This window comes from Musca vetustissima, unplaced genomic scaffold, assembly GCF_032173495.1.
Source record: "Musca vetustissima isolate MV318-11 ecotype Yass unplaced genomic scaffold, APGP_CSIRO_Mvet_v1 utg30909, whole genome shotgun sequence".
Classification (NCBI taxonomy): Eukaryota; Metazoa; Arthropoda; class Insecta; order Diptera; family Muscidae; genus Musca; species Musca vetustissima.
This window is the reverse complement of record NW_026875978.1, coordinates 46,885-189,651: the sequence shown is the minus strand read 5'-3', so window position 1 is coordinate 189,651 and position 142,767 is coordinate 46,885. Positions and strand designations below refer to the sequence as shown.

The 142,767-nt window shown below is 35.8% G+C and overlaps 4 protein-coding genes across 4 annotated transcripts; 3 read left to right on the top strand and 1 right to left on the bottom strand.

Moving 5' to 3' along the window:
* Positions 1-32,527: 32,527 nt before the first annotated feature.
* Positions 32,528-106,478, top strand: LOC133338523 (trithorax group protein osa). Its single transcript, XM_061546692.1, has 14 exons — positions 32,528-32,611; positions 33,145-33,462; positions 39,682-39,870; positions 97,445-97,601; positions 97,673-98,812; positions 98,876-99,060; positions 99,141-99,413; positions 100,399-100,615; positions 100,705-100,884; positions 101,177-101,425; positions 101,643-101,799; positions 101,914-102,121; positions 102,191-102,266; positions 102,358-106,478. The coding sequence occupies exons 1-14, from the start codon at positions 32,528-32,530 to the stop codon at positions 106,476-106,478; spliced, it is 7,554 nt and encodes a 2,517-aa protein (XP_061402676.1).
* A 6-nt stretch (positions 106,479-106,484) lies between these two features.
* On the top strand, positions 106,485-107,117 carry LOC133338522 (putative cyclin-dependent serine/threonine-protein kinase DDB_G0272797/DDB_G0274007). The gene has a single exon (XM_061546690.1). The coding sequence runs from the start codon at positions 106,485-106,487 to the stop codon at positions 107,115-107,117; it is 633 nt and encodes a 210-aa protein (XP_061402674.1).
* Positions 107,118-114,727: 7,610 nt separating this feature from the next.
* On the bottom strand, positions 114,728-121,623 carry LOC133338524 (katanin p60 ATPase-containing subunit A-like 1). The gene is made up of 7 exons (XM_061546693.1): positions 121,494-121,623; positions 117,822-118,043; positions 117,527-117,750; positions 116,437-116,780; positions 116,241-116,362; positions 115,091-115,647; positions 114,728-115,011 (listed from the first exon to the last, which is right to left on the bottom strand). The coding sequence occupies exons 1-7, from the start codon at positions 121,503-121,505 to the stop codon at positions 114,813-114,815; spliced, it is 1,680 nt and encodes a 559-aa protein (XP_061402677.1). The 5' UTR covers positions 121,506-121,623; the 3' UTR covers positions 114,728-114,812.
* Positions 121,624-132,451: 10,828 nt separating this feature from the next.
* Positions 132,452-133,118, top strand: LOC133338521 (guanylate kinase). The gene has a single exon (XM_061546689.1). The coding sequence runs from the start codon at positions 132,465-132,467 to the stop codon at positions 133,116-133,118; it is 654 nt and encodes a 217-aa protein (XP_061402673.1). The 5' UTR covers positions 132,452-132,464.
* The last annotated feature ends 9,649 nt before the right edge of the window (positions 133,119-142,767 follow it).

The window sequence follows — 142,767 nt, the reverse complement described above, 5'->3', positions numbered from 1 at the left end:
CCCACACATCTCTGTTGGTTCGTTGTCGTTGGTCTGTTTGTAGTGCGTTAGCCGCTCACTCAACACTGCTTGTGTTTTATTTTCTTTTGTGCGGTATTCGTTGTTCACCACTGCACAGTGGGTCCGTATGAAAAATAGTGGATTTTTACAAATAATTTGTTAAAAAAAATAATTTATAAAAAATTTTTATATTTGTTGGTCTATGGTAGATTTTTGGACCTTTACCAAAAAATACCCTACTTTCGGCATTTTACAAGCGTATTTGAAGCACTAATTTGTGGGTTAATTAAAAACTCTTTTCGGCAATTTCATTGATTTTTTTGTATATTTTTTTCAAAAAAAAAAAATAGTTATTTGCTTTTACACCAAAAATTAATTGGCTGTGAAATTGTAGGACAATCTGAAATTACGTGCACCCTACTGTCGGTGATAGTGATTTTCAAATTATTTTCGCTACTTCTTGTTCTCTTTTTGGGAAGTATAATACAAATTGTTGTTTTTTGTCGTTCCAATCGACTATCTTGGTTTTGTGGTACTTTTTATAGTTTGGTTTGGAAATATTCTACATTATTCTTTGCATGTTTGGTAGTTTTGTACATGAGTACCCTACATCTTGCAGACTAATTTCAATAGTTACATCCTCAAATAAAGCAATCTTTGGAATTTCTCTCAATCCTTTTTTGTTGTTTGCTCTTGAATCCATCACGGAATATTGTGTTCAATTTTATTTCAGCTTTCGCACTCTACTGGTAGAACTTAGCTTTCTATTTCTACCTTTTCGAAATTATAAAGACAATTGTAAAATTCGTCGGCACATTTTAGTCTATCTTCTAAAATTTCGTTAGCTCACTTTTCGTTATTTTGCGACACTTGGATTCAATTTGGTCGTGTCCTAAACTTCTGTGTCCACATACATTTTCAGGAATTGATTCGTTTCCCTCTTTCGTCCCCTTACTTCCTCTTAATTCGTTGCAATCATGTCCATCAGTCCTCTAACGCGTTTCATTAGAGCCGCCGACGCTCTCATAAAATACGATTCGTTTTTCGATCAGATCAAACCCGAGAAACTTAATTTGTATAGTCTCGACATACATAGATCTGAAATTTGTGAACTCTGGACTAACTTCAAAAATTATTATGATGATTGCATTGACCACCTGTCGACATCGCCGAGTTCTCAACTCGTAGTTAAGAATGTCGTCAAGGATAAATGCGACAATTCGGGCATATCTACATTTCCTTTCGGCAATAAATCAGAAGCTAGACAGACTGAAAGCCTCCAAGCCGTCTTCGCCACTAGTAGTTTCTGTCACGCCTAACCATCCGCCAACAGTTCCTCAACTTGTTTCACCTACAGAGGAATTCCTTGCAAGCACGCCTTCTCCACTGCCTACTCTTTCGAACACATTACCTTCGTTGTCCAAAATCTGCGAGGAAAGCAAACCTTCTGGTTTACTTTCTAACGAAACCCTCGCTTCGTCGAAATTCACACCTACTAATTTTGTCAATCATGCTATCGATTCTCAATATCTAACCTTACCTCCTTGCGACATCGAAATCTTTAGTGGAGATTTTATGTCATGGCCAACATTTCGTGATCTGTTCACCACGCTTTTCATAAATAATTCTCGTTTGAGTGACATTGAAAGATTATGTCACTTGATTCAAAAAACCAGCGGTGAGGCTCGTGAAATTGTTTTGAACTTTCCACTCACCAATCGTAGCTTTTCACTTGCTTGGAAATCATTGCAGGATACTTTTGACAATAAGCGTATCCTTGTGAACAATCACCTCAAACTACTTTTCAACATTCCCGCAATAGAAAAAGAATCAATCTCTGGCCTCAAAACACTTCAACGTGGAATAAATAGTTGCATTTCCGCCATGTCTGTTTACGATGTAGTAACGGATCATTGGGATCCAATTCTAGTTTTCATTTGTCTGCAACGTTTACCAAAAATAACATTAACACTCTGGGAACAAACTATCAAAGACAAATCATCTCTATCTACTTGGAAACAATTAGATGCGTTCCTTTCAGATAGAATACAAACGTTGTCGTGTCTTGATAATTGGATCAATTCTCCTAGAAAATTGAATTCGCCATATAGTAGTTCAAGTTCCAAACCACAATCGCCTACTTTCAAACCACAATCGCCTAGTTCCACACCACAATCGCCTAATTCCTCCTCCAAATCATTTTATCGTACTTGTGTGATGTGTCCCCAGCAGAGCCATCATCTACGAGTCTGCTCTCGATTTCTAAAACTTTCGTTTGAGAATAGATTCTCATTGGTAAAAAAGCAAGGTCTTTGCATCAACTGTCTATCTGATGGACACCAAGTTAAAAACTGCAATAGTAATCACAATTGTTCGATTTGCAAAAATAGACATCACACGCTACTGCACCGTACACAAAACATAAAGTTGTCAAATTCGTCTAATATTTTGCCCAAAACTCGCTCTAGTTCGATCACTCCCATTCGAAGTTCTCATACTAAATTGGACAATCGGCAAGTTTTGCACACCACTCAAAACAGAAATGTGCTTTTGGGAACTGCCGTTGTAAATGTTGTACATAATCGAAAAAATTATACCGTTCGGGCTATTATAGATCCCTCGTCGGAAGTCTCGATCATGACAAAGAGACTACAACAAACTGTTGGAATTGATTCTCGCTTTACAAACGCTACTCTGTCTGGAGTAAATAATGCTTCAACCAACACTTCTAAAGAAATTTGTTCATTGAATTTATCCTCACCTAAAAATTCGTTAAATACTCTATCTACAAACGCATTGGTCGTGCCAAATATTTGTCAAAAATTATTGTCGTTGTCTTCCATTCCAAATCTGCATTCCAAAATATCTCACCTAGATTTAGCGGATACTTCCGATAACAAAGATATCGATTTGTTATTGGGAGCAGATTTATACTCTAAAATTCTATCGGCTGAGTCGCCTCACATTGTTTTGAATTCACTGGTGGCTCAGAAAACTATATTCGGTTATATACTTACAGGACCGATTCCTAGTCAAATTGCGTAGTTGACATAACGAACAACCTTTAATACTAGTTTTTATATCATATTCCAAACTCGCTATTTGTTGTTAATTTGTTGCTCAATAAACTGAACTACTATACCTATCGATGCATTTAATTCAAAATGCAATTACTAACCTTATTTTAAGTCGCGCACTAACCTAATATCGGTTGCCACGCAGCTAGCGCGGCAAGGAGGGCGGCAATGTTTAAGTTCGATACATTGCTTACGGCAATGTATATGTTCGATACATTGTTTCCCCTTCTACAGCATTACAATTAACCACTTTAATTGGCCGCTCTTCGGAGCCCAATGGGGAAATCTTCTCTGCATATCTTCCAGGAGCCTCATTCGCCTAGTTCGGATTGTAGGGGAGAGTTCGCTCTCTTCTACTATATCTCCTGGAAGCCACATTCGCTTAGTTCGGATGCAGAGAGGCGCTTTCCAATGCTGTGGTCGTAGTTGTTGATCACGGCCTTGCTGTAGCTTTCTTGCCCATCGCAACATCACTTGCTTTTTAACTCTCGTTGATTAAACTTGCTTTCGAACTCTCGTAGAGTAAACACTTGCGTTATCGTTCTCGTAGAATAAACATCTCTCGCTATCGTAGTTAACGCACGCTAAGGTAAAGTCTTGTTTCTCACGAAACCCACCTACTTTACAATAAAGATTGAAAATATTTACTTAAACATTCTATCGTTTTTCTTTTCTTTATTTTTGGGGTTTCACTGCATCTCGGTATCACGCCAACACTGGCCTATAGAGTTCTTCCAGGAGTATAGTCCTATTAGTCCTTTCTTTGTGCATTCCTCAACAATCTTTTTCCACTTTAGCTTGTGGTCGAGGATTGTACAAAGGTATTTGCTTCTAAGGAAAGGGCTAAAGTAACTCCACTCAAGGATAAGTTACGTTAGTAGACGTTCCACTCGTTTGCCACTTGGCCATTGTGATTATCTAGAAAAGTAAAATGGAGATGAAAAACCCACATTTGAAGTCATCAGCTGCAGAGGCCAATAACAGGCATTTTGCTTTAAAAATTTTAACATTGTAATTTTGGAAACTCGCAAATTCATTGTTGAGAAGGTACATACGGATACCTGGTACACTTTTCTGGAAATGTATTTCTGTCTGACCTTAAATTATCATCATCATAACATATCACATTTTATGAAATTTAATTCATTTGAATTTTGTTAGAAATGTATTTTTATATTTGGTCACATGGTCGGGGAGTAGTGAAATGCCTGCACTCATGCCACCACAACCATGGCCAGAGAACCAAAATTCACTCCTAGTTGTACAACCATTCATTATTGGGACATTAATAGTCAAACAAGTAAAAGAAGAATTTTGGGAAATGGCAAAATAGAACGTGTGCCGAATAGGTCTCTAGTCACATTCTAGATACATAAATATATGAACATATATACAAATAAATGTGTGGCATGTATGTGTGTTTTGGCTAACAACTACTGGAAAAGATAGTAACACAACAACAAGTGGATTGGATTCCTCCAGAGAGAGTAGAATAGGAATGACAACTATACAAATTGAATGAATTTTCCTGTAATATAAATATACTCCATATATATTATGTACATACATACCTTCAAATATACATATATTTTTGCAAATATTATATATGTATATAATATTGCTGTTGTTGTTGTTGGTTTTTTTCTTCCTGTTATTGTTGTTACTGTGGTGGTAGTAGTGGCAATGGTGTTGTTGTTGTGGGTATATATGGAAATGTAATTGAAGCAGCACTACCGACTACAACTGTTTTGGTTTTGCGGATTGTGAATGGATGGATGGATGTGCCTGCGTCGCATGCCTGGCCTGCCTTCTACTTTTTGTTCCTATGTCGTCATCATTGTTGTTTCCCGGTGCTGCATCTGGTGTTCTAAACATATTCACTTTCATTTGATTTTACTGACGTAGTCATCGCCAACCATTTGCCATGCCTCTGTTCCTGTTGTTGGTGTTGTTGCTGCTGCTGATGTTGTTATATTGGCTGAGGGGTATTTCCTTAAATTTCTGGTGTTGCTGTTTTTTTTTTTGCTGTTCATACACTTTCTATAGATTTTTATTTATTTTGCCGTCATCATCATCTTTGTTGTTGTTATTGTTGGGGTTTATTCGTTTTCATGTATTCAAGCAACAACCTTGACACACTGACGAAAAAAAAACACACACACACACACAAGGCGACATACAAAGCCAAAAGCACATGGTGGTGGTGGCGGCATCAGTGACGATGACAAAGTGAATCAACCATCCAACCAACCAGCCGGCCATATATATATGTCCCATGTCTCCGTCTGTATGTCGATGACTATAATGTTTCCGAACAATGCAAAAGTAAGGGGAATAATATCAATGGACATGTGAGAGAGAGAATAATGGCAAGAACCATAATAATAATAAAAAAGAGCCCCAAAAAGGCATATAAAAGAAACTACGTCTTCTTTTGAGTCCTTTGACGATTGACATGGCGGCGGCATGTGAAATAAAAAAATATTTCCTGCAAAAAAAAGAAATTAATATTTTAAGGTTGTCTTCCTCCCCTCCCCCTCCTGAATTGAATATCCAATTGTTTTTTGTTTGTTTTTCAATTTAAAAACAAAACTAACCTAGACTATAAACTAAAACTATGTATGTATGTCAAGTCTGTTTGTGTTTTTAAACTTTGGTCGTCGTCGTCATCGTCATCGTTATGTCACTTCTCTGGTACACCGGTAATTGTATACCAAGAACTTGTTTTTCTCCACATAGAATATAAAACACAAATAAATACTACACACCACCGAACCCCAAAGGCAAGTGTCGTGATTTTAAATTGTTTACAATTTTCGCTTTCGCTGACAATTAAATTAGTAATGCCTGCTGCTGCTGTTGTTTTTTCCTATTTTGTGGGCAAATTCCATTCTATTTTTAATTACATTAAGTGGAAGAAGGTGGAAATATACAGCAACAACAACAATCGCCAAATGCTGCTGATGGGATAGTGACTTATTTTTAAAATCGAAAATAAACAGCCATGCGGTGAAAAATATTTGTGCCAAAACCACAGCTGTTTTCTTGCTGTGTTTTGTTTTGTTTTATTTTCATCTGATGATTTTTATTTATAGATGTTGTTGTTGTTGTTGTGATGCATGCAACCGAAAATGCAGTTGCAAGTGGTGATGTTTGTGAGATTATTCTGAAAAAATGAATGTGTGTTAACCGCTAAAAAGTTTCCTCGTTTTTTATTCGCAAAAATTCGTGCTTGGAAATTACTATATTGGAATTTCAGTATAGTACTATAGTGCCTGTATAAAAGAGGAGAGATTCCAACGAGAATTTGGATGTTTTTAAATCTGAAAGTTTCAGAATGGGTCTCTTACAAAATTTTGGCATTAATGTAAAAGAATGAAAATGGAGACTAAATGTGAAAAATTGAAGAGACAAAAATTTAAAAGGGTTTCAGGTAATGTCCACAAGGAATGATTGTTGGAATGGTATTATCGTCAAACTTTCTGAACTAACTAAAAAGTTTATACTGCGGTCCGATTACTAGTGCCACTTCCCTGTCTATGGGACATGTACGAATATCTATATAATTATCATTTAGAATAACAGTGCTTCGTTTGGACGAATGTCCCAAGGTGGCGGTGGTATAGCAAAGGCAAGTTATCATTTTAACTGCCTGGACCAACAATGCTTTTATTAAAAAAAGCCTCCATCACTGCATAATCTACAGGGATGGAACGTTGGGTAAAACTTGTTGGAACTGAAATTGGGCACATGAGGAAGTATGTTTAATAGCAATTGCTGTTGCCGTATATTCGAATAAGTGGATGTGATTGGAAAATACTGAAGGACTTCAGTAAAAAATTCAGAATTCTTACAACAGGCCTTGATTGTCTAAAGTGTATGCCCTACTATGGACATGCGGTGGCTTAAACCATCATTCTTTTTAATCTAACTTAGGTTAGGTGGGATGTACGGCTGTCTTAACAGCCGTTCACTCAGAGACATAGTATGTCCATTGTGGTTATCCTGGTTTAGGAACAGTGCTGAAAAACTATTTATTTTAGCCATGACAGAGTTTTAACAAAGCTAAGGATCAGCTTGTAAATCGGAGAAGCATGCTATATTATCAATTTCATATTTACCAAGCTGCCGATGTCTTCTGCTAATTATCGAGTAAATATTCAATTGTTTCCAGCTCTTCCTCATCCAAATATAGACAGCTATAATCCACCCCGTAATGTCCCATTTGGATGTGAGAGATGTAATTCAGCAGTGACCTGTTATGATCCCCACAATGAATTTTTATATCCCTCTTACTATAATACAGCAGCAAAGAAGTTCTACGGCGAGAGAATTCAGGCCAGATGGCTTTTGAAATCCTGCATCCAGAAACCATTGACCATTTGTTGCCGACTACCTCACAGTGTCTCATACGGATTTTGACAATAAAGTATCCAATACGAGGTGGTACAGATCCCTCAATTGCTAGATTGGACAACTGTGAACCCCCTAGACTGTGAATCTCTAACCTAACTTATATTAGACTGGTCAGCAAAAATATCCTGACAAATCTGTAGGAGTTCGGGTTTAGTGTCAATTTAAAGTATGAAGAGTAGTGTGACTCTTGTTCGATAGACATTCAGAACTTTGTCAACTATCGGCGGCCTGCATGATTCTGAAAGTAATTTTATCAGAAAGACAATCATTTGACCGTCATGTTCTACAGTAGTGAACCTACGACGACGTGGTCAAAATTTGTATAGTTTAAGCTCCGTATATTTATATATTTTGAAATATCTTTTATATAGGCGGACCTTTCTCAACCACAGGATAATGGTTGGGATGACTTGTCGTCAACTTTTTAACAGGTCCAGAAATGAAAATATTTTGTTATTTTAAAATAAAGAAAGAATCTTTTTACCTTCTTGTGTAAATAGCTACACATATGTCATGAGAAGAGGCGCCATCTTGTAGTGCCTAGGTCGATAGCTGGCGATTGGAAAACGCTGTTGTGTTTAATTATGATATGTCCCTGTCAAGGTATAATGACTATGCCACGGTCAACCTCATTACCAACCTCAACTCCAAATAAATTCACAATTTAAATAATATTCGAGCATCAAATCGAATTATAATTATTGATAGAGGCAACCTCCTACAAGGACATGCAGCATGCAATCTAATTTTCTCATGTATTATAAGAAGTCCCTTGTCGGTCAAAAGCGGTATTTCTATATTCCTGCCACTAGAAGACAAAGATGGCAGCCGCTGTAATTTCCAGCACCTCTATAATTACCAGCATCAACGATGCTAAATTAAAATAGGCACAGTAGTCGGTGTTATTTCATAGAGAGGTCTCACACCTAATCGAGGCTAAAATATCAACAAATGATTTATATGTACCGGCTGCAACATGCTCTAAGAGGTTGTTGTTGCTGTAGCAATTATCCAAATGTTTGTTGTATTTTTTATTCTGGTTTTGACTCCTCCATTTCTAGAAGTTTGTAATCTGGATCGGCTGCAATTCCGGAGAAAGATGTTGAAGGAATGCATCGTATCGTGAGGTTCAAGTCCACACACAGGGTATTGTGCTGTCGATTCGAGGTTGTTGTTGTTGCAACCGTTTTGCTTTTACACAATGGGCTAAAGTGGCAGACGTTGGCTGGGTAAACTTGGGCTGTTTCGTATATCCCTTTATTAATTTGCTCATCTTTTGAACACATTGATACAGAATATAAAATGTTCCGAATATGAATATAAACAAATAGTTGACGGACAAAAAAAAAAAAAAAATGCTTCTATAAGTCACTTGGCAAATAGACCCATGTTTAGGGATATTCAATGGCTCCTGTTTTGGTGAGAGTACAGCAGCATAGTAGAAATAAAATACCTCCCTCTGAATCTTCCCAGTATCCAGGAGCTGGCGGATACTTTATAATTGCCTTTCACCAGTCCACGTCTCGACTGTGTAAATATTTTAGACTGTTCTTGCTGCCAGTTACTTTCGAGGTTTAGTTATTTCTTCGAAGAGGTGCGCTACAATTTTTGACATATCAAATTAACCTCAATTTTTTTGTGTAATCTGACCATTGAGTGGAGTTTCTCGGTAAAGGCCAATATCTTTCGGCGTCATTTTTATTCCTTTCCATTTTTTTTGGTTAATACGTTTTTTATTGAGGGGGGTTTAACTGTAGATTTATTTTTTTACCAGATTATGTTGTTGTTGTCGTTGTTTTTGAGTAGGAGTTGACACACGTTGTTGTTGTTGTTTTCTTTTGATTATCATCGTTCTATCCATATTAAAAAAAAAAAAAAACAGCAACATATCTTGGACTGGTTAAAGGAAGAAAAGGTAGATATCATCGTGGTTCCTTTTGACTGGATTCTCCTTGAAAACAAAATCGCAACAAAAAGATGATGGTGATATTTGTACAACGTGTATGAATGACGATGGTGGTGAAGGTGGAGATGCCAGAAGAGGACGTCACCATTGCCGTATATGCGTGCGTACATATACAAATATGTATTGTAAGGATAAATGTGTGGTGATGTTGTTGTTATGCCCACATGCCACTTGTTCCTTCGTTCATTCACTGATTCTTTGATCCAACCAAAAGCAACTTGTTGTGTGCGTTGTTGTTGTTCTTATATACTGCGTACACTTCCTCTTTAAAAAAGAAAAAAAAACTTTTTGACCTTCAAAAAATGTATGCCATTCAAGAATAACAACAACAGCAACAAATGCCAGCCACCAGTGGCATTTCCCATCTAGCGCCTACAACAAAACAGCTCCCACAATTCACACTGCCACCTTCTTGGTGTCTCGGTCGCCTTTTTGCTTTCATCGTCATCGTTGGAGAAATCTTTTTTTCATCTTCTTCTTCTTCACTTGAAGCGTGCTCGGAGGAAGAGTGCAATGCACTTTTTTCAGTTTATGTTTTGGTGGAGGGCTTTTGTCATTCATGGTGAGCTTCTTTTTTTGGTGGCCCTTCCTTCTCGGATTTTTAGTGGTTGCGTCGTTGACAGAAGGAATATTGTGCGTTTGTGTTTTTTCCGTTGTTGTCGCTTTTCTTGGTGCTAACGCACTAGAGTGCTTGGCGTGGAATATAAACAGATTTGTTTTCTTTTTTTTCGTTAAAACTGGGCCGTGTTTCGTTTCTTTTTAACAGTTTTATTTTTTCTTTTGTAGTTTTCCGCATTGTTTAAGTCTGCAGTCAGTCAAATGCATTTGCATTTTGGTGTGTGTGAGTCTGTTGGTATGTGCATTTTTCATTCATTTAAAGTTCATGCACCACCACTACCACCAAAGTTGGCTGTGACCTAGAAATTGTAGTGCAGAAAAAAAAGGAAAACAACAACAATAGGAACAGAAAACGTCATGTACACGAATAAATAAAAGCATTGCATCAGAGCCACTACCGGTTTCAATTGTGAATTTTTTGAACTTTGCACCCTTGATTCAATTGTTTGCCATGACGTCGTCGTCGTGCTGATATTCGGATTCATATCTATATCAGTTTGCTTTGTTACTTACGGCATATTATTAAGCTACTGAATTGTGGACTCTAGTTGATTTTAAATTATATTGTGATTGAAAGATGGCGTTGCATTAAGAATGTGATTTTGGAAAACTTGTTTCAATTCTCTTCAGTTTGAAATATATATTTTGTAAAATTATAGTCCACGGTCGCTTAGTTCATGGATTAGGGAATTTCTATTACATTTTGTATTGAATCGATTTAAAAAGAATTCGTTTCGGATAATATAAATTTGATGTAACCAATGAATCCCTATGAATCTGGCTGATTTTAACGATGACACTTTACAATTCTTGAAAGTTAAATGCAGATGTGCTGACATAAAACAATTATGGACGGGTGTCTAATTTTTAAATTGGAGATTAAATTTTCCACTACATTTAACAACAAAAAATTTCATTATCATGCTGTTGTTAATTAAGAGGTTTAGGAGAATTGGCGATTTTAACGTCGTTAGGCCCTTGCCTCTGAGCTGAAAGGTCCCTTAACTCGGCGTCTATAATTTCAAGAAAAAGTTTTATGGAAAGGAAATCAGCGACTATGGAGAAGGCTTTTCCAGTTTCGATAAAATGTTCGATTTACTTCACCATGACCCTTTTGGGCAGTTAATGATATCACCAAAAAATGATAACATTTGTGACCGTTTTACCAAACTTCACGTAGGCAGAAGACAATCCCCACTGGACAAGAAAATTTTCCTGATATGAATGCTATCTAGCATCCAACGGTTACTTTTACGGATCTTTGCCTTCGGGTCAAGATAATTGTTGGAGATTGCTTTGGCAAGAGGCTAGAATGTTTCGGGATACTGGTTTTAGGGTTCTTTGCATTAAGGGAAATATTTTAGTTCTTGTTGTAGCCCTGAAGAGGTGACAGACGTTGGTCAAGTGTAATTTCGAATCGTACGTCCATCTGTCGTTGTGTTATGTTTCAGTGTGTGTTCACGTCGTTCTAATTCTCGACTTATATTTGCGTGACGATGGCACCATGTTGCTTGAAGTTTACTTATTTGACATTTGTCTTATCGTGTGTTTTGATAAGATGATGTGGCATCTTCGAAGATGTTGCTTTATTAGTGTAAGTTTAAATTTTGGTTTTCGTGCCCTCAAAGGGCAAAACATTTTTCCGTCGTTATATCGATTTAATGTGTCGCTAAAATCCGTGTCAATATTAACTATTTCGACTAATACTTTCCCAGTCTTGTCATGGATGTTGAAATTTGTCAGGTTCCTTCATCACATCTTTTTATGACCTCTTAGAGCTGGCTTCCACGACAGAGGTTTCTACGATTCAAAACGACCCAAGTCATACTCGACCAACGTCTGTCACCTTTGGACCCAGTCCATCCATATTGCAACCTTCTAGAACCTGGAAACAGAGGGATATAAAAGAGAATAAAAAAATACAACAACAACCTCTTATAGCACGATGTAACCGATGTTGGGATTAAAGTCTCGATTAGGTGTGAGACCTCTCTGTAAAGTAACAACGGCTACACATTGAAATAAAACTCGGAATTTATTTTCAAAATTCAATTTTCCATATTCCCTCAAAATGTTGTGGTTAGGGAAGGATTCTATAAAATTTTTGGAAATATAAGTATATGGAATTGTGGCACAATTTCCTATATTTCTGTGATGTTGCCAATAGCAACATCGTTCTGCAATATCTAGTACCAAAGAATAACTAGAGTCAATGAACAAATTTGTTGTTATATTCCATTAAGGACCACGTCGCACATCCTGTATGTTGGTAGGTATATACGTACGCAGATATGTTTAGCTTTCTACAAAATATATGCAGTTAGTTTAAAGCATATGGTCGGTTTACACACACACACACATCCAAACATAAGTGTGTAGTACTCCTCGAAAAGTACCATGATGTAATGGTGGCTTCAAATCGAATTGTAGACGATGGTGACGACGACGGGTGTTGAATGAATGAGCAATTTTAAAGGCCATGGTTGGTTCTTCTTGTTTTTGTTGTTGCTGGAAAATGCAATTCAACTAAAAGTGGGTGTGGGTGGTGGTGGGCTGCCATGCGAAAAATAGCAACGGCCTTAAAAGATATATCGTATGTTGGCATGTGCACATGCTTACAAATAAGCCATGTGGTGCTACAATGGAATGGTAGCAAAAACATATAGTGGCGCTAGTTGTACTTACTCCAGTTTTCAAAATATGTATATAGAGTATGTATATATGCATTCATGTACATACATTCTCTAGTATGTACTTGGTGGTAGTATGGTATGGAATATGGTCTATTTTGTAGTCGTGCTGATATTGTTGTTTTGATAGTTTAACAATTCCCACTTCACCTACTGCTCCGGTATTTTAGCATTCATTCTTTCATTCAACAACCCAAAAAGGTTGTGATGATATCAACAAAAAGCAACAACAACAAAGACGAGGTGTGTGTGTCTGCGTTCCTCCTTTTAAAGTTTTCCGTTTTTGAATGGTTCCTCTTCAGACGGTGGTTTAGATGTTTGACTCATCTTTGAGAGGTCGTTGTTGTTGCCTCTTTCTGCGAAAGCACCATCATAATCACCAACCACCAACAGCAACAACAACAAAAACGGCAATAATATAAACATAGGAGAGGTACTAATACTCTATGATGATTTGGTGGTAGTGTGCAGTACTGCTTGTTATTATGACGATGTGATGTTGATAGACCTGTAAATACGTAGAGTACTCGTCCATGTATTCGATACATTTCCTAAGGCCTAATTTCACAGAACCGGCAAGCCCAGACATACGACGACGACAATCGTAACTGTGTCAGTCGCACAAGTAAAAGTAAGAATATATTTTTTTTTTAATTTTATGAGAATTTAAGGAAAATGCCTACTTTACTCAGTGTAGAACAACGGCTTTATATATATATATATTTTTTTTTGTTATTCTTTGAAAAGGTCCCCATGAGTCGATGATGGTGATTTGACAAAGAGTGCATGCCAATTAAATTTAATATAAAATATTCGAAGAATGACTAGTTCCTAGTGGGTCTTCTATATACACACTATTTTCCAGCCACTTCTCTATTAGAATCTTCAATGAAATGCATTTCGTATTTAGTGCTCAGGTCATTGGTTGTTGCTTTGCCTTCTTTTCACTATCATCGCCATTCACGTCCTACAACAGCTGTTGTTATGTTGCTACACACATAACAGCGGTTGATTTGGTTAATTGAATAACCGATTGTCGTCGTCTGGCCGACTAACTGGATGGTTGGTTGGTTGACTGACTGACTGGTACTTTTCATACTTGACTGATTGTTGAATTTGATTATGTTTCACTTGTTGGTTGTCCTGGTAGATATTTGGGTTGCATTTTTCAAGGACAATATTTGTTGGGAAATGCTGACATTTATGTAAGTCTACTTGTTGCTGTTGTTGTTGTAACAGTTTGGCCGCTGGTGAAAGTTCTTTTTTGAAAATATAGATAGAAAACGGAACAAGGAATAGGAAAATATATTTATTATTAATTACGAACTAGGATTTGAAGAGGGTAGCCGGATGAACTGTGCCAACTCTATTGGCTTTAGTTTTGTAGGCTTAGGCGGGCAATGGTGTGTGTCGTGAGAGCTTTGCTGGCAGAAGGATTTAGGATTCCGGGGACACATTGCGCTTTCGATAGGATTGAGAACATTGCTGAACCCCAGACCTTAGATGTGCCAGAAAGTCCAGGTGAATCTTGCCATCACTATGTGATGGTTGGGATGACACGTTAAATAGCACGCCAGCTGGAACTGTCCAGTCAACAACACATTATGTTGCTTGACTTACAGCATCCTGGTCTGTTCATGGAGGTGATTGACGCTCATCTGGACACAGCCGGAATGCATTATTTTGTGTTATTTGCAAGGATTTCCATTGTGTGTCGCTAAGGAAAGAAGCCCAGACTGGGGCAGCATAACTGGGAATGGAACTACCTTTGGTATTGTATGTCGTTACCAACGTTTGTTTATCCTTGCCCCAGGAGGTGCCAGCCAAAGCTTTCAGCTTCTGGTTGATGTAGATAGAATATAAGGAAAAATGAAGGAGGTTATCGAAGACCCCGCCAAGGATTTTCGGATTATGGTCGCTGGGGATGCGTCTTCAGAACTTTATTCCTAGTTTTCACCTTATGGTTGATGTATAAGATTAAGGAGGCCATCGAAGATTACCCCAAAGATTTTCGGATTATGGACGATTGGAATGCGACTAGCTTCAATGGTAATGTCAAGTTCTAAATTGACTTTTCATGTCGAGGAAGTGAAAAGTGACATGGTAGACTTTGCAAGGGATAATAGATTGCACTAACGGAAGAAGTTTGTGATGGTAGCTAAATAGTTGAAAATGTTTACATTTCCGCCCTCAATGTTAACGAAATAATCATACAGTCATCGTCGTACGACACCACTGAAACATCTGGTGGAGGAATGGGGAGTTTCGCAAGATACATATTGAACAAAAGAAAGAGATGGGACGCCGACTTGTGGTACTCCCATTAGCTCAAACGCATAGATCCTAGACTTATCAGCATTGACGATTATATAAAGGTCTCTTGAAGAGCCGCTGTTGTAGTTTTCCCGAAATTATTTAGACAATCGAATTGAGCCCGGTTAGCGATTGAAAAATTTTGCGGGATCCAACGATAACAAAGTTTTCACAGGCGGAAGAAAATTTCGATCTATCATTATCCATTCTGTGGCACAATGACCGCCAAGTGCTACCTTACGGTCATTTGAAACATTTTTCTGAGACTTTCGAAGTACCTGACTCTAAAAAACTAACATGTCTAATTGTTGCCACGATGACCTTCAAATTACAGTAAAACTTTCATAACTCCAATCGAAAAAATAACTAAAAAAACATCGAATCAGGAAGATTTTGAGTTAATAATTTGTCTCTTTTGATACGACCATGTTTCCTTGACCAAAACCGTTTTAGACAATTTGGAGTCGATTTACAAATGACCGTCCATCTGGCCGGTTGCTGCGCATGACAACTCTCGAAGGGAGTAACCGATTTCATCCAAACTTTGCACATTGTAATATTTCTACCAAACTTAGTTTAAGCTCGAAGATGGGGAATGTCGGTTCATTCCTTCTGGTACGTCCAGCACAAAATGTTTCGAAATTGCACAACCTATTATATTTACCAAGCCAAGATCAAATCTGAAAATCGGACCAATTGTTTCACTCCTTCTGGTGCCTTCTGGCTCAACATTTTCAATTGTTATAAATCCAAAATCAGGCGAATGGAATGTCCGATTTGAACCAAACATAGCACAACCTTTTATCTTTACCATACCTAGATCAAGTTCGAATGTGGGGCCCGTCTGCTCTCTCCTGTGGTACCTCCCTCTAAAAAGGGTCAATATTATATGAACATGTAAATTTAATTTGAAACTTTGCAGTTTGGCATATTTTCAGTCAAATCGAAAACGACAATTTTTGTAAAATATATTCTCAATCTATACTGTCATTGTGCGACTTTTTAGTCATACTTTTCTTTAGCCGCAAATTAATTACAAAAAGACAAGATTTTTTGACCTCCAAAGATTCTACAAAAATATGGCTCATAAGATCTTAGATAGGGTCCTTAACGAAAATAAATCGATTATCCCGATAATCAATAATCATAAAAAAATAAAATTTCAAAATCCATTTCAATTGTCGTTAAAGACAATCGCTCTCTATGTGCCTAATGATAAGTTGTTGTTTAATTGTATGGCTAAAGGAGGTCTAAAACAAGTTATCCTTTTTATCCCGTTTGCCATTCAAAAACAAAGAAGTCAACAGTAGCGCAGGGATGTGATGTCAGGCACACCTTCTGTCAAAAAGGAAAAAAAAAGCTCGAAAACAGAATACACTAACTTTTTTGCCACAAACAGAATAGAGGAACCACAGAAAAAAAAACAAAAACAACAACACCAACAGTAGTAGTGGCAGCAGCAAAAAAAAAAATCATTTGTAATTGCAATTTTTGTAATGAAAGCAGCAGCACAACAAAGCCAGAGATCTGTTTTAACCGCATGGCAATGGAAATAAAAGAAAGAAAAACAGGACGTCATCCAACCACCAACGTTGTCTTTGCTTGTCCTCATCATCATCAGCATCGTTGTGGGTGGGTGATTGGGTTGATGGTATATAAATGGTTTTACCTTTCAAGTTTACTACCACGGTTCACTTCAGAGTTTTTCTATTTTTTTCGTTCGTTCGTTCCTTCGTTCATGAATTGAATTTTCTTTTGTTACAAAACGTTTTTACGTTGTCATCTCATCGGTCGGTGGCGGCATTCCTTGCTTCTCTCACTCCCCTCCATTCGATGATGTAAAACTTCAAACAGTGGTTGGCTGTTTTTCAGATACTACTGACTGCAGAGCTGTTTTATTCGTAATGCCATCCTTCATTTATCACTGCAGCTTAAAAACGTAGAACAACAACATTGTCCTCTCATGTTCAGTATTTACAACTAGAAGAACCAGAACACAAGAGGCAACAACAACAACAAAAATATATATTAAGAATTTCTGGCGGCAACATTATCATCTGGATATTGTCGTTGTTTTTCCTGCTGCCAGGAACCATGGCAGCCCCGAAACAAAAAAAGTTACCAAAGAGAAGAAAAATATACTTTGCAAAAGTCTTTTGTATTACAACACTGGGTGAATGGTAAGATGATGATGACGACGACGACAGTTGCTTGGCAATGGCGATGATGATCATCAGGACAGAACACAGAAGAAACATCGAACCACCAACCAAGCAAAGACAAGGTATGGAAAGGATGTAAAAGTTCTTTTGTACAAATGCCAGTGCCAGTTTTTTTTTTTGAAATGGCTCTTGTGTTCTTCATAATCTTCTTTGTCTTTTTCTTTCTCATATTTTTGTGTCTCATTGAAAGTAGAACCACCAAACAACCAACGGCAGCCAGCACTCAGCACACAGAACCTTAGTTTTACTTGCTGGCTGGCTGGCATGCTTGCCATCAGTTCCCGCCTGGCAAAGCAACTTTGGTTGTTTGTACGAAGCAAATAAAACCTTCATCTGTCAGTTTGTATCTCAGTGAACACGTTCCGCACTTCCTTATCCCGCCTGCCTGCATCCCTGCCAGCCATGACACTACAATCATCCTCATTCATACTGTGTCGTCTGTGTGTTCTGAATTATTTTTTGCTGCTGTTGTTCTTGTTGTATTTTTATATGAATCTTTATTGACTCTACTCTTGAACAGAATAGAAACGAACCGAACAGAAAACTCGAAAAAGTTGTCTTGTCGGTCGTACTTTACAATTTTTATTTTCATGCATAACAAACATCAGCGTCAGCATACAGATGCACACACACACGTACACAGATATACAGATATTGTATTCAACAACCAACCAACCGACCGACCGACTGACAGACTAACCAACCAACCAACAGTCTGACTGCCTAACTCTGTAATTCTTTTTGCATACATAAATATAACTAACCATGGTGCTCTCTGTGCTGTTAAACATTCCCTGTTTTTCAAATTCATGCCCTCCATCCACATCCACATCGACATCCACATACCCTGATCCTACACAGATCCCAATATCATATTCTTCGTCGTCGACGACCGACCGACCATCCTTTGGCCTTGTCAGTTGTATAAATTGCCACATAGAATAGTATTTTTATGTCAAAGAGAAGGAGAAACAGGACAGCCAGCACGGCAGGGAAGGCGATTCGAGGGGAGGAAATGGCCAAACTGAGCACAGATATGTTTTGCCAGCAATCGTCATTTATTCTGATAGTCGTCGTTGTCGTTCCTTTGCCAACGTTATTTTTTTTTTGTTCTTTTCGAATGAACACCACGTAGCTGGATTTCGCATTAGTCAGTAGTCTCCCATTTTTCCTGCGTGTTGTTGTGTTTATCATGAACGTTGTATAAAATTCTAGCAGCATACCGCCGCATTTTGTTGAACTACCATGACGATATGATGCCATGCCATGCTGCCGCACATGCATTCCATGTATTTTTTAATCCATTGCCTGGTGGTGCTGTTGCCTCATTCTCCCTTTGGCGAACAACGAACAAACCATACCGAAAAACTTTGTGTGTGTGTTGTGTGTGTGTTGTGTGTGTGAGCATGAATTGAATGACTGACTAAACGACGAACATCCAACTAGGCAGTCGGGCAACCAACCAACCAACCACCATAGTTTCCAAAGTACATCGCCAGGAGGAGGGTAAAACACATTCGAGTTTAACATCATCGTCGTCGTCGTTGTCGACATTACCATTTTTGTTGTGTCGTCGCCATTCACAGCCACCATCCACGTTTACTGGTGGGTTCGCTCGTTCAGTTCGGTTCGTTTTCCATAATATAACTCTGTGTGGAGTACAACCAATTGGATTTTATGAACCAACAACAGCAACATTTTTATGATATGTGGAAACAGTGGTTATCGTGGGGAATAAGAATCTCTTATACGTGTTCTAACCAAAAACCTTTTAGGAGTGTTATGTCTAAAATGGATAATCATTGAATATTTTCTGCCAGGAGTTTTATTTTATCTATTGAGAAATCGAAAAATCATCTATAGGAAGTAGAATATCTGCAGTTGTTCTATATGAAGATGCAGCTCTTCTATAGTCGTTGTCCTCATCTGTCAACACTTGGTTATATATAAAAAATTTTTCTGAAACCCCAAAATGACTAACTATAGTTTACTAGAAAGTAGTTTACCCTGCAAGTCTATGGACTATACTAAAAACATGTTTCTATTTGTCCCATTTTCAATACCAAACATTCTTGGGGGTATATATGGTTCTGTCTCTATAGTAATTTCCGTCCATGTTGAGTCCAAATTTTTATGACTCATTCAAACTTCTCGACGTTTTTTCGAAACTGGTGAATGACACGACTGATGCTTCGCTCCACGGATTGAAGCGGATATGTCCGTCCGCACTGACTTTATACTAAAAATATCACCACAGGAAATAGTCTAACTGTGTGATCACGCTCGTAAAAAATCGGAAAAATATCCCAAATGGAGAAAAAAATATCGTAATAGGAGAAAAATAATATCCCAACAATTTGTACCAATTTTTATTTTTCTGATTTTCGTTTTAAATTTGCGGATTTTTCTAAATTTTTCTTAGAAAATGGACCTATTTTTTTTTAGAAAATCCTTTTAATTTTTTTCGAATTCGGACTGAATGTAATATTTAATTTTTTCCGATTTCGTTGGCCACATCCATATCACTTTTGTACTGAAATCAGAAAGAAATCCCCATCAAAATTTACTGAGTACGAAATTTTTTTTTTGCTAGAATAACACGTGGTCGAGGTGGTGAATAAACCGATCCAACATGTGAAATCGCCTAATCTTGTTCCCACGCCCATTAAGCCGAAAATGGAAATCATCGCTTCGACGAAAATTAATGGCCGATATTGTTTTCTTGATGCGCGGGATTAAAAAGATGTGTAAGAGTTCGCATTGTCATATGGAGCCCAAACAAAATCGCTACGTGATCACTTTTCCGAATATAAACGCTACAATTTGATTCAAAGTGAACACCTTTCGTTGCCTATGACTCGTAATCGAAGACCCACGGTATGCAAAAATCCATAATTCCTCACATGTGACGATCTTTTAAACGTCTTTTAAAGCACCGTGATCGAAGAGATACGAGAACAACCTTTTCTACGGGCAATGTATGCTGATAAAGAAATTATCAAGGATGTCTATTTTTAGTGTATGTTACAAGTTGATCTTGCATTATCAGTTGATCATATAAACAATGGTTTCTGGCTCAATCGTTGTTTTAGGGCGAACTTCATGTCCAAAGTTTGTGAGATTGCGTCGACCACGATTGAACTTTTTAAATCATATTCTTTTACTAAGAAGACCCTTGTTGGAACTTGATGTTCGGATACTCCGTTCGCATGATATGTGTTTGTATTTCTTCAACGATTTTGGCCAATCGGTGGAGGAGGTGGGAGCACCCAGTGAGCTAGACCAATGATCTCAATCTTTAATTTGATCTGGTTAAAAAACATTGTTTAAAGTTTCGACTAAATTAGTTTATTTGTGAGTAATCGTTTGCACCAGCCAGTTAAACAGGTGACCGGACATATCTAAATCGGCTTCATAAGGTTTGGTCCAAAGTGACATGTGTTCTAAAACGAATCATTATACGAGGACAAATTTTGATCATAACCTCAAGAGAATGTTATTTTTACCTAAAAAGTGTACGATTTTAATAAAATGACCCCGTCTGATATGCAAAATAAATTCCATATCATCATACCCCGAAAAAAGCATTATAATTTCTGCGAAGTAGAGATCTCCCTACAATGCGATACCACTGTGCAATGTTAACGAGTTGCTGTGGCTGTCACTGTGCTGTTGTATTTAATGCCTGATTCTATCGCCTTCTGCAAAAGCCTTGTTGCTATCAAAAACATATTATTTTTGCCATGGCATGGTACAAAAACATATTATGGTGTATCGTACCATACCTACCACCACCGACCGACCGACCGTCCTCATCATAACTCGACTCGAACAGCATAGCACAGCAAATTTTCCATGCTTTTTTTTAATGGATTTCTTACTTTGGCTTGTTGTGTGCCATGGCGGGCTGAACTGTGTGCGAAGGAACAACGTAACGTGTGTGTAAGTTCGCTCGATGATGTGTTGTCGTCGTTACCAAGCTACTACTCTACCAACCATGCTATAGATGGCTGGCTGTTTGCCTTTACTTTGGGTGAACTCGATTGTGTGTTGGCTGGCTGGTGGCTCTCCATGTGTACGAACGAATGTTGAGGAGTACTTTTAATAAAAATCTATGGCAGCAACTATGCATGCAGGCAACCAGAAATCCAGCCAACCAACCAAGCAATCCATTCCACATTTTATGTTGTATGTTCCCTGCTCTTTTCCCTTACTACTCCCCTCTCCCTCTCTTTTTTCCTTGCCTTCCATCTATCCATTAAGCCTGGTATAATATAACTTGGTGCGTTCAATGTTTTATACATTAGTGTTGTTGTTGGGCCGGTTGTGGCTCTGGGGGCTTTGGTGTTTTTGGTTCGGTGCGAAGAACACAACAGCAAACGATGACAACGACGAGGAGGATGATGATGGTGTGTATGTCACCCTCATCTGCAGTATTAGAGTTTTTATAAAATGTTACACACTTTGGTTCGTTCGTTCGTACGTTTGGTCCCCTTGGTCGTTCGGTTCGTTTACTCGTTTGTTGATACGTTCGTACAATGCATAGATACAAAATGTGTGCTGCTTCTTCTTCTCGATTTTCGTTTGCCATCCTGTCGCATAGCCACCATCGTCATCATCACGTCCATCGTTATTATCGTTCTCACAATAATGATGTTTATCTCTTAACATCATATGGTCGGATTTGTTGTGCTTCAAGTTTCAAGTACATTCTACCTCCATACAACGACAAAGTTTTTATCCATGCAGTTGGTTGGTTGGTCGGTCGGTCGGTTGGTGGTGGTAAGCATTGTGGGTCCATTGTTTGCTCGTTCCTTGGTTCGTTCCTCCGTTCGTTCGTTCAATTTCCATGTGATGTTAGTTTCTGGCTGTTTGGTTTTGTGACTGTTACTTTGACTGACAAGCTAGATGGTTGGTTGGCTGACTGAATGGCGAAGGGGCGGACAGCAGCTACATCGTCATCAACAGCAGCAGCAGTTACGTTACAGATATTATCATCGTAGTTACCGGCTTTTTTATTGTTAAAAGTTGTTATTGTTGTTGTTGCTGCTGCTGCTGCTTAATGCCATGCCATGGTACTTAAACAATACTACTTCCACTCACACACACTCCCCTCAACCTCGTCCTGACTTTTGGATACTCGGGTAGTGTATGTGATGGCATTGCCTGCTGCCGCATATATTCAGCGGATTGTTTGCAGGATAGGACGAGGAGGATATATGATTACCGACTGTGGTGGATGGCCTGGTCCTGGTCCCATAATCATCATCATTTCAATTCAAAAAAATGATGCAGTGTGACATTTTAATACAAATGAGAGAGGAAGGAGAGAGGATGAAAAAAATAATAGTAGAAAGAATTACAACATTTGGAGTTTTTATCGATAACATTGAATGGTTTTTGATGTTCTCGTTGTTGTTGCAAACATAAAAATAAAGTAAATTGAATTTGATGCGGATTGAAATTGATTTTTGTGTAATGTTTGCAGCTTCTCTCGCATGATTTTGTGTGTGCGAGTTTGAGAGTGAGAGGGTGAAATATGAATTGAAATGCCAAGGAGGGGAACCAACGAACAAAACGAACGTTATCAGGAGATCAATTATTTAAAATAGACATTTATCATAGATGCAAAAAAAAAAAAAAAAAAAAAATCAAACGGGAACATTTTGCAATGGAACTTGAGAAATTGTTTCTATCTGGAGATAATATATGGGTCCAATTGCGACTTCCTGTTTATTACTTCGTGAAAGAGTGAAGCTCAGGAGAACTTTCCAATAAGTCGGAGCTATGGTCTACGAAAGTTACGCTGTAAAATGTGATTTAAAATTAAATGCCCTAACCCATTTGGAGTGAAGGTCATATTTGTTCAATAGTGGCAAAAATACACTGACCTTATTGTAAAGAATGATTTATATGTAGCTCAATTGAATGATGGTTAGTTTACTCTGAGGTTAGATTATGTGACATTAGGTGTACGACTATGGAATGAAAAATGGACATGGCAATGTTCGAAAGGAAACCTAAGAAATCTCATTCCGTGACTATAGTTGAAATATTCGTTGAAAAAGAGTCTAAATTTCATCAAGCAAACTGGCATCATTTCTGTTTAACAAAAAGTCGTCGAAAAAAGTAACGAAACTAAGAGGATATCAACTAAAATAAAACATTGGTTCAACTCGTCCATCAAAATATATATCGATGAAAGCGATACAGCTTAAAAGCGATTTAAAACGCCAGAGCTTTATGGAGTTTTCGGTTCCGCCTGGAGAAGAGTAAATAGCCGCATAACACGGCAACATCTCATTATTATCACACAAAATTTAGCTATGCGCTAGACTCAAAAAGTCAATGGAAAGTTATCAGTTAGTCTAGGAAAATTTATGGCTCGCAAAACGTATCATGGACATTATATGACCTAATTTGTGATGGGAATTTTGAATTCCACTTCGTTATAAATGATGAAGTTCTAAAAAGCTTTAAAGAATCTACCCCTGACACCATCGGACCAGAAGAATTGACCCTATACAAATTTATAATCAATTGCCCAAGTTATTTTTCACTCCGATTAAGGCCTGATGTTTAATTCTTTAAACAGCCCCCTCCTGGCTATAAAAACCGTTGACCACTCATTTTTTTTTTTTTTGATAAAATGGTAGTCATTGGATGTCAATGTCAAAGTCATCCGACTATAGCCTACTTCTAGTCCGCATTATGGCTGATTTTAACACAGCAAAATTGTACCTCGCCGAACCTTTTAGATCCCATGTTTCTTCGAGCCAAATCCGTTTCAGATAATTTGGAATCGATTTACAAATGTCCGTCTGTTTATCTGGACGGCTGGTGCGCACGATAACCCTCGAAAGGAGTAATCGATTTCAACCAAACGTTGGACATCGTAATATTTTTCCCAAGCTTAGTTCAAGTTCGAAGATAGAGAATATCGGTCCACACCTTGTTGTATATCCTCCACAAAATGGTCAAAATTGTGCAAAAATTAATTTTACAATATCATGCGATCGGACTATCTGATTTGAACCAAACTTTGCACAACCTGTTATATTTGCCAGGCCCAGATCAAGCCCGAAAATGGGACCCATTGGTCCACACTTTCTGGTACTTCCCCACAAATAATTAACATTTTCAATAATTACAAATCCAATAAAAGGCGAATGGAATGTCCGATTTGGACCAAACTTTGTACTACCTCGTATCGTTATCAAGCCTAGATCAAGTCCGAAAAACGGACCAATTGGTCAACTCCTTCTGGTACCTCCCCCACAAATGGTCAAAATCTTTAATATTTATAACTATAATATCAGACGAATGGAATGCCTGATTTGAACTAAGCTTTGCATGACCTATTATCTTCACCAAGCCTAGATCAAGCCCGAATGTGGGACCCGTCAGTCATCTCCTTGTGGTACATCCCCCACAAAGGATCAATATTTAATAGACTTGTAAATTTCATTTGAAGCGAACTAAATAACCGATTTGATAAAAATTAAATTCGAAATCTCTTAAATAAAAACATATACCTTATATGTAGCGAATTATAAAACCTGTGTGTAATTCCGAAGACCTCCACAAACCATCGGCTTAGGGCATATATCTGTCGGCAACACCGACTGACACTTTTTCACTTGTTAGTAGGAAGATTTGCCAACGAGGGCCCAAAATACTAAATTACATCCATTATGATTAAAAATTGTGCCGAAAACGCCGATATTTTGAAGGTATTGTTATATGGGGCCAACCCTAAAAAGTGAACCAATATTGATCATGTTTTGGTAGACTACCCTATACAATGGGGTAAATTTTTTTGGGGCGACCTCAAAACTTGGACCGATATTGTTTACTTTTAGTAAGGGGATTTTATATCAAACGAGAATTCCAATTTGCATCGAATTTGCTTGACCAAACTTCCAAAAAATACTACGATTTTGATAATATTGTTAGCCTTAAAGTGGACCGATATTGACAATTGTTGTTAGGAATATTTGCTACCCAGTGAGAACACGAAATACTAAATAGCAGTCAATTCGGTTGAAAATCTCTTAAAATGTCCAATAATGGAAAGTACCGTTATACGGGGGACAAATAAAACAATCCATATTCAATACCAAACATCCTCATCTGTGTAGACATTCAAAGATCTGATTGCAAACTCTGTCGTGATTTCAAGAGACTGAAATACATTCTGACTGAAATGACTAAATCGACATAGAATTTTGTCCTCAGCAAGTATATATATACTTTATAAGGTCTTTGGTGAATATTTCGAGATGTTGCAAAAGTAATGACACATCAAATATGCCCTCCACCTTATGGTATAAACATTTATATCCATAATTTGTGTCCCCTCACTTCACACATTTCCCAAATTTCCTGTCATCAAAGCGCCACCATAAAATAAATGCAAAAGATGGAAATCATTTCACAAGAAATTTCTATCAAAGGGGAATACCTCCTTTTGGTGGTTTGATGTTATTGTGCAGATGCTTTGACAGACGGATATGACTCAACCATCGAAATGAGTCAAATCATCCATAGCACAGAACAGCGAATGAACGAAAGAAGCACACAAAAACAAAGAAAGTAGTTTCTAAAACATTCCAACAAATCATATTGTGTAATAATATTCCAACATAACTGCCAGCGAACCAACCATCCAACGGCATTTCGAAACACTTTATGGAATTCTGCCAAAAGGAGGAAAACTTCAATACCCAAGGACAACAAAAGAGCGACGGAGGAAAAGTCACAAGGAAAAATGTAGAAGAACGTTATGCATGTAGAAGAGCAACGAATCCTTTTTTTTTTTTGCCCACTAAGATTTCTTTTGATTACAACAGAGCGTGCAACGGCAGCAGGCAGCAACGTGTAACACTCAGAAGCCAGAACTTTTAAAGAACGTTGTGTTTTTTTTGCTGTTTTTCATCGTTACGTTTTTGTCTTAGATGTCATTCGAAGGGGAGCTGTGCGAGCAGCAGTTTGCCTATTTGTCTGGCATTGTTTTACATCATCTCTAAGAAGTTTTTTCCTCAAATGATTTTTGATCTCCTTTGTGTGAGTTTTTCCTTTGATTTTTACATTGCCGGCAATGTTTTTTTCTTCTTGGACTTTTTTCTACAAATTTTGTCATAAAATATTCGCATTGCTTTTTTGGTCCTACTCCATGTCGTCGTCACATGTTAGTGCCGTTTTCCTCTTATTTCATTTCGTAAAACATTTCTAATGACTGGCTCGGCTGGCGGGCTGATGGCTGTGTCTATTAAATTCACATAATTCCTATGCTGCCATACAAAAGCTGCAGCAGTACCTCCGGTGTGTTTAATGCGAACTTTTGCTGCTTTTTCATTTCATTCAATTTCTCTCTTTTTTTAGGTTTGAGGGAAAATGTGTTGCATGCATGCTTGCATGTTTTGCGTGCCTTCTACTGCATCGCCCCAAAAGAGGAATGTTGTTGTTCTTTTTTCATTTGACATGTGTAAAAGAGCTTTTATACTCGTATGTGACTTTAGGTGGCATTTGTTTGATCTGAGTAGATTTGTATTTAAAAAAAGTTTTTATAGATGAGTGTCAATATTGAAGATTATTGGAATGATTCCCCAAAATCGATTTTCTCCATGCGATATTTTGAAAATGGGAGATTTTTGAGGGGATTTCATGTGACGTGACAGCCATAACTGATGCAGACATGGTTGATTGTCATTTAGTTATGAAAAAACGATATACAAAGCTAAAATTTTTCAAAAGCACTTCGTTAGACGGGTCAAATTCGAACATCTATCCACACGTTTAGACATAACGATCATACAACGGGTTTCTTTGATGTTCGGTACGTTTAATGTAATTAAGATTTTAGAGTTCTGAATGGGTAGAAAAAACCATCAGTCTAGGTCCAGTTTTATGTATTGATTTATCTAAATGTGGACCGATATTATACATTACCGAAATTGAAGAATATCGTTAGAGGGGACCTATACCTAAAGATGGGCTAATATAGATGATTTAATCATAAATGATTCACAAACATCAAACTATAATTCGAAATCTATATATGGTGTCAACAGATTCCCAATTTGGGCAGAAGCAAGATGTGGAACGCGTTTCGAGCCAAATTATTGTTTGACTTTTTGGGATGTGGTGATTAGTTGGGAAATCAACCTACTAAAAATTATCTATATTGGTTCATCTTTAGGTGTAGGTCTCCTATAACGATTTTCTACAAATTTCTGTACTTTATAATATCGGTCCCCCTGTGGGTATATGGAACAAAAAATTTTTCGGTATGTTGAGGATTTTTATACCCTTCAACATACGTAAAATTGGACCGGTATTGACCTTATATATCAAATTAAATAAAATTCGGGCGGTACACCAAAACATATGTCATTTATTTATTTTTTTTTTTTTTGTAAAGAAACTTTCTACACACTGTGAGTCTAATTTACTAAATTACGGTCGGTTTTAATTGGATAGTTGAAAAACATGTTCCAGATCCTCAAACTTCTATAATTTGGGAGTTATCATTGTATTAGGGCTAGCTTAAAAAGTAGACCAAAAGTTTACCAATATTGATCAGTATTTGGCAAGCAAAACGCCCGGTCCAACTTTTTATTCCCTCCACCACGAGGATGACATTGAAGATATGTAAAATTAACTCATGTTATGATAGGACCTTTAATATACCGAAAAGGACGTGAAGAAAAAATGATTACCTAATAGGGGGCTAGAGTTTAATTGGGCTATAACCAAAACGGGGATCGATTTTGATCCATTTTGTGTAGTAAAATCATTTTTAGTACATAGATGTGGGGTTACCGTTTATGGGGACTACACTCAATAATTTTTGGTCCAGACATGAACAATGAGAAAAAAAATACAGCCAAATTAGGTTGGAAAACGTGCCGAAATTCAGATATACACTCCACTTTATGCTGAAAGGTGTAAACAGGGGCTGAAGTTTAGTATTTGTGATGCCTCGTGAGTTATAAACTAAGTTCAGTTGCTGGTTTAAGCAGATGTGTGAAAGTTCACATTGTCATGGTGCACCATTATTCTTCTCTTGTCCTTTATCGAATTTCTTCGAAGACTTCAGGTAGGAAAATTGTGATGTACCACTCCGAATTGAGTATATTCAAAGAAAACCCCGATCATTTGCTTCGAAGTGCTTCATCCACAAATGAAATAGCACGATCACTTTTTTTCAAAATTTCCTGATACTGTATGAGCCCTTTTGGAGCGACTGTCTAATTGTGCGGAATATGAGATAGAACATTTTTAACGACCAGGAGTTCATGCAATATTGAATGTATATGGAGAAAGAATTGACCAAGGATGCCTCTATCTCATGAAACGAGACCTGATCAAACTATATTTGTTCATCAATAACTATCTTGTCCTCTTTGAAGTAATACACACTTGCCAGCGTTATCCTCGAACCACTTCTGAAACTCGTTTAACATTTGCTCGATGAAAACATTTGCCTCATAAAAACATTTGCCCGGTAATGTAGTATAGTTATTATTGATTTCAACTATATAATGACTTTGGATATGAAAAATAATTACTATAATTATAAAAGACATAGAAGAAGAAGCTCCGTCATACATTTAAATTAATCGAAATTAATCTATTCAATGCCTCGATGCCTATCAAAATCCCAAATATCCTATTTAAGTATATGCTTTAGATAACAATATTCTTACTAATACCACCTTGCAAGTCGCATTGTGCGTAAATGAGTTTTATATATGAAGAGAGAGGGAGAGAGTGTGTGTATGTGAATGTATGTTTTGTGTGCGTTTGTGTTAATAATATGGTTTTAAAAGTTTGTCTTTGATATTTTGACATAATCCTTTGACTTAATTACATTTTAAGACGCACACACACACACGGACGCACAAATGCACGCACACATACACATACACCGGCAATAACATTTTATCTAATTCATTATTTTTTGTTTCCTTCATCCTCTCCCTTCTCCTCCCTGTGGTTATGATATAAAATAAAATGACTTTCATGTAGATATTATGTGTGGCAGGCAACACATTGTTTGTTGTTGTTGCTATTTGTGTACAAGTGGAATTATTGTTGGTATTCTCTCTTAACAACAAGTCAACCATCCAAGCGTTTCTAATGCCACACTGGGGCAACAATAAAAGGTTATAGACAATGAAGATAAAACTCGAAAATACAACAAACACCCACACACACACAGACACACACTCACTTATTTTTATGGCTCTTCACTTCTTTGTGTTCATGTTTTCCGTTCTCCGCATTGTTATTATGTGCTTAAGTTGTAAGTTGTAGGAGAAAAACAGCTGTTTTTTTTTTGTATTTAGATCAACAATGGAATTTTACAGCTGTGTGATTTGAGCTTTGTTCCCTTTAAGTGTGTTCTAAATGGGTGTGTATGATATTTGTTTTACTTTGTAACAAAATTCCATAACAGTTATGTTTAAAGTCAATATTATAGAACGGTTTATATATTTTTCTCGAAGATGAGATGAGACAGACCGATGAAACATCAAGTTTCTTAAAAACACGACTTTGACAGAATTCTTGTGGTTGGCTTGGATAATCTTTTTAATGGAAGTTTAAATCACTTTACGACTATGTTAGCCCTTGAAAAATGTTTTTAAAAAATCCACGCCTTATGTTAGCCCTTGAAAAATGTTTTTAAAAAATCCACGCCTTATAAGGGTCCGTCGAGAAATATTAAAAAAAAATCCACGCCTTATAAGGGTCCTTCGAGAATTATTTAAAAAAAATCCACGCCTTATTAGGGTCCTTCGATAAATATTTAAAAAAATCCACGCCTTTAAGGGTCCTTCGAGAAATATTAAAAAAACCACGCCTTATAAGGGCCCTTTAAGAAATATTTAAAAAAAATCCACGCATTGAATAAGATAATCTTTTGATAATTTTTTTTTAAAAAATCCTCGCTTCATAAGGCTATTAAAAAGTATTTTTAAAAAATTCCATTCTTTATAAGGCTTAATATAGATCCTTAAAAAAATAAGAAAAAATCCACGCCTTGTATAGATCCTTGAAAAAAATATTTAAAAAAAATCAACGCCTTATATAAATCTTTGAAAAAATATTTTGAAAAAACCCCACCTTTCATATAGGCCCTTGAAAAATATTTTAAAAAATCATGGTGTTCGGATCATTAGTATGCCCTGAAGAACGACTGGTATCCTTGCAAGGCCTTTGTTCAACAAAGTCCCGACATGGAACTTTAAAAAATTCTTCCATGTTTCCTCTAAAAAGTGTCTTTCTTTAGTGGGTCACTGTAAAACAATTAATCTACCTGCCTACCTGAACTTAAAACCCTTCTCTTCAAAGCAAAATAACATAAATTCTCATATTTGGCTCCATTGCATCCTTTATCCACATTTTCTTGATTATTTAAACAAATCTATATTTTCATATTTGTGTGATTACAATTATTATTGTTATCCTCTGACATAATCCATTGCAGTATACTTTGGGTTATATTCCACCACTACTTTTCTGATATATTATTTTTCTCAGTTCATTTGTAAGTTTTGTTGTTGTTGTCATTGTATTGTTTCATATACCGTATTTTTGTACTGGTTGCTGTTAATCCCATTTGAGTGTTAATGTCGTTGTCCTTTCCTGTATGCATATGGATATTGATGATGTTGTTGGTCGGTTGGTGTGCTATACTGCCGAGATTTTTGAATGGTTGAAATTTTTGGTATTGGAAAATCGATTAAATATTATGTACAAAATGTATATACATACATATGTAGGTATGCATATACATTTGTACATAATGACAATTCAATCGTAGCCAGTCAGTCAGTAATGTGGCGGGCAGGCGACACAGGACATCATGTGTTTTAAACTCCCTCAATCCATTCATTAATTTTATATTGGCTATACATATATCCATACGGAGCACACACATATATACACACAAAATGAAATGAAATGCATATTTGTAGATATATGTATAGGTACAGAGAAAGAGATATAAAGAGAGGGGAGAGAGAGCGAGCAAATAGCAATGAGAGATCTACTTCAATTAAATGTAAAGACATATTAGTGTGGATCGGGAGCTTAGAACATAGAAGATGTTCTCACATTTCGCAATTTGTCAACGGAAGAAAGGAGTCGGCATTGCAACAACTCGAAATAGTAAAATAAATTAAACAAGCATTACGATATTCGATTTTGTTTGATAAATTTTTTTTTTTTTCCGCTGAGATGATTATTCGTCCGATTTTTAGCCTTCCTTGATCATGGGGTACTGCCATCTATCGTTGCCTAAAAACTACGCAATCAAATATTTTTGGTGAAATGTTATTCCCACTGATTATTACGCTCAAATGAATCACCCTAATATCGATTGATATAAATTCTGTTCCCAAATCGTATTAATTTTCTCTTTTGAAATGCATGAAAATTCAAGTATCCTTGCATATCATGCAAGCAGTTTGTAATCAAACTCATGCGTATGACCTCCTCACTCAGCAAGCAACAATAATTTTGTTTGTACACATAAAAATCTTGCACAATTGATGATGTTGACATGAAAAATTCATTCATTTTGACATTCGGTTCTTCATTTTTAATGACACAACAATCGATGCCACCCTCTGCTTCGGGTGAAGTCCCTGCAGACTGCCTTAATAATATAATCGATCTTCCATAAAACAAGTTTTCAACGAATTCTATATTTAATATGTAGCTAGGCATTCGTTCGTTGTTGCATTAAAAGGATTTGCATGACATAATTGTTGTTGGAAACGATGATAGATGATGGTTTCAATTATGAAAATGAAGAGAGTGAACGGTTTTCGGAGCTATAACCGAATCAAACACACAACGGTGCTTCAATTTCAGAATTTTTGGGAGAGTTTTGTTCTTTTTAAACAAATTCGCTGTAATTTTATATTTTGAATTCTCATTGGATAGAAAATATCCTTACTAAAAATATTTAATATTGGTCCTAGCTCAATTTTCTAACCTGAGTGTCTGTAGTTTTCTTTATAACATTGTAAATGTAATGACAGCAGTACTCAGGACGCAAATTATAATTTATTCCACAACTCGAAGTCCCCATAAGACGAAGTTTTTTTTTGTTCGGAATAATGGTGGTCCATGTTATGGAAGTTCAACTGTAAAAAACACGTTTCACCTCTTTCCCATAGACATATAATTATTACCTATATACATACATACATGTTACTCATACTCAAATGTGAACTGGAGCGTATAATTCATAATTACATATTGACAATCATACGCACCGGTGTACAAATGCAAGTAAATTGCACTTCTATTATTCCATGGGAAATATGCAAATGAGATAAACACACACACTCACACACACATTGACACATTCAATTGATGTTCTCCTAAAAATGTCTTTCATCAGACGTAATTATGGTATATGGGATGATAGGAGAAGTAGAGATATGATGTGCAGTGTTGTTTGGAATGCATTCAAGTGAATATTTTCTTAAAAGATTTTGATTTTTAATTTCTTTTCAATGTTTATCTAAGCAACTTTATCCTTTCTTGTTATTCTTAACTAAATCTTCAAGTTATTGTGTGTGTGGGTTTTGTTTTTATTATTCAAAGAGCGATGGATGGTCTGTCTGCCTGCCTCTAAAGATATTTGATGATTATTACAGTTTTAGAATGAGAAAAAAACATTAAAGTTTTAATTAAAATTTTCTTTTGTTTTATCTTGATAATTGTTTTTACTGCATACATTATTATTTATAATCTTCTTATTGTCATGATGTATTTGTTTTTACTAATTTTCTTATCGTTTTATTTGGATTTATTTGCAGACAAACACTTCCAGAGGTCAATCCCCATATCCGCCATCACAAGGTCAAAACTCAGGTTCCTATCCAAGTTCGCCCCAGCAACAACAGCCACAGCCCGGGCAACAGCAACAACAGCAGCAGCAACAGGCTCAGCAACAACAACAGCAGCAAAGTAGTAGTGGTAGTGGTGGCGGTAGTGGAGGTGGTCCACCACCGCCGCCACAATCTTCAAATCAAGGCACAACACCATCTCAATATTCACCATATCCCCAGAGATATCCAACACCGCCTGGCCCAGCGACAGGACCAAATCATCGAACTGCCTATACGACGCATCAGGTGAGAAGCATTTTCAAATAGAGATCTAAAATACTAGTCAGTTCCGAGTAGTATAAATGCAGATGTAGAATCTACGTTGTAGGTTCTACAACAGATAATTATCTACAAAAAATACAAAATTTTTTTGGAGCCGAATTGTTTTACAAGAATAGAATTTCTGGAACAGCATGTATAGACATAATGAATTTATATAGTTTTTCCAAAGAAAAATATAATTTCGAGGTCTGTTTATAGCAGTCTATTCAGAGATGTTCCACAGATCAGAGAAGATTCGGCGTCAGTGGCTTGTTAGAGGACCCACTTGATAAATAGAAATCCCTCCTGTCCATAGAAGGTTTTTAAGATGCCTTCTAGAGGTAGAGAACCTCCTCATTCCTTTTATTACAAGAAGTCTTTATAAGGCCTTCCATTTACCGATTTCCAATTTTAGGACTTTTCGAGGTAGTTCTATAAAATGAACTTTAGAGAGGAAGTAAATAGAAATAAAAATTTACAGATTATCTGTATTAGTCTATTCTTCCTGAGGTCATCATAGATAGGAACATTGCAGAAGACAAGGCTCTGAAGAGATCTTGCATAGACTCTTTGATTATCTTCCTGACAGTATTCTTCTTCATAGAAGAGAACTGTAGGTCTCCTTCTTCCTAGAGGAGAACTGTAGATCTCCTTTTTCCTAGAGGAGCTGCAGGTATTCTTATTCCTATGGAAGAGCTGAAGGTTTTCTTCTTCCTATGGAAGAAAACTTTATAGAGGTTTTCAAGAGTAGGAAGTTATAGAGGTCTTTTCTGCACTTAAGATTTTACAGGGCATTCTATAGGTACGACATATTGCAGAGATATTCCAATAAAGTGCATGATCTATAGATAGAATATTTTCTATAGCCGTATGACCTAAAAATCGAACAATGTTCTAAGGTCCTTTATATCTGGTTCACATACACATACAGACGGAGTAGAAGGTCCTCTGTCTGTAGAATATGATGAAATGAAAGGCTTTCTTGAGGAACTCTGTGGATAGATTTTCTTTCAATGACCTTCTATAGATATAAGACGTTTCTGAGGTCTTCTTCGATAGGTGTCATATAAAATATACCTTTCGGAGATCTTTTGTGTCTAGGCGACATTCTGAAGTTATTCTATGGAAAGAATTGTTATCTGTGGTCTTCTATAAACAGAATACTATCCAGGCAATTTTTTTTACATTTCAGATCTTTGTGAGGCCTTCCGTAATAAAGTCTTGTGTTTTGAATTCTAATCTAAAGATTTAGAGATTTTTCTAAAATTGAGTTCCGTACACTTTTCTACCCTTAGCCTTATGGCTAATGAGGGTATATACACATTGATAAGCTTATAATGTGCTAAATCGAAATATTGTCTTTTAGACCCCATATTTGAGACAATTTCGAGCCGATTAACAAATGTCCGCCCGACTGCTTGTCTGGCCGGCTGGCGCGCATGTTAGCTCTTGAAGGAAGTGACCGATTTCATCCAAACTTTACACATCTTATTATTTCTTCCAAACTTAGTTCAAATTCGAAGATGGGGAATATCGGTCCACTCCTTCTAGTACCTTCCCCACAAAATGTTCCTCTCCTTCTGGTACCTTCCCAACAAAGGATCAACATTTTACATGCAAATAATTTAATAATTTGAAGCGAAGATTTAATTCATTGTTAGCACATCGTAATATTGTACCAATCATACTTTACATCCGACGATGAGATCTATAGGTCAACCTCTTTTGGTACCTCTCCACTGTTGGTCAACTATTTGAATAATATAACCTGTGTATAATTCCAAAACCCCCGTAAACCATATGCTGAGGGTATATATCTGTCGGCAAACACCGACCGACACTTTTTTATTTGTTTTAGAAGCCACCCCTAAGCTCTTCTATAAATAGAGGACATTCTTGGGGTTTTCTGTGAGCTTAAAATGATATACAAAATATTTTCATTCATAATGTTGACGCTTCCTTTATATCTGGTGTAAAACTTTACCTCCTTTTTATAACAACCAGATAATAAATAATGATTGATGTTCTATCACCAACTCCACCACCACCACCACCAACATCATCATCGTAGTCATCGCCGTTATTACCATTGGAATTCATTTGATTTTTCTCGATTGTTTTGTGTTCCATTCATTCTCTACATTTAACATTATCTGCTCGGACATCATTTGCATTTCATTTAATTGCCTCGTCCCTATATGACTTGATGTTATTATCCTTTGTGTGTGTGTGTGTGTCTCCCACTCATACCTCCACCTCCTCCTTTTCTTCCCTTTGTTATACATTTTTAATTCATTTTCAATGTTCGATGATTTCTCTGTAATTTTTGAGTTCATCAGTCGGTCCTTCTGACTGACTGACAGTCAGTCAGTTTGCCAGTCAGCCAGTCATTCATTCATTTGCATATTCGTTTTTTGGTTTGTCATACTGACGTGCTGCACACTCAACTCAGTTGCACAATAATTGTTGCTAAGTGTGTGTGTATGTGTGCTTGTCCTTATATTAGGTGTGAGTGTTTACGTGTGTGTGTATATGTATTTGTGTGCTTTAGGATATTCATTGCTATTTAAAACAAATTTATTGTGAATTTCAGTCAGTCAGCCAGCCATCCAGCCCGAATAGTTAATTAGAATTGGAATGTGAATACCAAATAAAATAAAATTCTTCTTCTTTTTTTTGAATTATTGATTTTTTCTTTTCCAACAACATAGCAACAATTAGGAAAATATTAATGTTTAAGTGTTTAAATTATGGCATTGTTTGATGTTGGATTTTTAAAACGTTTAAAACATAGTTTGGCCTAATAATGCGGCTACGGCTTTTCTACTACTGGTCTACATACCCAACAACGACAGATCAGGATTTTTCAACAGTAGAAAAAAGACCAATCCACCGAACTGTTTATGATGGTCTATTCAGGCATGTTCCACAGTTAATAGGCATCTCTTCGTCCGTCTTACGGTAGATGAACTTTCTAATATATGAGTCGTTTATTTTGTGGTTTAAGTCCATTTTATGTTATGATACAAATCTTGGTTTTCTAGAAAAGTTTACAAAACATTTTACGTCATATATTCTACTATGTTTAAGGATACAAAATTAATATTACTTAACAATATTTTTGAAATAAATCAAACTCAAACCTACAAATTTCTCAATATAAGAAAAAAATTGACTTAAACCTCTTTCAAAATAACCGACTCATATATAAACCCTTCCTCTCTATATATGACTTCGTAGATGACCAATAGGTAGAATACATTTCACATACTTTCTATAGACAGAAGACTTTCTAGATGTATTCAAAATGGACTTCTACAAAAAGAAAAGAATTTTTATATAGAAAATGGACTTTTCAGACATCACAGGCCACAGAAATTATATATATATATATATTTATTAATACGGACTTTTCAGAGTGTGTCATATATAGCAAAAAGAAGGCACTTTCAAATGTATTCAATAGATCATTTTGAAACAAATATATTTATTATATTATATACGTTCATATGACTCTATATGGATGCCTTTTCCCGTCCAGAGTGTGTCCATATATAGACAATATGTTTTGTGGACAAAAGACTTCCATTGATTCTAAATTGATCTTTAGAATGTTCTCCAAAAACGGAAGACTTCATAAAGAACTTTTATAAACATATAGAGATACAAGAGGCTATAGTGGACTTCTTTGCGATAAAGTCAGTCTTCTAGAGGTCTTCTATGGATATACAATACAGGGACATTATATACAAAAGACTTCCCTAAGGTCCTCGACGACAAGAAGATTTTCAGAGATAATTTATAGATGAACAGATTTTAGTGGCTTCTCAAAATAGGGAATGGTAAAGACTCATGATCGTCCTTGAACCACTTTCCTGATTAGAAGCCTTGAAGTCTTCTATAAAAGAAATTCCTGATATATTTTACTAAATTTCTGATCAGCGGTCTTCTATAAATCCAACACCTTTCAGATGTTTACTATGCCCAGAAGACAATCAATGAGTCTAAAAGACCTGAAACTGAGATCTGAAACTAGCCTTCTTTTTTCGAAAGAAAAAAAGATATTGAAAACTTGTAAAAAATTGTCAGTCGATGTTGCCGACAGATATATACCCTCAACCTATGGTTTGCGGAGGTCCTCGGAATTACACACAAGTTTTGTTATCAAAGAAGGTTTTTATCAAATAGGTTTCGGATTTGCTGTTGATCAAATCGGTTATTCAATTCGCTTCAAATTAAAATTACAAGTTTATAAAATATTGACCCTTTGTGGGGGAGATACTAGAAGGATAGGCCGACGGGTTCCACCTTCGGACTTGATCTAGGCTAGGTAAAGATAATAGTTTGTGCAAGGTTTGGTTCAAATCGGACATTCCATTCGCCTCATATTGGATTTATAAATATTGACAATTTTGACCATTTGTGGGGGAAGTACCAGAAGAAGCGGACCAATGGGTCCTATCTTCCTACTTGATCTAAGCTTTGTTAAGATAATAGGTTGTACAAAGTTTGGTTCAAATCGGATAGTCCGTTAGCATGATATTATAAAACTATTTTTTTGCACAATTTTGACCATTTTGTGGGGGAGGTACCAGAAGGAGTGGATCGATATTTCCCATCTTCGAACTTGAACTAAGTTTGGAAGGAATATTACAAATCCGATACTACTTTCTAAAGATATCGTGCACACGAGCCGGCCTGACAGACTGACGGATATCTGTAAATCGACTCCACATTGTCTGAAACGTATTTGGCCCAATGAAACATGGTGTCTAAAACCAATATTTCGATGAGACTCATCAAAGTGTATATACCCCCATTAGCCATAAGGCTGAGGGTATAAATAGAAAACCTTTTAAATCTTCCATAAATTCAAAATCTCTCTTCTTCATACAGACCCTTTCATAAAATATCCTCATGTTGGAGAACTTTTTAAAGTTTTCTATAGAATATATACTTGATGTATTTTACTAATGATTTAGCTCTCTGATTAGTTCTGCAGATAGAAGGTATTCTAAGATGTTCCATGGAAGATTTTGTTTTCGATATATAGATAGATTTGATTGAGGACCCTTCTGATGACTTCCATAAAAATACATTTTTGGGGTCATCTATAAAACTCATAGATAGGAGATGTTTTTTTGATGTCCACCATCCTAAGGCTTTCTGTGACTAAAAGACGTTTCTGAGGTTCCCCAGAAATCCATCCAGAGATATTTTTACATTGAAAATCTTTCTGAATTTAAATCATTCTTCTGAGGACTTATAGCCTTCTGTGATTTGTCAAAAATATATAAACGTGAGAAAGGCAAAATCTACATATGCCATAACTTTCGAAAAAATAAAAAATAAAAAGTATTATATATTTATATGTGTAGTTGCTAATTTTTATTTTATTTCCATGTAACCACATGACATCCAAATCTTTTATTGAACGTATTAAAAATAATTGACATAAATCATTAATTTGAAATGTAATAAAAATATTTCTGGAACACAAAAAATACTTTTCAATCTATTATATTTACGTCGTTGTGGTATGAATGCTGCACATGTAATTTTAATAAAGGATTAATTTTATTCATATGTATGTAGATTTTTTTCACAAAATCTTCATCAGTATGTATGTGATAGTGTGTATGGAGCTGTGTGAACACAACACACACAATGTTTTTCATTTCATTATCAAACAAAATCGTGCTCTTTCGACTTCAGCAAAAAGAAAAAAATGAAACAAGGACACAGAAAAACATTTCGTTCGGACGTGTTTTCTTTCACACACACATGTCCATAACTTTTTTTTTCTTTTTACAATTGTTGTTCAATTGTAGCCACAAACCAGAAAAACAAAGTGAAAAAACGCAGCGTTCCACAGAAAACGCACACACAGAGATGCAAAAAAAGAAAAACTACTGGAAAAATACAATTTGTTTCGACATTAGTTGCCACAAAAACTAGTGATTTTTTTTCGTAAATATATCCTTTTTTTTTTGTATTCTCCCTATCCATTTTCCATTTAATTTTATAAATATTTTTTCTATAAAAATAGGGTTTTGTTGTATTTTCTATTTATATAACATGTTGTTGGGCGCTGTGGGAAAACAACAGCTGAATTATTAATTTATTTCCTTCGCCAATTTGCAATGTTCAATTTAATTTATTTACTATTTTGTTTGTTTTTTTTCTTCGTCTCTCTTTTTTCAGTATCCGGAACCAAATCGGCCTTGGCCTGGCGGTTCATCGCCTGCACCTAGTCCTGGCCCCGGTAGTCATCCCCTGCCACCAGCATCACCTCATCATGCCCAGCACGGTGGTCCACCGCCAAGCAGTAGTCCGAGTCATGCGCCCAGTCCGTCACCTCAACCTTCACAAGCCTCACCATCACCTCATCAGGTAAGTGATGACAGTTTTTGGAATTTTTTTATTTTGTAGCTATTTGTATCCCTGGATAATTTGGTTAAGGCATCCATATATTGATGTGGAAATTTATTGAGGAGAAGAGACGTGCAATTATACAACAATATCAATCGTTAAAAATACCCCTACTTGTTATCTAAAGATATTAAAAAATCCTGCCTCATGTCGGAATGGGTATTCCACTAAAAATAGTTTGTTCTAAAAATCATTAGAATGTCTCCCCAAAACAAGTTCCTGGTTCCTTAAAAATTGAAAAATTTTGAAATGATATTCTAAAAGGTCTCCTATCTAAAGGTGAGGGTTATAGAAAAATTAAATGTTAAATATGAGATGTCCTTATTTCATTAGAATTCTTTCATCAACACTTCTGTCAAGGAAATCCGTATATATCATACCTTCAAAACTTTTGCTACTATTCATTGAAGACCTATAGAAAAAGATCTACTCATAAAAAGTTTTCAAAGACCATTTTATCCATTAATCTTCCATGTAAAAAGACAAATATGGACTTGGTTAAGTTCTGCAACTATTTTCTTTAACCTTTACCATGAATGTTTTAAAAAATATACATAGTCTTCTGCCCATCAACAACTTGAAAAAAGCTTCTACTTATTGAAAATTTTGAAGACAACTTTTTGGAAATGTTCTGTTTGTAAAAAACCAGGGAAGAAAGTCCCACCATTTATTGAAGTGGGACGTCTTTTAGGCTAAATAAGACTTAGAAGGTATTCCAGCACACTGTATAATGGAGCTATAGGAGATGTCTAGATTTACTGTAGATATTTTAAGCATGGAAAGAATTTATAAAATCGGCCAGAGTTCTACAGACAATCCGTTTTCAGTATAGGACAATATGTCTCAATATCGATCTTCTGCAAAGGGTCATAATTATTAATGAATCAAAATTCAAATAATCCAAATGGAAGCTCTCACAATAGCTATTGCAGGGAAAATTCATTTGAAGACGTATTCTCCGAATTTCGATTCCAGGGGCGGTTTGTCAAATTAATTACAGCACAGCTAACATTTTTTCCGTAGGCTCTAATTTCCGATATAAGTTTTTTTTATACCCTACGCTAATGAAAGTATATACACTTTGATTCTCCAAAAATGTGACTCAAGTTCGAAGATGAGGAATATCGGTGCACTTCTTCTGGTACCTCTCACACAAAATGGTCAAAATTGTGCTAAAAATTAATTTTATAATATCATGCAAACGCAAGACTACCCATTTTGTTGAACCCTAATTTGCTCAACCTATTATATTTAGCGTAGATCTAGTCCGATGTTGGGAGAATGGAATGTCCGTAGGTCAAGTCCGATGTTGGGACCCATTGGTCCACTCTTTGTGCTACCTTCCCCCACAAATGGCCAAAATGGTCAATATTTATAAATCCAATATCAGACGAATGGAATGCCCGATTTGAACCAAACCTTGCACAACCTATTATGTTTACCAAGTCTAGATCATGTCCGAAGGTGTGATTTGTCGGCGCTCTTCTTCTGGTACATCTCCCACAATGATTCAATATTTTATAAACTTGATTGATTAAAGCATATGCTTTATATAAAACGAATAATTCCGATGACCTCAGCAAACCATAGACTGAGGAGGAGGGTATATATCTGTCGGTGCTACCATCGGACACGTTTTTACTTGTTTTTAGAAATTATTTCATATTTTCCCATTTTTTATATCCTAAACGGAGAAGAGTAATTTCTATTGAAGTGGCATATTCTCAAAATTAGTGAAATTTTCCTTAGAATTTCTCAAAAATTTTCTTCAGAAATCGACTGATTTTTTTTCAGTAAATCTTATTTTCTTTCGAAATTTCACAAAAATTTTCTTCCAAATTCGTCCGGAAACTAAGATTTTTACTGAATTTCTTTTTTCACCGATATCTTTAATTTGGGCAGTGGTTCGGATTGAAATAAATTTTGTTGAGCAGTATCTTCTAATTACGGCTGTCTTTGAATCAAATCCGTTTCAGGCACGAAACGGGGAATTATTCATTTGATTCACATTTTGCATATCATAATAATTCATTATTAACTTAGATCAAGTTCGAACATGGAACATCCCAACACAGAGGTTAAACGTTTTGAAAACGTCAAGCGATTACCAAGCCTATGTAAAGATGGAAAATGGGTCATATTGGCCCACTACTCGTTGCACATCCCCCATGAAATGGTCAGGATTAAAAAAAATATATTGTGTATCCGCCACATTGAAAAGTCTAATTTTAGCCTCTACTACTACGTACCAATCCGAACCACTCACAAAAAGTGTCACAAATAAAATTCATATGAAACGGATTAAATATTCGCTTGGCTGGGTATTTTTTCTTTTGACACGTCTCACTATTTTTATAAAACCTAGATCTAATCTGTACATGACGAATTTTGGTACCTTTCCCTCTAGTTCCTCCCCCCACAAAGTGTACAAATTCCAAAAACTGATTTTCACTACAATTAGTACTGAGATTTTTCTCTCTGTGTATAATAATTGTTCAATGTTTATTATGTGGCGCCCAACGCGATAACGACATCTCGTCGTATCTGTAAATGAGTAACAATTTATTTTTGCCGTATAACACAACAAATGCAACAAAATACTAATTTATGGCATCAAAAAGACTCCTCCCCGGTCTGACATTATTGTGGTGACTATTCCGCCACTTGGTTGTGGGACCAAGCCAACTCATTTTGAATGCAATCAAAGTCAAATAAAAAGTATAACCAGGAGAACACGAACACCAAATGAAATAATGTGTATGTGTATGTGTGTGACCTAGGTGTGTTGTTTTGTCTCCGGCTATTTGTTATATGTTGTTGGCCAAAAAGTGACACCAACAACGAAATATTGCAAACACGTTTAAGCAAATAAATAAAATATAGTGGGGTACTACTTCGTCACATTTAAATTATTGGCTGGATTCATTAATTATGGGAATGAAAAATCTGTTGCTTGAAATACAGGGCCTTTCTATGAAGGACTTCAGGATGAAGAACATATTGTAAACTAATGGTAACGCATTAGGGTATTATGCGTTCTTTATATTAGTCACAGAATTATGGGATAATATGATCCCAACTCCCTAATGTTCGTTTCAAAATTCATCTACTACAAAGGTATCCTAAAGTTTTGTAACATTGTAGGTAATGATAAAATCTAATTTTATCCTGAAATTATCCAACTACCCCCACCTTCACATTGGCAAATATTGCAATGCAACTTTATGAGCAAATAATAATAAAAAAAAAACAAAAAAATAACACAGATATCATTTGATTGTTTGGTCACGAATAAACGCAGTGTAACCACCACCACCACTGCCGCCTCCAACAACATCATCACACTACATGACTGGCTGGTGGGTGACTCATTGCAACAAACGGGGCTATTTGTTGGTGGTCACAGATTTTCTCAGTCTATGCCCCCACTCAAAAGCGATGATGCAGTCATTTGTCTCGTCTATCCAATTATTTGTCGTCTATATTTGTGGTGCGGTGTGGTGGCGGGTTTGTCTCCCCATGGAGTATACAGTCGTCTACCCCATAGTCATCAATCTGAATATGGGCAAATATAGAAGCAACGTAGAAGAATAACACAAAAACGCATAACGTATGCAAAGCCTCCTCGTCCTCGTCGTCAGTCAATCAGACAATCAAATCTATTGTTTATTCAAATGACAATACAGTTATTTATGGTCGGTGTATTGTGTATCTCTTTATCGTTTGTTTAGTTATATGTATGTATGTTTTTGCCGATCAGTCGGTCGGCCTAACTGTCGGTTAGTTGGTTGGTTGGTTTGTTTATCTGCTGTGTCCTACCTAACGTCATCGCAATACATGATTGTCGCTACATTTCTAATGTTTTTGTTTTGTTGATTTTTCGGCCGGCCATGGTTCAAATACGTTTTCATATTTTCATATTTAGCGTTATTGTATTTCACATTTTTTTCTCGCTACTCCCCTCAATAATTCCACAATGTTTTTGTCGTTGATTTGGATCAAAGCTTAATGACATTTAACGGATTTTCTATTTAAAATGCACTACAATGCCAAAGTTTTTTTTCGGTTTTCTGGAATAACAATAGACTTTTTTGTTCGACATTTTTTTGTATAAGCAGAAATAATTACCAAGAAATGTACGAAGTTTTTAAATATGACTACCGCGCAGCTTTATATGGATGATATAACAAACATGAAGAAAATTAGAAAATGTGCTGGTTATGTCGGATATATTTTCTGATCTCACATGACTTATCACCAAAGAGATGACAATGTTTTTTTTTCCTTTTTTTTAATTGCCGTACATAACGAAACAAACTTCGGCTTTCATGAGTTCGTAATAGGCAAGCTTGACTGTGTTATACAAAAGATAATTTGTAGTAGTAATTAGTTCTGAATTAAATTAAATGTAATCACCAGTAAAACTTTTTACCTTTTACTATTATCGGCGATTGCTAAAGTGTTGTTTACATGTTTTAAAGCGAAATATTTTTATAAACAAGTAAAAAAGTGTGTCAGTCGGTCTAATTTTTCAAAATGGGGTGGGTTAGTGTGGGGTGCTAGCAGATATAATGCTCCTATATAGCCGATAGTTTCACTGAATCTATTATTACGGTAGTTTTGACTTACCTGTTCAAAAAACACATGCCATTATTTCAGTGTAGACACCTTAAACCACTTACTTGCCTCAACGTGCACGTAAGTGAAATCACTGCATAAAAATGGGACAATGTTAAATTTTCTGAAATATGGGATCAATGCTAAGTGTATTATAATGAAACAGAAGGACTATTGTTTGTAACGCATATACTTATTCCATTATTATTATGTGAACGACTGTTTTTCTTTTAACTTGATATTCTCTGTGCAGCTAAATGCAAAATTTTTAATTTTGTGCAGCTAAATCCAAAGTGTAGCTATGTACAAAGCAACTAAATTAAAACTACTGTAGTATGATAATGAAGGCCTGTCAGGTTTGAGGCATAAATGATACGCCATTTATTTATTTATTTTTTATCGAAGTGGTGAATATCTGTCGGGTGCAGTGTTGCCAAAACTCTGTTGAGAAAAAATGCTAGATTTTGTTGAAAAAAATGCTAGAAAGTGCTAGAAATTTAAAAAAAGTGCCAGAAAAATGTGCTAAAAAATTAAATGAACAAAATTGTTAATATGTAATAATGAAATATTCATCAGAGACCCCATTTATTCTTAAAGGCTACTCCTTGTCGATTTAGCCATGTCCATCCGATTAAGGTCGCAATATTGAAAACAGAGCTTTGGAATTTTGCCCATATATTGCACTACCCCTAGGACATGTGGAATTGGAAATTAAATATATCGGTCTTTTTTGTGTACAACATACCCAATATTAGATTTTTTTTAAGGATTTGGGCACATTTTTCAACCTATGCGGATTCTCCCTGTGTAGAAAGTCTTCTTACCAAAAATTATCAACATTGGTCCACTTTTAAGCGTAGCCCTCATAAACACATTTTAAAATCGAATTGCCTTTAATTTGATATTTCAAATTGAGTAAAAAATCTCGTTATCAGAAATTATTAATATATACATATTTAGGGGTTGCTGGTTAACGGCAGCGCCCCAATAACCCAAAGTAACTGTAATTAATTGTAATCAATTAATTTCAATCAGACACCCTTTCGAAATACATATGGAAGCTATGGCTTCATCTGCACCAATTTCAACAAAACGCAATAACGCCATTATAGTCTCAATTTGATACGCTGTACAAAATTTCGAGCTAATCGCACAAATATTAGAAATTCGGTGCATCATTAATGCAAAATCGAGTGAGTATATATTTACATTTGGGAGCTATATCGAAATCTGAACCGATTTTTCGGAAACATTTCACTCATCATTCTAGACTCAATTCTGTATCCTATACCAAATTTCGTGCAAATCGAAGGATATAAAGGGACTTTGGTGCACTATTTACCTAAAATCGGCTATATCTAAATCTGAACCGATATTCATGAAATTTAACATAGATCTTTCTAGAAATTTTGCAGTACCATATGCAAAATTTCATGTAAATCGTAGGATATATAGGTACTTTGGAGCACCATTTACATAAAATCGGACCAAGATATATATGGGAGCTACATATAATGAAATCTGGACCTATTTACTCGAAACTCACCACCCATCTTTCTAGACTCAATTCAGTTCGCTATGCCAAATTTCGTGCAAATCGATGTATTAATAGGGACTTTGGTGCACCATTTACATTAAATTGAACGAAAATATATATGGGATCTATATCTAAAACTGAACCGATTTTCACGAAATTTAACACACGTCTTTCTACGCTTAATTCGCAAGCAAATCGTAAGATATATAGGGACTTTGGTGCACCATTTGCATAAAATCGGACGAAAATAAATATGGGAGCTACATATATCGGAATCTGGACTGATTTTCTCGAAACTCACCACCCATCATTCTAGACTCAATTCAGTACGCTATGCCAAATTTCGTGCAAATCGATGTATTAATAGGGACTTTGGTGCACCATTTACATTAAATTGAACGAAAATATATATGGGAGCTATATCTAAATCTGAACCGATTTTCACGAAATTTAACACGCGTTTTTTTAGGCTTAATTCATTACCCTATGTACAAATTTCGTGCAAATCGAAGAATATATAGGGCTTTGTGTGCCCTACTTACCTAAAATCGGACGAAAATATATATGGAATCTATATCTACATCTGAACATATTTCCCCAAATAAATAAGCTCTGCCAAATGTAATCGAATTCGAATCAAAAATGGGAGTTGTACTTTGTTTACAATTTAACATGGGCAGACAGACGGACATGCATAAATCGGCTTAAAAAGTGATTCGATGCATATTCTCGAAAGGAACCGTGTGTCTATCTCGTTTCCTTGTGCATGTTACAAACATATGCACAAATATATATTACCCTGACCATAGTGTGGTGAAGGGTATAAAAATATATGTTTGCCGGAATTTTTCTATTTTCAGAAAATTCCAATGGAACGCTTTATTTGTTTTTGTTTTTTTTTCAAATAAACAATCTACTAGCAGACAATGTCATAGTCACCATATGAAGTACCTGCTTACAAATCTACTGTCACTTTTTTAACATTGGAAAATCAAATTCAACATAGGGGAATTTCAATGTGTCAATATGAAATCGAAAAACGCGAAAATTTGTTGGGATGAAACAAAAATTATAAAAAATTACTGGAAAATAAAAAATGCTAAAAAAAGTGCTAGGTGCTAGACCCATTTTTTTGGTGCTAAACGAGTTTAAAAAGTGCTAAATCTAGCACTAAAAGTGCTAAATTGGCAACACTGGTTGGGTGGTTCTCTAGGAAAAATTGCCATTCAGATCTCCATCTTGGGATTTAATTTAGGTAATATTAAAAACATTACGATGTGCAATCAATGGAACAAATCGGATGGTCCATTCTCTACATATAAAATTGGCATGTTTTTAAAATTCTGATCCTATGTAGGGGTAACTGAAACCATTGACCGATTGGTCATCTTGATCTATATTTGCTAAATATATTATGAATTGCCAAGCTTGGATGAGATTGGTTATTACCAAAAGTTATCGAGCGCATCGTCCTTTCAGACGGGCGAATGAACATTTGTAAGTCGACTTCATATTGTCTACAACCAATTTGGACAAAATAAAAAAAAAAAACAATATTTTGATATTTTTTTATTTACCCTCATTAGCCATAAGGCTGAGGGCATAAATATTAGTATTTAAAGACGATATTAGCTGGAAAAATCAATCCAGCCACCAATTCCATTTTTTGGACGGTGAAAAAGAAGGTGGTTTGAGCGGCGATGTGTAAGATCTTTATTCGAATTTCTCCGTAAATTTCGGGCAAGCACAGAGGTGCTCAAGCGGAACAGTCGCCAAATGACCAGTTTTATTAAAGAAAAAGGCGAAAATTAACTTCGATATGCTTCTTCCTTGAATAATTTTTTTGTCTTTGTTCCTGATGTTTCTTGGCCGACATTGATTTCGTGATCTTAGGGGATTAAATTCAAGATTCTGCTATGGACATTTTTTTTCTTAAGTTGTGGCTAATCCATTTCCATTTCATACGTTACGTTAAACCTGCTTCCGCATGGGTTTCTGGTTTGTTTCTGGTGAGAATATTCCGAACATGGTCCTGAGTAATTGGTTTATGGAGTACCTGTAGCTTTTGCGTGTTGGTGTATTAATGGTTAAGGGTTAGTCTTTAATACCGTCCCAAAGAAAAGTCGTTTTTCGATGCACATTATATACAGGGTGAGATGAAAAAACTGCAACCAACTGCTGTCATTTCTAAGCCACTCGACCGGAAGCTGTTAAAAATTTTCCAGTGACAGGTCATTATATTGTTTACAAGCGTACAAAAGCATTTTGGTAAGAATTTTCCAGAAAAAAGTTATTCGTGATGGAACAGAAAGAAAATAAACTGAAAAGAGCTAAAGAGCATAGCCGAAGGTGGTGAACTGCCGAATTTTGTTTTCTTCGATGAGAAAACATTCGTTGTCCAGCAGTTTGTAAACAAACAAAATTATCGTGTTTACTTGCCAAAGAGGTCCGCTGAAAATGTGAACCTTCGGTTGGCCACCAAAATTCAAGCGCCGGCCGTGGTGATGGTGTGGGCCACCATAACAGCCGAGGGTAGCTCTTCGCTCGTATTAATCGAATATCGATATCATCATTCTGGAGGGTGTATTAAAGCCTTGGGCACGCAAACATTTTGGCCGCAGACCTTGGACATTCCAACAGGACCATGGTGGATGTGCCACCCAAGAATGGTTTCAAAATGAGGTTCCTCGCTTCATTTCCAGCGCACAATGGCCACCAACATCTGTGTCTGGAGTATTTTGGAAAGAAAGGTTGGCACTAAAAAAAAGCAAAGTGTGGCACTAAAAAAGGCAAAGGGCAAAGTGTCGATCACCTCAAGCAGAGCAACAATCGGGCAGCGTGTGATGATTTCATTGGCCTTCGCGCCAAAGGCCTTCGAACAAAATCTAAATTTATTCTAAATCTAAACATAAAATTTAAATTTATTCTAAAATTTGACGCTATTTCCGACATTTTTTGCTTTCATTCAATAAATTTAAAAAAAAGTGTAAAAATTATGGCGCTTGACTTCGATGCAGTTTTTTTTATCTCACCCAGTATTGATCTTATTTCTGGTAGGTAGTGCATGACCCATATTCTCTTTATGGCGATGTATGTATATTAATGTCTAGCAAACCACTTTGCTGCAAAAGAGAATATATTAAAATAAACATGTAATAGAAACTTCAATTTCGCATCGTAACCATAAAAATTGTATATCATAAAAAACGATATGGTTCTGAGAACACGAAATTGTAAATAAGTGAATGTAAAGATGTAATTTACAAGGATAGTAATGTAATCCTGTTATTATTACCAATATAAACAAGTCGATATGAATTCCCATGACTATCTATACGATACTACTTGGCATGGTGTAATAATCATTCCTCCAAGTCGTCTAAATCCATAACCATTGGCGAAAGCATTGCCTTGCCCGTCAGCCTGCCTGCTGTTGCTGCTGCTGCCGTCATCCAACCAATTTGGGTCAATGTCAAGGCCAATGCTTAGACTTGTACCGTTGTTGTTGTTGCTGTTATTCTTGAATTTTACATTGATATTGTTGTTCTTGTTGTTGTTTTTGCTATTGGAAGGGGACATTGTTTTTGTTTTGTTACTCTACTCCTTCCTTCCTTGTTTTGGTATTTTTAATGTTCTTTTTTCTGTGTTATGTTTTTTTTTTGTGCTGTCTCCATTGTTTTTGTTCTTCATGTTAAATTGTTGTTGTTGTGTGTGTGTGGTTGGTTTTTGGTTACCACCAACATATCTCCTATGATGTCGATGTCGACAACCTCGCCGATGAGATGGATGAACCAATGAATGAATGGATGGGGTTTCAACCTCCGTGTTGTATATGCATGCCACCAAAACCAACCAACAAGAACAACAACAAATACCAAATTAGTCGTTTCCATGTCTAAGGATATGCGGATGATGATAACAATTTCTTTTGTGTGGGGTCGTGTTTATATTTTACGGTTTTTTTTGGTTGTTGTTGTTGATGTAGGTCGTCAGGTATTGTGGGATAGTTATATTTAAAGGTTTGTTTGGATAATGCAAAAAAAAAAAAAACGATGAAGTGTAAATAAAAGGCAGACATGATAAAGAATCCACTTTAAAAGAGTTCATAAGTTTAATTCGCTGCATTTTTAACTTGAGTTCGAACACACCTATACTTTTACTGAGACTAATAAAGGAAACATTCTTCCCTCTCTTAGAATATGATATTATCTTACTGATACTGATTGTTCAAAAGAATCGGGTGTAAAGGTTTAAAACATCGAATGTACCTATTAGTTAATCAATTTATAAAAAAAAACAAATATGAATTAAATAAACTTAAGAGGCTTGAAAGCAAAAAGTTTTCAAATGTGCCTCTCTCTTCCCTAATCTATTTTTGCCTGCGTCAGGTGCTCTCTATATCGATGATTCAGGGCATACAGACACGACTGCATTTTAGAAATAGCTTTGAAATTTTGAACATACATTGCTACTCCTCTGATGTTTGGTATTGAAAATGAGAATTATCGGTCCCCATAAAACGACACTCCCAAATATATGGAGCTTTTAGAAATTTATGCATGCTTTTCAACCGAATAGACCCTTATTTGATATTAGTTTTCTACCCCATTTTTGTTAGATGCTTTAACCTACTTTTTTCTTCATGGAGACTTTGTATCGGCATAACATAATTGTCAAGATACCATAAATTGTATAAGAGTCTTAAACCGACCATAATATCCCAAAGTTTATCTATTCTCTCCGATTCCTCGCCTCTTTATACCTCCAGCCTTATGGCTAATGATGTTATATACACTTTTCTACGCCAAAAATGTTTCTCGTCGAAATAGGGTCTAACAATGTTTCTTTGCACCAAATCTGTTTCAGACAATTTTCAGTCGATTTACAAATGTCCGTCAGTCTGGTCGGCTGATGCGCACGATAACTCTTGAAGGCAGTAATCGATTTTAAACAATATTTGGGTATCGTAATATTTTTTCCCCTTAGTTGAGGTTTTAAAAATGAGGAATATCGGAAAACTCCGTCTGGTATCTCCCCCACAAAATGGTCAAAATTGTGAATGGACTATCCGATTTTAACTAAACCTTGAAAAACCTATTATCTTTACCAAGCCTAGATCAAGTCCGAAGGTGAGGCCCATTAGTCCATTCCTTCTGGTACCTCCCCCACAAATGGTCAAAATTTTCAATATTTATATATCCAATATGAGACGAAAGGAATGGTATGGGAACAAGGTTGATGCAGTTTAGGAAATTCTTACTTATATCTACGAAAAGACTAAATGGTACAAAATATAAGATTAGTGTGAGCGGATAGGGATGAGATCTTGAAATTTAATCCCGGGAATCCCAAAATATGGAATTGAAATTACTGTTGTTGTTGTGTAGGATTGAGGCATGGAGGTTCTACATGTATTTCAATTTAGATTTGAGTGAACGGCTAGAGATGAAAAACTTATATTTGAAATTCAAATTATTGTTAGAGTAAAGGATTGAGGTAGTGTTGGAAATTCGAACTTATAAGTGAGAAAAATACTAAATGATTCTATATATGGTACAATTTGGATCTATGTGAACGAATAGGGCTGGGATCCTGCCACTTTTTTTACTTGTTTTTGAACCGAATAGACTCCAATTTGAAAAGCCAACATTTCCCCAGCCCAATTTTTCCACCCTGACTGGAATTTACCCAAGCCAACTATTTTGCGTACCATTTCCTCTTTTGTTAATGCTGCCTAGCAGCTCTCATATGCCAAATAAAAGCATCATGGCTGGATCCTGGTCTGCAGCTGTCCACAGTTTGCACACACTTTGTCTTTCAGGACTTTCATTACTCTCCACAATATTTTACACATTGTTGTGCGATCAACACTTATATTTAAATCATTTGCCACTACCCCCTGAAACCCACCAACAGCCAGAAATCTTAATGTACTTGCTAAGTGGAGGCTTTCGGGAATGGCACCCTTGTGTATGAAAGGACCCACTTCTCTCAAAATATCCATAAATGCTTATTTTAACACGTTCCAGTATCATTAGACTTTTTCTGGTAGAAACCAGGGCAATTAATAAGCCAGCAGGCATATTTTTTTTCTTAATTTTGTTGGTAAACAAATTGAAAATTCCAATGAAACATATGATCTTTTATTGAACACATTTCGTAACATATTGAACATAGCAATGCTTTCGAGTCGCACTTTCGCTCGAGATTGAGCACACCATTTTGCACAACATGGGAATTTAAAAAAGTATGGGAATTCAAAAACTCTCGGAACATGTCACATGGGCGATAATTGCATTATACTGAAATTTATGTTGGAGTAAATTTGTTGAATTTACGTGAGGGTAACCAATAGTAGTTCTAAAGACATTTGAATCATATTCTTTAACCTAATACCAAGCATTTCATTAATTTTGAAATCAACGAAATTATTTCTTCTTCATCCCGGCAACAAAAAAATGCAATCATTTGTGTGTGTTTCTGTGGACTACATAATCCAGGTATAGTTGCCATTGATAGTATTTGCGTCTGTGTTTTTCTTCTAGTTTTTACTTTTATTTTAGTTTTCTTAGTTTTGTTTTCGTTTATTGGGTTATCAGTGTAAAAATAGCACTTGATCGCTTGTTGTGCTCTGCTGCTCGTCTCCACATCTATCTATCATATATACATACACTTATATACCTACATATTTATACATACTTGCAACTACTTCCTCTTGTTTTTTTTTGCTTTTGATGTTTTTGTTGTTGTTTTGTTTTTTTTTTTTTTTTTTCATTTTGACGACGTCACATTGTCTGGGAGGTTTGTCCTTCATTCAGTCTGTCTGTCTACGTTATGTCTACCAAGTGTTGTAGCAGCAACAAAAACAACAACAACAATAAAAAATATATATAAATAAAAAAGCTTAACAAAAAACACAAAATTGCCTTCATCATCTGTGAGTCAATGGTGGCGGCGGCAGCAGCGCCACTATTATGGGAAAAATCAGTGAGTGAATCAGAATGTTGGCGGTGTTTTTGTTGTTGTTGTAGTAGTAGGAGTAATTGTAAAGTGGTATCGGTTTGGGGATGTGTTACAAAATTCCTGCTGCTTCAGATAATAACAACGACAGGCCAAGCCCCCATTATTTTTGGTGGTGGGGGGATGGAGGGTTCGATTGTAAGGAACCGGCCTCTCGCATATATTTTGAAGGGGGCTCACGTGTTGTCGTTTTATTTATATATTTATTTTTTGTTTTGGTTTTTTTTTTGCTTAGCTACTAAAAATATATATATGTAGGAAGAAGAAGAAGAAATGTGCAATGAAACACAATGTACACACAAACCATACCTTTGATATACATAATATGTATGTATGGTTGTAATTGGGTATGACCGAGTGATTTTTTTCAGTTTGTATTTGATTGGGGTACGTATAAATTTCTTTGCTTTGCTTTTTTTATATAAAAATAAAACAGCAACAACAAACACACAAAATAAAAAACAACAACAAATACAATGCTACATCAAACTCAGTCTCTCGTTTGTTGTTTTTTATTATTTGGTTGGCGGCGGCATTCTCAAGGTTGTGTTCTACATTTTTTGTTTTTGTTTCATGCAAACAACAGCAACGGAACTAAATACCACCATCCACAACAACATCAACAACAAGTGCACACTGCTAACCTCTTTTTTTTTAGCAAATTCTCCAACAACACTCCAAAAGCCAGCCACCTTACATTACACTTCGCAACATCACCCTACCCCCGCTCCAAACAAACATCATTACATTCATTTTTTTTGTTTTGTTTTTATTGTTGTTGTTGTTGTTGTCTTCCTCCTTTTTTCTTTCATTCATTTTTTACACATTTAGAAAACTTTGTTATTGCCTCGTTGTCTTCGTTTTGTGTAAAAATTTTTGCTATGTAATAATGTGTGTGTCTATCTGTATGTATGTCTGTCGGGCCCAAAACGACTTTTTTTTTTTGTGTACACCATTTTTAGTTCTGTGTTTATTATTTACACATCCAAATTAAACGTTTGCAATTAAGTTATTGCTATTTTTTTTTGTTTTGTTTTGTATTTTTTTGTTTATGACACCGACCCCATAAACAAAACAGCTGAGTCTACCTCCACACCACACCACTGTTTTTTTTTTCTTTCTACACGCTCTCTTTCCATTTTGTCATTATTTGGCACATTGGTGGTATAACTAATCGCAATGCTTAGTTATAGGCCGTCGCCGCCTCTGCCGCTGTTGCCGGCGAACGGCACAACCTCATGCTGTTCCCCCGCCACCGCAAAATATTGCAATTACATTGCACCGTTGTCGGTCAATAACCTTTTGTACCGGCATCGTAAATATGACAGCGTCATCTCCTATGTATGTATATTCGATTGTATGTAGGTATGTAGTGTGTGTATGTATTGTGGCTATCGACAATTGGTATTATTTTTTTTTTTTTTTGACTCGCTCTTCTCTGTATTTATTTGCTGGCAAATAGTAGTATGGTGGATAATTTTAATGGCAAATACATACAGACAAACGTACACATGCGGTACATACTCACAATACTGATTGATTAGTTTCACACAAAGAAATATTAGAATCGCTATTGTACATACATATTAGCATTTGAGTGTGTGTGTATATATAAATAATATCAAAATGCATATCAGTATCAGGAAATATTGCCGTCGTGATTATTTAGATACAAAAAATACTCGACTGCAATAGCAAATGACACCTGCAATAAATAGCTGCATGGGTCAAATATTTCTCCTAGCTAATAATCGACAGTGTAACCATTATTTTTGATTACGAGGCATTGAATCCTTCCATCGGTGCCTTTAATTTAGGAATAGTGCGTTATGATGGTGCATAATCCATGATTGGGTATTCCACAGTTCATACAAACGATGCATAACTTCAAAGTAGTATTCCTTATTGACCGCAGTTCCCTGATATTGTAGTCGAATAAAATCGTGAAGAACCCGTTCGAATTTCACCGAACTTTATGAGCTTTTTTTGGGTCTTGGCACTTATCGACGTTTCCATTGGGATAAAAGGGTCTACGTTTCATTGTCATAGCCATACATGACCTTTGTGAGATAATCGTCGATACCCTACTGAGCGATGTCAATATCAGCACTGGCAACAATGCAAAAGAAAATCCCCCTCACAGCATATTGCAATGAAGAGTGCGTATCGATGGAGGAGTAGCAATCTGCTGCAAGTCTCCATTGTCGTTGGAAATGGTTCGACCCTCTGCCTCATAGGCATCGGTAGGGGCCAAAAAGTATTTATCATCGAGAAAACGAAACTTTAACCTAGTGGTAAACCTTCGCAGGTTGACCTGGCATTTTAAAACAATGCGATTGCAATGATTCAAAGGACCTATATAAAGTTGTTAGACGTGACGAATCATGCATATATACGTACGAACCCAAAACAAGTAAATAATCGATCGTATCGTGGTCTTTGAAAACGACCCAAATCCAACCGAAAATTGTTCATTGTCCCGCAAATTTGGTCATATGGCGATTGTTCCGCTTGATATACAACAATTTCTTTACCTAAAAGTTTTCGATAAAATTCAAAAAACGAACAGTAGAAGTGGAATCTTTATGCACCCCACAACATATCGACCAAACCCCTTTTTTTTGCCGTTCTTGACCCCAAATGACAATTTAACTTGTGTTCTGCTCATAGTAGACGTGGCAAATGACACAGGCAACATTTCAACCTTGAACATTTCTAATGAGGGTCTTCTATAAACTTTGATACACCAAAATTGTGTCTCATCGAAATATTGGTTTTACACCACATGTTTGTTTGGACACCAAATCCGTTTCACACAATTTGGAGTTTGCAAATGGCCTATCGCCTGTCTTGCCGGCGAAGGAATCCTCTCGAAGGAAGTAACCAATTTCATCAAAAAATTGTGCAAAAAATTCGGTTTGATCCAAACTTTACAAAACCTATCATCATTCCCACGATAGTCTGCACAGCTTGTTATCTTTACCTAGCCTAGATCAGATCCAAAAAATGGGGCCCATCGTTCCGCTCCTTCTGGTACCTCCTCCACAAGTGATCAATTAATATTTATAAATCCAATATCAGGCGAATGGAATGTCCAATCTGAACCAAACTTGGCACAACCTATTATATTAACCAAGCCTAGATAAAGTCATAAGATGGAACTCATTGGTCCACTTCTTCTGGTACCTCCCCCACAATTGATAAAATTGTTTAATATTTACAAATCCAATATCAGGCGAATGGAATGTCCGATCTGAACCAAACATGGCACAACCTATTGCCTTTAAAAAATTCCTGTTACAAACATAAATTTACTGGAAAAAAATTCATTTGACAACCTATTGCCTTTACCAGGCTTAGACCAAGTTCGAAGATAGGATTTATTGGTCCTCTCCTTCTGGAACCTTCCTAACAAAGGGTCAATATTTTATAAATATGTAAATTTAGTTTGAAGCTAATTCGAGTTGGTCAATATTTAATCCGAAAACTGTTTGATAAAAGCATATAATACCTTATACAAAGCGAATAATAAAACACGTATGTAATTTCGAAGACCTCCGTAAACCACAGGCTGAGTGTATATATTATATTAATTTATATAGTTAATGGAAAACTTGCTCCATCCAAGATTCCGATATTAGAGAGATAAGTTCAATTACATATGATATGAATTTGTTTTGGAACATTTTAATATTGGCTACATATTTATATTTTCATTTTGATATTATTCATAACCCAAAGCACCCTGCATCTGGTTGGATGCATTCCCGACATAGTTAATGGTTGTGGCTGGCGGTGTGGCTGCATCCACCTTCTGTTTCTTAATGTAGCTGCCATTGTTGTTGTCTTTGTTATTATTTTGGAATATTTAACTCAAGGACGTTTGACGACCTCAGCAACATTAGCCAGCGAGACAGCCATTCAGATAGGCGAACACGAACTACTTTGAACCACTAGTCTGTGTCAATGTCGTCGTCGTCGTCGATGTAGTCGTTCATTCATGCCGTGCCATGCCAACATGGCAAAAATGAAAGTTTTCACTTAAAATCGTATAACTACATAAATATATACAGACCTACATAACAGACACACACACACACTATATACAGACCTACGTAACAGACAGACATATAGACCGTGCAGACTCTTGTAAATTATCCAAGCCGGCTCGGCAAGATATGGTGGCTGGTCCGTTAGAATTTTAGCTAAACCAGCATTCATTGCCTTTAGCCGCCAGCAGCAGCATTCCAATGGAGAATGAAAGATTTCAATTGTGGCCCGACATCCTTTGGATGCAACAACAAAGTTAATCGCATCATACCACACACACACACACAATCAAACTTGTACTCACACTTGTTGGAGATTACGAAATGGGGGTTTTCAATTCGACGTTCGGTTTTGGCTATTTGTGTTTGTTTGCCATGCATAACGAATGGATCCGAAATGCGAAAACTTGGGTTAATGCTTCCAGCCGGTGGCAAATATGAATATTTCGACAGTTTGTCGGTCTTTTTACGTGTATAATGATTGTGGAGACCGACCTAATAATACTTAAATGATATGATGTATGTACAGTTGTTTGTCATCCATCCTTCCATTCATAAGTCCAATCGGTTGTTGTGACGGTCGGTCATATTTCCATCTGCAAATTTAATACAAAGCGAATAGAAGTTTTGCATTGGTTGTGGACTTAGACCATTTGGTGGATTTAGGCGGCCCCTAAAAGTATGCAGCAATGTTTGAATAGCCTGCAACATATGCTTTGTATTTGTTGACAATTGTTATTTGTTTCTTTTGAGAGTAAAGAGTTGATTACTCCCTCCTTCCTTAATTTTTAGGTTCGTGACCTCTTTCAATATCATGTCAATGTAGGTCATATACACATTCATACCAATATACATCTATATTTATATATTAATGTGTAAGTGATTGAATTTATTTCAATTTTATTTTCCTAATTCGATGGAAAAAATACCAAAAATTTGCGATAGAGGCATCATTCTTTGAAATATGAGAATAAAAAAGACCGGCAAATGAATGAGATTCCAAACCGTAATATGAAATGCTAAAAATCTCCGTTGTTTTTGAAAGCAACTGCTAAGCACGTGTTTTTGCTGTTGTTGTTTTTGTTCCTTCTTTTTTTGGCAATGGCAGTACCCACCTCATATTTGTTCTGCATACCAACCAACCAACTCCAGGAAATGTGTATAAATATGTCTGGGATTCAGGCGAAACGAAAAATTCTATTGAAATTCTCTGAATTTGAATCCTTCAAAGAAATTAAAAGTGGGTCGTGGTATTTGTGTGAGGTCTTTAGTGTTGTATGTTTTGTATGTCATTTGCCTTTGTTGTTGGTTTTTTTCTGATTTTGTGGTAGGTCATGAATTTTTTGTATTCTTTTTTGATCCCAATTCATTTGAGGTCTTTATTGTTTTGAAATTTTAGAATTCATTTAAAAATCCCTTCACATCTTTAAAAATATTACTATTGATACGCTTCGATACACTTTACACTTTGATACGGAAAAAATATTCCTCATCGAAATATTGGTTTTAGAACCCATTTTTCTTTGGAACAAATCAGTTTCAAAAAATTTGAAATCGATTTACAAATGCCCGTCCGTCCATCTGGCCATCTGGTGCCCATCGCGACATTTCAAGTACGAAGATGGGGAATTTCGGTTCACTCCTACTGGTACCTCCCCACAAAATGCTCAATATTGTGCTAAAAATTAGGTTTATAATATCAAGAGAACGGACGATCCGAAGATGGGACCCATTGGTCAACTCCTTCTGGTACCTCTCCCACAAATGGTCAAAGCCTTCGATATTTATAAATCCAATATCAGGCGATTTAGCTTTACTAAGCCTAGATCAAGGTCAAAGGTGGTCCTCTCCTTCTGCTACCTCTACAAGGGCTCAATGCATTATATACTTTAAATTTAATTTGAAGCGGATTGAGTAAGCAATGTCTGAGCAAGCAACTCAAAAGCAAGGCCACCACTCGCCAGACCAAACACACAGTCTACAAGACGTTGATATTGGGCAGCATTTGAGAAAACAATTCTCCGGAAGATCTAGGCTAGGTCATGTTGTGAGAATGGATGAAGATGCCCCGACTCAAAAGGCATATAAAAGCGAGGTAGGTGATGGTTCCCGCAGAAGGCTAAGGCCACGAATCCGATGGAAAGATCAAGTAGAAGACAACATTTCTGAAAACGGTCTTTCAAATTGGATGAGATGCCGAGGCGCTTGGAAATCTCTTTAAAGCTCGGCTTATGGAACAACCGGTCTGTCATACGCCAGCTAAGTTAGTATTGACTAAGTGATTTGATTAACATTAAGTCACTGACCTCCGCTGACCTGTCGGCAACACCGATTGACACTTTTTTAGTTGTACGGCATTCGATCCCACAAAAGAAGTCATTTGGGTGTCATATCAGGTTTGAGCGGCGGATGACATTTAAATTCCATATTTTGACCGGTCAAGAAGGAGACCAGTTTTGAACCGATGTGTGTGATCTCGAATTGTCACAATGATTCGCCTTCTTTTCGTTAGGTTTACAAATATCTCGGATGAATTCTAGGTTAAAAAATTGTGTTGTACGTCAAGCGGAACAGTGACCTGGTATGTCGAAGAAACGGGCTCATATCTGTTATTATTGGTATATCGTTCCAAATAATTTTTACTGCCAAATAATTTTTACGGATGTTTTAGAGAGCTAGAGAACCCAATCAAGTTCGGTGGAAGTGTACCATGAAATCTTGCCGCAAGGTCGTGAAGCCAATAAGGAATACTACCACGAAGTTATTGGTCGTTTGTCGTATCAAACCTCGTAGTTACTGTCACTGGATAATCGACTAATGTCAACGTATGTACAGAAGTTACCAACCTTATACAGATGACATCAGATGGCTTTTCTTATTTGATTACTATTGCATCAAAATTACCCTTGTTCGTTATAGGGATACTGTTCTGTTTATTTAGGTTGTAGTATAGAACAGTGGATATGAAACCCACCCTGAAGTTCATTGAGTGGTGCATGGGTTCGCACACACTTGACGTTTATAGAAGAGTCAAGCCACAGACCCCGAAAAATTTCAGATTTTTATATTTATAATACTCATTCCGATATTTACAGGTTTAACTGATAATATTTACATTTCGTATCCTCAAAATATCAATATCACCCAAAAATTATATTTTACTAATTATAAAAAAATAAAATATTTAAAATACCGCATGAAAATGTTGAACGTCTTTCCTAACTCCTCCCTCCACTATCATTCCAACCCCACAGTAGTATTGCTTTCCAACTTATGACAAAGGTTCGTTCTGCCTAGCCATTCATTCAAAACTTTCATATTTTGGAAATTTTTGTGGGCTTTTCTTTGTCACACCAACAAAAACTTAAAACGAATTTTTCACGAAAAAACTTTGTCTGTCGTCTGGCTAAAATGGGCTTGAAGCTATTTGCTATTCTGAAACGGCTTCCTGTTTCAAGGGTAAAGTTTTATTTCCCGCAATTGTTTGCCAGATAGCAATTGACAGAGAGGGAGTAAATAAATTTTGGCGCTATTCTTCATTTCTCTTACTTTAAAATAAGAAAACGAAGGAAACCCAGAACTAAATAAAAGAAAGAAAAAGTGGAAAATAAACTAATGGACCGCCATTATTGAGCGGAACGACGAAGAAGAAGGATGTCTTTACAAAGAAGGCATTGATTTATATTCAAAAAAGAAGAAGCAGAAGCAGAGAACAAAAAACGAAAGTTGTAGAAATGAAAATCACTAAAGGAACATATGTTCTGCCGCCGACCCCTTGCCTTGCCTCTGTAAGAAAAAGAAAACGGAAATAAGTGTAAAAATATTATGGCGCCAATGAAACTGCAAACGCACGTACACTTACACATTCGGGCACACTTATACACCACCCAAACAAACTTCTACTGTAAATCGAAACATTTGCCAATGGCTTAGTTCTTCTTAGTCCTTGCTTATTTTTCTATGCTAAAATATGAAGATAAATGTGCAAATTTTGTGACTCATGTCAGAGGAGGAATAGCATCAATTTAGTTAGGGGGCATGATACTATTTGCCCATTTGCAATGAGTTAAAGTATTTTTCCCATTCAGTAGTAGGCTTCCTATTGGTTGAAATGCTCCTAAATATTTGCCATTAATCAATTTAGTTACAAAGTATTTTCGGAATCTTGTAAATCTTGATAAATGCGCCGCAATTTAATCTGTAGCCAGTAGGCAGGCATGGGGAACTTTGTATAATTCCTCGGAATCATGGTCAAGAGTAAATCTGTGGTATTTATTTTTGAAATATGTTTGTGTGCTTTATACGGTTCTCTAAATGAAATCTACTTGTAAAATAGAGGCACGGGTTACGAATCATGGATCTATGCCTATGAGGTCGAAAAATGCTACCAAGGACATTGTAGAATTTCGAAGACGAGCCAAATTCAACTAATGTTGTTCGTGGAAGAAGCCCTTTGTATCAAATGATCGCTTGTTTCTTCGGCAAAACAATTCATGTGGCCACTTCACGCGAAGTCTTCGGAGAAATTGGAAAAACGAAGATGTCAACATCAGCTTAAAACAGCGGTCAAAGCCTGGTCATCCGCCATACAGCTACTACTTATTTCCGCTGAGTGCTTCTGTAATTGGTTTGGTTGATATGGAAGGGTGTATAACTCATATTGGAATATACTTTAGAAAACAATAAAACCATTTTGATGATAAATGCTCCAATTTGGGGTATTAGGCTAAAAATATATATTTTCCCTGTAGGGATACGTAGTCGAGCCTAAAAGTCGTCTTTTCAATTTATGTCTCTGACCAAAAAATCGATTAAAATTAATTTTTTTATGAAGTTTTTGCCAGTAGATAAAATAAAGTTCCGGGATGTGTTATTTTTGGGCAATTTGAGCTTTGTGATAATAAACCAAGTATTTGCGAAGAAAATCGATAGTCGACTTTTCGATCTCTTTAAAGATCAAAAGTCAACTTCGACTTTTTTACTTTTCAATACAAAAAGTCGATTAATCGATTAGTCGAAAGTCGATTTACACACCCCTATTTCGCTATCTGTTATTTGGTAATATTGTTCGAGCATGGTGCATACTTTTAGGCGTTAAAATATAAAAACAAATTGAATGATTCTCTAGAAATTAGATATATGGGGGATCTTCGATACAAATGAAGTTATTTTTAACTATTGTAGTGAAATATACGCCGTTCAATACAAAATAGTAATAAAAAAAACGGTTCCGTTCTTATTATTGATATATATTGGCGATCCATGTTTAATAATTTTGTTTTTATTTTCCTTTATTTCCAGGTAAGCTTCTTCTCTTTCGCCACTTTAAATAACATTTCTTTTATGTAATTTTGGTAAGTTATTATTTTTTGGGAACATTTTTTTGGAAAATGAAAAGTTAAAGTGAGATTTTTTTTAGAAATAAATAGGTAATTTATTCATTAAAAAAAAAAACCAAAAATATATACGCAAAATTTATTTTGAAATAAAAAATATTCTATGGAAAACTAAATTGACCCAATTTTTGCATGGTCAAAACTAAAGCAACTTTTTATTTATTTTTTTTTTCTTATAAATAAGCAGATTTTGTTAGTAATCGACAGCTCAGCTATTATTTTTTATTACGGCAGCACACCTACGAGGCATTGAATCAATAAAATGTTCAATTTGATCCTTGGGTATACTATTCCTTGCATCCTGAACCTATGGGAAGAGGTTATGTTTGTTTGTTTGTGACACTTTTTTGATTTTGCTATCTATGATACTCCAAAGATTTTTCTATAGGATAAAGATCTGATGATTGTGTTGGCCATTATAAAACCCTGATTTTTGATTCCCACAACCAATCCTTGACAAGTTTTGCTGCATGTTTGTAGGTTATTGTCAAGCTGAAACACCCAAACAAGCGGTATATTTTCTTCAACAAAGGTGTTTTCCAACACATTTATCCGATCCATTACCTCATAAATCTCGTAAATATATCGAACTCCATAAAAAGAAAAACAGTCCAATACCATTATTGACCCTCCCCCATGATTCTCAGTAACCTTGCAATGCTGGATCAAGAGCTTTTCATTTTTGGAATTTCTCACGGTAATTTTTTTCATGTCTGAGTCTTTAATATTAATTCATCCGAGAACATAATATTTCTCCACTTAGGCGGATTCCAATTAGTATGAGCTTTTGCGAAAGGCAATTTGGCAAGAAAAAAAAAATTATGCATTAAAACTTCCCAATCAAGCTCCTGAAGTTTCTGGCGAGTGACTGTGGATGTATGTGGCCTAGCGTTGCCCTCTGGAACACGACACCTCTCCCGCCAATTCTGGCCGTTTCTGGTTAATTGCTATCTACCAACGGTCTAGTTGTTGACAGCAGATATCAGAATTTAACGTTTGGCCATAGGGAAGCAATTCATAATAAATAAACCCCTTCCAGTCCCACCAAATTCATAACAGAACCTTACTGGCCATTAGATCTGGTTTGGCCACCATTTGAGGTGCTTCGCCGCCCTTTGACCACGATCGTTTTGGCACAGGCTTATCGTATGTGATCCATTTCCATTCTCCATCCGTTTATATCATTCCGTTTGCTAAAGACTTCGCAGATGAAAATTCGATCCATCGTATTTTTTTTCTGTTAATTGGTGTGGCACCCAAACATCGAGCTGAATCCAGCTCGATTTTTAGCTCCTGGGCGATGTAACGACTGCTAATATGCCGGTCAACTTCGATAATTTCTCCGATTTTATCGACATTTTCGACGACCGGCCTAATGAATTTGTTTTTCCCCAACCTAATATAATAAAGAAAAGATCCTGTTAATCATTAATGAGTTTTCTCCCAATAGGATTATTTTTTATTTCCATTACCAAATACTTTCCCTTTATTAGTTTTATGAATTCATAGTTCCCAACCCTGTCTTCTATTTTTCCCCAATTGTGATGAATATGAAATATTTTTCATCATCGCTCATATATATTTTTACTTAATTCGCTGTTTTTGTTGTTTTGTAATTCATTTGTTGTGAGTAAGTGGTGGAGAGCAGCCAGCACTCTCTGCTGCTGCTGCTGTTATCCACACAATAGTGGTTCTCTGTGATTGCGATTTATTGTTATTATTTGCTTCGCCTGACCCTCGGTTGTGGCGGCAACAAAACAACGGAGAAGTGCATCTGTAAAATCAGCCAGCCATTACGTTGTGCTGGTGAAGGAGAATGAACGAACAACATTGTGTTCTGTTGGTGTTGTTGTTGTTATTATTATTGTTGTGCACTCACTGTGTTCTCTTCGCACAGTGGTGGCGGGTTGTTGGGTTAGCTGAGTGTGTTCATCATGAGGTTTTATTTGTTGGTGTTCTGCCCTGTTCGGTTTGGTATTTTTTATATAGTATTGACGTTATTATTTGTTTTATTTTTCGCAATACGAACGAACGAATGAACCTCAGACCGACTCAGTTTCTTTTTTAGCAATGAAAGCAATTTTTATTCTGAGAATTCACAACAACGCAACACCGCCAGAAACACCATCACCGTCGTTTGTCGTCATCAGCAGTACAACCAGTCAGCTTGTTGTTTTTTAAGTTAAAAAAAGGCAAAACGGTAATATCAGCAAATTGAAGAAAGAACAAAAAATAACCCCCTAGGAATAATGAGACTTATGGGCACTCTACTACCTACTAGGGATAAGTAAATCGACTTTTGACTAATCGATTCATCGACTTTTTGTATTGAATAGTGAAAAAGTCGAAGCCGACTTTTGAAGTTTGAGGAAGTATAATTACTTGGTTTATTATCCCAAAAGCCCAAATTGCCGCAATGATACAATATTTGACCCTGTGATTGAGAAGTCTTCACACACACAGATTAATAATTCACCCGCAACCTGAGACGATCGTATTTAAATTTGTCGTTAGTTTTTTCAAAACCTCAAAATACTTTCTTACTTAGCTGGCCGAACTTAAAAATATTCCAGGTGCGTCTATCTTGTGCGCAATTTTTTTCAGTTTGAAAGACCCTGCTTTGATATGCCACCCTACACTTGATCTTTCCATTGAATTCGATTTTATGGCCAGGATAGCCGCTGCAGCTCAATGCGTCTGACTATGTCGATGCCCGTGTATAGATGGTATAGCTATTTTTTTATGGTATTTTTCGGAGAATTTTTCCCAAGAGCTGCATCACATGCTTCCGCATGTACCCATACTTCTGATCCATACACTAGCACGGATAGTATCAGCGTCATGTAGAGTGAGAGAGGTAAATGACCTTGTTTCTGAATTGCCTACTTAGACCATAGCATCCTCCTCCGAATCTCAAAACTGATGTCATTTGTTTTTTTATAACTGTACCGAGGTAGATGAAATCTCTGACTACCTCAAAGTTTTCAAGTAGTTTTCCAGCTCGACAGTTGGTCCGAGTCTACTGGACGTCTTGTGCGTTGATACCACTTGGGTAGATTTTTTAATATACACTTCATAAATTATATATACTCCCGATCATAATAGAGATCGATTTCCGATTTAGCCATGACCGGCTGATGATATCGCGATAGTGTTGGCAATATTTAAAGTAAAGCTTTACAAATTTTCCTATACATTGCCACGGCTTGGTATACCCCAATACGTGTTGTGGGCACGTTTTTCTTCCGAATTGGCTCAAATTTGGTATTTTTGTCACTCATTGGCTCCAAATCTTTCCACAAAAAAATTATCAATTTTGAACATTTTTTTTGGATTAGTCCCCATTTTTGAGGAGTTTGGACATAGTTTTTAACCAAAATATCTGTGAAATTGAAGATTGTTATTGAGTAGATAATTTCCTTTCCAAAAATTGTTAATGTTGGTCCATTTTTCGGGATAGCCCTAATTATTCGGTATTTTTGGGGATTTTGTATATATTTGTAAACGAATTGGTATTAATTTGAAAATTTGAGGTCCCATAGATATAGGTTGAATTTTGGGTATAAATACCATATAATGATTCAGCCCCTATATAGGTATTTGTATGGTTCTAGGTACATGCGAATATTACGAGCAGCGGGAGTTATAGTGCACACAAGACAGATTGGCAGATCCTTGTAAATCGACTCCAAATTGACGGAAAGCATTTGCTACAAATAAACATGGTGTCTAAAAATTAAAAATGCTGACAATAAGTCCGCACAATCGAAATTTATTTTTGCCTACTTCTATAAATTCCTAATAGTATTAAGTGGGACAGAGTAGGGAGTTCCCGTTTCTTCCACACAGCATATCGTAAACATTTCAATATTATCGGTTTTTTACGTTGTACGCCGTCATAATAGATACTTATGGACGACCCCTATAAAAAAGTGCGTTGTTTTTTTTTTACTGGTTGTTATAATTTTTGCACTAAGACTGCCGTCGCCGCTGTTCGTGTTGACTGACGCGAGAGGTTGTAAGGTTTGGCCTCTTTACTTAAGTCATATTTTTCATGGGATTTTATTTGAGCTTTACGACAACGACGTAGCATAGCTGTGTAGCTATTGTTCATTCCCTTGTTTATGTTTACGTATTTTTTGTTGTAGTTGTGTGCCATGCCATTTTCAGTTGTTGGTGCCAGCTAGCTTAAGTTTTGCGGAGGTCTTGGCGAATTCTATAAAACAGAAGTGTTGTATAAATTGAGGGAATTTTATAAAAAAAAAATCATATTGCGTATTTTAAAATCTAGGAAAAATTTTAGAAATAAATCAAAGTAGAGCCAACTCGATTGAAACCCCTGCCCAAAATATCGAAATATCAGACAATATGGGGTACCGTTATATGGAGGTTACAATGAAACATTAACGGATTGATATTTTTTCTACCCAATGAAAATTCGAAAATTACTAAATTACACCCAATTAGGTTTAAAAACGTAAATAAACTCACCAAAATATTGAAATTCGAAGATACCGTTATATGATTAAAATCATATAAAGTGGACCAATATTTATCATTTTTGGTGGGCAAATTTGAGAGAATCCAAAATGAGAATCCTAAATATCAAATTACTGCCAATTCGGTTGAAAAGGTTGCAGCATGTCTCAAAAATTCCGAAAATTTGTTGTTCCGTTATATGGGGCTGGCATTTAATAATCGGCCAACATTGATAATCCAATAATCCCAATTACAGTCAATTGCGCTGAAAGGCGTGTCCCAAATACCGAATATAGAGGTTGCCGATATACCATGCGGCCTACCCTGAAACATACGTGAATATTGATCATGTTTCTTAGGGAGATTTTCTACCCAAATTACTACACTATAGCCAACTCGTTTAAAAATCCTGCTGAAAATCTCCAAATTGTTGTGAATTCTCAGAATCTCCAAAATCCATTAAAAATTTAATTTTTTATATTAATTATTCTGGAATGTGTAATGGTTAGGCAAATGGGCTTTGTGATAATAAACCAAGTATTTTAGAAGAAAATCGAAAGTAGATCAGAAGTCGACTTCGACTTTTAGACTTTTCAATGCAAAAAGTCGATTAGTCGAAAGTCGATTTACTTATCCCTATTTAAAACACCAGATTGTTCCTAATAACTATTTCCAAAATTTCTAAAATCGTTCTTATCCCTTTGATATTTTTTTTTTCTTTTTTGAAAATAAACTCTAACTCTAAATCCCCAAGCCACTTCCACAAAAACTCTCAAACAGCTTCTCGCCGCCACTACCTCAATATCTTGCAACGACGACAATAAGTTAAAAGTTCTTCATTATTTCGTCAGTGACTGAATTTCCAATTATTCTCCATCTGCTGTCTGTCGGTCAGTTGGGTTTTTTTATGACATACATATTTTGTCTTCTTTATTAATTACAATTATCTTGCCAACCTCGTATAATCATCATCACCACCATCATCCAGGCGGTACATTGACAGAGAACGACAAACAACGCGTACTTTATTCGGGCGACTCATTATTTTGTACCGTCGTTCGTTCGTACCTAAATGATTTTGTCGTTCTCTTCTATTGCCTGAAACTTACAAATCCACTACAGCAACGACGACCACGACATCGTTATATGATGGGTATAAAATTCAGTTGAATGCCTGTCCGCCAACCCAACCAGCCCTGCCTGTCTGTATGACTGAAAACATTGGAAACCCATGGTACTTGTTTTGTGTGCTGCCTTACCGATTCTCTTTACTCTACACTGCCTGACTGCTGGGGTCCGGTCTGGCCTTTTGGCGTTTTTTCAACATTCATTTTCAGTTCGGTCGCTAAAATCACTTGCCTCCCGTACACCAATGAAACGAATCAGTCAGTCAAGTAAACAACCGACCAACCAACCAACCATCCTAAAAAATTCAGCAGAACGAATGAACGACGAACATACACAGCGAACCGAACTGAACAACCCAACCAAGCAACCAATCTAACTGCGCTCGTTCGCCAAACAGTCAGCCATCAGGCCAAAGCCAATGCCAGAAATGTGAAACGCGGAGCCACATTCGTTCGTTGGAGTCACTGAGCCAGTTAGCAATCCATTCGTTTTCATATTTTTTTGTTGTTGTTGCTGTTGTTGTATAAATGTGTTCGTCGTTCATTTAGTAGCTGTTCTTTCGATGTGCTTCAACTTGGGGATTTTGTTGTTGTTGGTTTCTGTTTTTTTTTTCATTTTTCTGCTGTTAGATTTCAGTTCATATCGTTTTGTGTTGCCTTGCCTGCCAACCGTCATTCCACCTTAATGAAATAAAACGAGTCTCAGATCTGATGAATAAGCTACTGCTGTTGTGGGACCCCTTTGGTACGTCGTCGTTCATTCCACTTGGCAGTTTAGTTAATGTTGGTTGCTCCGATGTTGTTGTTTAGTTGGTTGGTGGTAGTGGTGGTGGTGGCGAATGTAATTTTGTTTGCTACACTGTGTTACCATTCATCATTACTCAATGGATACTTATTTCGAAAATTATTAAAAAAAAAACAAAATAAATTTAATTTGAAGTTTTTTATTAGAACACAATGTAGGATTTTTTTTATAAAATTTCTCACTTTGTTAACATATTTTAGTATTTTTTAGCATTATATCATGTAATCTTGACTAATTTTTGCAACAATACCATTTTTTACAATTACAAATTATGATTGGTGTTGAAATGACAGAATTGCGAGTTTTCTTTTAATGCTTTTTTACTTTTCGTATTTTTTTTAAAAACAAACTTAAAAGTTGTGATCGGTAATGTTATCGATTTTAATTAACTAATCGATCTTGAGAAACCTAATTTAAAACAGCTGATTTCTGATCAGATTATCTTTGTAATTTCATATAAGATTATATATTAAAAGATTTATTTATCTGCAAATATGAGAACTTATGGGAGCACAATACTCAACCATTGGAGTAGAGTTATCATTACGTATCGATAAATCGAACTAGGTTGCCCTAACATAAAACAGCTGATTTAAATTTAAATAGGTATTTTTATCCTAAAAGTATAAAAAGATTCTATTTCAAGATTTATTTGTGTACACATACACCAAAATTATTAATGGACCCATTTTTATGAAGGACCTTGCGAACAGAACTTTGCTTACATCAATAGACGCAAATAATAATATTTTAAAAGAAAGTGAAGATTTTATCCAAACATTGCACATCGTAATATTTCATTCAAAACTAAATCAAATTCGAGGATTAGGAATATTGGTCCACTCCTTCATGCGAACGGAATATACGATTTAAACAAAAGCTTTATGATGTCTGAAGAAATGATTTATTTTTTTGAATTTGTTAATCTTATATCATGAGAAGATAGTTCGATTTGATCCAAAGTTTACAAGTCCTAATATTTTTACTTGACTGTCAAATCTTTCTAGGGAAAAATTTAGCATGGCGTAGCCCCATTTAAATCGATTTTACGTATTTTGAAAACTCTAAATTTCATGAAGGAATGGGTTTAAAATTTGATCCATTCCTTGCATTTTTTTGTTTGTTTTGCTGTACGTCGGATATCCCATAAATTTCACTATTTGGCCAGCCAAAAAGGCTTAAATTTGAAATTGATCACAATTTCTTCGAAGAATTTACGGGCGATTGTTTCGTGCTCATATGCATAGATACAGTGACAATCTTAAAAGCGTCTTTTTAAGCATCGCGATACGAACATATTTTAGAATAAATCTCTTTTGACCTTCGTTTATACAATATCGAATATATGCAGGTGGATGAAATTGCCAAAGGTGCCTCTATCTCAAGGTATAACGATATTGCATTATCAGTTGTCCAACAGATTGCTTAAACGACCTTTGTCGTTGGGCGAATGTCGGCCACATTAAATTAAAAACTTTTTTTTTAACTTCTAAGTTTAAACGGCATATACCACTTTAAGTTCCACTATGTACTATTGTCGTATCAGTTCACGTAAAAAAAATGGTTATTTGTTCTTTTTTTTTTTTGCAAATTGCTTTTTCAGTTCACTGTACACAGCACATGGTGGTGGTGGTACGTTAAATAGTACTGAGTAAATTTATGCCGAACATTTTCGACCTTTTCAGTGGAAATGTAAGATGGCGCCAAGAATCATTTATGTTTTGCAGAGCTTTAGAATATCTTGGTTAATATTGGCATATCTGGGTTAATCTCCAACAAAAAAGCCGATATTTATCAGTCTATTGATTTTGTCAAATCAGTTGAAATTCGAATTTTAGCTTTTACTTCTACATCGAAATTTCGTCTTCCAGACCTTTATATAATACTTGACTCCCCAACATACATTTTCTTTAAATGAACCAGCAGTTATTTAAAGATCATTTATTCTAATTTATTGAATTTTCTCAATAGAAGACAATCAATTATTTTACTAGTCGAAAATCGACTTACGTATCCCTACATTTTAAAATTCACCTAGATCAAATGGAGAAGCATATTGCTTCAAAAATTATATTTGGATAGATTCTTTATTTCACAACTTAAAACTATCGGAAGATTAGGTACAAAATTGTTGAAATATATTTATTCAATCGTTTCGTTACACTGTGCTCCAACATTTAATGGCAAATGGGTTACATGTGCGCTCTCAGCATCGTTAAAAAATACGAGTGTACCTCAATGTAAATGGAGGGAATTTTGTTTTTGTTCTTGTTTTTTTTTCTACATAAATATTTCTCTTTTTGCGATACGATGATGATTACGACGACGACGATGCCTTTTATTGTTGTTGCTGCTGCTGTTGTTGGTATTTCAAAGCTTTTGGTTGGCATTCCCTGGTGCCATTTAAAACCTAACAACATTGCAAAATGAATGACGGCGGCTGAAGAGCAAACCAGCAAAACGGGCGAACAACATCGTTGGTTCGTTGTTGGCCTTTTTCATATAAATTTATACTCTCATGCAAAATTCCCATTTCAAAATAACATGAGCCGCAGCAACAACAACGGCCAACTACAACAACAGCCAGATATGAGAGGAGCATTATAAAAAACCATTAAAAAAGGAGAATGAATGAGGAACAAACCCACCGGGACCTAAAAGCGACAAAAAAGCAAGGTATCGTTTTTTGTTGTTGTGGTTCTTAGTTTTTTATGAAATGGGGCCAGCAGTCGACATACCTTTTCCCTGCATAAAACCCCATCTCACTTTGGAACCAACCTTAGCTTTCAGTCACTAATAACACCGGGGTGACAGGCAGACTAACTGGCCTAAAAGGCTGATAATTCTGGTAATAATAAAAAATGTAGCAACCTATTTAAAAATTACCGTTTGGGACACAACAAATTGTAACTTGAGCCAAAAGAGGCAGAGTTCCACCGGTTATGTTATCCTGTGTTTGTTCATACCTTACCATCCATTCATACCTTTCCTGTCCTTTACCAAAGAAAATAAAACAAAAACAACAGCCAACATTTTTGTTTATGTTACCTAATCAGACCCTAATGGTTTTTGTTAGCTGACACACTTTACTCCGCTCCCTATGGGGGGGGGTGGAAAAAGCAGCAGCACTTGAATTTGTATCTGTTATATATTATGCTGTTGTGATGGTTTAACAAAGTTTGCCCGCCAATTTTTATTTTTTTTTTTTCATTCACTTTCTTTCTCTTGGTCGAAAATGTTGTTACATGTTTCCATTGTAGCATCCTCATAATCAATAAATTCAACTGCTCTTCTCTTTTAAGCCTTCACACTTGTTTGAAGACATGTGACTATTGGACTCAGTTCTGATTTGGGTTTGGTTCGACGCCATATGCCTTTAATCTGGTGGTAGTTTTAGTACAATAGCTTCTACCAAATAACCAACGAGCCATTGCCATTGGTACCTTTGAGGTTAACATGTGTCTCCTTAGGTCTATAAATTTAATAGAAAATGGGCAAGAGTGTTCTTAATTGTTGAGCTTTTTTATACCGGTAATCTTCCAAACCGAGTTTGGATGATGAGATATCAATGAAAACAGTTATGAATTTAAAATCGTAATTGTAAAGGGTCTGTTATGTTAATTCGCTCACGAAACGAAGTTTCCCGTCTCATACACCGATATTGAATTTTTTCGACAGCATTTTTTGCGACGACTGTTCTGTTGTCGATCATATAATATTTCTTAATGTGAGGGTATTAATGAAGTCATTAGATGCCAAGTCAGGTCTTTTCTACGTTTTTACTGATTAAAATAGAATGCTTTGAGCAGATGTGAAAAACCCGCTTTATCATGGTGCACAGTAATTCGTCGTCTCTTATTCATTCTTCGACTTTCTCCGCAGACTTCAGGCAAACATGTTATGGTGTACCACTCACAATTGACACTCCTATGGGAACGTGATTCGTCACAGGTAATATTTTTTTTCAAAATTTCTTTGCACCATGTTTTTGAGCTTTTGTCAAATTTTGGAGAATCCAGCCAGAACAAAAACTTTTTCGGTCTGCTGGTTTTCAAGGATGCCTCCATCGCATGGGATGTCACATGACAACCTTGCAGTATCAATTCAAGCACGACATCATTGTTCTGTGGCACAACGGTCGTTTTGGAATACGTCGGCCGTGGTTTCAGCCACAGAGGTATAGGATTTTTATGAGAGGATTTAACACGTCGATATGCTCTTTTACGGATTAAATACTTCGTACTTCCATTTTTAATGAATATTCTTTTAAAGAAACTGATCAGACGAAAGTCGATCTATGTAGCCCTAACGTGATCAGTTTGAATAAAATCTGGTCGACTATTGTCAGCTGATCACTATTATCAGCTGATAACTAGTATCAATAGTTGATGGTTGTGTTAACTAATACCTCTCTCTCCCTCTCAGAGATGGGACAATTAAACTCCTACATTGTTGTGAAAACAATAACAAGAAATCAGCTTTACTTTAATGCAGACCAAAAAAAGTGGGAAAACTTTCAAGCTATTTATAATAGTAGCAACTCTGTAAATTAGATTCTGTCTGACCGTCGCCGTCACCAACTATGGCTAAAGTTGCACATTGCCTTTTCAAATATAGATACTGATCAGACGAAAGTCTTCTTGTGTAGCCCTAACGTCAAAATGGCATATTTGCTATTTTATGTTTATAGTTTGATCAACTGCTTTTTTTTTTTTTTTTAGGATACCTCGTAAATATCTCCCCGCCTTACAGAACTGAATTTATAACTGAATGTAATTAAATTTGTAAGGAACTCATATAATTACATACTTTACAAATTTTTAAAACTTCTTTTTGGCGCGAATTTCATTATAAAAAATGTGCAATGATGGGAACCGGCCTTGAATAACAGCTGATTAACTCTTGTCAGCTGATCACTATAATCAATAGTAGATGATTGTATTATCTTATACTTGTCTCTCTCTCTCTCTCAAAGATAGAACAATTAAACTATTATATTCTTATGAAAACAATAACAAGAAAACTGCTTTACTTTAATTCAAACCAAAAGGGGGAAAAGAAAACTTTGAAACAACCAGCAACTTTGTCAATTAGAGTCTTGTCTGACCAAAATCACCGTCGCCATCACCAACTGACTACTGGACTCTCCTCCAAAAACAACTTGCCAACATTTGACAAAAACATAACAACTAGTAGTTAACAACTTACTCCTCTACTCTACACTATATGTGTATGACAAACGTTGTTGTCTGTGACAGCAACAATAACAATGGTTGAGTGACAATAATAGTGCACGACATGACACGAGTCGTCATATCAGTTGGAAGAGGAAGTATACTTAACCTCCTCATGCACTTTGTATTTCATGAAGATGTAAAGTGAAGTGGTAATACTTTTGGTAAGAAGACATTCAGTCGCTATTGTCGTTGTTACCTCTTTTGTTTCGATTTCAAGTTTACTTCACATCTTTCTTTTTACTTCAATATTTGCCACAATTTTGTTGTGGTACATGTGCCCCAGACATTTTTTACTCTATTTTTATTCTATTAACCTTTAAACTTAGCCTTTTGTATTGTTTTTTTTTTTTTTTTACTTGAAACTTTGAAAACTTTTATCGAGAGAAATAATATAACACTAGTTCGTTGACTAGTGTAGGTGTACACTAGGCAATATAAATGTTCGTAGAAATAATTGTTTGAAATATTTAAGATTCGGTAAAATTTGTGTCGTGTTCACTCTTTTTCTTATGGGTAAAACCAAGAGTAAAAAATGAAATAAATTAGTTCTATTTATTCCATAAAAGTATCGACCAAATCAGCCCCCGGTGAGAACGGCTTAAAAGGAAAATAGTTAACACTTCTTTAAAAATCGACGTCTCCATTGTTTATTCGATTCAAATTATTATTTTTATACCCTACACAACTATGTTGTCAGGGTATTATAGCTTTGTGCAGCCCCATATATATATTGGTCCTAGACCCACCTTTAAGTATACCGATCGTCATATCTCGACTTGCTGAGTCGATCTAGACATGTGTGTCCGTCCGTCCGTCTGTCCATTATAATTTGTAAACACGATACAGGCCACAGTTATGGAGCAATCTTCACAAAATTTTGCATGTAGGATGGGTTCTGGCCAATGAAGACCCCTATTGTTTTTGGGAAAGATCGGTTAATATTTAGGGGATGAAATGGACCAAATACTTAATTTTTGTCGGTTTTTCTGGCCGCAATAATGGCCCGAACATTGTGAAATTTTGCATGGAGAAGGGGATCGGGCCAAAGAATAAGCATGCCTGTTTTGATAAAGATCAGTCAATATTTAGCGGGTCAAATGGACCCTGACTTTTGTGTGAAAAATCACAAAATTTGTATTCTATAGCGTATATATTTACCCCTGAAGGACATAGACCCCAGAAGTTGATATTATATCCAAGAGGAGTGGTTGACCTTAAAATTAATACCAATTATATCGTTGTATGTTCTCGGATGTGGGAGTTACACCTAAATATTTACTGGTATCTCCGTATTCGTATATTATTTAGTAACCCATTATCACTCTAGAGAGCGGAACTATACCGCTGATCGCTTTGAAATGTTCCATGAGGTTCCAGTTATGGTCAAGGACAACGCTTATAACTTTCGGTGATGATCAGATAATAATTTTTGAATGAAGTGTTATTTTCGAGTCGATCTATAGACCACAAATGAAATCGAACATCACAACACAACCCACGGTGAAGGGAATCTGGGCAAAAGCTGTACTGAATACTCGTAATATTCGGAAAATATATCATTGTGAGGAAGAGGGGCTGCTTATCTCTAATCGGGCAAGGCGGTGCATAAAATCCGAAGAAAATATTAAACACAAAGTGGTAAAATATAAATTCATTCTCTTCTGTAAGACTCAACCTTTAATTGGGTGAGTCTGAGCGGTATTAATGTTAATCTGGTAAATAGCGGAGATATGATTCTTCACTAAAAATAGGGAAATAGAAGGAATTCGAAAGATATATTCTTCCAAAACTATGCGATAAAACTATGTCGAATAAAAATATTTGGAAGTCACAATAGGCAGGTAACTTCAATGACCTCAAACAACATCGGACCGACAAGGCACATAATTGCTGGTCTTTCTGTAAAATTTTATGTAGAACATTTTACAGACAGTTCAGGTGATATGCTGTCTCGTATGAACCTTGAAGACTACATTGTGTATACTTGCTATAGAAATAATATATATATATGCTCAGCCTATAATTTGCAGAGGTTTTTTATATATTACGATTTACAAAGTTTGGATCAAATCAGTCATTCCATTATCTTGATATTGGATAACCAATTTTCAAAATGTTGAAATTTTATTTGGAAAAAGGGTTTGCAAAGGTTGCTTCAAATCGGATAATCATTTCGCATAATATTATAAACTTAATATTGTATTAATCAGCGAAATGTTGACCTTTTTTGAGTGGGAGGTGCCAGAAGGAGTGGACCGATATTCCCAATCTTCGAACATAACAACATGTTTGGAAGAAATATTACGATGTGCAAAGTTTTGATTAAATCGATTATTTCTTCGAGAGAACGTACATTTTTAAATCGACTCCAAATTGTATGACATGAATTTGGTCCAAAGAAACATGGGATATAAATGCAATATTTCTCAATTATGCACATTTTTGCCATATCATTTTCTTATTAGCCATAAGGCTGAGGGTATAACAATATACGCAAACGAAAATGTACTTCAGGTCACTATCGAATCAACAATTTTAAGTCAAGCGGTCTATGGAGGTGCCGTGTAACGTCGATGTTAAATCCAATCAACACACTAGAGGTGCTACAGACTGCTCTTAGGGGAAATAATTTATCGGTGGGTTCTTCTTCAGTCGTGATGATGTCCCATTCCTTTTAATTGACGAAGACTGAATATTTTCAAAATTTCTTTCATAGTTAATTTTTTCCATATTGTGCATGGAATACTCGTGAGAAAGTCACAAAAAAATGTAAACATTCCATTAATATCTCAACTAATTTCCTACATTGCTCTCCTTTTTCTTTTGAAAAAAAAAAACAAATGTATCCCAAGAAAAATACCACAACCACCATTCATTCACCTCTTACTTGATGTTTGTTATTTGATATGTTTCTGTTAGAGGTTTTATTATATATTGCTTTCCATTTACTCTATTTCAAGTTCTGCATAAAAATCAGTATGTATTTTCCAAATTATTTCTGTGAATGCCATTGGATAACAAACATAAAATCAAAATAGAAAAATTAAAACGACTGTTGTTTAACTTTTATGTTTTTGGAATATATTCGAATTTAAAAGGGCCATTTTTCGGTTATCCTAAAGGTTGTTGTTTTTGCAAATCGGATAATCAGGGGGTTAAAATGACAACTGCTATTTTTTCTAAACTATGTTCCTTTATATGATTTTCAATAAAAAAAATTTTAGATTTTTATTCCGACAAAAATTTTTTTTGACACTGAAGGGGTATTTCACCCTCTTTCTGATAAGAAGCCAGTATATACAGTTTTATGAATTGTATTCATAAAATGCAGAAGTGCCGATATTGTCAACACATTCTGAACCCTATTCATATAAAATACAATTTTTTTTTCTGTGTAGGTATTTGGGTAGACTAATATCATATTTTTCCAATTTTTCCGAATTTAGAGCGTACAACAGTCATGTGGTGGCGATCAATGCTAGCCTAACCTGGAAAATAGAAAAAAATAATAGGGCATATTGTGGTGAATATTTCGCACTCTTATTTATTTGGACCCAATTATTATTTTTGTTTTTTTTTTTTGTTCCCTCGGTCCAATTGGCTATGCTAATATTCACGGAATATTTTTTTCCATTTTGAATGTAATCGAAGTGATTTACAAGCATTCCAAATAAAAAACGAGACAACATCTTGAACTACTTCGAGTTTGATTGGTTTATCTAAAGAAACACATAGCAAAGACTAATGATTGATTTCAAAATTGTTGAAATGGATCCAAAGACAAAATTTCATTTGAATTGGGGTTTAACAAAATTAAAAATGAGCCTCATCGAAACAATGTCTGTTTCTTTCAGGCCCAAAGTGTCTTGGCACCAAGTCCGTTTAATTTTGAAAACATTTAAATTAAATATTAAACAATTTGGTCTATTTCTTACACACCTCCCCCACATATGGGATATGAGTCCTCGATTTGTTATTAACATACACACATAATATTTTTTTATCAACCTTAAAGTACAGATAATGGACCTTGAATTTTCTAAATATTAAATAGGATGGGAGTATTTGGGATCGGTAATTTCGACTTCGTTCATTTCTAACTCGTTTGTTACCATTGAAATCTATTTTTAACATTTGCCGTGCCATAAAACCCTTGCCATCAATTTATCCACCAATATCGACTTGACATTTGTGCTATACCCATCTTTTTTGAGAATTTCAGTCCAGTTGTTATTATGATTATACCACTTAAGTATAAAAATAATAGCAATTCTTTATTTTCTCTCAATCCTCTTTTATTTTAATACCATTACAACTCAACCAATGACAATTCAGCCCATTTACTCTAAACAGTAATTGAAGCAACAATTTTCACTTGTTTGCAAAAAAACACACATCTCAATACTATTTTACTACGAAATTTTCAATACAAAAACCGGCATTTTGCCAACCCCAGCCTTCTCTTCCCTTACACTCTGTTCCGTTCAGTTCAGTTCCAGTCAGCATGATTTCCTCCTTTTATTTTACTTTACATTCGTCGTGCTGTGCGTGCTTAAGTAGTCCTCCTTTACATTGTCGTTGTTGCCATTTGACGATATGCTGGCTTGCTGCGTGTTTGTTAGTCCAATTTTCCAAATTTGTGACACACTGCTGTGTTGAATTGAATGTTGTTATATTGTGCTTAGCTGGCTGCTCTGGTCTGGTATTTATCCCTACAAGCAAAAACAAAAATAAAAACAGCAGAACAGGAAACAATGCATGTGCTTGCTATGCCATGCCATCCATGGTGGCTCCCTTTAGGACTGGCAAGGAACTTTGGGTCTTTTTTCTTCTTCTTCCTTTTTTGCCAGTTGTGCGTAAAGTACCCAAAATCAAATTATGTTGAAATGTTATTCGCTCTTTGTAGGTGAATGTGTGTGTGTATGTTTTCATTGAATACATTTATCCTTACATACATATGTATGTGTCACATTTAGAATCAGGTCGTCGTGCCTCTGATGACCTCCATTCCGTTTAGGCTGCTGTAGGAAGCACATTTCGAATTAGGTGAAACACATAATCAGCTGTTGTTCAGCTGGAAATTTGTTTTCGTTCGGCAATAAGATTTGGCCCAAGCTCTTTCACTTTCAATTGCTTCAGTGTAGTGTATAAAAAAAATATACAAATTTTAAACCATTTTCAGAGAGTTCTCTCTAAAGGAACACTCCTCGCATTTTAAATAAAAATCTGTGCTTTGCAAGGTAATGCGAAAAGTAAAGGTTATGCGACTTTGCGATAAAATAACGCCAAACGTTTTTGAGCATCTCGTCTAGGTCATGAGCGATCCTTAAAGTAACGAGGACCCTGGAAAGGACCAAGAAGTTATGGGGGGGACCCACATGATGAAATTACCAAAGGGATAGGAAATCTCACAAGACACATCTGTTTATACCAGACACATTTGCACAAGATTAGCTGTGTCGGGAACAGAGTGTACATGGAATGCGGCAGGGATATCGAAACGTTTGAGGATTTCCTATGTCAGTACTCAGCGGTTGCCAACCTTCAAAAACATTTCTTATGACATTAACAACATGAGGATTTATGAATGGAAAATAGTGAAGGATTCTTTACGAAATATTGAATTCCTAGAATTATAGAGAGATCAATTTAATCAATAATATTGTCTGTTAAAGGAGTAGTCTCTCCGCCCGGTAGATAAATATTAATTGGGAGCTAAATCACCAGGTACCAATTCATAACGTCACATTTTTTCATTCGGATTTCAACTTGGCATGAAGAATACTTCGAAGGCAAAATATTTATTGGCTTTTGACATATCCCCCATGTAATGGCACCAACCGATATTAGGTATTTTTTAAGGCCCATCCCATGATGGATGGTATAAAAAGTTCCGACTAGCATTCTGCAAGGGCTACAATACATATTGAAAAATACAAAAATGAAAAAAAACACGAATATCTATCATAAAAAAGTATAATAAGTATCAGTCGGTATTGCCGACTGTTTGCGGAGGTCTTCGAAATTACACAAAGGTTCGTTTCCCACCTTCGGGCTTGATCTGGTAATGATAATAGTTCTGCAAATCGGTCAATCCAGTCTCCTAATATCAGATTTGTAAATATTGAAAATGTTGACCTTTTGTGCTGGAGGTACCAGAAGGAGTGGACCAAAGGCTCCCATTTTCGGACTTGATTTAGGTTTGATGGAGATAATAGGTTGTACAAAGTTTGGTTCGAAACGGAAAGTCCGTTCGCATCTTCTATATATATAAAATAGAAAAAAATTTGTTTGTTTGTTTGTATGTTACCGATAGACGCAAAAATCGCTGAACAGATCTTAACCCTTTGTGGCCCAATGTTGCCCACAGGCAACAAAATGTTTTAGAGCTTATATTTCATATGTAGCTAGTAGATATATATTCTTTGTATTTCATACGTCAAGACCTGATTATCGACGACATATATCAAAAGAAAAATCAAAAAAATTCAAATTTTTGGTAAAGTTATAAGCTTTTCAATGTAGAGAAGAGGGCAAAAATGTGTACAGTACTAATTTGTGTACACAGTCCAAATTATTTAAATCGCTTCGCATTCGAAATGTATAAATTCTGTCATCACAATTATTTTTGATTCTTGTAAAAATGAATATAGAGAATAATTTAAAATGATTTTTTTTGTCGATTTTTCATTTGGTTTTCTTGATATTGGGCTTTCATTTTTCAGAAAGAATGTACTGTATCTACCGAATGCAAGGATGTAGCGATCTCAAATTTTGTCCATATCCTATCTAGGATAGATGCATTAAATCTGTGAACAGAAAATTGTTATATGATTACGGAAAAAAACTCGGGGCTCAAAGGGTTAATGAGATTTACACTGTATGTCGGGGCATGCTCTGAAAGTAACATAGGCTATATAAACTTCTAAAATTCCGCGTGGATGCAGAGTTATAGCATCAAGAGTAAACATACCTCAAAATTTCTGCACATGTAATATGCGTAGATCTTAAGAACCGTTACATGTACCGCCTTTAAAATTTGTCTGAATGACGTAGGTGTTAATACACATCATCCATACAAAATTGAGCGTGGAACGATTGGGGGAAAATGCACTCTCCGTTACACTTAAATAATTTACATGAAGGATATAAAAATGTTTCGCTTCTAGACTCAAAAAACGTTAAACCGATTTTACTGAGATTTTCACTGCATGTCGTACCATCCCAGGGAAATAACATAGACTATACACACTTTAAAAATTCAGCGTGGATATAGAGTTATAGCATCGAAAGTAATCGTACATCTGAAATAATATTACATTTCTATGCTTATATATTAAGAAGGGTTACAGATTTCAACTTCAAAATTTGTCTGAGAAACTTGGTGACAAATGCGCATCATCCATATAAAAATTGGCGTGACACAATGGGGTAAATTTATAGTAAATTTATAGTATATAGGTAAATTTATTCTATGCACATCTTAAATAAATTGGTTCATAAACGTGTGTGTGTGTTATACTCAGATAATTACACATCCAATCTTAAATGACCAGGATTTAAAAATTAATTCAAATCAAGAATTTTCGACTAATAATTTTTGGTAATATTATGTTATTATCAGTAATAACAATAACCACCAGTTAAATAATTCCGTTAACGTCTGCTGTTTTTCATCTCTTCATTATCATCATATAATGGATAAAAATTTGTGTAAAATGAAAAAATATTGACATATTATATTTTTTTCATTTTGTCAGTTTGAAAAAAAAAACATTTCAATTATAGATTTTGTTTTGTTTTTATGTTTCAAAAATTTTACATCTATTGGAGAAAACGCGTATTACTTCTATAAAAGTATGTATCAACAGTATAAGTGAGATATACAAATGCAAAAAGGCGGATTTTGGATAAAAAGTTATAAGATTCAAAAATCTCTGGTGGATTATCATCACAGCTGACTTGAAATGATTATGAGTTACTTAATTGTCACTCCATCTTCGGAATTGATCTTAGATTCTTAAAAATACCATGGAATTACATGGTAAGTCCAATTATAAATCTAGGTTCGGCAAAAATATAAAGTTGTGATGTATTCTTTTTGAAACCCTTTTTTGGTAATAAAACAAAGATACAAAATTTCAAGCTAGCAAGGATTATGCAGCAAGGATCTTTGTGATATTAATCGGAGCGAGAAAGGGATCCAAACCATATTATGGGCAAACTGCTGAAAATACAGAAATAAAAGTAGGTGGTAATGGGAATGAAGGGTACTGCAGTAGGTTTTGCAAAAGGGTAAATTCCATCAAATGATAGGTTCATTAAAAAACATTGCATTTACGTGGACTACCCTATGTTAATACTTAAGTAGGGGCAGCGAAGCGCCACGGGTTCAGCTAGTGATATTATAAAACTAATTTTTGGCACAATTTTGACCATTTTGTGGGAGAGGTATCAGAAGAAGTGCACCGATATTCTCTATCTTCGAATTTAAACTAAGTTTGGAAGAAAAATTAGGATGTGCAAAGTTTGGATGAAATCGGTTACTTCTTCGAGAGTTATCGTGCGCACCAGCCGACCGGTCAGACAGATGGACATTTGTAAATCGACTCCAAATTGTCTGAAACGGATTTGGTCCTATGAAACATGGGGTCTAAAACCAATATTTCGATGGGGTAAATTAGCCATAAGGCTGAATGTATAATTAAATTTTAGCCAATTTTGACCATTTTGTGTTGGGGAAGTACCAGAAGTAGTGGACCTATATTTCCCATCTTCAAACTTGAATTAAATTTGGAAGAAATATTTCGATGTCCAAAGTATGGTTATCGTGCGCACCAGTCGGCCAGGCCATTTGTAAATTAACTCCGGAGAAAAATGTTGACCATCCATTTTTCGCGATCAATAGAGTTCAGTTGTTCTGGAATTTTTTTAATTCTTGTAGTTCCTTTTACTACACTTGCTCTAGTTCTCCTAGTTTCTTTTTGTAATGTAATCGTTCATCTGGATCTTCCATTTCATTGCGAATTTTACTTAGGGCTACCAGTGAATTGAAATCTATGGAAAAATAATTTATAAATTCTCGAAAACACATAAAATCTATTCTACGAGAAGAGAGTTGCACTGCGAGGACGTTCTGCAATCTAAAATTAGGAGACATAGCACACAATATGAATATCAAACCTCCTCTCGATTCTATTAATTTTAAACACCATTTCTGTAGAAATGATTGTCATCATTTATCTTTTGTCTCAGTATTTCCATAAGAATTGAAATCCAAAAAACATTTCCACGCGGCAGAAGTGCATGACTACCACATGATGTATGGTGTGTGTAATAAAAATCAATTTGATATCGATTTCAATACGCATTGTTGTCGTCGTCGTATTCGAAAAATTTCCACGTTTCCGTCTTCTTTCTTTTTCCTTGCCAATGGAAAAATAAGATTAAGCATTTGCTGCCGACATTGCTAAACGTGATTCATTCTAATGCTGCGTGATGTCGTCGTGGTCGTGGCCGTCACTTAACCCCAGTGGGAATAGGATGTGTAATAGAGATTATGGCGCACCCTGCCTGCTGCCACCCACATAACCAAGATATAAAACCCATGAAATGTGAACGTGTTACCGCAACACTTTGAGGCATTACAAGAATGTTTTCCATTTTTGTCTCCCTACCGTTTGTCGTTTTGTTTTGTTTTGGGAAAAACACAGCAACAATATTGTTGTTGGCTTTGCAAGGGAAAAACGTCCTATGACACCACAACCACATTATATCCTTAGACAAACGAAAGTGAAGTGAAATATATGAAACTTTTCTAGTAACACCCACGGGATTGGTAAAAGTTGAGCCCCCTCTCTCAGATGTGTGTGTGTTTTTTTATTTGCTAAAAATAAATCACTGATAGCAATATTCGTTTCTTCTAAGGAACAGCAGCAATTAAAGTCATATCCTGACTATCAAATTCAATTATGTGTAAACCTTCTAACAACTTTGATTTTACTCTGCTGTCGAAGAGCCAAAGTCATCGATTATTGTTTGACAAACATCACATCGCCTCACCACCTTATCTCTCATGTTGACGGCAAACATTTGAGCCGACCGAGAGAGACTATCTGTTTGACAAACCCTACGATCCAACAACAACAACATCTCATTATCATCGTCTTCGTCCATTTTCGGCCAAAGATTTAAATTGTTTGGATATTTCATGTAATTTTCCGCGCTAAATCAAACTTGACCCCATCCCCACATTCAGGCCATTATTCTGGCTGTCAGTAGTCCCTTCCCCCTGCTGCATCAGTCGTTTGTGTGCGGCAAGTAATGGAAACACTACGACTTCGAGCTTAAATCGGTTCTGTTGTAGCTGGTGGAGTGTGGTGGTGGTCTTTTTTTAAAAAACTGATTGCGCTGAACAAACAAACCAAGCCAGCCAAACATACGACGACGACATAAGACCTTAGCTTGTGTGTCGCATTAATTTTTCTTTTTATCGTCGTCGTCGACGTTCTTGATGTCGTTTTTCTCAAAATCCACTATTACAACAACGGCTGGGAATAACAACTAAACTAACATAAGCTTAAATATACACACTCGCACACAAAAAGAACGAAAGAAAAATAAAAAGAAATAAAAACAACAACAACAACACATCAAAGGCATGACTACATAAAAATTGGTAATGGTTCGTTCTCGTTCGTTGTGGATTTGTTATTCAAACTCAACCTCCACTCCAACCATGCACACACACCATACCCCACACAACCATCCATCCATTTGTAGTTTAAGTGAACAGCTCAAATCAAGTCGACCCAACGTCCAAACATTCGTTCTTTACTTCTTCTGCTTCTACTGTTTTCCCGCCATTCCTTGCCTCGCCGTCTCTCACTTCATTTCCTTCCCTTTTTGTGAAACATGTCGGCAAATGGTTCTGGCATTTGGTATGGTAGTGCTGGGGTTCTTTTTCTTTAATTCGCAACGAACGAATGAACGTCGTCGTCGACTTCGTTGTTCATTCGTCGTAATCTCTGTTGTTGTTGAAGTTCTTGTTTTTGTATGCCGGCGTCATTTGTTGTGTTCTGTCGTCTTTTCATAAAGACTCTCGACTCTTGTTTGTGTCTGCCAGTCTTCTGCACTGTTGTTCGTTCTTTGGTACGACATACTAACTAAATGACTGCCTGCCTGACGAGTTGTAAGTTTGCCGCCGCCAAAGTATTTTAGTATTCTTCCTTTACAATGTTTCTCTTTTGTGAGAAATGTTATATTCAGCATTAAAAACCTCCACAAACTCCACTCTCTATCTCTCCTTCTCGGCAACAACTGCACCATAGAATTTTTATAGAATATCTTGATATTATTCTTCCTTCGTTTCTTTGTCGTTTAGTCAATTCGTCGTTTTTTTCATTTTTTGTTTGTTTTTGCTTTAGTTTCGACAAATTGTCAGTTTGTCTAATATACGTTATACATTGTATGTGTTTCTTGTTCTTCTTCTTCTCCATCTTAAACTTATATCACTCTCCCTCTCTTAATTTTAGTGAGTGCCACAATGTATTTTGACACAATGGGATATTTTAACTTCAAAGGCTGAACTAGACTTGACTTTGACTCAACTAGGTCTGTTAGTTCATTATGTGAATTGTCCATTTGAACAACTGCGTGTAAGGTCATATCATAAGCTTCTTTTAGAATTCATTTTGCTTAAATCTTGTGAACAATTTTCTGCCAAATTCCCGCCTTTAAATGTTTAATAAATATATATAATAAAAGTACTTCATTACATTACGCGTGGGAGATCACTCATAAAAACACACACAAAAAAACTGAAAATGTTTGGTAAAAATTGCCAGCCATCGTTAATTATTAGCGAGCTCGTTATAACCGTATTAAAATAAATGAAAAATGTAAATGGGGACCGAAAAACAGTCCTTTTTTAAAAAAAGGTTTGCTATATCCGTAGTCTTAAAACTTCGTGACTAGGAAATGTATTCGCTATAAGAAAAATTCGTTATAGCCAGTGTTCCTTATAAACGCATTCGACTGTATTCACAACCTTTCTGCTCTGGTTGCAGAAAGTGGGTTGTTCTGCGACTTTAAAACATACAATTACAGGCTTATTACTTTATCGATTTAATTCCGGCGATATTTTGCAACTGTAATACTACCGGTGACACCGACCCTTGACATCTCGATTTGCTCGAAATCCTATACTGAATCGAGATAATTTAAAATACAACCTTGTTTTTGTACAAAAAAAAATAAATATTCATGTAAAAAAAGTCTAACAAAAAAAATTTTGTTTTTGCATTTCGATATAAAAATATTGAACAAAAATTTGCCATAGAAATTATGAAAGCAGTGAATGTGTGAATGTATACCTATACAAGTAACAGCTGACAAATCCGCTTCATTTCATTTTAATAATAATCTAAATAGCTAGGATTTCGGAACTCGATCTACAAATCGAATCGATTAACAAGGCACCTTTATTTTCTATTCGTGCCATTATTTGCTATTCCCTCTTCTTGGTGGGTAAAATATTTCTTTGCAGAAAATATGCAATATAGGTCGATCTTTTGATGTAAACCCCACCAGGTACGGTGCTCCCTTCGGTATTCAGTTTTTACTCCATGCCTCCATGTAATGTTCCCGACCGAATTTAAGTATTTTGAGTACCTAACTTGTGGTTTAGAATACAAAAAGCCGGTATGACGATGGGCTAATATACCCAAAACGAGTTTGATCATGATTTTATTTACATTTTGCGTAAAATAAGGAAAAATCTGCAGCTTGCATTGATAATGAGCATCTGTTTTTTTAATATTTATTGGTTATTTCTTATTGGTACAACAGTAACATTTTCAGCGGAACTAGTTCATTTGCATTCCTAAAAATGAATCGTTTTTACAAGTTCAATGTCGATAAAGCAAACCTTGACGTGTAAGATTTTCCCATAAAATCCTAAATAACTTCAATTAATCGCCAGAAAAAGCATTGTGTCCCGACATCTTGTCAAAATGTGTATTTCAAGTACCCACTGTGCATGTGTACTTATTTCAAATTTAATGTGCCATTATCAATCTAAATACGCTTATGTGAATTTGAACATTATCTTTTTGTTGCCCTCCGCCCTCCCTGTCATCCACCATTTATTCATGCATGTGAATCGTTGTTGGTATTATTTAAATTTAATGCGAGTGAATTTAACCGGCAATTCTTTTACTTTTGAGACATACACACACACACGCCAAAAATACGTACACGAATAACGACCCAAATCACAAACATCTAAGAAGACTCTCTGCCTCGCTGTGTCATATGCATGCTATGGACTTTGTTGTCTTGGTCTTATGACCAGCATATATACCAACCACCCCACGTCTCAAAACATAATAATAGTTTAAAGTACAAGGAACCCCATTGCCGAGCCCAAAATGTTCTGCTGCCAGCCTGCATACCAACATTCATATCATTCGGTACATTATTGGATTGACTGACAGTGTGGTTTTATTGCTTTCGTGTTGGCCTCAAACCCCACAGTCCCTCGTTCCTTCCATACCGAAGAATATTCAACAAAGTTATTCTTACAACATCTTTCGTTATTCCCTTAACTCCCGGCTGGCCGAACCCCGACCTTCCCCTCCGTTCATCGTTCATTCATTTCATAAGTAGTCCTTTTATTTATTATGGAATGAATTCAATTGAGACTGTCAGTCAAAGTTACAGTCAAGCAGCCCGACCGACCGGCCGGCAAGATTGTTAGTTAAAACATTTTGCTTGCTTTTATTCTTAACATATTCGGCACCCACCCCCTTCTGCCGGCAACACCAAGCACAAACAAACCACATCACTGCCTGCCACCCTTTGTCAATATAAAACTTCTAAATACTGGGTAGTAGTAGTATCTGTGGTTGTTGTTCAAAGTATTTCCAGATATCTACCATCCATCCATCCATCCATCCATCCCACCATCCAATTTTTTTGCCATTGCTGCAACTTTGACTCGGTTCGCTCGTATTTCTTCTTCTTAGTTTTGTATGCGGCTCCTTTGGGGTTTGGGTAATTCTTATCTATAAGTCATTGCTATGTGTTGGTCGTTTCGACAACATTTCGTACGTCCGACCATTCGTCGCTACGACGACATTTGGTATGGTTTAATTTAACTGACGACGACGTCGACGAGTACGACTGACTGACTATCGTTTAAAGCATTTTGTTGCTGGCTTTGTGTAGCACAATTTCCTTTTCGTTGCTTCTTCAGGTTCGGTATATTCCCCCCATATTTATGTTGCACCTAAATAACTAAAAAGGGGGAGGGACATTTTCCCATTTGCAAATATGTGTGTGTGTGTAAGTGTGTTTGTTAATTCCTTAATGTTCGTTCAGGCAAGTCGTCCCTCTGCTTTCTTCTCTTGTACTCGGTGGATATATTTCAACGTAATCATCGTTTTTGCCATGTTGAGTCGACGACTAAAATAAATGTATGCTGTTTGTTCTGTTCTTCTTCGTTTGCTTGTTTTTATTTTGCGTCTTCATCTTGTTCTTGGCTGGCTGGCACCACACACAACCAACCAACGACGTTTAGAGGAGTGCTGTTTTTGTTTTGCTGCTGCTGACATTATTTAGTCGTTGTTGTTTTCCCTCACATTTGCTTGCCTTGCTTTGCTCGTCGATAGATATACTTTTGCATTGTCGCCCTGCCTGCCTGCTGCCATATCTCGTATCTTCTCCAAAGTCGTCGTCGTTATAGTCTTTGTTTGTAGTCTCATACAATTCGAGTCAATTTATTTAGTCGTCGTCGTTGTTGTTGATTTTCTTTCTCATGGCTTTCGGTTCGTTTTGCTGCCACAGTTTGCTTGAGTAAAATTGTTGTTTTGGTATAAAATTGTGAGGGGGTCTCAAAGAGCCAGAGAAATAAACAGTTGCCGCTGTTTAAACATGATAGAAATGTGAGAGAGCGACAGGTTTGGGGGGTTAACTCAGAGAGAGAGAGAGAGACATTGTATACCAAAGCAAAGTATGGTGGGGAGAGCATGCCGTTTGTTGGCATTCGTCGTCGTTTGTGTGTTGTTGTTGTTTGTCAAACCCAATCTACTTTACTTAACGTGACAGATAGATAGTCTGTCGTTCGTTCGGTTCGTCGTTTATACACACAGACCCTGTGTTCATCCAAGCGACTCACTTCGACAACTGCTTGTGTTGTGTGAGTGAGTGTGTGTGTTCATTCGTTCGCTTACATTATATTCCCCCCAATTCATTCTCCCATACCGTACACTGGGTTTGTGCTTTGCTTGCGCTGTCTGTTTCTTAATAACACTTCATTTGGTTTTGTGCTCTCTACCTCCCGCTCTTGCTGCTCGTTCATTCCGCCTTAGATTCGTTTGATTTTGGGTTCGTCGTCGTTCATTTTTATAATTTTGTACATTCGTCTCATTTAATGGCTTGACTGGCTGACTGGCTTTTAACTTTGCCTCTGTATCTGGTGTATATGGTTGTGTATTCCAATGTGTGTGGGTATGTGTGTACGTTATGTATGTTGCTCGTTCGTTTGTAGATTTTACTTTGAGGTTTCTTTTAGAAATACCAAATGAGTTTCTTGTTAATCGACAACGCACATCGTCGTCGTCTCTGTTGCCGTTGCCTTGCCTGTGAGTGCCTGCCTGACTGCCGCTGTGTCATGGATTTTGTTGTTGTTTCTTCATCATCATATCTCGTTCGACTGTCTATCATTGATATTATTGTTTCTGTGTATTTCTTGTTTGTTGCTGTTGTTGTTGTTGTTGGTATTGATTGGATTTCAAAACAAAAATTCAAATGGATTAAATTCTCTTTTACTCACTGCTGGTGCTCCTAGCACCCAAATTTGACACAGGAGAGAAAGGGATATTCATATTCTATTTTTTGTAACGACCGTCGTTAATTTGTGACTTGCTATTTTTGTTGTTTTTGCTTTGAACCCATCATCCATCCCCATTAACAGCTGACTGTGGCTCGACTTGACTCTTTCGTTTGTTTTTGTTTATGATTGCATGAAATGTTCCCCTTTCTCACATCTCATCATCATGTTGCGGCACATTCAATTTAACCAAATGTTTTCTTCGTTTCTTGCTGAAATCAACAGAAAACGTTCGCCAATCTACAGTGGTGGTCACAGAATTAAAACATTTACTGTGGTAAACATTTTTTGATCAGCCCCCAATTCGATTGAAGTATTTTTGAAAATTTTTCAATTCAGAACACTTCGATATACTGCACTTAAGAGATTTAGTGTGAAAATGGAAAATTATTTCATGCAATTTTTCCAAAAATAACGGTTTTTATGAAAATACATCAAATTTGAAGTGGCCATATAATTAAAACATTGTGTGATTTTTTACTTTACTGTATTTTTTGAAAATATTTTTTAAAAAAGCTCTTTAATTTAGTTAAATTATGTAAACTAAGCATCGATAAAGTCATTTACTGATAATTTTTGAAAAAATCTGTAAAATCTATCAAAATCGCCAAAAATTTGTGCAGTACACCTTACATTCAGAAAATAGCCCTTATTATAGAAAATAAAGGTGCGAATGCACCAGAAATTGCTAGAATTAGTAGAAAACAATAAATAATTCTCAAAATAAATAAATATTGGAAATAAAAACTCAAAAAATTGGAATTAACCTAAAAGAACGATTCAATTTCGATATCCTTTATTGAAGAAGGCCGGAATATTTTTGCAGTATGTGAGGAAATATCGATTGATATTGGCATTTATTATATCAAATCGATTGTTCGAGTAGTACAGAATATATTTCATCAAAAAATTTATCAGTCACAACAGAACGAACAGAGATCAACACCTATGTTGACGAGAAAACTTTTCTGGTACACAGCAGTATGTTTGATGGTTAACTCTTGACCCTTAAAATCTATTGAACATGACAATATTTTTCCAAAATAATATTTTTTGAATAGAATAATGCCCATTTAATCTATTTTAGCCTAAAAGAAAGAAAAATTTTACAATTTGACAAATATTTAAAGTCTTGTGTTGAGCATCAAAAATGCTGCTGTGTGGTAGAAACTTTTACTCGTCAACATAGGCGTTGATCTCTGTTCTTTCTGTTGTGACTGGTATATTTTTTGATAAAATATATTCTGTACTACTCGAACAATCGATTTGATATAATAAATGCCAATATCAATCGATATTTCCTCACATTCTGCAAAAATATTCCGGCCTTCTTCAAAAAAGGCTATCGAAATTGAATCGTTCTTTTAGGTTAATTCCAATTTTTTGAGTTTTTATTTCCAATATTTGAGAATTATTTATTGTTTTCTACTAATTCTAGTAATTTCTGGTGCATTCGCACCTTTATTTTCTATAATAAGGGCTATTTTCTGAATGTAAGGTGTACTGCACAAATTTTTGGCGATTTTGATAGATTTTACAGATTTTTTCAAAAATTATCAGTAAATGACTTTATCGATGCTTAGTTTACATAATTTAACTAAATTAAAGAGCTTTTTTAAAAAATATTTTCAAAAAATACAGTAAAGTAAAAAATCACACAATGTTTTAATTATATGGCCACTTCAAATGTGATGTATTTTCATAAAAACCGTTATTTATGGAAAAATTGCATGAAAGAATTTTCCTTTTTCACACTAAATCTCTTAAGTGCAGTATATCGAAGTGTTCTGAATTGAAAAATTTTCAAAAATACTTCAAACGAATCGGGGGCTGATCAAAAAATGTTTACCACAGTAAATGTTTTAATTCTGTGACCACCACTGTATATTCTATTGGTATCCATGGTCCTTACAAAAGAGTGCTGCTGTTATGAGAGAGCATCAAGTAGATTTGTATGGTGGTGGGGCGGACTGCTGCGAATATGTGTGCAAGCCTTTTTTTGTAGCTGCTGTTTGTGACTTTAATGTGATTTTACTGCAGCACTTCTTTTTTGCGGCATTTTTATGGGTCACTTGAAATTTGTTATTGCGCCATTGTCATCATCATCATCTTTATCCTTGATTGCTTTTGAAAATCTTTAAGTGGTGTTTACTTTGAATTTTCAAAGCAAAGCAAAATCGTTTATAAACCATGGGACGATCGTCGTTCAAAAAACATTCTAGGCATGTTTGATAGATACTTTTTTATTGATATTTATTGGTATCCTAAAGATTTGTTAAATAACTGTATCTTATAATAACATGTGTACGAAAAGGTAAAGGAGGTTCCAAAATGTGTTGGAATAATATTTTTTTGATTCAATAGCAGCAACATATTGACAATTAATGGTGAACCTAACATATTTTGTATCCTACAAGAAACCGAACGACCAAATTACAATCACTTCGATTAAAAAATTCGACTATGACCTACACTATACCTAAAAACGTGGATCTGTAATAAAAGTTTTCTACCAAGAGGTGTTCTATCCCTTGAGCTTGGACCTTTAAAGTATGGGTTTGGGACATGGAAAATATTTTTAGGCCCCTACACTAACTAAGGCGTGGATTTTTTGAAAGAATTATTTTTAAAGGTCCAACTAAACGTATAGTAATTATTAAACGTATAGTAAATTATTAATTTAGTTTATATAATATGGTGCTACGTTAGCCAGCCTCTCCTCTATTTGTTAAGTTTTCGGCCTTTATTGATTTATTGTAATGGTGGTTTATTTCTATATTGATATTCATAATTTTTATTTACCATCAAAAAAAAAAAAAAATAATAATAATAATTCACCCTCTATACCGGGAGTGGACAAACACAAGAGAGAGGGAGAGTAAGGCGGTGATTAAGTTGGTCAGTCATTTGTTGTTGTTTAACAAAAAAATCCCTGAATTCATATGTGTTGTTTATCTATAGTATGCGTTTGTGTGTGTGTTTGCCTATGTCCGACTGTGAATATTATTAATTTCTATACAATTTTTTCCACTTTGAAAATGAAACAATAACAAAATTTCTACATTTTGTCGTCGTCGCACCCTCTGTGTGCTGCCACTCTATACACTTGCTGCACTCTCACGCGTTCGCTCTGTGTCTCCGGCCAAACAAACAAAAAAAAAACACACTTTACCATAGAACACACCAGTGTACAACGTTTCTCCTCTTACTCGTCGCCGTATGTCAATGGCGGCGGGCGGCAGTCATATGTGCTGCGCTATCGTCCGCCGTATCCCATATGTGTGTGTGCGTGTGTGTGTTTGAGAGCCGCACACTGCAAGTGAAATTATTTTTTCAGAGGAGAGGGAGCTTTAGTTGAAGTTTAGCTCGGTTTTTTAGAAGCACGTCAAAAAATAATTCTCGTAATTTTTATTAAAACAGCAATTTTTATTAAAATATAATACCGTTTTCAAATATTTCCATAAAACAAAATAAAAACCAAAGAAAAACATGTTCCATTCTCAGAAAAAAGACGACGTGTTTTGAATGTAGTATTTTTAAAAGAAATAAAGAAAGAACGTCAAATGAAAGATAAAAAGATTCCGGTGGTTGAGAAAGAAGAACGAACGCGAACGAACCAAATAAAGAGCAACGTGCTTAAGTTTTGAATGTTGTTTTCCCAAAGAAGAAATGTCAGTGCCAAATTAAATGATGTTACAACAACAAGTAGCCTTTGAATTTATGTGGCATGTTGATGGTGACGAGGCAGCGGCAAGGCAAATCTTGTTGCGCGCCTTTTTTCAATCAACCAATTTACAAGTGGAATGCAAAAGCGTTTACAGAGAAAGGAAAATGGCAAAAAAAAAGAAATGAAAAAAGATTTTTTATGTTGGGGCTGGCAACCAACAAACCTCCCCACCTACCTATCTTTCTTTGTTGTTTGTGTGCTTTTTTTAAACAAATGTTTTATAATCTAGTCTGTCTATTGATTCATAATACCTGTGTTTCCTTACGTCAAGTTATGTTGAAATAAGAAAGGAAAAAACAAAACATTTAGCATTTGTATGTATGAATGTGTGTAGGTGTGTGAAAAAAGGTTGTAAATGTCGGCTTTTAACAAGGAATTTTTGTTTATCTGTTGACTGATATTTTTTCTTTTAATGGACAATAAATTGTATTTCCTTCCTACATTTCGTTGAGGGAGAGAGAGTGTTTGGGAGGGAAATGCATGAAAAATCTAAATAAAGAGCCGTTGTCTTTTTGTATTTCGTCATTCGTTATCGCTGTCATTGCGACGTCAACTCGACAGCAACAATTGTGTCTGATTAGGCAATGTGGTGGGGTATTTGTTTTTGCATTTTTACTTATTATTCATTATGTCAATATGAACGTCGACGCCGCAGTCCACTCGTTGGCGGCGGCTCTGCATTGCTATTCTCGTCGTCATCACCAGCATTATTGAGTAATGTTTGTTGTTGGCTGATTGTGATTTTAATTATTGCATCTTAATATTTATTACTTTTTTTTTGTTTTGTATTTCATATTTATTTGTTTTTTTTGCTAATTTTTTTCACCGTTTTTTTCCTCTTTGGTGGACATTGAACTTGATCAGTCAAGCTGCTAGATGTACTTTTTGTTTATCGCGCTGCATATTTACGTTGTATTAACTGATAGATATAAATAATATAACTACATATGTATATGTATGTACGTATATATCTTTCGGTTAGTGTGTTGATTTTGTTATTGTTTTCTTTTTTTATTTCAAACATATTTTCCTATTTTGCCGAGCGAGCCTGCGGATTCATTCATACCTCACAAATTGTTTATTAATTTGATAGAATTGTTTACTATATCTTTTTTTGTGATTAATACTTGCACGTGATGACTATAATTTATTATTGTTGTTATTAGTGCATGTCATTAATAATTCAGGGGTGGGTAGGTTGTTTTCACGTGTCAATTAGCTGGGTATTGTCCGATATCAAAAATAAATTCAACATGCTCGTTCCTACCCCTTACGTTGTTAGATGTCCTGAAGAGAATATGTCATTAAATACCTACTTCGGAAGAAGTGATTTCATTGTTTATCTTTTTTATACATGAAATGTAAAAAAAATTCCAAATGACAAAAAATCCTCAAAAAGTTGTGGGGACAAAACTTCAAAATAAATTCCCTATTATTCCCACAATAAGCATTCAATTAAATTCAAATATTTTTAAAATTCTGTTGTATTCTGCTTTAACAACATAATTTCATCCATTAAAAACCCCTCTTTTGATGGTAAAAACCACCTTGTGTATTAATTCCCATAAAAACAATTATTGTATTACGTTGTTGTCGGACGCATATCCATATCCACCCTTTTTGGTGCTGCCGCATTTGTAGAAACTGAAAAGTGGGTCAAGTTCTTTGTGCTACAGCGTTTGTTTTTCTTTTTTTCTTTTATTATTTCCTCTCAAGTTTTTGGCATCCATCCTCGTCGTGGTGATTGTGATTCTACCGATGTGTTATTTTTATTGTTGTTGGTATTTCTGCTTTGAAACCTGATTTATAACCAACCATAACAACAGCAACAACAAAGGCAAGAAAAAAAAGAATTTTATATTTCACGTGCTTGGCATACTTTAAATTGTATTCTTCGTCGTTTTGTGGTAACGATGGGTGTCGTCATGATATTGTCCTTTACATACTCATACTTGTCTTTGGGTTAATTTTTAATATAAAAAATACAGGACAGTATGGGTTTGCTGCTGGAAAATAACACATTAATTCTGGCGTAATTCGAAAAATTGTTAAAAAAATTTTTTGGTTATCATGTTTTTTTTCAACATTAAATCCAACTTAAAAATCAGCTGGATCTAATATTTGATGTATGTTATTTATCTCTTAGTAAACAATTCTACATCAAAATACAACACACTCTTTTTCTCTCTCGTTTATTTTTTTTTTTTTGTATTTTATATATTCCTAAATTTTTTATTTATAAAATTTTAATTATAATTTTTTATTTATAAAATTTTAAATATTAAACTAAAGCGACGAGCATAAAGCAAATTCCCCATATATATTTAGGTGATCCTTTCATAACGACGTAAACAGCTAACAGACCATACGGCAAAAGAGTACTCTCTGTATATGCCACTCGCACACACAACACCACAAGTAACCAGTACTCACTCACAAATCAGCCATACTGTTTACTACGAACTACCACGAACGAACGAACAAAACTGCCCTCGTACTGCTTTTCTTCTTCTCTGTGAATAAAATCTATTGACAGTGTTTGTGGTGGGTGCAAACAAACAATTGGACGATAAAAAGAAACAATAAACAAAATTCTTTCTTTATTGGGAAAAAATCTATTTGAAAACAAAACGACGAAATTGTACGTAAACTTAAAACTAACAAACCGTAAACTTGTAGCGCAAAGCAAAATTCAAATACACTTCTCTTAATGGACATATTTTTCTGAGTGATTCTTTTTGTATGTGTGTGTGAGTGTGTATATTGTTGTTTTGCTGCTCTATTATTATTATGGGGAATATGGTGGAATAGTGTGCCGTGATTATAATAATAATGATGAACAAAAAAAACTTCAAAGGCAAGAAATAAAAATTACTAAAAACACCGGCCGGCTTTTATTTGCATTTTTGTTGTTGCTGCTGCTGTTTTCAATACAAATTTTTGCTCATTATTTCATTGTTTTCTTACGTTGATTGCTGTTTGTGTGTAAATAATTGTTGTTCTGTGTGTTTATGTTCGGTGGTGTATCTTTGCCATGCACAATGACAATGGCGATATGATGATAATGGCGGTGACGTTTCGTTGTATCTTGTGATTTCCACTATGGTTTGTTTTGGTTTTTTCTCTAAGGGTCTCTATACTCTATTCTTCGATAGCAGCAGGTTCGGATACATTTGTTAATTTTTGCAGAATAGTAAAATTACTTGTCCCCTCATCTTGGAAAACTCAATTCTAACAGCTTAAATATCGTGTTTTGCATCAAATCATCGATTGGAAGTCGAAACCAATCTGCAAGCAGCTACACGTGAAAACATGTCAGCCCAAACCTATTTCAGTTGCCTTTGCCTATTTTTTTTTTTCTACTGTAAAATTTGCTTTCACTTGTCGACGACAAAAATATTTTTCTAATTGAATTTCAATTACTTTTTTTTTTGGAAAACATATATAGAACTTCACAAGATTTTTGTTAGCGGCTTCTAATTTGTTTTGTAATAAATAACAACAAAAGAAAATAAACAAAAGAAAATGAATAAAGTTTTACCCTGGGAGCATTTTGAAAATTTATACAAAGTATTAAAATTTGAATAATTGATATCAAATTGATATATTATAACTAATTAAATCTTCCTTTTTCTGCTTCGCCTTTCAGGAACTTATTGGTCAAAATAGTAATGATAGCTCCAGTGGTGGCGGTCATAGCGGCTTAGGATCAGGCCCACCCGGTACACCCAATCCGCAACAAGTTATGCGTCCCACACCTTCGCCAACGGGATCTTCGGGTTCACGTTCCATGTCACCGGCAGTTGGTAAGTGATTGTGTTGCGTTGGCTATTTTAATTTACCATTTCCTAACATCTTTTACCATTTTTCCTTTTAGCCCAAAACCATCCAATTTCACGGCCATCTAGCAATCAATCTAGTAGTGGTCCAATGCAACAACCTGGTGGTGGACCGCCACCACCTCCATCTCAGCAATCGGCACAACAGCAACAGCAATCTCAGCAAGGACCTGGAGTTCCAAACTCTTCGTCTTCAGCTAGCAATTCACCTCAACAGGGACCGCCTACCTCAGCTGCAAGTGGCAGTGGCGGTCCACCCGGCGGTGGACAACAGCCTCCACCGCTATCGAATCAGAATAGCATAGGATCACAACCACCGCCTCAGGGGCCTGGTGGTGGTGCTCAGGGTTATCCTCTACCGCCTCATATGCACGGCAGCTATAAAATGGGTGGCCAAAGTCCTGGACCGCAGGGAATGCTCTCCGGCTATCCGCCTCCACCACCACAACAAGCTCAACAATACTCTCAAGGTAGCTACCCGCCAAGACCTCAGTATCCGCCGGGTGGTTATGGTTCTACGCCGCCACCGCCCTCAAGTCAGGCCTCATCAGCCAATAGTATGCCACCCGGTGGTCCACAGCAATATCCAGGCGGCAGACCTATGCCAAATCACAGTGGTCAATATCCGCCTTATCAAAACTGGGTTCCGCCATCACCACAACAGGGCGGACCTGGTCCTGGAGGTCCAGGTGCACCGGGGGCTCCGAACATGGGTAATCACATCCAGGGCAAAGCTACACCACCACCGCCCCAGGGTAGTGGTTCGCCTCGTCCCCTAAATTATTTGAAACAACATTTACAACACAAGGGTGGTTATCCAGGCGGTGGACCACCAGGCGGACCGCCGCAAGGTTATGGTAATGGTCCTGGTATGCATCCCGGTATACCAATGGGTCCACCCCATCACATGGGTCCTCCACATGGTCCAACGACCATGGGGCCTCCACCCACAACACCACCACAGTCAATGATGGCTGGCGGAGTAGGGGGTGGTGAAGGTAGCGGCCCACCTCCGCCACCTGAGCATGTATCACAAGATAATGGTTTAAGTTCAGGATCGTCGGGATCGGCTTCAGGTCCATCACAACATCCAGTCACATCTGTAGTCACAACCGGTCCAGATGGTACACCAATGGATGATGCCAGCCAACAAAGCACAATATCAAATGCTTCGGCAGGTAAGTAAAAAATGCATCTTAATTAGAAATAATGCTACATACCATTTACTTGCTGTTTTTTAGCATCCGCTGAAGATCCTCAATGTACCACACCAAAATCTCGTAAAAATGATCCGTATGGACAGAGCCATTTGGCCCCACCTAGCACCAGTCCCGGCGGTGTTGGTGCTGGTGCCCATCCAGGACATCCTGGCGAAGATTATGAAATGAATTCTCCACCCAATTGGGCACGAACACCTGCCAGTCCAGTAAGTTTTTAAAAATAATATAACACAACTTTTTGGATTTTTAAAACTAATTTTGATTTTTTAACTTCTCTTCACCACAGGGTTTCAATAGCCATGTACCACAGCCGGAAACCTTTCGTGCAACACCAACAGCTGGCCCCACCGCAGCTCCAACCTCAGCCAAAAAGTCCGACAGCCTCTGTAAACTGTATGAAATGGACGATAATCCTGAACGTCGTGTTTGGCTAGACAAGCTGAGAGCATTTATGGATGAGAGACGTACACCAATAACAACCTGTCCAACCATCTCGAAACAACCCCTCGATCTTTACAGGTTATATTTGTATGTAAAGGAACGAGGCGGATTCGTCGAGGTATGCAAGGTGCCGTAGCAAATTTCCTTTTACTAACTTCTTTCTAGATTTACTAGCAATTCCTCCCCAAACAAATCCAAGTATATTAAAAAACAAAACAAAGACCATACGTATATCAATCACCATTGTCCAAACCAAACCAAATTAAATTAAAAAAACCACAAGCAAACAAAGTAGTGAATCCAAAATAATGCAAAAACAAATTAGTTTTCCAATAGTCCATGATTAAGTACAAAATACGTTACCATCTACCAATTTATTGTAGTTTTTACTACCTTGTTGAGTACCTATTGGATCAATTTGCATGTGACTTTATTTTTTCTTTCTTAGCCATAAATACTTGTCATTCATTGCCCGTCCCATTATTATGATTATTATCTGTATGTGTTAAGAATTGCTTGCATTTTTTTGTTTCATTTTTTTATATTTCAATATATTAGCATGTTATATTATTTGTTTTTATTGAAATATTTTTAAAACTGTAAGAAGTTAATTAAGTTCATTGCCATTTATTTACTATATTTAAAGCCTTTTTAAGGATAGATAAATTCTAAACAAGAATTTAACTTTTTACAGATTTTTGCCCATGCAATATTATTATGTATTTCATTACATTCACATAATAATTGTATTGTTATGCAACTCCGTTTTCTTCATAGATTTCCCAGAAATTTATCCTCCGTCATTATGTCTCATCGTAATCCACCTACATATTTTGATGATTTTGCTTGCTTCTCATTTTATTTTATAATTTGGGTTTTTATTTGTTAAATCCCTTTTTTGTGTTTTTTTTTTTTGCATCCCATTCCGAATGTATTTGTTTTTGGTTTATTTAGAAGAAGAAGAAAGAAAGAAGGAATATAATACATATATTGTTTTATCAATTTTTGTTATGCTACATGAATTTATTTCAATTATTGCCTTTTGACATTCACAATTAACATAATTTTGCTAACTTTCAATCGTTTCCCCCTTTTCATAAAAGGTTACCAAAAGTAAAACATGGAAGGATATAGCTGCCCTTTTGGGTATCGGGGCAAGTAGCAGTGCAGCATACACGCTGCGTAAACACTATACGAAGAATCTATTGGCCTACGAGTGTCATTTTGATCGCGGTGATATTGATCCTTTGCCTATCATACAACAAATTGAAGCTGGTACTAAGAAGAAATCAGCCAAAGCTGCTTCAGTACCATCACCAGGTAATAAATGTGTGTGTTCAAATTTGGTCAACAATTATTTTATATACTAATGTTGTGTTTTCTTCTCATCTTCGATGTGAACATTTTAGCTGGCTCATCCAATTCTCAAGACTCATTCCCAGCACCCGTTGGTGCTGCCAATACCTCTATGGACGGTTATCCTACATATCCTGGAAACTATCCCGGTGCTGGGCCGCAGCCTGATTATGGTGCTGGTGGCCAAATGCCCAGGCCTCCATCTCAAAGTAATGCACAAAGTCCCCATCCAGGTAAGTGTGGCCGCCGCCGCCGTAGTGGTTTGTTTTGGGTTCATGGCGTATTTGTTTGATTTTTATTTTTGATTAATTTTTTTTTGTTTTGTTTTTAATTATGATTTTTTTGTTTTTAACAATTACATCTCATAAAACAATAACTACCACAACTTGCACCACACACAACATTTTGTACACCATTAATTCCACTACTAAAATCATCATTGCGTCGCCATATCGCTACCATTACACATCTTGACAAAAATCATCAATCGCACTGTTGTATTGTTGTGTTGGAATCGGTCCAAAGGCCCCAATAATCAAACACCATCCGCGACCCCTGGTGGTGATAACATAAGCGTTAATAATCCCTTCGACGAACCGCCGGTTGGCAGTGGTGCTCCCAATTCCAACGCCACTGCTCATGGGAATAGTACCAACAGCGGTGCGGCTGGACCAACACCACCAAATGTGGTAGCTACACAGCCGCCTCCCTCAGCAAGACCACCATATCCTCCGGGAGGACCATATCCACCACCACCGGTGTCTCGAGCACCAGGTATTTTTTGCACACCAATAAATAGACAAATCTTGACTTTGCTGTCTGTCGTCTGTCTCTGCTCTGTTGTGTTTTGGCTTCATATTCTCACACTATTCTCAAATGAAATTTTCTTTTATTTCTTTGTTTTACGTTTTGTGTGTTGTATACTTATTTTTACGACCAACTACTAGTGTGATGTGAGTGCTTCTAATCGTGACTATTGTAATCATTGTAGGTTCTCCATACCCGGGACAACCAGGTGCTTATGGTCAATATGGCTCTGGTGATCAATACAATGCAGCCGGACCACCTGGCCAGTTTGGTCAGCAGCAGGGACAATTTCCTCCCCAAAATCGCAGCATGTACCCTCCCTATGGACCCGAGGGAGAAGCGTGAGTGAACTTAAACTTTTTTTAATTATTCCTATTTTTTTGTATTGCGTTATAACATCTCTTCTGACATAATCAAGCATAAAACTAAGTCAACTTGTATATTTTTTACTTTAGACCTCCATCTGGCTCGAATCAATATGGTCCTTATGGCAATCGTCCATACAGCCAACCACCACCTGGCAGTTCACAGGCACCTTCAACGCCTGGTGCCCCAACAGCTGCAGGTGGTCCTCCACAAAGTGGCCCTCCTGCTCCGGGTAGTTCTCCTTATCCCCCTCCTGGTGCTCCTGGTCAACAGGACTATTATAGACCACCCGATCAGGTAAAGAATTTGCTTTCACAACTCTTGACATGTTTTTTTATCGTATATATTTATTTTTGAAAATCCTAGGGTCCACGACGTCATCCAGATTTTGTTAAAGACTCACAACCTTATCCTGGTTATAATGCTAGACCACAACTGTACGGTAAGTAATTTCACAATTAAAGGCTACTGTTCTATATAAACTATTGAGAAATTTCTATTTCAACCGTTTCTCATATATATTCCACTTTCAGGCGGTTGGCAAGGCGGCTCTAATCAATACCGCAATCAATATCCCACTTCACAATCTCCACAAGCTTGGGGTGGTGCCCCACCACGAACGCAGGCACCACCTGGCAGCCAGCTGGGACCACCAGGTCAGCAACAGCCTCCGCCTGGCGCTGCAACACAATGGGATCAACATCGATATCCTCCACAACAGCAACAACCACCACAGCCCCAGCAACCACAACAGCAGCCACCTTATCAACAGCCGGGTCAACAGCAACCGCCACCACCACAATGGGCACAAATGGGTGGAGCTGGCACTGGTGCACCGGGGGCACCACCAAGTGGTGCTCCTGGCTCTCCTTTAAGGCCACCGAGTGCTGGTCAACAAAGAATGCCCAATTCCGGTCCTGGAAATATGAGTGGACCCGGTGGTAGTGGTCAAATGGTGGGTGGACCACAGCCTGGACAACCAGGTGGAGCACCACCTAATACCACCAGCACGGCTGCTGGCACAATGCCACCAAACAACAGTATGGGAAAACAACCACCATTTTCAATGCCACCACCTCAACAGACTGGTGGTGCCAATGCTGCCGGCGGTCCACAAGGGCCGGGTGGCATGATGCCTGCTGTGAATCAACAAAAACCGCCAATGGGTGTTGTTGGTCCAGGCGGTGCACCTTTACTACAACCTCAGTCGCAGCAGCAACAACAGCAACAGCCGCCACAAATGCAACAGCAAGTGCAATCGCAGCCGCCACAGCAGCAACTACCACAACAGCCACCGCAACAAGCACAACCGCAGCAGCAACAGCCCTTCCCTCCACCAGTGGGTCCGGGGCCACCATTAATCAAAAAGGAAATTGTCTTTCCGCCCGACAGTGTGGAGTCGACCACTCCCGTACTGTATAGACGCAAGCGACTCACCAAAGCCGATGTTTGTCCCGTAGATCCGTGGCGTATATTCATGGCCATAAGGTCGGGTCAGCTGACCGAATGCACATGGGCTCTGGATGTTTTGAATGTGCTCTTGTTTGACGATTCCACAGTTCAATACTTTGGCCTGGCCCATTTGCCCGGTCTACTGACATTGCTGTTGGAACATTTCCAAAAGAATCTCGCCGAGATGTTTAGCGACGAAGGCGATGACCACAAGTCTGGTTTAACTGCCAAAGGCAACAGAAAGTCATCATGTAAACGTGGTATTTCCGCCAACATGACTGCCACCCGTAAAAGGCTATGTGATACCATTAAGCAGGAGCAGGGAGATCGCCAATGCGTTGATCCTCATTCGCGCTTACATGACAATACGTCTGGTAGCAACATTGGCGCTGCTAATGATGCCTACGACGTCATAGACGACAGCGACTCGGATGAAGATGAGGGCATCGATCTGGGTCAAGTGAAACGACCACCCAATCCCGAGGAGAGGGTAGTGCTGTTAGCCAATACACCCAACTACACAATGATGTCTCGAAAAGGTCTGCCAGTACGCCTTCATCCTGCCGAAAATGATATATTCATAACCGACGGTGTCAAGGAATGGGATTCCGAATTTAGTGGCAACTATGAGGAGACTGCTCCTGTCGGCAGTAATGCCTGGACGTATGGTTTTACGGATCGCGACATAAGCAAGGGCATTATCGATGTGTTCAAGTCCGAGTTTGTAGACATTCCATTTGCCCGCTTCATTAAGGGCAAGTCTAAAGACACAAAACATAAAAGGAATGCTGCAAAGATCAAGATCGAAGAGGACGACCCCTCGTCGTCCACTCACGCAGATGATGTGTTGAAACCAAAACTAGAAAGCAATGAAAGTGATAAAGAAATGGAAGACGACGAGGTCGAAGCCAGACTGCAGCAGAACACCTTCAACAAGAAACGTCGTCTGTTCAACAATTCCACAGCGAGCAGTACAGCACCGCAATTGGAGCCGACGGAAGCAAAGAAGTCCAAGCTACAAAACGACGAACAACAAAACCTTCGTTTGGAGAAATCTGCATTCACCATAACACCGGAAATTAAGAAGGAGGACGACTCCAACGAAACAGCTGCTGGGGCAGCGGCAACAGCAACAACGAATACCGACAGTGATTGTCGGGAGGTGGATATGGAACTGGAAACAATAACCACCAAAGAACCCGCAGTTACCAAGACCTTCGATCCCAAGTCGACTGTAAGAGATCCGGCTTTGGTTTTACAACGCCGTCGTTCATCCTCGTCCCTGGAAGATGAGTGCTATACCCGCGATGAGTCCAGTTTGTACTTGGTCAACGAAAGTCAAGACGCCTTGGCACGCCGTTGCATATGCATTTCCAATATATTCCGCAATTTGAGTTTTGTGCCCGGAAACGAATCGATATTAGCGAAATCGCAAAGATTCCTGGCTGTGGTAGGTCGTCTTTTGCTGCTCAACCACGAGCATTTGCCCCGAACACCTAAGAATCGGAACTATGATCGAGGCACTGAGGAAGACACAGACTTCTCCGACTCCTGCAGCTCTCTGCAAGGAGAACGTGAATGGTGGTGGGACTATCTCATAAGCATACGAGAGAATATGCTCGTGATAATGGCGAACATTGCTGGCCACTTGGACTTGTCCCGCTACGAAGAGCTAATAGCGAGACCTCTGATTGACGGTCTGCTACACTGGGCAGTATGTCCCAGTGCCCATGGCCAAGATCCCTTCCCATCGTGCGGTCCCGCCTCATCTCTATCACCCCAAAGACTTGCCCTGGAGGCTCTATGTAAGCTGTGCGTTACGGACAACAATGTGGATCTGGTTATTGCCACACCACCCCATTCGAGGCTAGAGAAACTTTGCGCTGTGCTCACCAGGCACTTGTGCCGCAACGAAGATCAGGTGTTGCGCGAATTCTCCGTGAACCTGCTCCACTATTTGGCAGCAGCCGACAGTGCAATGGCCCGGACCGTGGCGCTGCAATCACCTTGCATATCGTACTTGGTGGCGTTTATAGAGCAGGCCGAACAAACCGCTCTCGGCGTTGCCAATCAGCATGGCATCAACTATTTGCGTGAGAATCCCGATTCCATGGGAACAAGTTTGGACATGTTAAGACGTGCAGCTGGCACTCTACTGCACTTGGCCAAGCATCCGGATAATCGATCGCTGTTTATGCAACAGGAACAGCGGCTGTTGGGTCTGGTAATGTCCCACATTCTAGACCAGCAAGTTGCTCTGATAATATCACGAGTTCTATTCCAAGTGTCCCGAGGCCCCGGCACAGCAGTTAATTCACTCGAATATCGCATGCAACAAAAGCAACTGCAACAAAAGAATGGTGCAGCACAGGAAAAGAAACAAGCGGCGGCCGAAAGAAAATCGGAGGAAGTTGTTGCAGCATCAGAGAAGGAAGCAAGTCCTGCAGACGCCGCCATTGATTCCAAAACTGCAACGACTGATCAGCCAATTAAAAGTGAAGCAACTGAAACAACGGCTGCGCCTGCGTGTAACGAAGTGGCAGCAGAGTCGTCCGGCAACTCGAATGCCAACGACACCAGTGGCGGCGGCGGTGTCATCAGCAGCAATAACATCGAAAATATAACGGGCAAAAATCCAGCGTCTTCCTCCAACGCTATGATCGTTTCAGCCGACAGTGAAAATAGCAACAGTAGTTCTCAGATAACGCCCACAGCTGCTTTCAACGATGTCAGTAACAGTAGTACAAATAGCAACAGTTGTGGCACGGCAGCCAGCAGTCTTAGCCAAAACAGCACAAACAGTTCCATCGGCAGCTGTAGCAATTTAAGTTCGAGCACTACGGCGCCAACAATGCACCACCACCCGCACCACCATCATCACCTGCACACGAACAGCAACAACAACAACAGCAGCAGTAGTAGTGTCAGCGGTCAGGGCCTAACAACGAGTGAACAATTAAAGAACAATATGCTGGGAGCTGTTGCAGCCACAAATAGCAGCAGTGGCAGCGGCAATGGCGGCGTCAGTAATAGCAGCATGCCGATGAACAACAATATGTCTTCGGCGACGTCGACAAATTTAGTGGCAACAGCAGCACAACCACAACAACAACAAATAACCGCGCCGTCTCCACCAGCCACCACAGCACCTCCATCTCAAGCTCCAACTGCGAATACATCGACGACAGCAGCGGTTGCGTAGTATACAATGCTACAGGCAGCGGAAAATAGTCCAGCTGCAGCATCGACAATGTTTGCTTACCATCACCATAATCATCAACAACAACAACACCTTTTACAGCAACAACATCATTCGCATGGCCAGGCTGCTGTTTCACATCATATGTGGCCACCCATACCACCCCCACCACCGTCATCCTCAACACATCTTCCTACAACGACAATAGGTACTCCCACAAATGCCACCATGGTGGAAATGCACATGATGAATACAGCTACACAACAACAACAGCAACACGAAGAAGCAACAACCTTCCAGCAGCCACTACCACCTACCTTAGCACATCATCATCATCACCAGCAGCAACTCCATCATCCAACTCAATATAATATACCTTTACCGCCTGGTCCATCATCAGTTTTGCAACAACACCACCACCACCATCATCATCATTTACAAACGCATCAGCTGTCGCGTTTATCAGGGCAATATGAAAGTCAAGCATCTGTGCAACCACCACCACCACCCCCACATTTACTACAGCAGTCGTCAACATCTACGTCTACACCAGCAGCAACGACAAGTGGAAGTCAGCAATCATCAAATAACCAACAGCAGCCAGCACAGCAACATGACTCAAGAGATCAGGTTAATTTTTAAATGTCTTTTTCTTCGTATTCGGCTTCCTCTTCCCCTCTTCTTGATTTCGCGTGGAATAATTTCGCCCAGAAAGTGTTAACCAAACTATAACTCGTAGCATATTTATTATTTAAAATAACAATGTTTGAATGTTTCAAACCTATCGTATCTATTGCACAGATTATTATTTTTTTTTTTGTTAGATTTATTATAACTTCCAATTTTTTTATTAGTCGTACTAAATTCTACTACATATACATACATACAAAACATTTATAATAAATTGATATTTTCTTTTATCAACATTTGAAACGCCATCACTAAGAAACAAGAAATTACATTTGAAAGAAAGAAAGAGTTGTAGTGAGTCCTAAAGAATTGGTGGTCAGTTATTTTCGAACTATTACATGTTTAAAAAGAATTTTGCTTTATGGGAATTATTTAGATTTTCGAATTAATTAATTGCTTATATACTTCATGGCTAAATTATAATAGTATCTTGTTGTAAGGACGCCAATTAACATATTCGAATATCGGATTCAACTAAAACAAGCGTTCGAAAAAGAACCTGTACGATTTAGCATCGTCTGAGAAGGAAGCTACGGTTATGAGGAACGAAATGGAAGCAGTGCTTGACAACTTACATGCCACAATTTTCACAATTTTGTTCGGTTCAGCTGACTGAACATATTTTAATGGGACATAGCTAGAAATCATTCTATTCTTTATCCGATCTTAAGGACCGTTTTATGTGAAGTAAACTTCCACTTTTGAGTAAGTTAAAATGTACATTGAACATTGAAGCCATCAATTTTTACAGATATTATTGGGATTTAGTATTGAAAATCTGGTAAAAAAATACAGGGGATTTTATTGTGAATTGAACCGGATGAAATCGAGTGAGTTTTAAAAAACCTATTGTTTTTAAAAATAGTATTTACATTTTCTTAAACCAATCAATGTTTTTTTAGAAATCAATAGAGAATTGAAAGTGATTTATTCAATCCATAGATAATTGTTTCTCCTCATAATACTTTGCCATTAGCTTTCAAACTATTTTTTCAAATAGTTTGGATTTTTTTTCAAATAGTTTGGAATTACGGACACTTTAACTGTTCATTAGAATAATTAACTCATTATGATTGAGGCTATATTTCCCGAACAATAATATAATAATACATGGCAAAATATATGTAATTACTTTTTTCCCTTCTCCATCAAATCCAAGATACTACAAAAGATTTCTTTATGTGTGCCACTTTAAAATCAATAAGAGAGTAGTCTGGCAGGCAACAAACCAAATATTCCGAAATAATCTGAAATAAAATTTGTGTAATAGTAGTTAGGCAAGGTTTGCATTAATGCTGCGGCTATATGGATGCATAGGTTGAAGAAGCTCGAAAGGGAGGGGACATTTTAATTAAGAACCTGATCGTTTTTTGTGTAAATATGCAACAAATCACCATCCTCCTTCTTCACACATATATATAGTTGATGAACATATTCTATATATTAAATAAACAATATACAAATAATAAGCAAACATTATTAAAGCGCAACGAATTTATTTCCAAAAAAACTGTTGCTAATTTGACAAAAACCCCACAAACACACTCAAAGGATCATTAGGCAAAAACACGTAAGAAGAAAAGAAACCGCAAGGTAAAAATAATAATAATGTATACAGATTTAGATTTTTTAAAAAAGATCATTATTATGAAATTATAGATATAATAAAAAAATCAACAACTACAACAAAGCGTAAAACAAACAAAAAAATGACTAAATACAATTAAAAAAGTAAAGGTTTAAATACTTAATTGCACATATTAATACAAAACTCCCTTATATATTGATTAAAATACAATTTAACGAATATAAAATAAAAATAAAAACAAACAAAAAAAGGAAAGAAAGAAAAACACATTGAAACAAATTATATTATATATTGTATAGATATCCCATTTTTTATTTTAACAAATACCCCCTCCTAAATACCCCATTCTATCCCAATTTAATTATGTATGTAAAGAAGGTTATAATTTATAAAACAAAAACAACAATTCTAATTAAATTTATATATAAATATTTAATACGAATATTATTAAAAACAAGAACTAAAAAAAAAGAAAATATGATCAAGAACATACGCGCAACTGCAAGATATTCCTAACAAAAACAAAAAATAATCAATTGTAATGCTTTTTCTGTTAGAATCTGTAACATTAATTAGTTATATAATTAAAAGAAAATCATAAATTTACAAAAAAAAAACAACAACAACAAAATAAAAACAAAACAAAAAAGAAATACCAGAAAAAAATTATTAAGAATTTGTAGTTTATATATACATAAAATAAAATATATGGTCGGTCATTATTATTATTACTATTAATAACAAATTTATATATATAAATAATATAATTACTATTACTATATATAAATATGATTACTATTATTATTATTAAAATATTATATTAATAAATGTGTCTGCACGTGTATAAACATTTAGATTTATAAATATATAAAGAAATACATCTAGAAAATAATGAATAATGATTCATATAATTTTTTTTAATTAATTTAATTAAACTTTTGTTTTTTTTATTTTTATATTTAACGGCAGTATTTATTCTACACAATTTCTTAATTTATCCTTTTGGGTTTTTTCCACCACCTCCACCTCCTCCTCTCTATACATATTTCTCTCACACAAATTCTCATAAGAAGAAAAATCCATATTTATGCAAAAATACACAAATGCGAAAAGCGAAACAACAACAAAATGATATATTAATATGTAAGACTTTAATAATATATAAATAGATGGATAAAGGATAATGTTGATAATGATACATATTATGCGGAAAAAGGCAGTGTTTATCTATCTATACACTTAATCATTATGACATGATGGATATATACACTCAACTCACACATACACAACACATATACCAGATATCGCGTAAATGTTGAAATATATATAAATATAGAATGTATCTTCTTTTTTATTATGTTATAAGGTTTGTTTCTATTTCCTTTTTGTAATACTACTTAGCTGTCTATATAAAATAAATATAACAACAACAAACTAAACAAAATAAAAATTTACAGACATTTTTCTTTTTTAAAGAAGAGGATCGATTATTGATACTGTATCATGTAAAAGTCAGTCAACATTAACACACATACATTGAAGTTTCTGAACTCCCGATTATCCTAACTGTCGCACACACCAACACCCAAATAATTCCTCTCGATAAAAAAATACAAAGAAACCCCCAATCATCAATGTTATTAAAAACACACACACGAAAACTTTCTTAGCTTATACAAATAAATTAACACGAATAGACATTTTGATGATGATCATTCAAATGTTTCTTTGTCAACACACAACAACAAAATCATAATTGCAACATCATTACATTCAAACAAAATACAACAATTGACATAATTAAAAAAAAGATGCAAAAGTAAAAATCGTGAGATGAAAAAAAAAAAACAACAACATATTACTAAACAAGTATATATTGAAAAAAAAAACAATTGCTTAGATTTAACAAATATAAACAAGAAGAAAAAAACAACAACAAAAAATAAACGTATATATACAAATATCTATTATAAATGAACAACAAATAATAATATTCTTAGCTATAATATAATTTGTCATAAAAAAACAACAAAAACACTATATCTTAAACGAAAAATAATACCTTTGTGGTTCTCCAAAAAAAAAAAAAAAAAAACAAAAAACTTATTATTATTGATAATAAATGAATGACAAACAAAAAACAAATACTTAGAACTTACCCCCCAAATATCCCTCTACATTTCCCCCCTACCCCTTTCCCACACTCACACACTACACCTCCCCCAATTCTCTATATACATTTATTAACATTGTATAAAAAACCAAGCAAAATGAAAACAAAACGAAAAAAGAAGAAAACAAAAACAAATAATAATTGTAGTTTTAACTTTATATTTAAAAAAAATAATAATAAAAATGATAAAAATATATGGTATTTAAAAATGTGCGTGTATTTGTTCTTTTATTTTATGCTGGGAATTGGTATTTAATTTGCGAAAATTGATAAAAGCCAATGATAACCAAATTCTGTCGTTTTCTCCCGGTATATATGTAGAAACGATTCTATGAGCCGCCTGATTACCTTTTTCGTTTAATTTGGTTGGTGTACGGTCAACTAACACCATGTTTATGAAATCAGAAATACGTTGTCATTGTAATTGAAAAAATGGAATCTCGGTTCGTCTCAATATCGGTCGTGGAAACACAATTGCGTTGGTTGGGTAATGTGGTGCCTGTTAGAAATAACAGCACACATACACCCATTATATGTTATCCCAACTATTTTTAAATTTAAAAAAAAAATCGCATAGACCAATCTCCATAGACTCGACGACAATAGAATCGATTTTTTTCTTTCTTTATTAACTCCTCTCCATCCTTCTTGGCTCACGTCCTACTAAAATTTAGAATGTTCCGAGCCATATCTCCATGCGCAACTAAGCTACAGATTTGACTTTCTCCATTGCTAGTGATTTATGTTTCGTGTTCATAGGTCGACTCCAACATCTTTTAGGAATTTTACTACAATGTTCAAACTTTTTTTGCCTAGTGAATTCGTGAAATCTTCAAGTGTTCCTGAAAGCATATTCTTGTATTATTGAATTTTAGAATCTATTTTGTAACAACCTACTAGTTGGGATAACATACATATATATGGCTCAATCCAACGGCGGATTGACTCGGTAGGATATCATGCAAACTATGAACTACCAAAGCAATGGATGTCGTTCAAATTAAAATAGACAATTAAATGAAATCGATTGTAACCGGAATTTTCTAAAAAAATTATATATGTATGTGTGGTTGGCCATTACGAATGTCATTTCGATATTGAAAAGCAAGGGAAAAGTGAATGAAATAAGCAGTTGTGTACTGCGTGAGTCTTGAAGGAAAAGTGTGTATGTGTCCCTTCTATCTTCAAATGGAGCCTTGCTGACAAATGACTGTCTAAATCATTTGTCATCAAGTCATTTCGTCAAAATGATCGATCATCGTATCTCTTGGATTAGGCAATCTTTAAAAATCCGCAAAAAAATCGTTCACCGATGTGGAAAGAAGCTTGACCATGTTATTTTGGTAGCACTTCACAGAGCACCCCGAGAACGACAGGTTCTGAACGAAGAATTTCAAAATTTATCTGGGTTCTAATTCTGTTCTAAATCATTATTTTCTTTTGGTAAGAGATGAACCTGTATGTAGGGCTCTTAAAATAACTGCAGAGTTAGGTATTTCACTTCCTTGTGGTAAATCAATAAAGTGGGCCACTGTCATCTACTATGTGGGGTGCGGGTTATTTCGTCCGGTGTTAACATTGACGACGTAAGTGTAATAATTTCCAACTATTAAGCAATCATTACCAATTAACATTGACGACGTAAGTGTAATAATTTCCAACTATTAAGCAATCATTACCAATTTCTTTCGGGAGCGCAATATAAAATTATTCTTTGCAAAATCTACTGTACTTCACGCTTCACTTCCTGGACGCGAGAAGTCAATTTTAAATTTGACATTTCCATTGAAGGTAGGCGCATTCCCACCGTCCATAATCTGGTCTTAAATAACCTCCTCCATTTCTCCTGGCATTCCAACTACATCAACCAGAAAGTGAACGATAGGAATAAAGTTCTGTAGAGCTATGGCTGGCACCTCCTGGTGCAAGGGTAAAGAAACGTTGGTAACAACATACATATAGGTCGTTCCATATTTTATTATGCTGCCCCAGTCCTTGCAAACAACACAAAATAATGCACACCGAACTGCAACCGGCTGTGTCCATATGACGAGCGTTGATCACCTCCATGAGGAGACCAGGATGCTGTCAGTCTGACTAGACAGTTCCTGCTGGCATGCTATCTGCCGTGTCATCCCAACCCTCAGATCGACCTCCACGGCACATCCGTGTGAACTTTAGGCATCCAAGACGTCTTTCCATCCGACGTCAACAGATTGTCGATAACGAACGTTATGAAATACGTGCATCAACTGGCGGTCTTCGAAGCCATACATGACTACAGATGCAACAAAATCCTACTCCAACATCTTATTGCAATTTCGGACAGTAAGAGGTTTCTTCCTAGACAACACCGTTCAATTCTGGCACAACTAAGATCCGGATACATCAATGTTTTCAAATCGTATTGTTCCCGGAATCCTAAGTAGGTGACCCTCCTCACGACACACACCATCTATTTAATTGGCCGACCGAGCCTAAAAGTCTATTGCCTATAGACGTATGGCTAAAGCTAATAGTTTCTGCGGTTACACTCTTCAAATCCTTATTCCAAATTAATATATTTTCCTTTTCCTTATTCCATTTTCTATCAATATTTTCAACAAAGAACTTTCACCAACAGCTAACCTGCTACAACAACAACTATGTGGGGATAAAGAGCAAACGGAATTGGGTATGTCGAATTTTGAAACCTCAGTAATGTTTCAAACGTTGAATTTCACCGAATTTCATAGCTCAAATCCTTTACATGCGATGTACGAATTACCTTGTAATTGTCCCCTTCAAATAAATATAAACAACATGTGGGTATATGTTTATGTTATTTTTGTTATATATATTTTTTTATTATTTAGAAATAGTTATTAAATATTGTTTTTTGTTGTTTTACCATAAATTTAAATTACAACGAATGAAAAGAAAAAAAAGAAATGTTTTTTTTTTATTAAAAAAAGAGGCAAAAATACTTTATTATTTGATTGAAAAAAGGATATGATGATGAATATGAGAGAAATAGTTGAAGAACAAAATTAAACGAAGCAAATAACTAATTAACAAATACCTGTGTGTGTTTATTTCTTTTTTTTTTGTTCTGTATAAAAAAATACAAGATAATTCGAACTGCAATATTAGTAGTAGTAGAGACGTTAAAGAATAGATGACGTTGAAGTATTGCATTGTAAGTTAACAAATGGATGCATGAACTTTGAGTGTGTTTCTTGTGAAAGGAATGGGTAAAATGCTTGTATGTATGCAAACTGACTAAAGTAAAGGATAAATCTATAATGTTATGAAAAATACTATTTATTAGTTGTTGTAGTAGTAGTAGTACGACGATGACAAGTGGTTATTGTTGTTGTTTTATCATTATTTTTATTATTATTATGCTTGTACTTAATATGATTATGAATAATTTGCTCCTATAAAATGTACGATTTATTGTTGTGGTTAGTCTTTTCTCCTTTCTCAATTGCATTTGTTTTTGTTTTGATGTGTTTTTTTTTAAGATTTTCTTTTGTTGATGTTGTTATTAAGGGCACGTGTTGGGGGTTATGGGTGTTGACATAATCTTCTAAGTCAGTTTGATTATCCCCTTTGATGCTTTGCATTATCACTTGGTGAATAATGCCTGAGTCAAAGCACCTCTGGGCACAAATGGAAGGAAGTAGGTGGTGGTTATGGTATTAAACGTGCTTAGCTTGGCTAAGATTTTTCCATACAAAGAAAAAAATCTGCAATAAGGTGAGTGTGTTTTATTGCTGCTGTTATTATAGTGGGGTTGTTTGTGGACTATGCCATGCTGTAAACCGCACTCAAAAATCTACAACAGCATGCGACGTTTTGTATGGTTAGTGTTGTTGTTTTTGTTGTACGTTGCTTGCGGCCATCATGATGAACCAAACTCGGCCATCCATTTTTCATATTTATCTAAATCAGCCTGTGAAACACTCTTGTTACAGCGGCTAATGGCCTCCATGAAATCTTGTTTAGATACTGGCAAATCCACCTCTTCCTTGGCCAGTTGGCGAATTTCTTCGGGCGTCAGACCGGCAATACGGCGACGCATAGACATCATACTAGCATCTCTGAAAAATTCAAACAATACATTTTTTTGCGGGTCACAGATTGTTCTTTTAAATGTTACATGTGTATCTATCTATTTACCTGCAAACATTTGTAATATCCGCTCCCGAATACCCCTCTAATTTCTGGGCAATTTCTGCTAATTCAACACTTTCATCAACCTTCACCTCTCTCAAGTTAATCTTTAGCAATGCTTCTCGACCCTCACTGGAAGGTAGTGGTATATAGATACGTTTCTCTAGACGTCGTCGCAAAGCCTCATCGATGTCCCAGGGGAAATTGGTGGCCGCCAATACCATAACAACTTTATTGGCCTCCTCACTGCCGACACCATCCATTTGTACCAACAGTTCAGATTTGACACGCCTGGATGCTTCATGTTCCGATTCTGAACCACGACGAGAACATAACGAATCGATTTCATCGATGAATATGGTGCTCGGCGCATAAAACCTTGCCATTTCGAATAGCAAGCGTACCATTTTCTCTGATTCGCCACGATACTTCGAGGTCAGCGTTGACGAGGAGACATTAAAGAATGTGGTACCACATTCAGTGGCCACAGCTTTGGCCAACATAGTTTTTCCGGTTCCGGGAGGACCAACCATGAGAACACCTTTCCAGGGTCGTCGAATACCCTAAATATGGGGAAAATAAAAAAGAAAATAATAATTCGAAATTCACAACCTGGAATCAAACGTTTATTCTGATTCTGAGAGGACTGCACCAGAAGGAATCATACAAAAAGACATTTTTAGCAGAAGTATTTGAAATATAGATAAAAAAATTTCCTGTGCATGTTTGAAACGCATGATGTGGATGCGGGAAATAGGAAGGTTTATTTTTACAAATCAGATCTGCATCGCTAGATAGTCTAATTTCCCTTAGTTCACTCAAGCTGGTGAAATCATCGTTCAAAAATTAAAAACGCACTCAAATATCTTTATTCTATAGACAGTTAATACAAAATTTCAATTACTTATTTACTTATTTCATTACTCATTAAACGCTTCATATGGTTCTACACTATGGAATCGTGGCACTTGAAAACGTGGTAACATTTTATAGAACTCAATTTATGATCTAATTTTAGATAACTTTTGAGTATGACGATTATACACTATACTATAATTGGCAATTAGCAGCAACAGAAAAGACGGAAGTTTTCAAATTTATTGACCAATTTCATTTTAAGTAAACACTTGTGGTTGGTGATAAAAAGGGGACATACCTTAAAGTAATCCGGCATTAGCATTGGCAATACAACAGCTTCTTCAAGCAGACGTTTAGCATCATGCAGATCGGCAATATCATTCCAACGTATTTTCGGATTACGTTGTAAGATGTCACGTTCTAGAAAACACACGCACACACATGTATTTCGTTAGTCATATTTGATAATTCGTTCCATCATTTGCAACACTTACCCAATATATCAACCAATTCGGCTTCAATGTGATTATTCGGTTGAAATTTCTTTTCTTCCTTTTCTTCTTGATCTGGTGATTCATCATCTCTGGTCTCATCGTTGTCTTTGTTGGAGCCATTATCATCTTTGTCCTTCGAACTTGTAGAATTAGTACTGCTGGTAGTTGATTTACGAGTTGTGGATGGGCCACGTGAATTAACCGAAGAACGCGCTGAAGATGACCCGGTGTTGGACTTTTTATTTAGACCATTACTTGATGTGCTGTTGCGTGTCGGTATGGTACTTTTTGAGGGAAGTGGTTTTTTACCCGGCACATTACGATTGCGATTGGGTACTACGGGTCTGTTAAAGACAGGAGAGAAAAAATAAAATGAATGGTTATTAAAATTAAAAGAAATGTTAAGGGTTACAAAAAAAAAAAAAAAAAATACGGCCGAAACTTTTTAATTTTGACCACAATATTTATTCAGGTGAACTGATTACTTGCACTTTTTGCTATTGTTAATAGCATTTCATCATTAAATCTCCACTGATGCATCTCATAGAAATTGTGTAATTGTATCGATATCAGTTTTCAAGATAGAAAACTTTTGTATGTAGATTTGAATGTTGGATAAATAATTTGTTGGAATTCAATACATGATTGAAAATGTAATTTTAATTACGTCTGTGAATTCAATTTGATGGAACAATTACATTGTTAATGACATCAAAATGTGTATGATGCTGTGTGAAGATTGAGAAATGATATTTTGTAAACAAAAGTTTCGATATGCAATACTACTTGTGGTTTGTTTGTTTTTTTTTTTTTTCAAATCTAAAATTGTCGGACACATTTTTTTTAAATATGTAAACCGTTGATAAATGTAAAGATAATTGCACAAAGTATGGATAGTATATCCAAACACTTCGATCTAATTGATACTCTAAACTCTGTTTATTATAATTTTGGAACAATGTTCATATATCTTTACTATATTTAAGTTAGGCTTTTATTCACACAAAGCCAAAAGTTGGGCTTAGGTTTTCCAAAAGTCTCCACTCCAAGAGTGGACATGAAACACATTAAATATTTTTTTTCAACTTACTTTTCTGGTTTTGGTGGTCCCCATACATCAGGATCCTTTGGTGGTGGTGTCCAAATATCCGGATCCGGACGAAACCACGAGCTAGGATCTTTGGTTTCTGTTTCACTGGTCTGTGTACGAAATTTCGATGCAAACTGTGAACTCTGCAAATCTAATGTCATATCCGATAAGGTGCGTTGTATCTCCTTAATCTGTGAATACTCCTTGGTGATTTGTTGTTTAACCTATTGCAATAAGAATAAATAAATTTTTATTTATTTGTACACCATTTTAACATCCTGCATTTCAAACTTACCATAGTCCATTTACCCTTACGCAACGGATCATTAGTTGAACTTATCATCCGTGCCAATAAACCCTGCAGACCTTCATAGTATATGGAAGCTGAGTCATAGTCACCAGTTAAGGCCATATCTCTGGCCAATTTGGCATTCTCACATATTTCCGCTATTGAAGTCTTGGACATCACGGTCATTCCTACACAAGATTTAGTCTTTTGCTTGCCTCCTCTCAATAGCTGCAAAAATATTTGTAAAATGCAATAGAGCGTTTAAATGTGCTGGAAATTGATACTTTTCAGTTGCATGTGATTTGTTTATTTAACCCTTATGTCACTTGAATTTGTAAACGAAAAAAAAATGATAAAATAGAGCAACATTTAGGTTCCAATTTTATGGGGCATCTATTTGTGGGAGATGATCTCAGGGTTCATATTATAACTTAAAATTGAAATTTTATCCTTTGTATGCAAATCTAAACGGATTTAAATTAAACTTGACAAGACTCCACCATTGCAAACTCTCATATAGTTTGTACTGATTTAGTGTCATTATAGTACGTTTACATTTAACCGAATTTCGTTAACCCAGTGGGTTTCAATTGTCAATTCCTTTACATATATGTCAAATAAATCCTCATAGAGTAGGTTAACCCGGTAAAAAGTTCTGATGTAAATGCCGTTTTAGTGCAGTATTAATATCAAAACAGATAATACACATTATGTCTATCCCCGAAACTAATGTATGATTAGCAGATAAAATGATACTATTATATCCATAAAGTTTGAAAGCTGAATACAAGAACATTTAAAAATTCGTATTTTAACAAATCTTGTGGTCAGTTTTTTTGTTTTAACTTTCTCTATTTTCATTTCAGTTTACATATGTATATACATTCGAACACGGGTATAACGAACCGGACCGCATAATTTAGTTCGTTATAGAAATTGTTCGATGCAGATGTAGAGAAAATTTTGTCAAAGGGGCTGTCGAAATTGGTCGCTCTAAGTGATATGTCGTTATAAACTGTATCAAATAAAGGGCAGAACATTTTTCGGGACTTGGGACACTGTTGTTGTTGTAACAGGTTGGCTGTTGATGAAAGTTCTTTCTGAAAATATTGATGGAAAAAACGGAAGAAGGAAAATTATATTAATTATTAGCAAATCGGATTTGAAGAGAGGGTAGCCGGATAAATTGTGCCACCTCTATTGGCTTTAGCCATAAGTCTATAGGCAATAGGCTCGGACGGACAATTGAATAGATGGTGTGTGTCGTGAGGGCTTTGCTGGCAGCAGTGGCCATTTATGGCTTCGTAGACCGCCAGTTGATGCACGGATTTCATCGCGTTCGCTATCGACAATCTGTTGACATCCGATGGAATGACGTATTGGATGCCATCACGATAGCGCCCGAAGTCCTGGCGAATGTGTCACGGAGGTGGATCTGCCATCACTGTGTGATGGTTGGTATGACACGGCAAATAGCATGCCAGCAAGAAATGTCTAGTCAACAACACATTATGTTGCTTGACTGACAGCATCCTGGTCTCCTCATGGAGGTGATCGACGCTCGTCTGGACACAGCCGGTTGCAATTCGGAGTGCATTATTTAGAGTTATTTGCAAGGACCTCCATTGTGTGTCAATAAGGAAAGAAGTCCAGACTGGGTCAGCATAATTCAGAATGGAACGACCTATGGCCTTATATGTCCTTAAGCTTTAACTTTAAGAACTTTATTCCTAGCTTTCACCTCCCCAAGGATTTTCAGATTATGGACGGTGGGTGCGCCTACCCTCAACGGAAATCTCAAGTTCTAAATTGACTTCTCGCGTCCAGGAAGTGAAAAGTGCTACAGTAGACTTTGCAGTGGATAATTTTAGATTGCGCTTGCGGAAGAAGTTGATGATGGTGGTTAATAGTTGAAAATTCTTGCACTTACGTCGTCAATATTTACGGCGGACGAAATAATCGTAAAGTCATCTGGTGGAGGAATGGGGAGTTTCGTAAGATACATGTTGAACAAAATGGGAGATAGGACACCGCCTAGCGGTACTCCCATTTTGATCTTGCGATCTTTGGATTTTTGGCCACGGAACTCATCGAATGCCTGCCGCCCATTTAGGTAGTTGGCAAGCCAATGCTTCACTCGGAAGGTGGAATTTGTGATGTCCGATATCAGCTGTTTCAGGGACGTAAGCAGTAGAGACTCTAAAACGTGAATGAAGACAAATCGGGCGGTAGGATTTCCCATTAGTAGCGGGTAACTTTCCAAATGTCAGGAATTACCAACTGCGACATCGCTCATTAACATTAACATGGATATGCCGTAATTGTAATTAAATTTTCATTTGTAATTAAATCGCATGTATATTTGTAATTAAATTGGACAAAATGTCATTGAACACGTAGAACATATTCTTAATTCCCTATAATCGTAGTGAGTTGTATGAAAAATTGGTACAAAGGTCATTAAAATGTGTTCGACTGTTCATATATCATATTGAGAAATTCACAATTCTCGAGACCCGAAAGCTCGGAAAATATATTGGCTTAGTTCTTCATTATTATATTACGTCAATCAACCCTTTTCAGAAACTGACTGTTATTTTTATACCAGCCTCGTTAAATGTTTTTAAAAATACATAACTGAAGAGACTTCACTTACTATATCACTGTATGAAAAAAAAACACCTTTTGACAGATGTTCACTCTGAGCATATCGAATGACCTGACCAAAGAGAGTAGGAAGTTGTCAATAAGTTCTTCCGATTCGCTCATCAAAATTGAATCAAACACAAAAAATGTAACAACAGCAGCAGCAATGGATAAAGAAGGGCTTCTTATGTTGTCTGTCTGTTGGCTTTTTCTATTTGCTTTGTGTAGAAAGCAAAACAATAATGGAAAAAGGAAAGTACGTTGGCTATTGTGTTTTTGTTTGATTCATAAAACTTCATATAATAATGTTGATGACAGCGGCGCACCAATCTATGCTAAGCTATGTACGTATATCATTCTTGTTCTTCAAGCTAATGTCCATAATCAACTCGCACCTACCTACCTACATGTATTTACCGTTTGTCGCCCTTTATACCAATCAACCAGCAGCAGCTAAACACTAAAATAGATCTCTTGACCTTGTTCTGGCCAAAAACGAAACATCAAAAACATTAGTTAATCATCGCCGCCGAATGATTATTATTGCACAAATTTATTGCCAATTGAGGGGCAATTAAAACGACTGGCTGGCTGGATGAGAGTAGGTAATTGTTGCTGCTGTGGCTAGGTGACTGGCTGGCTGTTAAACTTGACACTTTATAGCAGCTACTGCTGTTGACTGACAAACCCACCAAACAGCCAGCCAGCCATTCAGCCCACTTGCCATTGTGTGTGGTCATAATTGCCTTCGTCGCAGACATTTCCCTTTAATAGGCAATCAGACACACCAAGAAAACGGAACGAAAATGTACATTCAAATTGCATGCAAATATTCGTGGCGTTCCATAATAATATTAAAAGAATATTTTTCGTTAACTCCTCCATCATTTCACACAATACGTCATTCGATTTCTGTCTTGTCTTGTTTCTTTATCTCACGCACTTTGTCAATTTGTTTTTTTCTTCTACTTCACTTTCTGAGATATTTATTTCTTTTCTGTGGCGTTTCGTTTTTTCCACTGGAAAACTTACGGTTATTGACATGAGTATTGTAATTTATTATTCACTGTTGCCCGTGCGAAATTTTCTTAATTTATTATGCTTTAATATCCAAATTTATTGGAATTTTCTGTGGAATTTGTATTTTTAAACGGGTGTTGCTGCATTTACCCAGATAAACTCGCAGATAAACTTATGAGTGATACCTGAAAGAAAAACGTTCCACTTGCTGCAAATGTGGCAAAGAAAAATGCCCGATAAATAAGGAACTCAAAGTGAAAAAAAAAGAAAATTTACGAATGAGGTGTGAGGGAGAAACGTATTGTTAAGGAAGAGGCACGGTGAAAATTGTCAATAAGGGATTCCTCAATTTGGCCATAATCGATAACAAATGTTGTTTTCGAATGTTTACTAATGTCATGTTCTCACGGTAATTTCAATTAAGTTTAAAATGAATAAAGTTCATGAATTAATAAACGGGTGTTGCTGCATTTCTTTCATATTACTATGGGTTGTTGATATTTGGGCAAATTGGAACAGTCGTTGTGTTCTTTTCCAGAACTTGCAAGAATGTACAACTTTTTAATACGATAACAATTTTCCTCTATGACATCGAAGAAAATAATAAAAATTAGTAGATTTTTGTTGTACGAGATTAATGCCATATATATTGAATTAAAAATATGTATTTGGATTTGATAACATGTGTCCCTATAAAAAAATACAAATTTGCGGCAAGCTTGTATTAAATGTCGAATTATACGGAGCAGAATTGCTTTTTTCGTCGTTCCCCTTTATTCATTTACATTTTACAAAACTAATGGTCTGTTCCCGTACTGCAAGAATCTACTCGATTTTACTATTTTCTTCGATATCATAAAGGAAAAAAGTGTTATCGGAGTAAAAAATAGTAGATTCTTGCAGTACGGGAACAGACCATTATGACAATCAATTTAAAGTAATAGGCCGAAATTCTTAAGTGCACTCTACGGACAGGTCTCATATTCCAATAATTAGTACTTCCCGAGATGTAGGTATCCTATATAGACTTATCTCGAAGCCTTTCCAAGTCAAAGGTGTCCTTTAAGTGAAATTTTAACTTTTGAGTTTTTATTTCGTTTTTTTTCTTAATTTTTAAAAATATTTGTTGATCTCTAGTTATTAGAGCAATTTCTGGGCCATTAGTGTCTTTATTTTTTATACAAAGGCTGAATTTTGCCAATTTTAGGTTTACAGTACGAATTGTTGCCAATTTAAATAGATTTTACAGATTTTTTTTATTTTTTCTTCTGAAAATGAATTATCGGTCTTAATTTGCTAACACGAAGTTGTTTTTTGTATATATTTTTAAATATCAACAGCATTTAAATTAACAATTCCAAGGTGTGCCAATTAGGTGTTCCTTTCATAACTTGACTTGGTTCCTAAATACCCTTCATGGCACAATTATAAAAAGTTACAGCAAATTCCAGCTGATTTGATTCCAACGTAATACTAGTTTCAATATGAATTTGACAAATTATGTTTTTAAAAATCGCCCAACAGGGTAATTGGGAACGCATACAATTTGAAATTGTTCTTTATTAAATGTGCTCCCGTATTCAATTTACTCAATCTGCCTGCTGGGAAAGTTTGAGGAAGCAAATCTTTCTTCAAGGAACAACTCGCTATTCCCAGCATTTTCATATGTGTTACACATATATATGGCAATGGCTCAATTATAGGAAAGATGTGGAAGCGATAGAAATATAAATTTGATAGATTTTCATTCATGTTTTTCAATTTTTATTTTGAGGATTCGAAAATATTTCATTTTCAAAATAAAAATAATTTGATGATAATTTGTTTGTTTGTTTGTTTACATTTTTATGTCAAATGAGTTGACACTAGTAGAACAAATTTCCATGTGGTTGTTGTATCGTTTTTTGTACAACAACACTTGCTGTTACCTTCTATTATTATACCATGAATACCCTTATATTTCACAATTTTCCCATGATTATTTTCTATTTTCACACTTAATCGGTGGAGTGCAATACACATAAGCGTTTTGAATAAAAAATTAATTTAAAATATTCCAAACGGATCGAGGGTTAATCAAAACATGATTCCCTTCATGTGTGTGTGTGTGACCACCACTGTATATATATATACCTAAGTCTGTTTTTATACGGTCTTTTTGTACACGGTTTTGATATAACACGGTTTGAAATTTGAATATTTTTAATTTTTTTATAGCCTAGACAGACGACAGCCCTAATTTGCATTAACAGCCTTAATTCAAATTAACTTGTACATTATCCTCATTTTTATGTGTTTTTAATGCACAAAATCAAACTGAATTTATATTGAATTAAGCAATTTCAATATGGCTATGCTGTAGAAAATAAATTGATTGTTTTCAAATTTGTTTACGTTTATGAAAATAAAATTTATAAACAAAGGAAAATTTTACAATTATTCAAATTGGAAGCTGTTTTAATATCGTTATAGCTGATTTTCTTCCTTTCTGCAATGTATCAATTTCATAAAGACGTAATCACACAAAATATTGGAAACAAATGCCAATATATTCATCCTACACACAGACAAACAATAGTTTTGAAACAAAAAATTGTTTCATAAATGCAGAAACTCTCGTCTGTCAGGGGTAAGTATTAATTCAAATTAAGAACTTTTTAATGCAAATGAAGGCTGTCGTCTGTCCATTTACGACGATTTGAAATTTTATGTACTTAAATTTTTTTGTCAAATTTAATTTTTGCCAAGTATGTTCATGTCACAAAAAAGTATTTATGAAAGAAAAAAGTCTGAAACCATCGATAGTTTGCGAACACTAGCTTAAAGATTTGTGTTAAATTCGGTCCATAGGAAACATCCAAAAATAGTCTTGAAGTAAAAAGGGATTTAAAATAGGCGTTCATGAGGGCAATAAGAACTAGACTGACGACGATATCTGGCCCTACGTTATTGAGATTCTTCGAGGAATACCATTTCACGTAGGCGAAACATAATTCCAAGAAGAATGTCAAAATTGCATTCAACTAAAATGGCAAGTGCATTAGAAATTTTTGCCTTTTTAGGAATTTTTTGACATATATGCAATTTAATTAACAATTTAAATTAACAGTTTAAAGGCATATACGCATACTTCTGCTATGTTCCAGAACTTGCTTCTTTTATTAATGTTTACTTTTTTTGGATTCTTCGTTTATAAAAGTTCTGTTAAATTATTTGAAAAGTTTCAACACTTCGAATTGTAAAAGCTGTTAATGTAATCTCTCATGTGCATGTTAGTTTGATGTGTGACCATTGTGCCTTACAACTAAAATGAATCGATAACAGTTGTTATCGTTAATCTATCACCATTATAAACACATTTTATTTCTAATTGGATAGAGGAGGATATTAGCGCAGTCGGTGAAACCATTAAACACACCCGCCGCCCCAAAATACACCCAGAGTTTTAGATTGAAGGACACCAAAGGACCATTAGAGACGGTGCTGGTTTTTAGTTATAGTTTAGCCGAATCATCAACAGTACATTGACGTTTTCAGTTTCCGCTACTAAATCTACCAAATAAGGTAACAATAAAGTTATTATTATTTTGCATAGTTTTGGTTTATGGTTTTATAATTTTTTGAATATCTTTGAAGGAAATGCAACAACAATTTGGATAATATATAATTGTAAAACATTTATGTGAATGTCAATAGTCTGTTAATTATTCATGCCGGTATTGTAGTTGAAAAAAAAACTTAAAGCATCGTGGAAATATTGTAAACACACCGCATTTAATTGTATAATTTAAAAGAGTGGTTGTCACAAACATTGCGCTGTTTATGCAAAAAATTAATGTCCCTTTCACGATTTGTTTATAAATAACTTGGATTTAGAACACAAGTATGCGTCTTCGGAATTTCTAATTAATGTGTTTTATTTACAGCAAAGCATTTCCACATATTTGTCACATGGAATGTGACAATGGAAGATTGTATCCATTATCCATTCTTAATCCTTTATGACGGAGTTTTCAGACTCGGAATTAAATATTTTATCCTATGGACTGAATTTAACATGGGGATGTCATTGGAGAAGTCAATTGTCCCCTCCCTGCGTTACCAGTAACCAGCGAAAAATTATAGTACTTTGAATAGTGAATTGTAGTTATCTAAGTGGGTAGTTAACCTTGTTAGATGAAATGTCTAGTTACCTCATCTGCAAGTTAGTTAGATTTAATCGCCATCAAATCCCCGTGGAAAGTCTTGCTTATATATAACACCCGTGGAGCATCTAGTATATCTGTATAAGGCTGTCATACATAGAAGATCGGAAGTCTAAAACATAAAACAATTGTTATATTTGGGTTTGCAATAGAAATATTTTTCGAAGAAACACGAGAAACATTGATTATAACCTATAGAATAGTTGCTTTATTTCTCTTCGAATTACCCGTAACTATTGAATTGGAATGATATTCCTATGAAAAATGTTCAATTGACAAATGAATCAAACTGTCTACTTTTTGTACCATTTTGGGTTATTACTTTATACCCTACGTCGATCTTTAAGTAGCTATATAACTATATAATAACATACAATTGATATTTATTTAACAACTGGCTAATAAATGGCAGACACATATATCCAAATAAAGTCGTACTGACAAAGGCCTATATAAGGTCGGGCAGTAAGGACAGCTGAGTATTAAGTTTGCAGTAAAATCATATTTTAAAAACTATATATACGTACAAATGTTCCCTACTGGAAGAATCTAATATTTTTGCTACGATAACTAATTTTCCTTTACGATATCGAAGAAAATAGTAAAATCTATTCAATTTTAATTTATATCGTCTTTGTGGAGCACCTTTGGACTATTTCAAGATTTTAAAGAAAATTTTCAAGTAATTTATTTTACAAATTTATAAATTGAAAGTTGTTCTTTTGGTAACAATAAATGTCATATTTCTTTTTCCAGATGAATATTATTTATGCGCATCCCAAATATTCAGGTTCAATACAATAGAAACTTTCTATTGTCTTTTTTTCTCGCTTTTGAAAGGTTTTATCGTGTACAATCCTCTCGAATGACTTGCGATTGAACATAGTAAATTTGCTTTTACACGATGAGCTGAGGTGACAGACGTTGGTCGAGTAAGAATCTTGTCGGTCCTGATATGCAAAACGACAGAGTGAAGTTTTTGGGTTTAGTGTAATTATATCCTACCATACCTCATCTACAAAATGGTCAACATTTTCAGAAAAAATCGCACCTTTAAAATATGGAGTATTCAACTTGGTTTAAGCTTTGCAAATTTTCGTTAAATCCAAACCTAAAAATCAACGGAGCCTATCGAAAAGTAAACTGGACCCATAGGTCCTCTGTTTTTAGAATAATCAGGTACCAGGAAATGCTGCTCTATAGAAAATATTGACCCTTTGGTGAAGGAACCAGAAAGTGTATTCCGATGGGTTCGATCTTTGATCATAATCTTGGTAAAGTTGAAAATTTCAATGTAAAGTTTAAATCAAATCGGACAATCTATTCGCTTAATACTGGATTTACAAATTTTCAAAATATTGTCCCATTTGTGGGAGAGATATCAGAAGGAGTGGACAAATTTTAATTAAGTTATTTCGCTTTTTTGCAACAACGGCAAAACATGTTATTTATAGTTACACAATACAACAATTATTTAAACTCCTCTTATACATAGCATACACTTAATATTTTTTTAAAAAATAATTAAAAAAGGTAAATATGGGGACATCATCGAACTCGATCAAAGTTTTGAAGAAATATTACGATATACAACGTTTAGATAAAATAGGTTACTTACTTACTTAGCTGGCTTGTTACAGAACGGTTGTTCCATAAGCCGAGCTTAAAAAAGATTTCCAAGCGCGTCGGTCTTGTGCGCAAGTCCACCAATTTGGAAGACCACGTTCCAAGATGTTGTTTTCTACTTGGTCTTTCCACCTAATTCGTGGCCTTCCCCTTCTACGGGAACCATCAGTAGGCTCATTTTTATATGCCTTTTGAGCTGGGGCATCTTCATTCATCCGCACAACATGGCCTAGCCACCGTAGTCGCTGCAGCTCAATACGACTGACTATGTCGATGTCCGCGTATAAATTGTAGAGCTCGTGGTTCATTCGACGCCGATATTCACCGTCGACGCAGATCGGCCCGTAGATCTTTCGGAGAATTTTTCTCTCAAACACCCCAAGCGCTGCCTCATCTGCTTGCGCAAGTACCCATGCTTCTGATCCATATAATAGCACGGGTAGTATCAGCGTCCTGTAAAGTGTGAGTTTGGTCTGGCGAGAGGTGGCCTTTTTTCTAAACTGCTTACTTAGACCATAGTAGCATCTGTTGGCCATCACAATCCTTCACCGAATTTCAAAACTGATATTATTCGTTTTATTTATGGCGGTACCAAGGTATATAAAATAGGTTACTCCTCACTATTTCTCGCGACAGTCAAATAGACGGACTTTTTACCGGGTTAACATCCCGTGTGAGGATTTATTTGACATATATGCAATAGAATTGATAACACAGATCAACTGGAATTACTAAATCCGATACAGTGTAAATGTACATTATGACCGATATGTCCAAATTGAATGCATTGTACAACCATCGTTTTAGAGCGAAATGATTCCCTGATTTGGTTATAATAGGTTGGGAAAAAGATTAACATGATACAACTTCTACCGGCAATTCCGAACAAAGTCTCAATTTAGATAAGGCGAGTTTACTTGCGGCAAGTCTTTGTTTGTAGGAGAGAGGGGCAAGGGGTATAGAAATGAAAAAAAAAATTGCTCGTACCGACAATTTTCTGGCAATTCGTTTTGTGTATTTCATATTTGTTGACATTTTATATATATATTTAAATGAGAAAAAACAACAAATAAAAAAAAAATTGGAAACCGAATTGCCTTGTATAGACGCATGGAGCAAGTTCAAAAGAGAACGATAAAAATTGCCGCGAGTAAACTCGCCTAGTATAAATCAGGACAAAGTGTGAAAATTCGACGAACGTATTTATCTGCCGTTTTTTTTTCTCAAAGGTGCAAATTTTATTTATTTTCATATTAGACAAATACAGTCGAGTACACTTATAGTGAACACCGGTTATAACGAACTTTATTTATAGCGAACACATTTCCTGGTTTCGGAGTTTTGGGACATATTTTTCATACAAAGTTTTGCTCTTCTAGCGAACTACGGATATAGCAAACTTGAACATTGAGTTTTCATATATTTAAATTTGGTTATAATGATTGCAATCGCAAACTTTACAAAAATGTCAGCTGTAATGTCAGGTCAATCAAAGAAAAAGAAATGCAGCTTAACTATTGCCAAAAAGGACACAAAACCTACCAATTTATATATTTTTTCTGCTAAGCCTATGTTAATGTAACCACGGATATAACGAAATAATTTGCTTGGTCCCTACTTGTTCGCTATAACCGTGCTCGACTGTATTTAACAAGTATTCAATATTTTCTTTTCGAATAATCTATTGTTAGTAGAGGGGGTTAACGCAAATGATTATTAATTGATTTTGCGAATCATTGTTCGTGTTTCGATTGTCCTTAATCACACTATTGCTTTCATATTATTTCCTAACTCCCTGTGGACTATTAAAAAATACAAATGGTATCCCTTTCTCAATCCATCATCATTTACTAAGGTTTATTTAATTTATTTGCTATTGTCATTGGTTCTAATCGTTACATTTTTCTTAATATCTCTTTATATTTGTAAATAATTTGTTTCCAAGGGTTATGTCGGAATATGTATTTGCCTTTTAAAATATAAAATGAAAATTTATTAAAAAATACTGTTTTAAAACCCCCTGTATATTACACTTCCATCATTGGTATATTCTGTATGGCAGTACCCTATTTCAAAGAGAATCCAATAAGAGTTTTTTACCTTTCTGATAAGAGAGATACATACACAGAATAAGAGAGCATTTTGTCGTTTCTCATTTGGAATGAGTATCTGCAAAAATGTCAACAAATTGTGTATGTACGTTGGTGTGTACATCACATTCGTAGATTCATTTCATGTGTTTTGTTTGCATATTTCACTTGAAGCATAACTGAGAAAAGGTTTTGTTCAACGTTATGATGATGGCCAGTATTTTTTTTTTGGTATGTCTATCTTCGGAGCTGTTTGCTGTAAGCGCAGTGTGTGGTTCCGCAACAAGAGTATACCAACGAAAATACATCAGTCATTCGAATCAGTCTAGCGACGGAAGCGAATGTGTATAGTACGTTACAATTGCGATAACGAGTGACGAAAAGGTGGAAAATTTTAATTACAATTAAGAAAAAAAAACAACAACAAAATTTTAGTGAAAAAATAGTTCATTGAAATTCATTGCCTTTTAAAAAATCTGGGCTCATTTCTAACTGTTGAAAAAAATCTGTGTTAATAGCACAAGTCGTTGAATACAACCAAAGGTGGAAATTTAACATAAAATAAAGAAATAGAAGAGAAAACAACCACCCTGTCAAAAAAAATAAAAATAATTGTGGTAATAAAAGGTGTTAGAAAATTGTATATATAAAAAACGAAAACACAAAATAATAGATAAAAATATCTGAAAATTTTCGTGAAAACACTTCTAGTAAACATCTGTCTGAATAGTTACCGAAGGTATGTTTTTCCGATTATTATTTTATTTTTGAAAATATTCCATATTTATAGGACTATAAGACACATTGACATTATATTTATATGGCCACATTTTGATGATTATGGATTTTTCCGGTTAACACCTAAGATATAATTATAGATTGATATTCGATTTTATTTCTATTAGCCGACACCACCAGCACCACGCCTTTTGTGGCCTCTGTCTGCCAAAACCCCACTATGTGAATTTATTTGGTTGGTGTACTGGCACATCGGCATTTGGTATTTGCGAACATCTATATTGGTGGCCGTCGTCGTCGTCTTCACCCATGTGTGTATACCCGATTTGGTTTGGAGCTTTACCGTTATAGTATTTTGTGTAGCCATAAAATTCATCATGCCGCAGCATACAAACGGTGTTCAGTTAGGGGCAAAACAAAAAATGTTAATTCATGTTTAAATACCTTTTACGGTTGGTAATTAAATCATTATCTAGCAAAAAAAGTAGTTGAAATAGAAATATTTGTGGTCTATTATTATTCTGCTGTATACGTTTTCGTTTGCTTGTTTGTTTAGTTTATTTCTTTTTATCATTGCTTCCCCTTAAAGATGTCTCAAATAACATTTTTTTTTTTTTAATTTTTGCCATGTTGGTATGGTGGTCTATAGCAACAATATTTTTATGTCTGTCTGTCTGTTGAGGTGTCACCCTTTTGCTTTCTTTTATGGCAGCGATTGTTGAAGTGGTGGTGGTGGTGATTTTCCACCAAAACTACCGCATACGACGACCTACAAGTATTGATTTTCCTTTTCAGGCTTAAAGATATTGCGTAGTAGACTTGAATTTTCTTTTTGTCTGGCTTTTGTTATTTGCCTCCTTCCCCGTTGATTTGTCTCCTCTCTGTCTGGTGGTATCCCATATCTTTGTTGTAGTTTAATTAATTCTCCATTGGAAGAAAACTCGTCTCAAATAACAACGATTTTCCCAAATGCGTTGAAAAAAAGAAAGTTTCTCTTCCTTGACTTGAAATACAGATAAAGATAAAACGATTTTTTTATTAGTTTCTGTATGGTTTTTAATTGTCAATGCAGTTAATTATGTAGACGATTTTTATGGTTGTTACAAGTGTCGTTTTTTGTTGTTTGTTGTCTACATATCTTTTTGGACCGTCCGTAACATATTTGCTTGTAATTCATGCCGGTTATTGCTGCATTCTTTGCCAAAAGATGTCATGTTTTGGTGCGTGCGTGTGTGTGTGAATTTATTTCTTGTTCCATTTGCAATTCCAATATTTAATGCATTGATTATACAAATAAATATATATACACTTGGGTGACATTGTAGTATGTATAGACTAATTCCAATAGGAGCCATTGAACTTGGGTGTGGTAGATCTAACATACACAGAGCTATTGAAATGGGATTTCCACATCTCTTAAATTTGGTATTGTGAATTATTTTGTAATAAATACTATAACAATTTTATAATTGTTTTGTTTTTTCGCATTGCCTAAAAAAGACAATTTTTATTATTCAAATAAAGTCGTAGTCGCACACTTGCAAGTGTTATGTACTACCAAAAAAATAATTTCAATTTGATATTGATTTTAGATTAAGCTTTACTTCATTATCGATTTGATAATGTGAATGTTGATGGGTTCCAAGAATCTTATTTATATTATTTATATACGTGGTGTGCAGATTGAAGAAATATAAAAAGAATAGAATAAGGATTTCTTCCTCAAATTCTACGTAGATTTTAAACAGAATCAGCACTTATTTCGCACTTAATTTTTTTTTGTAGCTAAGAAGTTGTAATGACTTCTATATATTTTTTGCATTTACATTATTCTAAAATACTAAATTTTTAATTAAATATTTTAAAGGTTAATATAATAATTTTTTGAAGAAAAAATAATTTTGAATAATATCGAAATACATTACATTGTGTTGCATTTCCTACAAAGATTATTGCATTCGAAATGTTTATATTTTATTTTTACATCTATCATTATCATCTTCATCAATACATTTGCTTTTTGTATTGTTATAATTTTCGACAATTTTTTGTTTGATTTTGTTTTGATTCCTAGCTCACAATGAAATTTGTCGAAAATTTGCACTACATTTGGGAAATATTTGCCTTCTTGTTCTTCTTATTGTCTTCTTTACAGTTCACCATTTGCACCTCTAATCCAAAGTGTCCAAAAGCATTTATTCATCATCACACCTTAACGACTAACTGAAAGCAACTTTGCATTTTTTTTTACTACTACTCAACCCAAGAATCTCCCAGATTTAGCACTTACCGTTACCGTTTTATATTGAGAAACACTTCTAATCATGATTAGCATTCTTTTCATTGCCAATAGGCTTTTAAGCACTATGGCCAAACAGGGACCCAGACCAGTTGTTGTTTGTGGACCTTCGGGTTCCGGCAAGAGTACCCTCTTGAATAGATTATTCAAAGAGTTTCCCAACACGTTTGGCTTCAGTGTTTCACACACCACACGCAAACCCCGTCCCGGCGAAGAAGATGGCGTCCATTATAATTTCGTCGAACGAGACGTTATGGAGAAAGCCATTGCCAATGGCGAATTCATAGAATCGGCCACATTTAGTGGTAATATGTATGGCACCAGTAAGGAAGCCGTACGTAAGGTACAAAGTGCCGGTAAAGTTTGTATTCTAGACATTGAACCACAGGGTGTGGAACAGGTGAAAAAGACCGATCTCAATCCCATTCTAATATTCAATAATCCACCATCGATAGAGGCATTGGAAGAACGTCTGCGTAAACGTAATACGGAAACCGAAGAGACGCTGAAGAAGCGTTTAGATGCTGCTGCCAGCGAAATTGCCTATGGCCTGACACCTGGTAATTTCCATAAGATTATTAATAATGTTGATATTGACGAGGCCTATGAGCAATTCCGTGAGTATATTGTGGCTGAGTTGAAGGCTCAGGAGGCTGCTGGTATACAAATCTGTTGGTAACTGACATACCGTCAATCCGGCAATGTAAAGGCATTTCTCTCTTTTGCATTATTCTCTAAGTACAAATGTGAAAAATACTAATCCCCAGTAATGTGAAGTTAACGTAACTAAATATTGTGGACATAATTAAATCAATGTGGTTTTTAAGAAAAATGAATAACAATAATAATAAAAAAATCAATAAAAGAAATAATAATAATGTTTATTTTATTCTAAAATGTTATTTTAACGAAACTTCATAAATAATTTAAATCGATTGTAATGTTCTGTGATCCAGAACACCAAATTGTTGCTTGAAATCATGGTAGGATATATTGATGTGAATAAGACAAATCAATTTTCCATGTAGTTTCAAGTTCCCACAAGTTGCTGTGCTATACCTTACCATGTAATGCATGCTTGCAATCATAATACGATTATGAACTAATTTCGGGAATTTGTTTGTATTTATATTTATGAATAAGTTTGTTATGATCATAGACCACATTTATGACAACAGATTTTTCACTACCAGATCAATAGTGTCCACCTTAAATATTGCTTAGAAGTAAAATACCACCGGTACCGTTTTTATAAAAAAGAGAGACGGCTACGACAGCCTGTTAAGGGGGAATATTTTGAGAATTTTATTTAACTTAATAATTACACAAACCTTGGAACTATGGTGGCTGAATACACAGAGGTTCTCGAAATACTCACTTTGATTACTATTGGAATACAATATTTGTCTAGTATGAACAATCTGTAAATAGATAATAACAATAAATAATATATATATATATATATATATATATGGGAAATTACAAAAATCTTTTAAATTCCTTGAAGTTGAGGTTTGCAAGGTTATAACTCGCGAAATATGAACATATTGCATATAATTTAAATTCAATTCTATAAAATGAAGTGTTCTTGTCAAAATCTTGAAATATTGGTAATAAATAATAAGTTGCGTGGAAGCTGTGATGGTGGTAATGTAAAAAAATGGGTGAAAATGTGTTGAAGCCAACGAGTTTTTTTGTGTTCGTTCCCGATTTGTGGCTAAACTACACAACGCACACACATGTGATCAGTGACTAAGTTGCAGAATACCCCATGAACAATATGGTTCTAATGTATGATTTTTCGATATAATCACTGCATCCACCCAAAATGGATGCTGACATTTTGAAGCCGGATTTTCGGTGTTTTTTGAATTTTTCTTATAATTAGGATGCGCATCCAGACAATAGAATAAACTAATTATAGGATCGTAGAACTCGTGATTCTGCTTCGTTTAGTGTATATCTCATGAATGTGCTCACTGTAGCTTCTTTGCAATTGGGTTCCAAAGACGAAAATTTAGTGCGTAAATTTTTATAAAAAACATATTTTTTTAGTCTAAAATTAAGAAAGTCCATTCCAATTCCATGGAACCCCGCGTGATTTTAGTTTTTTTACGTGCCGGATCTAATGAGCCCATCCATGTTCAATTCCGCCCATTAAAACGGCGGATATAGGTACCTTGAATGTGGGAAAAACTGCAAAAACTTATTTTGACAAATTCGCGTAAATAATCGCGGTTTTCTTCGAATTAATTTTACATGCATTTATGCTTGTATTGTCAAATTCGCGAATCTGCGTGGAAATGGGTCAAAAATACATCGATACGCGAATAATATGCGTATTTTATCCAAAATTGATTGTGGAGGCACATCCGCGGTTCTTAACCGATCCTTTTAAAATAGGTGTCCTTTTGCGTATTTTCATAGGAGATTACTAAAATCGGATGCGCATAAAAATCGTATGCACGTTGCGTGATTTTTAGCCATTTTTAGGGTTTTTGCATAGTAAAGTGCATCGAGTGGCACACTTTGACCGCTAAATTAAACATTGAAAAATTAATAATTATTGAAAGACATTGATTCGGTTTATATGAAAATCGCATGCGCATCAACTGATTTCAATTAATTCGCGAATTGCAAGCTTTTCAATATTGATCATTTTTATGTATTGTAAATGCAATATATTTAGCCATTAATGACGTCGAAACTCTTATCAGATGAATCTGCCGATATTTAACAATCATCTAAAAGAATTTGCAGAAGAAAGCGTTGTATATTTTAGAAGATTAAGGCAAAACCGTATCCTCTTAACCATACTAAAAAAATCGAAAATTCAAAAAAAATAGTTTTATTTCAAAAATTAATTTATTTTATTTTCCGATATCTTCATGTTTCTATTTGTTTTTCGCGACTATTAAACCGTATTTCAGTGTGATTTGACTAGTATGCAAAGAAAACAATGGTGTTTAAGCATTTGTGAAGAAATTCGCGAATTACAACGAATAGGAATCCATTTAATATATATTTGAAATACAAGATTTAAAACCGCTATAACTTTTGTGCGCAGCATCCGAATTTGTGAACGCGAACAGATTTCGAATAAGCATATTTTTCTTAACCTATGTACCAAAAATCATAAATGTGCTCGCAAAAAAAATTTTCAAAATTTTTTTAATGGAATTTTAAAAGAATTTTGTAATTTCCCATATATATGTATTAGCCAACACATGTGTACTATATATCTGTGTACTGCACACTTCCCTTTTCCCACATTAGTTATTCTGGCAGTGCCTTAAATTAGATTTGAATTCATTCATTCACACAGCTGACGCTTGTTTTATTTTTTATTTTTTGAGAGCTCTTAATGCCCATATGTTTACATTCGGACTGGGTGCTATTTGTATTTTCATTTTCAATATGAACAAATGAAGTCAATGAACAGTTTGTATAATACAATTACCAGTAGGACGGAAAAATATATATTATTATAAATTATCTTATGACCTACCTAACAAAAATAGATTATATCGTTTAGCAGATTTATATGTATAAATTACATGAGGATAATGTTAAAGGGTATTTTTGTTTGGGGGAAATATAAACCTATACTGTTGTCATGAAATATTCTCGAATAGAAAGTAGCGCTATGGGAACCATGGTTGCTAATTTACTTAAATGCAATTACCATTAAAATATTTAATATTTTTCGAATTTTTAATACAAAATATTCAACTAATACCGCAATACACAATAAGGCGTGTTATTATTCATGCTTAATTTCCCAGCTGTTGTTAAATGCCGTGACAATGTTCATTTGTTATATTGATCTAATTACTAATTACTGATCTAATTTGTGTTGAGAAAATATATTCAATTGAATTGAAGATAATGGAATTGAAATTGTTATGTACTTAATATGCATGAACTAATTTTCGACACTAGTGATGCTACTATGAGTGACAGTTGTTAATGTTGGGTTAATCTAAAAATGACACTATTCTCTAGGAGTCATCGACATGAGTGTGGAATGTTAGGGAGAATAAGCATAAAAAATAGATATTACTTATATTCTGGAAATAAATTCAAATGAAAGGTGTTTTTTATTGTAAATATTATTAAAGGTTTATATAAGTTTAAATTCAAAAAGTAGCTTTGATTAGAGATGCAATTTGATCGAGTTAAAAAATTGAAATGATGCACTCCATCTTGAGCAAGCACAGCCATTCTGATTTGTGGGAAGTCAAAAAATTTTGGAATTATAAAAAATGGCATCCAATAGCATCTCATATAAAGCCGGTCGGTGATAAATTATGATCAGTGAAAGACCGTTCTAACTAGAAATGGGATCGTCCCAGATGGTATATTTATGTTAGGTTAAAGCATGTGCAGCTGACATATTAGCAGTAGCTTTACTTGGAGATCAGTTGTCCAGAAAAAAAGGAGAAAGAAACCTCCCTTTGAGCTAAGATTTACTAATTCTTCCATGAATTATGGTGCCAACGGTTAGTGTCATATCTATCTTACCGATATGTATCAATGATTTAGATCTACTTCTAGAAATCATATCAGAAACGATCTTCAGTATGAGGACCTGCATCCAGGATCCCCTGATTGCAATTATTTGATTTATTTCCTGTGGGCTGAAGACATGTAATAACTGAAGTGTTGACCATATTTATTTGGGTTTGTCATCGTTTACAGGTCATGTTCTTATTTCTTGAGCCTCTTTGCTGTCTTAATTTCTTGAAATCGAACGGTTGGAGAATTAGTATCGAATTTAGAGTAGATTTGAGAGGAGTGCTGTTAGAAGCGTCAATTATAAGGAATGACCAACACATTTAGGCACAAAATGCATTTTTTTGCTATATGGATGGTATATTCTGAATTCCATTTCATTTGTAACGCTTCGAAATAAACATTTTTTGACTTTAGGAAATATGTTTTCATAATCAGGGAAAACTTATAGTATTATGTAATTGCGGCCATCTGTATTAATAATGCAACCAAAGGAGATCAGTTAGAGATCTAAAATAGCATATGGCTTACTTAGCCCTCATATATATACGTCTTTACGTATCTTTTCTCCGCAAATTCGTATGGCAAGATGCGAATTTGCTTTTGGAGAGGGAGGTTCGTCTCATCAATGGCAAGATGAAATTCGTAAGGAAGTTCGAAAGAACATACCCGCAAGCTCTATCGTCTGTGGATCGGATCAGGGGGATCGTCAGTTTGGCAGTGTCTTCATACAGAGTAATAAACTGCTTAAACAGGAAATCGAGAGATTTCTTGTGAGAACTGTTGACGGTTTGGGTGCACTCTGAGAAGGGACAACCTTGCTGCGGTCTCCTTATCTGAGATCCCATCCAGACTCAAAATATCTTTCACAAAAACGTTATTATAGTTTTGTGCACGTGTATTTTGGTTTGATTAAAAATATTTTTCTTTATTTTTCTTCTTTTTTTATAGAAAATAAAATCGCTTTCCAAACTTAGAAATACCACCCTCCGTTTTATTGAAGCATAATTTTCAAATTTGAAACAAAATATCGTGACAGTCGGAAATCATTATTCTGACACCAGAAAAACAAACTACATTTGTTATAAATGAAGCGTGTAATATTTCATAGGCCTAATTACTATAACAAAAATAACAATAAACGAAAAAAAAATGGATGTAGGTTGAGAAAATGTTTTCGCATGAATTGAAAATAATTCGGACGGCTATGGGAATAAATGAATATTCATTGTTGGTGGTGTCATTTACAAAAAATGGACTATTTTTTTATAATAAAGACTATTATTAATATTCGGCGAGACTAAAATGAATAATAATAATAATTAGTTCATAGCATAATTTTATGAGAACCATTGTTATCATTGTCAAGTGGATTTGAGAAAATGGTCTTAGGGGAAATCAAAAAATGGAATGGAAGTTGTTTTTTTTAAGCTAAATTTTAATCCGTTAAGAATCCGTAATCCGTAAATAACAGAGAAAGTAGATTTACAAAATGTTAATGGCCCTTGAATATTATGGTATATTTTTTGGGGTATTTGCAAACAATTTTAAAATAGATTTTGGCATTTTGTTGGTCGATTGCCAACTTTGAATACCATGCCTCCCTCTATGAGCATTAACGTCAATTTGTATAATTGTGTTGCCTCCCTGGTGGCAGATGTTCAATTACAGAATTTTTACTAGTCCCTATGAATCTACTGTTCGCGCTATTCGTTGCATTCGGTAGTTATTTTTTAGACTTTTTGATTATAGTACTTCATTTTATTATTCGAATTAATTAAAATAAAATATATACGAACTATAGAACCATGGTTAACAATAAATCTTGAGATCGTACGGCAATTGTGTTAATTAGAAATCTATTCAAATCTCAAAATATAATTACACTTTATTTACTTTATTATGTTGAAATAATGGAATGCATGTATGTATGTAAAAGAAAAGTGGCACACGCTTTACATGAGTAGCTATCTGGGTGGCTATGTACATAGGCAGGTAAGTATGATTTGCGATATGTTGTGTGTACTTTATCGTAAACAAACATACAAACGTTTTTTGTAACTAGAAAGTGGAACATGCTATAAGAGAAGAAGAAGCAGAATTAATGAAAACCATAGCATAAAAACAAGTTCGACATAATGAAGGTAGCAGCGAAACGATAAGAAAGCGTACCCATCACCCATCATCAATTAAACTAACCGTGCATAACTATTTCAGAGTGTATATGGGCAATATTGCCAATTTTTTAACATAGCTGAAGCGGAGGTTCACCCCTTTATAACACGGGAACTACTTAAATATATGAACAAAAGTGAATAGTTTTGGGTTAATTGATCTGTCGTTGCAAACTGTTCATGATATTGACCTCCAAACTTTATTTTGGTGGAAGCTGTGTATACTTTAATGTAAAAAAATGTGTAAAAACAGGTTGAGGCGAACCAGTTTTTTTATGTTCTCAATCGATTTGTGACTAAGCCACTCATTGCACGGTCTTCGTGTCAAAATAAAACTGGAAGCCAACAAAATGGGGACTACGCCACTTATGTATCATTTTTCAAAATTTTAACTGCATCTATCTTTAAATGATGCTGACATTTTGAAGATCGATTTTGAGTGTTTTTTTAATTTTACTTCTAGCTTTAATACGCAAACAGGAATTTATAAAAATCGATTATAAGATTATTGTAGTCGCGAATCTGCGTAATTTGATATGTATTTTGTGTATGTAGTATGCACAGCTTCAGAGTAATACTCATCCGAACGGGCCAAATTTTTAGATCTGTCAACTGAATGATATGGGTACCCGCGATCAATAAGGTTTTTTACGTTTCGGATGATATAAAATCTTCTTCGTGAAAATCCATCTACTAGAACGGCGGGAACTGGTCTTCCAAAAACACGAAATTTGCCAACAAATGTTTTTGAAAATATCGCGGATTTATTTGCGTTTTCTGTGTATAATTTCCGCTTCAATAAATGACCCCATACGGATTTTGATCTTTTTCGAAAAGAGAACTTTAAAAACTTCAGCCGAAAGAGAGATGTACGCAATTTATCTCAAAAATAGATTTTGCTGGCACATCCATGGTTCTTAATGGACCACATTGAAATGGTATAGATCGATGTATTTTTTTAGGGTGCACACTGAAATCGGATGCGCGTTAATGGCATATGGAGTTTTCGGAAATTATTCGCGTTTTACGATTTTTTGGGTACTTCAATGTAACGTGCGGCACATCTTAGCCGTCAAATGAAATTTCGCAAAATATACATGGATTGGAAAATAAACTTCAGTACTTCCTGGAAACCGCATGCGCATCAAATGATTTTGAGAATTACGCGATTTAGACGCAATTTATCTCAAAAATAGTGTGAGCTGGCACATCCATGGTTCTTAATGGACCACATTGAAATCGGTGTAGATCGATGTATTTTTTTAGGGTGCACACCGAAATCGGATGCGCGTTAATGGCATATGGAGTTTTCGGGAATTATTCGCGTTTTACGATTTTTTGGGTACTTCAATGTAACGTGTGGCACATGTTAGCCGTCAATTGAAATTTCGGAAAATATATATGGATTGGAAGATAAACTTCAGTACTTCCTTGAAACCGCATGCGCATCAAATGATTTTGAAAATTACGCGATTTACACGCAATTTAAAATGTATATTTTATAATATTATTTTAATTTAAGATTTATTCCTATTTATAGAATTCTAAGATTTATCGGAAGGGTCTTGATATAATCCGCAAGGCGTATACTTATACACAAAAAGTGATTATTATAATATATCTCAATTTTTCGGCGAAATTCGGGTAAAATAGCAGAATAACCCCAACATTTTTTTCTGAAATTTCTTTTATACAATTAAAAAAATAAATATGACATTATTTTTTCGATCCAAAAACAAATATTTTTCCTCGATATCTTGTTTTGTTGTCGCTGTGATTTAGAAACCGCTACACGGACTTGTGTGATTTTGATATCATTTGATTCATCATGGTGTTTAGATTATGTAGATATTTTTAAATTAATTTTTAGGTGTGTGTATGTCATTAATATGATGAAAATATTGATGTAATCTGCTACATTTTTTTTATTTTTCTCATATTTCGCGAATATGTGCAACTTTATCGTGATTATTACAATATATTCATATTCTTATTTTACGGAGGAAGATATATATCAACGTTTTTGGTCAATATAATAAACGGCGTAATTTTAAGATTTGTTTCTTATGCCCAAAATTAAAACCTCGAAAACTTTTGCGCGCATCAACCAAAAATTTGATCGCGAACGGTTTCGGAGTCAGAACATTTTTCTCTATATGTGTACCAAAAATCATTGATGTGCTACAAAAACAAAAAAGCTGATTTTTTGAAAATGGGATATTAAAAAATTGGCAATATTGCCCATATATGTATTAGGGTGCTTCGTTGTGGGTTTTCGTAACATCAATATTATTTTTTTTTTGAATAGAATTGTTTCACTAAATTATTTCAAAAATCTTATAAAAATTATGATGAAGTTGAAGAACAATTAAACAAGAAAACCAGTAAGGAAAATTCAAAAGTCGGATGGCCCGACTATATGATACCCTTCACCACTTCTATATATAAATTGACGTATTTCAGCAACTGTGGCATCCACCATTTGCTATGCTGCAACACAGTGCGCTACCCAACATTTATCTCGACACAAAATCTAATCCATGTTATTCTAGGTTCCATTTGGTACGTTATGTACGAATTCCTCATAAGCGGACAAACTTTAGCTAATTGATACATCATTTTGATGAAATCGGATGAAAATATATATATATATATATATTTCATGTAAAGCGAACAGACATAGGCTCCTCCATATTTTCTCCAATTTCAATAGGGTTCTCCATTGGGCCAAACAAGTGAAATGTGCCAAATTTCATCCAAATCGGATCATAAATGCGCCTGTACATTGTTCACAAAAATACATGGACGGACGGACAGACGGCCATGCATAAAAGGAACCATGCGTCTATCTCGATTCCTTTTGCCTGTTACAAACATATGCACAATGACATAATACCCTGTACCACAGTGTGGTGAAGGGTATAACTAATTAAAGAATATTTTAGGCGCCAAGAAGAGTGAAGTTACAAATTTGAAAGTGTTCGTGAGCAATAAGTTCGAGTAAATTCGTAAACTTAGATTAGGATAGAGGATTTTTGACCCAATGTGTACCTCCAGGAAATTTGTGAGCCCTTTTACATATGAGACGGGCAGCTTGGATGAACTCAGGCAAAGATCACAAAATACCAGGTGAAATTAAAAAAAAAAAATGGTGCAGAGTACTGTGGAGCACATTAAAAGTGTAAAAAGAGCAACGATTGTGGACAAAATATTCAAAGTCGATTAAAATTTTGATTTTTCTACCCTCCACAATAACCCCACCTTATTGTATATTAAATTTGTCATTTCGTTTGGAACACCTCGAAATATTCATCGGAGGCCCCACAGAGTATATATTCTTGATCAGAATAAAATTCTATGTCGATTTGTCCATGTCCGTCTGTCTGTCCGTCAGTTGAAATAACGATAGATTTCACAATAAGATAGAGGTCTGGAATTTTGCCCAGACATTGCTAGTACTCCTAGGATGTTTGGTATTGGATATATCGGTCCACGTTTTGATATAACTGCCATATAATGGTACAACCCCCACCGTGAAGATTTGAACATATCTGTGGCCGGTATTTTGTTTACAAATTATAATGGACAGACGGAGAGTCGACATATGATCGGTATACTAAAAGGTGGGTCTAGGACCAA

What these genes read in the sequence shown, in the direction of transcription:
- LOC133338524 (XM_061546693.1), bottom strand. An exon ending in GTAAGGGTAAATGGACTATG is followed by an intron (nt 117,751 to 117,821) that starts GTAAGTTTGAAA and finishes TTATTGCAATAG; the next exon opens with GTTAAACAACAAATCACCAA. An exon ending in GATATTACAAATGTTTGCAG is followed by an intron (nt 115,012 to 115,090) that starts GTAAATAGATAG and finishes TGAATTTTTCAG; the next exon opens with AGATGCTAGTATGATGTCTA.
- LOC133338523 (XM_061546692.1), top strand. Translation starts at nt 32,528, where the DNA reads ATGTTACTCATACTCAAATGTGAACTGGAGCGTATAATTCATAATTAC. An exon ending in TTCCATGTCACCGGCAGTTG is followed by an intron (nt 97,602 to 97,672) that starts GTAAGTGATTGT and finishes TTTTCCTTTTAG; the next exon opens with CCCAAAACCATCCAATTTCA. An exon ending in ATTATAGACCACCCGATCAG is followed by an intron (nt 102,122 to 102,190) that starts GTAAAGAATTTG and finishes TGAAAATCCTAG; the next exon opens with GGTCCACGACGTCATCCAGA.
- LOC133338521 (XM_061546689.1), top strand. Translation starts at nt 132,465, where the DNA reads ATGATTAGCATTCTTTTCATTGCCAATAGGCTTTTAAGCACTATGGCC.
- LOC133338522 (XM_061546690.1), top strand. Translation starts at nt 106,485, where the DNA reads ATGCTACAGGCAGCGGAAAATAGTCCAGCTGCAGCATCGACAATGTTT.